This window comes from Scyliorhinus canicula, chromosome 7 (assembly GCF_902713615.1).
Source record: "Scyliorhinus canicula chromosome 7, sScyCan1.1, whole genome shotgun sequence".
In the NCBI taxonomy this organism is placed as follows: domain Eukaryota; kingdom Metazoa; phylum Chordata; class Chondrichthyes; order Carcharhiniformes; family Scyliorhinidae; genus Scyliorhinus; species Scyliorhinus canicula.
The window spans coordinates 99,305,889-99,426,891 of NC_052152.1; the positions used below are offsets into that span (position 1 = coordinate 99,305,889).

The 121,003-nt window shown below is 46.7% G+C and overlaps 1 protein-coding gene across 2 annotated transcripts; it reads left to right on the plus strand.

The window, feature by feature from the left end:
• Positions 1-2,663: 2,663 nt before the first annotated feature.
• On the plus strand, positions 2,664-115,502 carry LOC119969221 (retinoic acid-induced protein 2-like). 2 transcript variants are annotated; one of them, XM_038802542.1, is made up of 3 exons: positions 2,664-2,907; positions 36,161-36,256; positions 113,537-115,502. In XM_038802542.1, the coding sequence occupies exons 1-3, from the start codon at positions 2,890-2,892 to the stop codon at positions 115,307-115,309; spliced, it is 1,887 nt and encodes a 628-aa protein (XP_038658470.1). In that variant the 5' UTR covers positions 2,664-2,889; the 3' UTR covers positions 115,310-115,502. The 2 variants fall into 2 exon arrangements, with proteins under 2 accessions (XP_038658470.1, XP_038658471.1); XM_038802543.1 differs by lacking the exon at positions 36,161-36,256.
• Positions 115,503-121,003: the final 5,501 nt, after the last annotated feature.

Sequence of the window (121,003 nt, forward strand, 5' to 3'; positions counted from 1 at the left end):
TTGGGTGTCATCAACATAGACATAGAACCTTGTATTTTCAGAATGTATTGCTAAAGGGCAACGTGTAGATGAGAAATAGTGGGGGGGGTCAAGGATAGATCACTGTGGAAATTAATAAATTTGATGAATAGATTTTTTCGGTATTTAGGGAATTAAGGGTCAAAATCCTGGAACTCCCTTCCACTGTGGGGATTATATGGACTGCAGCAGATCAAGAAGGCAGCTCATCACCACCTTCTCAAGGGAAGTTAAGAATGGCCAACAAATGTTGGCCTCGCCAACAATGTCCACATCCCATAAATGAACACGAAAAGGGATATAGAACTAGAACAGGAAGTTGACAAGATAGAAAATCAGCCATGACCTTCCTGAATGGTGGAGTGGGCTCAAAGGACCAACAGTTCTTATTCATTATATTTTTCTGACTCCAAATGTAATGGTGTGGGATTGGGAAGCGAAACCATTGCAGCTGATTCTTTGGCCATGACTGAACAAATAACAATGGAACAAGGTAGAGAACAGTACCATTCAGGTCAGCAATGGAGGAGAGATGTTGGAGGAAGATTGTGTGGTCATTTATCTCAAAAAGGCTGAATGCAGATAGAGAAGTATGAGGAAGGAAAGTTTACCATGGTCACAGTCACATAAGATGTTTTTGTATCCTTTATAAGAGTGGTTTCACTGCGATGGCATTGGAGGAAACTTGATTGGAGGGGTTCAAACATGAAGATGTAGGGAAGAAATATGCAAATTTGGAGAACATTTTCAAAGATTCTGAAAAGGCAAGGGGAGTGATAGTGCAAGAACAGAGGGATCAAGGGTGGGTTTTTTTTAAGTTGGGGGGAATAATGATGGCAAATTTGAAAGGGAACGAATCACTTACAAAATCAGCTAGCTTTGAGCCAGGAATTGAAGTTACGCGATCAGCTGTTTGGCAGCCATTGGATTAAGGAATAAGGAAGCAAGTCTCATGGGCAGGATGAGGTTGGAGGAAGAGGGAATATACTGGAAAAACTCAACAGGCCTGGCAGTATCTGTAGAGAGAGAAACTGAGTTAATGTTTCAACTCTGTATGACTCTTCTTCAGGGCTCTGGAACACAGTGATTTGGACTTGCAATGTTAATTTTGTTTCTCTCTCCACAGATGATGCCAGACCTGCTGAGTTTATCCAACATTTTCCGTTTTCATTTCAGATTTCCAGCATTCTCAGTACTTTGCGTTTATCATATCACGTTGGAGAGAGTATGAGGGGAGATGGAAGAGAAACTAAAGAATGAGACAAGTTCAAAATCAATTTTTTTTTACTGAGCAAGGGGGAATGCAGTCAGAGTTTCAAGGTGACTGTAAACCAGAGAGCAAGATTGTTAGCCACGGAATATCTGTGGCATATATCCTTAAGGTGCTTACCTACACACAAGTAAGTACACCTCAGTGCACACACGTACAATATTGGATCCTGCTGTTTCAACCAGATAAGACAGAAAGCACTTCAATTTATTTTGTACTTTTCATAACCTTAGGACATCCCAAAGCAATTTACAAGCAATTCAGGTGACACAGAAGCAAGAGTACTACCACTGCACCAACACTGACACTTTGACTGCGAAGGTGTATTTGACTAGTAGAGACAACTAAAGATTTCTACCAAAGAGGTTGCAGAGGTAGCAACAGGAAGAAGAAAATTCTGCAGTACCTTTTTCTGTGGCCAGCAGAATAATCCTTACAGCATGCATGTGATGTTGAAAATAAATGTAGTACACATCAAGGTGGATGATGTTGGCATTGGGAAGTGGAACCCTTTCTGACCTTGCACAGCAATATGCACAACCAGAGCTGGTTAAATGTACATCAAAGTTTAATTCATAATGTTGAAGCAAAAATTCCATGGTAGAATCATATGATAGGGTTAATAAGAAGAGAAACATGGGGTTGAAAACAAATTCTGGAAATAGACCATAAGTCAATTAACATCGGGAGAAAATATGTTTACAGTGGAGAACCCAACATTTGAACAATTGTTTTTTGCATAAAAATATCAGTAAATGGGAAAGCAATATTGACACTACTATGATGAGATGTTTGATTATATCTGCAAAGTATACACATTAGCTTTAAAAAGAGGAGATATCAATATTTACAATAGTTAACACATAGGACATCATTAATAAATTTTGGAAAATTTGGGATGAAGACTTATGAAAATACAATTGTTGTTGGAAGTTCCAACTACAATTGTCTTTATTTCTAATCATTATGTTCTTTATTTTCCTGGATTATAATAACGACCTGTTTTGAGACTCATTTATCCCTCTGATACGATAATGAGGTGGAATGTGTAATGGGCGTGGAAGTAGGACAGAGGAAAGTAATGATTAATGGTGTTCAAAAATAAAATATTTTCATTACCCCAAACATTGAGTCGATTTAAAAAGGAATAGATGTGCAGAAATGAGAAATCTATTATGACCCCCTCAGCACACGGGCTTAAGGGGTAACGAGGTGGGCTGCAAAATTTCCAGGGAAACATTGCTCAATAAGGTGAGAGTGGAGGAGGAGGAGGAGGGTGCCGAGGGGGTTTGTCAGATGGAAGGGACTGATTCTCAATGGGCGGGATGTTGATGAGATTGTGGTGGGGCGCTGCGTGCGCAGCCTGTCACCTCTCCTGCCTACGGCAGCGGTGAAGGAGCCAGAGGGATCCCAATCCACACCCCGACATCAAATAACCACGCACTGTTAGATTATATATATCTATTTTAAAACACCCCCACCCCCACAACAGCAACCATTAACAAGCTAGGCTGGGAAGGAGATGAAACCAGAGGACGCTGATGCAAGGCGAAGCTGCTGCTGTATAAATACTGTATGTCCTGCAGCTTGAAAAATCGGGAATGAATGAAGAGAGGAAGGTAAGTGTCAAAACAAAACATGGACGGGAATCCTTCATTAAAAAAAAAAGCCAAATTACCAAATATCCAGTGTACAGCAGGCAGCCCGAGATGCTGTCACCAGCCTGTGAATTAGGAATTGAAGGCAGGCGATCCCTATGATTGTGAGAGAATGTTTATTTATTTATTTATTTAAAAAATCATATCTCACATTTCCAAGTATTATTGCTGGCGATTCTCTCCCTCCCTCCCTCCCCTCAAAGGGCCATTCAGTCTATTTTCCTTCCGTTGTTACTAAAAAGTCAACCCCATTTCGCCTTACTTTCTTTTGTTGAAAGAATTGCAAGGGTTTAGGTAACTGGGGAGTCGCAGTCTTGTGGAAATCCAGTTCTTCCCTTTGCCATTTACGTGAAGCATGCGACGTGTTCATGTTTCCCAGGCTCCTGACAACGCGCGAAGCAATCCCGTTCATCGGGGCCTTGACCAGATACCCGAGAATGCGCTCAAATAAAAATCTGACCACCAAGGCAGGGGCCCCATTCACCTTGCTCCCCGACTGAAACCATGGCAAATGTGTTGAGGAAAGTGTGTTCCGTCTAGTTATCGTTTGAGGGCGGGCGGGGGGGGGGGGGGGGGGGGTGAATCATTTGAAACATTGAAGTGAAACAATAAAGCGAATGTATCGCAAGTTCCCACCGTCACAGCTTCACACGAAACAAGACGTTTTGCAGATTGAAAATCGCCCTCAGACATCCCTGTAAATTGCTGGCAGTGTGAGCTGTTCGCTGTCATGTTGGGAGAGGAGAGGACCCCGTCACTGACTGGCTAACTGCAGCTCCGAGAACTGTGTTGACAAACAAGAAAATTTGTCTTCACTGTAACTGTACCTCTCTCTCCCTCTGTGTGGGCGAACTGGAGATGCAGGCAGAGTTTACACAGGAGCCTTCCAAACACCGACAAAAAATACCCTCCTTTCAGTATGAGCAGCGCGAAGGTGCTGTTTGACGGATCTACAGAACAAAACAACCCCCTCTCCCGCCTCCCCAACCTACTGTTTATTAACACCAGCCTAAATGCTACTGTCGGTTTTCAAAGCAGCGCCGGAAACATTCGCGATCTGCGGCATGCTGTTTTTTTCTTTTGGTCTCCGTCATGTTCAGTTTGTTTGGATTGAAGACTCTTCCATTTAAACTGCACATTTCCAGGTGAGTGCAGTATTGGCTGCAGGGAAAGATTCCCCCTCCCCCCATTCCCACAAATATCTGAGGAAAATGACTGTTCATTTTGACCACGGGCAGTTTTTCGTTTTAAAAAAAAATGTGAGTTTATTTTAATGTGTTAATTTTTGGAATGTAGCTGGTAAATAAAAGGTCTGATTATATAATGATGGCGACATTCGGTGATTGAATATAAGGTGCGCAGTAGCCCCTGTCACTGCCCTGATTTAACACCTTTTTTACATTAATGGTTGATTTTTTATTGGAGAGGCAGTGGTGCATTGATATTGTCAATAGACCAGTATTCCAGACACCCAGGCTAATGCTCTGGGGACGTGGGTTCGAATCCCCCCACGGCAGATGGTGAAGTTTTAATTCAATACAAATCTGGAATTAAAAGTCTAATGAAGACCTGAAACCATTGTCAATTGTGGAAAAAACCCATCTGGTTATCTGCCATTCTTACCTGTTCTGGCCTACATGTGCTTCCAGATCACAGTAACGTGATCTTACATGCCTTCGAAAACCACTCAGGACATGGGCAATAAATGCTGGTCCAGCCAGCGATGCCCACATCCCATGAGCAAATAAAAAAACACGGTACACAGAAATTTACCTACCGTTTATTGCAGCAATAAACGGTAGGTAAATTTCTGTGTACCGTGTTTTTTACTATTATTACTATTATACTTGGTGGTTTGCTAAAGGCCAGTTGAACCTTTGAATTTATCAGTTGTGACCAAAATGGACCACGAAACAAAACCACCGTCAGTTTCCAAAGAACCTATTGTCCGATATGGAGATAGAATGAACCCGGAAGCTGAATGGCTTGCGTAGAAAGAGCCTGCTAGGATGGACTGTACTTAATTTCCTGTGTGTTTTTTAATTTTTTAATTAGTCACTGGTGCTGAACCAAATATTAATTTTAGACCTCAGGCATTTTGTAAATTTGGCAGTAGTTTGGAAATTTATGTGAATGATGTTATCTGGCTGATGAGTTAGCAAGAAAAACCTTTTTTTTCTCACCTCATGAATCGATGGTGCCAATATACTTACAAAGGAAATAGATAGATTTCTAGACTCTAAAGGTGTCAAGAAGTATGGGGAGAGTGCAGGTGTATGGCGTCGAGATAGAGGATCAGTCATGATCATGTTGAATGGCAGAGCAGGCTCGAAAGGCCAAATGCTCTACTCCTGCTCCTGTTTTCCACCTTTCCAACTCCAAGTTTGGTAACGAGAGTAGCAAAGCTGGAAACTTGGTCATACCAGATTCGGTCACTATGCAATGAGGTCATTGGTTCAAGCAGAGCACAATTATTTTCTCCACATTTGCCATTCAAATTCTGTCGGCCCACAAAAAGATTTGCATATGAGCTGGCTGAAGTGAAGAGTTCATGCTCTGACATGGAAACAAGATGGTAGGAGGAAGGTAGCCAGTGTTTGTGTGTTCTGCTGCTGGCCCTCTTGGATCAATCAGGTGAAGGGAATTGTGCTTTACCATTTTGTTGTTTTTTGCACTGCGCAAGACCAACATATGCTCAACAACTGCAGGGAACCATTATTGAACAACTTTTTTTAACATCTCCCCAATGCTAGAGAAGACAGGATAACAACATAAGGCCATAAGACATAGGAACAGAATTATGCCACTTGGCCCATCGAGTCTGCTCCGCCATTCAATCATGGCTGATATTTTCTCATCCCCATTCTCCTGCCTTCTCTTCATAACCCCTGATCCCCTTATTTATCAAGAACATTCTTGATATTACAAGAATACTACACTCCTGTAGTAAAAATACACAGGAAACAGTTTAGTCATTAAAATGTAATTTAGTACGTGTATATCATTTTACAGAACGCAATATGACTAACATCAACAATATCTGAAAGTTTAACAGATTAGGTTGCAAACTTATTGCTACTGAAATTACAGCCAAAACATATATGGTTAGTACTATGCAAAAGATAGGGAGGAAAGTAAGTAGTGAAGAGGACACAAAGAGTCTACAGTGGGATGTAATAGGTTAAGTGAGTGAAAAATTTGGCAGATGTAACATAATATAGGAAACTGTGAATATGTCCACTCTGGGAGAAAGAATAGAAAAACAGTAAATTATTTAAATGGAAGGAGGCTGCAGAACACCATGGTACAGAGGGTACCAGGTGTCCTAGTTACTGAATCACATAAAGTTAGTGTGCAGGTACAGCAAGTGATTAGGAAGGCAAATTAAATGTTGATGTTTATTGCAAGGGGAATCCAGTGTAAAATCAGGGATCTGTTGTCACACCTGTACAGATCCTTAGTGAGACTGCATCTGGAATAGTTTGTACAGTTTTGGTCTCCTTACTTAAGAAAGTCAAAAGTGGTGCATTAGAAGCAGTTCAGAGAAGGTCCATTCGACTCATTCCTGAGAAGGAGGGGTTGTCTTATGAGAAAAGGTTGAGCAGGTTGGGCCCATACACGTTAGTGTTTAGATGAAGAAGGTGTGGTCTCATTGAAGCATTTAAGATCCTGAGGGGACTTGGCGAGGCAGGGGTGTGGAGTTGAGGCCACAGTCAGATTAACTGTGATCTTATTAAATGGTGGGCAGACTGGTAGGGCTGATTAACCTACTCCTGCTCCTAATTCTTCTGATGATAATTTCTTTCTCATAATTTGTGCATATTGGTGACAAGAATCTTTCATTAAAATATATTCAAAGTTGCAGCAATTAAAAAAAAATATTGGTCACCATTGCTGACAGAATTTGATTTAAACACTCAAATCCTGATGTGCGCACAGATTTAAATGCTTTTGCTCACTTTATGTTCATCTAATGATAAATCCTAATCTATGTCTCAGTTTAAAAAAATGTTTCCAATTAAAGGCAATTTAGCATGGCCAAATCACCTACGCTGCACATCTTTTGAGTTGTGAGGGTGAGATCCATGCAGACACTGGGAGGATGTGCAAACCCCACATGGACAGTGACCCAGGGCCGGGATTGAACCTGGGTCCTCAGCGCCGTGAGGTAGCAGTGCTAACCACTGCACCACCGTGCTGCCCTATATATGCTGCAGTTAATTACAAAGAGGCAACATTTAATTGATTACATTTTTTGAATACATTGAGAAAAGATACTGTCATAAATAATTGGCATAAGGCTACAGTTGGATTAAAGTTTGTTTGGTATTTAATTGCATCACTTTCCTCCTCCTCATTATTTTTTACTCCCACTCTTGCCATTTTAGTCAGTAAACCTGGTTAATTCATGCTTCTGCCTTCTGCATGTCAGCTCTAAATGTAGCTTCAGTATAAACCGAAACTTCATATAGCAGAGAGAGACATACCTGTCAGGCTTTCCTTTTTCTGAAAACACAGTAAACAGCTCGTGCTTAAGTTCTGAGCAAGGATGATAAAGTCTGTCATTGTTGAGGTTGGTGCATTTGGCCAGCTGGCAATATTAGGACTTGAGCATGCATCCTTTGAAGTATACAATATGCATCTTAAATATCACCAGATCACCACAGAACAAAATACTCGACAACAAACAAAAAGGACATTGAGAGGGATTTCGTTTACACTTAGCTAGATTTAGAAATGATTACATTTTAATAAGAAAGATTAGTAACCCTGGGTAAAAGCTTATAGATTATAAAATATCACATCTTCCAGTGTCTTATTTAAAGTTCTGACCATTTGTGATGAACAGGTTCAGTTCATTATAACGTAAGTAAAAATTAGAGCATCTTCCCCCACCTTGTTTTCTCTCTTGTAAATAAATTGAGACATAGAGTCAGTTGGAAAAAAGGTAATTGTTGCAGAGCGTGAACTGAAGGCTTGTCAGATGTAATGAGTGTAGCAAAACTTACGAATCTTAGCAGACTTGTCTTGAACATTTTTCTTTGCTCAGATGTGGGTTTGTCCACTGAAGGCTGCCCTTTAGCCATGATTTTCTTGATAGTGTGCTAAATGCTCATTTGAATAATTACATGTGCTCCCAGCGTAGCCTTGGACTTGTGGTGAGAAGCAGCCTTTTCTTAAAGGGAACAGAGCTGGTGGTGGTGTTAGTTGGCGGAGCTTGACTATAAGCAATCTCACCAATAGCACAGATTTAGAGATGAATGGCTGCCTATGAAGACATATATTTCTCAGCCTTTGCCTCAGTCCACACTGGAATTTAAAGATTTTTAGGTCCAGCTCGTGGTCGGCTATGGCTGTAGGTGAAGGGGGCAGCTTAGAAGGAGCTGAGCGAAAGCAGAGTGAAGCATGAAAGAGAATCCCTGGGTAGGTGGTGGGAGGTAGTCTTAACCCCCACCCCAAAGTTGAATGGCTTGGAAAATGGACATGCTATTGCATGAGGTGGGTGTGAGAAAGGTTGCTCTTGTTCAGGATTCCATGTCATCATTCGCGGGAATGGTGACATGCACCCTGTCTAATGGTTTACATAATAGCTGCAGGATCTGGGAACAGAAGAAGTGACAGAACACTGCACATTCAAATGAATGTGGCATGCTGAGGCTGCTAAGCAGTACATTTTACTATGTCAAGGACCCAAGAACACGTACAAAGTGTTGCTTGTCAGCTTGTTCCATATTTACTGCTTACACATGGCTAGTCATGCAACTCTTAGATTGTATCTTGTACCCATATCATTCCAAGGCACCACGGGAACATATTCTGCATTTAGAGCTCATGTAAAGCTAGCCTTAGAGCTTTCATTGTATTTTATGAATCCTTCCAAGTCACAACAGTGAAACATGCCAAATCTTTTACTGCAAACCATGTGTATCCAGATTTCCTCCGTGTGCTCCGGTCTCCTCCCACACTCCAAATATGTGTAGGTTAGGTGTAATAACCTTGTTAAATTGTTGCTTGGTGACCAAAAGGTTTGGTGGGGTTACGGGGCTAGGCTGGAAGTGTAGGCCGAATAGGGTACTTTTTCCCAGGATCGGTGCAGACCCAATAGGCCAAATGGCCTCCTGCATTGTAGGGTTTCTATGATTCTATGAAATCTCTCAAATAGGTGGGAAGGCAAGTGGTGAGGCTGACTCAAAGAGTCTAGAGAGGGATATAGGCAGGTTAGGTGGATAGGCAAAAACTTGTCAGATGGAATATAATGTAGGAAAATGTAAAATTATGCACTTTGGCAGGAAACATAAAAGAGCTGAATATTGTTTAAATGGAGAAGGACGGCAGCAAACAGCTGAACAGAGGGATTTGAGGCTCCTCGTGTATAAATCAAAATAAGCTAGCATTCAAGGTCAGCAGGTAATTGGGAAGGCAAATTACATTTTGGCCTTTATTTCAAAGAGAATGGAATATAAAAATAGGGAAGTCCTACTAAAACTGTGGACTGGATTCTCCCAAAATGGGGCTTTGTCCCCACGCCGTTGTAAAAGCGCTGGTGTTGCACTCCCCAGTTTCCTACGAAAAATAAAAGGTGATTCACTTACCTTCTGGGGGCTAGCAGGGACCCAGGGAGCTTCACGCAGCTTTGGCTGCAGATACGGGCACCTGCACTTCTGGTTCCAAGTCTGCGCATGCGCACGGGCTGCGGACTCAAGCGGCTGCGCCGAGCACCATGGCGGACTCGGACCACAGACCAACACAAACAACTAGGCCCCCCCCGATCGGCCACGCGCCGCTGCATTGGACAGGCCCAATCACCCCCCCCCCCCAGGCTGCCCATAAGGCCCCCCCCCCCCCCCGCCCCCTCCCGGTGCTCAATCTCTCCGCCCCGCGGACTGAGTCCAGAGCTGCCACGTGAGAGTGCCGATTGGCCATACCACATTAGTTCCATGCCATCGGGAACTCAGCCGGTCGGGTGCGGAGTATCGCTGGGAGGGCCTCTGGCAATGGCCCCCCAGATGCGTGCCGGAGAATCGCCGGAGTGACGCTGGGCCAGATTCGGTTGGGAACTTTGATTCTCCGCTCCCACGCCAAACGTGATTTCGGCGCGGAACTACGGAGAATCCAATCCTATATATGGCACTGGTTAGACCATACCTGGAATACTGTGAACGGTTTTGGTCCCCTTATCTAAGGAAAGATATACTGGCAATAGAGACAATCTAGAGAAAGTTCACCAGGTTGATCTGGGGTATGGAGGGATTTTCTTATGAGGAGAGGTTGAGTAGATTGTGCCTCCATTCATTGGAGTTCAGAAGATTGAGAGATTACCTTATTGAGACATATAGGATTCTCTGGGGGCTTGACAGGGTAGATGCTATGAGGATGTTTCCTCTTATGGGAGATCTACGACCAGACAGCATAATAAGGGGTCACCAATTTAAGACAGAGATGAGAAAGAATTTCTTCTTTCGGAGGGTAATGAATCTATGGAATTCTTTACCACAGAGAGTTGTAGAGGTTGGGTCATTAAGCATGTTCAAGGTTGAGATGGGCAGATTTTTAATCAGTGAGGAAGTTAAGGGTTATGGGGATAAGGTGGAAAAGGAGTTGAGGATTATATCAGATCAGCCATAATTTCATTGAATGGTGGAACAGGCTCAATGGGCCGAGTGGCCTTCTTCTGCTCCTACGTCTTTTGGTCTTAAGGGTCTAAACTTTTCTTGAAGAAAAGCAGTCCTAAATTCTCTAGTCTATCCAAGTAACTGAAGTTCCTCTTCCTTGGAAGCATTCTTGCGAATTTCTTTTGCACTCTTATGCTTTCGCATCTTTCTTAAAGTGTGGCTCTCTGAACTGGACACAGTACTCCAGTTCAAAATGAACCAGTGCTGTTCACAAGTTTAACATAACCTTATATTATCTGCTCCTATTAATAAAACATAGGATACTGTATGCTTGATTAAGTGCTCTTTCAAACTGTCCTGCCACATTCAATGACTTATGCACATAGACACCAGGTCCCTCGACTCTTGCATCCCCTTTAGAATTGTGCCCCTTATTTTATATTGTCTCCTATGTTCTTCTTATTAAAATGAATAAATTCACACTTCTCTTACATTTTCCATTTGTCTGACCATCCCACCAACCTTTCTACGTCCATTTGAAGTTCTGCCCTGTCATCCTTACAGTTCATAATACTTCCATGTTTGTTTCGGTCATAAATTTTGAAATTGAGCCCTGTACAACTAGGTGTAGGTCATTAATATATATCAAGAAAAGCAGGGATTACAACATGGATTCCTGTGGAACCTTTTGGCTATTTAAATGATAAATACCAAAGGCTTCCAATTGCATGAGTCAATAAAATGTTTCTGTGGTGAATGAGCGCATGGATCAACCTGAGCATCAGCCAGTTCGCTTTGATCATTGGTACTTCTGATGAAGAACTTTATGTGTGTAAATGTAGAAAAAAAAACAGTTGTAACTATCACCAATTGTGCAGGATTCCAAACTTTCTAGTAGTGTTAGGGATAGTTATGACAGAGCAGCAGCACATTAAATATTAATGGATTGCATTTTTTTTACAACACCTTTGAGGTACCTGTTTGAATGTTAAACAACTTTGCAAACTTGTGTCACCTCAGCATTTTTGTGGGAGATTGAGATAGACTTGCCTCCAACTGCAAATCACTTTTCTGATATTAATCAAACTGTTGAAAATAACAAGTCAGTTACTGTCCTTGATTTCCACTGTTCTATCAAATGGTAGGAAGCTTATGCATAAATACATGATGATTACAGATGACCTTGTGACTCTGTTCTGTAATTTACTGCCTTGCAGTTATTTTCTAATGAAATAGATTCACGTTAATGTTGTATTTTGGGTAAATTCCATGGTGAAATGTCAGTGGCATAGATTAGCAATTTTATGAATCTATCCTGATGTGAAATTCGCTTAGTTACTTCATGGTGTAGTGTTTGATACAGATTACATTCTTATCTTTTGATTATTTTTAACAATTCTGTGACTGATGAATATTAGTGTAATTCAGTATTTTTATTACCAAGATTAACTGAGTACTCAAGAGTTGAGTGTGGCATCAGGGAAGCTGAAGCCAATCAATCAGAAAGTGATTATGTGAGAGCCTTGGATGCAATAGATTACATTTTTCATCAGACTTTAATTGTTTGTCAGCTAATACAGATATTTTAATAAAAAATATTAAATGGTGTCAAGGCATAAATAAAATAAGTGTTGTGATAACTGACTCTCCTTTAGTAGTTTCAGGTTTTGCTAAACACTATCTTGCCTGGCTATAGGGGCACATGTAGTTTTTTGAATGTCAATGGGATTGCTATTTTGCCACTTGATGAAATCTTCAAATACAAAATGGTGCTCCTAATTAAATCAATCTAGTTTTTTAAAAATTCCCACCAAGTGATGGTGACACTTGTGCTTCTTCATCAGTTCCAAATCACCCAACACCTGGTTTGAACTGTCTGTTGGTGTTGGACCTGATTACACATTAGTCAGCGGCTGACCATGGGGACTGGCAGGAAATTGAACTAAGCTGCAAAAATCTGTATTTAAAGAATATAACCTGTGGTAATAACCATATGTTTAATTATACAAAACCAGTATTATGTAAATTCATGTTAGGAATGATAAAACGCCACACAGACTGACTCAGTTCATCACACATTTCCGTATAATGCACATATAACCGAGATATGTCCATTAATGTTCTTTATAGATTTTGGCAACAAAGTAAATGTAAGTATTTTTTTGTTATTGAAACTCTTTCATAAAGCATGATCTGAATTAGTGAATGTTCTTTAAAATTGCCATGTGACTGGATAATGAGCTGATTGGAATTTTTTTCAAAGCCATGTTCCTTACTATTTTGAAAATTAAAATTGCAGTTCTATATGGAATTATAGATAGTCACTGGTGACTTACATATATTCATGCAACATTAATGCATAAAAAAATCAGAGGGACTCCATGTACATGGAATTACCTAGAAATAACTATATGATAACCGGTCATATGGCCCACCCACCCTGCGAGCATTTGTCCTGATCTCATGTGTTCGATTGTTCCAAAATCTTACCAATCCTTCAACCACCTATCTGCTGTGTTGTCGAGAAGTTGAATTTTATCTTTGTATCGTCCATTTATTTTTTACTTTTTGATTTGTTACATTTGTTGTTGGAAAATAACTGGTTTCCTGAGAGGGTAAGCTGACTGTATAGATAGATCTCATGGGTAGTGACAAATAAGGACTGTTATGTAATATGAGAATGGACATCCAACATGAGAGATGAAAAATTAAAAGAACATGATTCACAGACTGAAACCTACAGGGAAATAGAATATGAGTGTGTGACTTTTCAGAATCACAGACTGATAAACGCCCATTACACTAGAAATCAAAGGCCAAGTTCCACACCAACAAAACATTAGCACAGGGTACTAAAAATACGAATATCAGAGGTCCCTGGGGTACGGTGGTGTGGTGCAAACCAAACTGTGTGGCCATGATGTTAACCTTCAAAAATCATAACATTCATGCAAGAGTTAAAAAAGTAATGCAGATGCTGGAGATCTGGGGCGGAATTCTCCGATCCCCCGCCGGGTCAGAGAATCGCCCGGGTCCAGCGTCAATCCCGCCCCCGCCGTGTCCCGAATTTTCTGCCCCCTGAGATTCGGCGGGGGCGGGAATTGTGCCGTGCCAGTCGGCAGGCCCCCCGCGGTGATGGGCCAAAGTCCCGCCGCTGACAAGCCTCTCCCGCCAGCATGGTTTAAACCACCTACCTGACCGGCGGGATTGGCGGCGCAGTCGGGCTCCCGGGTCCTGGGGGGGGGCGTGGGGCGATCTGACCCCGGGGGGTGCCCCCACGGTGGCCTGGCCCACGATCGGGGCCCACCGATCGGCGGGTAGGCCTGTGCCGTGGGGGCACTCTTTTTCTTCCGCCATGGCCTTCCACCATGGCGGAGGCGGAAGAGACCTCCTCCCCTGCGCATGCGCCGGGATGACGTCAGCAGCTGCTGACGCTCCGGCGCATGCGTGAACTTACGCCGGCTGGCGAAGTCCTTTTGGCCTTGGCTGGTGTGGCGCCAAAGGCTGTTCACACCAGCCGGCGGAGTGGGAACCACTCCGGCGCGGGCCTAGCCCCTCAATGTGAGGGCTTGGCCCCTAAAGGTGCGGAGAATTCCGCACATTTGGGGCGGCCCAACGCTGGAATGGTTCACACCACTCTGACACGCCGGGACCCCCCGCCCCGCCAGGTAGGGAAGAATCCCGGCCCTGAAGTAGAAACAGAAAATGCTGGAAATATTCAGTAGGTCAGACCACATCTATGGAGCAAGAAGTAGAATTCACATTGTCGGTCAATGACTTTATATCGTGACCTGTTTCTCTCTCCACGGACATGTACAGTATTTACACCATTTTCTGCTTTTGCATATTCAGTTAAACAGGATAACCATGTGACTTTACCACAGCTTTGTAGTTCTCATTAAAGAGATTTTAGAAACATTGGTAGATAGAAATTCATCGACTTTCTCTGACTGATTAATGTAAACAGGAAGTTTCCTGGTGAACTTTGCCACAGTCAAGAACAATTATTAGCTTAAAGCATGCAAATAGGCAAATAGGAACTGTTTTCTGCAGAAGGCTGTGGAAGCCAAATCACTGAGTGTCTTGAAGACAGATATAGATAGGTTCTTGATTAATAAGGGGATCAAGGATTATGGGGAGAAGGCAGGAGAATGGGGATGAGAAAAATGTCAGCCATGATTGAATGACGGAGAAGACTTGATGGGCCGAGTGGTCTAATTCTGCTCCGATGTGTTATGGTCTTCTAAGCAATTGCCACATTTGTGTGCTAGATGTTCAGTCCTTTTATTGGGATGCTTGGGAAGCTTGTAATTTTCATCATTTATATTCTTCATTGATTTGGCCAAACGTTTATAACCAAGTGCCGAAGGCCAGGAGCCTTCTCCTACGGTAATCCAGGTCCGCCTTATAGCTGGCCATCTAGTGGTTCTACATGGTGCTCAGATTTGACTTTGCTCTCTCTCTGCAGGGGGATGCTATATTCACTTTCTGCTTCGCGCCTTGTTGCTTGTTCCAGCTCAGACTGGCAACTAAAGGGAGTAGCAGCCAGCCTACACACATCCATGCTCTGTAATACAGAAGGTACCTTACTACTTAAGTTACGATTTTTGAAGGTTGATATCATGGCCACACAGTTTGGTGTACACCACACCACCACAGTCCATGGATCTCTGATATTAGTATTTTTAGTGCCTTGTGCTAACGTTTTGTTGGTGTGGAACTGGGCACTTGATTTCTAGTGTAAGGTGGTAAAGATGATGTGAAGGACAAACTAGTACATTAATTGCACTCATTCCAATCTCATTCAATAATTTTTTTAACAGTTGAGGGATGATTGTAGCTTGCCAACAAGTGTGACAGGAAAACAATAAAATCCGTTTTGGCACCCAATCAGGGTCACCACACAATTATATGGGGAAGATGGAAATGATATAAAACTGGTGAGATATTGATTAAAATAATAAAATGTTTGCCTGCCATGTGTCCTTTCTTCTGCCAAAAGTATAATGTGATCCTGATCCTGTACAGGAACATGTATTTGTAATGAGTTCAGCTGCAATTTAGCATGAGTCTTGTTGTAACAACAAAAATAGTGCTTGGATACCTACAAAATTCAGTTTATTACATTTAAAAAAATAAGAGCCCAGTGAATTTCTGTCGGTTGGATGGGCCAAATTGCTGAACTCATTACAAATACATTGTGTTCCTGTACAGGATCAGGATCACATTATGCTGATGCAAAGCACTTACATCCACACAGTAATATATCCTTCCTTCATTAAATTTCTGGTAATCTTGTGATACAAGTAGATTGTTTGCAACTCTCAATTGTTCCTTTTGAAAACCAGTAACAATATGATCAGCTGTATTTAGTGGGTTCCATAGTATCTGCTTCAGGTGAAAATGATTTTGATGTTTATCAGGCTGAAAGAACTGTTTTTCGTTTTGCTGAAAGGTTGCTTTCTCAAGAATGAACATTTTCATATTTTCAAATGTGCCACACAGAGTTCCAGACGAGCATTTGTTGTGGTTTTCAGCTAGTTGAAGATACTGTTTTTCATTCTCAAGTGTGTTTACATCTTGTATCCATCTCACTGTTCATTTCTGACAGGTAATTAGAACATATTAGACTTGATGCCAAAAATGTCTGTTTATTAGTTCACAAAGGCTAGTATCCATAAACTAGCCTCACCCCTCCCCACCCCCCTATCGGCGTGTCGTTGCCCCTTGCCAGGGGTCCCTCGTCCCTACCCTCGCTGGTGGTTTTCCAGCCCGTGCTCCTCGACAAACTTGTTTGCCTCAGCGGGGGCTGTAAAGAAGTATTCCTTGTCTTGGTATGTGAACCAGAGTTTCGCTGGGTACAGCATACCAAAACGCACGTTGCTCCTGTGAAGAGCTGCTTTCGCTCTATTGAACTCTGCCCGTCTCCTGGCTATATCTGCCCCAATATCCTCATAAATTCGAATGGCGTGTCCTTCCCATTTGCAGGCTCTGTTATTCCTGGCCCAGCACAGGATTGTTTCCCTATCCTGGTACTGGTGCAGTTTAGCTATGGCTTATCTCGGGTGGTCTCCTGCCTTGGGCTTCGGGCGCAGCGACCGATGTGCTCTGTCCATTTCTGGTGGGTTGGGGAAAGTTTCCCTACCCACTAAGTTGCCCAGCATCTCGGCCACGTATGCTGTGGGGTTTCTACCCTCGGTCCCCTCTGACAGGCCCACTATCCTTACATTTTGCCTTCTCGAGCGGTTTTCCTGGTCGTCTACTCTGCCCTTCTGGCTCCCCTGTGTTGCGCCCAGTCTCATCACCTCCTTCTCCAGGGCCGTGACCTGGTCACTCATGTCAGTCGCTGCTTTCTCCAGCTCCTTAATGGTCGCCTCCAGGGCTTCCAGTTTCTCCCCTTGGGCATCCAATTTCTCCTCTAGTCTGGTCAGGGCCTGCTGCACCCCTGACATGGCCCTGTCCACTGCTGCCTGCACTGTGGCCTCTATGTCTGCCTTCGCCTCAGCCTTGTTTACCTGCTGATGCTCCCTCAGCTCCTTGGTAAAGGCTGCCTTCCAGTTCCAGCTCCCCCTGGCCCCGGGGCAGAGGGCATCTGTCTGTCCAGCTCTTTTTGATGCGGCGTTACTTCCGTTCTGCCGCTTCGTGCGCTGATTCGCTCGCCTGAGCTGGCTTGCCCATTGCCCCGTCTGCCTCTGGTGCCCCTTCTCCCTCTGCTTTGGCTCCCTTCTGGCATTTTTTCTCCCTCTTCCCTTTCTTCTTTTCTTCTCCCCTTGTTTTTCTTTTCCCCCCTTTTCCGCACCCTCTTTTTTTTTTGTTTCTTCCCTTTTTCTTCTCTCCTCCCTTCTTTCCTTTACCACTTAATTTTTTCTCTTTTATAAAACTCTTCTCAGGTGGGCTTGTTTTGGGTGAGGGAAAAGAGTGCAAAAAGAGAGAAAATAATATATTCCCCCCCCTCTCTTTGACAGTTTTCTTTTCAGAGTTTTGTTTTTGTATAAGTTCTTTTTTCTTCCTTTTCCCTCACTCACCCAGGGTCGAGAGAGAGAGAGATAGAGGCTTCTGGTCCGGAGTCCCTTTGTTCCTGCCTCGTGGTGGTCACTGCCGGTTTGGGGGGGGGGGGTTGGTCCCCGCTGCCTGTCCCCGCTGCTCCGTCCGGATCGCCGCTCGTCGGCCCCGCGCTCTCCCGGTGGGGGTGGTTGGGTCACTGGTCGCTCCTCCTCTCCGCAGGCTCAGCCCCGCTTCGGTCCAGGCCGCTCCTGGCCTGCGCTCTGGTGCCGTGGGGGAGGGGGGGGTGGACCTGCCGCCGCCGCCGCCGCCTCCGGATCGCTCCGCCGCCGAGGTTCCCCTGCCACCAATTTCGCGGGAGGGGGAGGGGGGGGGGGTTGTATCTTCCCCTTCCCTGCTCTTCCCGCTGCGGAGACCTCCCGAAAAAAGGCCCCGACCTCGTCGACCTCCGGGAGCCCCCTTCCTTGCGACCGCTCCGCTCGCCGACCGGAAGTCGAACCTCACCTGCACATTAACCTTAAGAGAATTGTGAACAACGACTCCCAAGTCCCTTTATGCTTCTGATTTCCTAAGCATCTTCCCATTTAGATAATAGTCTGCGCCTCCATTTCTTCTTCCAAAGGGCATAGCCTCACACTTTTCCACATTGTATTTCATCTGCCACTGCTTAGCCCACTCTCCTAGCCTATCCATGTCCTTCTGAAGCCTGCCTGCTTCCTTAATACTACCTGCCCCTCTACAGATATTTGTATTATCTGCAAACTTAGCAACCGTGCCTTCAGTTCCTTCTTCCAGATCATTAATGTATATTGTGAAAAGTTGTTGTCACAACACCGACTGCCATCCTGAAAAAGACTCCTTTATCCCCACTCTTTGCCTTCTGCCAGTCAGCCAATCCTCTATCCATGCCAGGATCTTACCCTGAACACCATGGGCTCTTAACTTATTTAACAGTCTCCTATGCGGCACCTTGTCAAAGGCCTTCTGGAAATCTAAATACATCACGTCCACTGGTTCTCCTTTGTCTAACTTCCTTGTTGCTTCCTCAAATGCAGTAACATCGATACTGATAAGGAAACTGATAAAATCCTTATCCTACAAAGATACATGGAGGTGTCATAATTTTACATAACAGAACAATTGGAACCCGGGATGGATAGACGCTTCAATAATCAGTCAACAAATTTCATGTTACCACAGGAGCATTTGCATAGATCTCAGGAAGCTTAGTTTAAGGCAGTGATTCTCCTTGCCACAGGGATTTGTGCTGTCTAGCAAGGTTAACAATTTGAGATTTCTTTAATCGTTTTGTTGATGAATATTCTTTCATAGAACTTCCAGGTGGTTCACATGTATCTGCTGCCCTAGTCCTTCGAGGTGGTAGCAGTTGTGGGTCTGGAAGATGCTGCCTAAGGAGTTTGGGTGAGTTCATGCAGTCCTGCTGTAGACTGTACACACTCCTGCCACTGTGCATCAGTGATGGAGAGAGTGTGAGGGTTTGTGAATGGGGTGCCACTCAAGTGGGCTGCTTCGTCCCGAATGATGTTAAGTTGTTAAAAATACTTTTTTAATATAAATTTAGAGTACCCAAGTAGATTTTTTCCAATTCAGCGGCAATTTAGCGTGGCCAATCCACTTACCCTGTACATCTTTGGGTAGTCAGGGTGAGACATGGGGAGAATGTGCAAACTCCACATGGACAGTGACCCAGAACCAGGATCGAACCCGGGCCATCAAATGTGAGGCAGCAGTGCTAAACACTGCACCACCGTGCTGCCCCCCTGGATGGTGTCAAGTTGCTTGAGTGTTGTTGTAGCTGCAAGCATCCAGGTAAGTGGAGAGTATTCCATCACACTCCTGATGGTGGATAGACTTTGGGAAGTCAGTAGGTGAGTTACTCACTGCAGGATTCCTAGCCTCTGACTGCTCTTGTAGTCGCACTATTTATATGGCTAGTCCAGTTCAATTTCTGGTCAATGGTAAATCCCAGGATGTTGATGGGGAATCCAGTGGTGGTGATGCCATTGAATATCTAGGGGTGATGGTTAGATCCTCTATTGTTGGAGACGGCCATTGTCTGGCACTTGTGTTCGTTGTCACTTGTCAGTCCAAGCCTGAATATTGTCCAGGTCTTGCTGCATTTGGACATGGACTAGCTGAGATATGTAAACCGTGGAGGAAAATATCACATTATACACAAATTTTACATCTGATGAATAATTCAATGACAAAAGAGTTGTTTATGTGCACCACAGCTCCTTTTGTGACAGTTAAGGGTTAACATCCTAACTGACCATGAAGGGCTTGCAGTGAGATCAAGTGTAAATGGATAATCTACAGCCAACATCAGATTAAACATATTTTCACAGGATTAGAGGTAGAATATTTTATGGTTTGTCAGTAATCCAGCAATGATGAAAGAGTTTTCTATGCTGACAGCGACTACATCCAGCGAGGCCTTTCATGATTTTGCTTTTTGCAGATGTATGTTTTTCACCTCTCTCAAAATGGGGCTTGTTTAGAATTAGTTTATAATATACATTCACTGAACGTAGAGTCAGAAAATTTCCTTTCAAAATTATATAAAAAGGACTGACATAGACAGCAGCTTTTTGTTTAGTGGATAGTTCATACAACATCTACATTTTATATGCTCTCGATCTGATGTACCTTATTGCTAAAATTTAACAAATAGTTGGTAAAATGTAGTATTGTGTTTTGTGCTTCAGAGATATGCAGAGATGACACACCGGTTCTATGTGTGAGCAGGAGGTTCATTGCAAAGCTTTGTCTGTATCTCATTCTTATGGCTTGTTCCAGCCTCTCTCTAACTGCACTGACAGCGCACAGCACAGTCAGCAGTCAACACACACACGCAATCAAAAACTGAGCAATTTAACACAACGTGCAGTGTTGGCAAAAGCAAACAGCTCTTTAAATATCTTCGGTATGCTTACTTTACATTAAGAAGTTGAATATTCAGTGTTGCAAGTTCTGTATTTGGTCTGTTTCCACTGTGATCAGAATGATAATTTGTAATGTGCGTGAGGTAGCAGGTTTGCCACTGGTTCAGTATCTATTTTTTCTCACTCCCTATTTAGAAGAGCTTTTCAACATTTGTCTATTGCATTTACTAATCTAAAAATGGAAAGTTAAGGCTTATTAAATTGATCAAAAACTAGAAACTGTTAAAATACATTTCCTCTCTGTTATCAAGTGGGTTATTTTTTTGAAAATGATTTTTATAAAATTTTTCACATTTCATACAATAGAATATAAAAGACGTGAACCATATAATCACTACAGTGCAGAAGGAGGCCATTCGGCCCACCGAGTCTGCACCGAACCGCTCTAAGAGCACCCTACCCAGGCTCACAACCCATCCTATCCCCCGTAACCTAGTAAGCCCACCTAACCTTTTGAATACTAAGGGCCAACCTACCTAACCTGCACATCTTTGGACTGTGGGAGGAAACTGGAGCACCCGGAGGAAACCCACGCAGACACAGGGGGAACGTACAAACTCCACACAGTGACCCAAGCGGGAATTGAACATGGATCCCTGGCGCTGTGAGGCAGCAGTGCTAACCACTGTTCCAATCATGGCGCCCCCAAAATTTCATGACTACCTTTCAAATCCTGATTTTATTAATTGAATTTAAATTCCATCATCTGCGGGAGTGGGATTTGAACCCAAGTCTTCAGTACAGTAGCTTGAGCCTCTGGATCACCAGTCTATTGACATGACCACTGTACCAACTGTCTTGTTATGCTCTTAGCGTAACATAAGCGGCTTCCTTGATGTGCACTTGACAAAGAAAGGTTCAGACGTGGAGATAACTTCAACACGTTTATTAAACTATTTACAATTCTCCTACTCGAGTTTGCCACTACTGTTAATCCTTCTATAGCTACTCAGACTGACTGACCAGTCTGCTACAATCCACGTGGTGGGTGTGATATTTAATCAACCCTGTGTCTCTACTCACTGACTGTCTCCACTGGAAAGAGGAAGATAATGTGTGTTGTGTCCTTTATATATGGGTTGGTGTAATGCCCTCCTGTGGTGGTGTCACCACAGTGTGTATCATGAATGCCCATTGGTCATGTCCTATCTAACTGATCTATTGGTTGAGTGCCTGTGTGTCATGTCTCTGGTGCTCCCTCTAGTGTCTAACTAGTATACATGTATTTACATTATCCCCTTGTGTATTTACAGTGATGTATATCCTACATGTATTTACATTATCCCTTGTGTATTTACAGTGATGCATATCACCACACCAACATCAACCCATTGTCATGTGAGGGTTCCTTTCAGAAAAGTGTGTTTATCCAATAGCTGCAGTGATGTCAGTGTGTGTGTGGAGCTGAGCTGTGTTTCTTGCTTTTTACTTTCCGTTTGAGCTGGAAGCTGTTTTTTGGCTCTGAGTTTTAGTTTCATTTTCAGTTGGGGAGCTGCATTCAAACCAAGGGGGTGTTCTCTCTCTCTCTATAAAGAATGCCTCCAGATCACTTGATGATTTCAAAGTAATACCTGTTTCTGTAAGGAATGCAAACCTACTGGGCGCGATTCTCCCAAAACGGGAGAAATCGTAAGGCTGGCGTCAAACCCAGGCGGGTTTGATGCCAGCGCGCCCCTTCCTGACCGGGAACCGATTCTGGTCCCCGGTCGGGGCTAGCAGCCCGACGCCGCAAGCTCCGGCATCACGGGCTTAACGAATTTCGTTAAGCCCGCTTGCCGGAGTTAGCGCCGGCTGGCGCGTCATATGACGTCAGCCGCGCATGCGTGGATTGGAAGACTCCAACCCGCACATGCGCGGATGACGTCATCGCGTATTTGCGCGAAACCCGCGCATGCGCGGGCCGGGATGCCCCTCAGCCGCCCCGCGAATGGATACTGCGGGCGGCGGAAGGACAAATAGTGCGCGGGCATCGGGTGGGCACCGATCGCGGGCCCATGGCACCCTTGGCACGGCCGTGGTACTGCCGTGCCAATCGGTGCCATGGTTATAAAAAGCGAGTTGTTCCCGCCGTTTTTACGAACGGCCAGACCAGGTCTGTTTGCCGTTCGTAAAAACAGCGTAAAGGGCTGGGACTTCGGCCCATCGAACAGCTGTGAATCGCTGCCGGCCGTAAAAAAACGGCGGCAGCGATTCGTGTCGGGAGTTGGGCGGGGGGGGGGGAGAGAATAGCGGGAGGGCGGGAAAAATGTCGGGAAGGCCCTCCCGCTATTCTCCGACCCGTCGTGGGGGTCGGAGAATTTCGCCCACTGTCTTTGTTAAAAAGGGTTTTTGACTTATGGATGTTGTTAGGAAAGTTATTAAGGGTTACCGATAGAATATTGTATCTGTGGGGATTATCAGTTTGGTAGTTGATAAGATGCTTACTGTGTGTTTATAAAATGTTAACTGGATTCATAGAATAAACATTGCTTTTATTTAAAAAATACTTTAGATCTCTGTTGTATCACACCTGTAAAGTGGGAAATTGTGGTCCCCATAACCAAAATCTATTAAACATTGTGGGTCAGGTGAACTCCATGATACACTTTGGTGTTCTCTAAACCCTGAACCATAATACCATAAGCATTTTGAACAAAATTCCATAAACAAACAGTTTTTGCAAAGACTCTTGCCCCTACTATCCCACCCCAAACCCGGACTCCTCCTCCTATAAAAAACAAACCTCTCTCCCCCTCTTACACTCCAGCAGTGAACAGTTCTTTAAAGTACACTATAAACTATCGCCACCTTCGATAAAACACCTCAACCAACCCTCTCAAGGAATACTTGACCCTCTTGAGGCACACAAACTCCATTAAATCACCCAGCCACACCGAAGCCTTAGGCGGTACCACCATCTTCCAGACCAATAGGATACATCTCTGTGCCCCCAATGAAGTGAAGGCAGGGATATCCACCCGGCTCCCATCCGCAATTCCAGCACATCAGAGACTCCAAAAATCACCACCAGTGGGCAGGGTTGCACCCCCACATTCAGGATCACAACATGGTGTCAAAAAAGGACCTATAAAACTCCACCAGCCTGGGGCATGGCCAGAACATGTGCACGTGATGTGCGGGTCCCTTTGAACAACGCCTGCACCTTTATTCCCTCCCTTCGAAAAAGCGGCTCATCCTCGCTCTAGTGAGTTGCGCTTGGAAAACTACCTTTAACTGAATGAGGCTCAGCCTCATGCAAGACGATGTTGCATTCACCCTCCTCAACGCCTCACACCAGACCTTTCCTCTAGTATCAGCTCCATCTCCTCCATCCATTTTGCCTTCATCCCCTCAACCGAACCCAACACCTCCCCGCTATACGCTGGTACATCTCAGATGTACTTCCCTCCATCAATCTTGCGCAGGATAAAATTTGCTCCAACAAGGTGGATGGCTGAACCACTGGGAAAGCCGGAAGAAACAGTATAACCCAGTTCCGTACCTGAAGGTCCCTAAATCCATCCGCATCTGAAAGCCCATGGGCGGGTTTCTCACACCCCAGGGCCGGGCCGGAGAATCGCTGCGACTGGCGCGAATTGTGCCACGCCGCCCCAACGCTGGGACGCGATTCTCTGGAAAGGGGAGAATTGGCGCCGGCACAGTCGGCACGGTGCCAGTTGGGGGTGCTCTACGAGGCCCCCCTGGTGATTCTCCGCCCGGGATGGGCCGAGCGGCCATACAAAAAAACCCGAGTCCCGCCGACGCCGTTCTAACCTGGTCTTACCTGGCGGGACTGCGGGGTGGAATGATCCTGGGGCGGCCTGTGGAGGGGTGTGGGGGGTGCAACTCTGGGGGGAGGCATCCGCTGTGGCCTGGCCCACGATTGGGGCCCACCGATCGGCGGGTCGGCCTCTCAGGCTGCGGACCTCCTTTGTTCCGCGCCGACCCCTGTAGCCCAACGCCAGGTTACGTCGGGGCCGGCGCGGAGAAGGGAGACACCGCGCATGTGCGAAAATCGTGCCGGTCCCACTGCGCATGCGCAGACCCGTGACGCACATCTGACTCCGGGATCGGCAGCCGGAGCGGCGTGGGCTGCTCCAGTGCCGTGCTGGCCCTTTGTAGGGTTCAGAATTGCTGCTCCTGAGGCCATGTTGACGCCATCGGGAAACGTAACGCCGTTTACGACGGTGTCAATACTTTGCCTCAGGATCAGAAAATCCCACCTCATATTTCTCCTTTAACTCCTCCAAGCTAGTGAACCACCCCACCAAAAATAGATCCTCCACCTTCTCCAGCCCTCCTTCCAATCAAGTGGGTTATTAATCTTATGAAGCTGTTTTATAGTTACTTGACAAACATAACTGATAAAGTTCAGTGATTAAGTTATGGAGAGTGCAATATTTGAGCGCAATAGTTGCGTGAAATATATCCACAAGATCCTTCATGTGCAATAATTCAACATAGTTGTCTTCAGCTCTTTGCCAACTCCCTCTTCATTACTCAGCTAATTTACCAATTCTGCCATACAGTGGCATGGACATTTTGCAGACCTTTGATTATAACATTTATTTTTGGCGAAGGGGTAGCTGTAGTGGGAGACCAGCTGCTGCTGGGATACTTGGGTGCATTCAGTTTGGACTCACGTTGTGAACAAATGCCATGATGAGGCTGCCTGGCCTGCTGAGTATTTTGAGCATTTTATGTTTATATTAATCTCCTCTTGGTTTGATTCTTGTACTCATGGAAAAACTGTCACTTTGATTTATGTAGATCTTCCACCATCTTCCAACAATGTAAATTCCCTGAATGAATAAATAACACTGAGAAACTTTGTACAGGTCTGTAAAATATTTCCACAAATGTCACATTCCTACTCTGTCATAGAGTTGGAGGGAAGGGAACTCATTTGTTTATGGAAAGTTTCTTTTAGTTATAATAAGAACCTACTTTCAGCCTGTTCTAAATAGGGTAGAACTGATGTTAATACTGATTTGGCTAATAGGTGTTTGTACTGGATGCAATCTGTGAACAGACTGGGTGTGTATATGCCATTAACAAGGCAACCTTTAACACACATTAAAAGCATTTTGATTGGCATGCACAAGAATTTTCGAGGCATCACACTTGGTCTTAATCGTGGAATTGCCTGGTCTGTCTCACTATGGTCTATGTCAGTGAAATTGTCTTCAACTTGCTACTCTTAATGTCATGATGGGGAGATATTAGGAGCTTGAATCTGTAGCCATCTCAGATGGCCACCTGCAAAGGACCATGGGAATTATGGCCAACCCAGGACTCAGACAGACTCAGAGCTTGTGTGTGTATTTGCAACCCAGATAGCTAGATGCGATCGAAACCCCCGCTTGTTTGCATTCCAATGGCCCATTTCCCCAGAACAAAAGAACTGTACTCAGGTAACCGATACAGATACAGACTAATCGGCACCACTCCCTTTACTCAGGGAGCCCAAACAGCCAAGGTCAATGGCTGCTAAGGACACGCCCAGCCATCAAGGCACCCGCCCCTTTATTGGCCAAAATGGAAGGCAGTGATCGAAGCCTGTCGAATTATTGGGTCCAGGTTAAGGACCACCCCAAAGAGCGTGAAACCCCAGAGGGATAAGAGGAGACACAGCCATGTGCTCCGTCTCTCTTCGATCCGGCCTATGCCAACTCAAGTGCAGCATAACGACCAGACAGACAAGTTCAAGACCAACGATCGCTACCAGACGGATGAGCCCAGCAGAAACAGAGCCACTTCTTCCACCCAGCCATGCAAGATCCGGACAAAGGCCTTGTCCATCTGCATAGAGCCGGTTGCCCTGAAGTTAAGTATAGGTTATTGTAGTTGTTAGGTGTAGTTTAACTTGTAGTGTTTTGTGTTGCATGTCAAAGTAACCTTTGTGTGTGAATAAACCATCTTTGAACTTGAACTGGCTAACTGGTTGTGTGGTCCTTTGATCGATATCCGGTAAAGCCTTAGTGTGGTATCATTTGTTACCTGGCGACTCTAAAGAGCATCATTATTAATTGACAACATTACTCCGGTGCCGATTGGCAACAAATCCAGAAATGGGTTCCAAGATGTAGCAGGCAATTTAGGGTTGAAAAGTCTGCTAGCAGCAGACTCAGAGGGATACACCCACAGCCTGAGTTACCTTGTTTCATTCAGACTTTGCCTGGCAACTAGGGGCTTTTCACAGTAAATTCATTGAAACCTACTTGTGACAATAAGTGATTATTATTATTATTATTATTATTATTATTATTAATAATGGGAATACACAGGATGATCCACTCAAGATCCATTGCCATTCGGGACAACCTTGTTTGACCAGTAATCAGCCCATCACTAACATGAAAAGTTAGTTGCGTATAAATGGCATAGCTCTGTTCTTTGGTCTAAAAGGGAGTGGCCAATCAAGTCTGGCCACCTCAGCGGAGAACCGTTGTTTGAGGAGCTTGGCAGATCTTAGAGAGAGGGAGAGACAGGAAATGATGTTTTGAACAGTTATAGAGAGAAGGCTGTGAAAATCAACCATGGAGGTCATGAAATTTGCCAACGAGGCAGACTTGGAAAAAACATTCTGAACAAATGTCCCTAACAGAGGAAAATTGTTTGGTAAATGCAAGTATTGCCTTTGTGTAAGTGAAACAAGAGCTGCATTTTCATGTATGGTGTGGTTTAATGGGAACTCGTGCGTTAAGGGTAAGAAACTGCATATAATCTGTTGGTGTTAGCTGAAGTAAAAGTTTAAATATTGTTTTCTTTTGTTTTAATGAAGTTTGTTTATGAAAAAAATCAAGCCCTATTTCTTATAATATCACTCCTGGAAAGAATCAATCTTTCCGCATCGCATTAAAACTTTAAAAGGTCACGGCATCTGGTGCAACCTCTTAGCAATTGTTGAAGGCTGACCAGGCATCCGTAACACTAAGCAATTATCTCTTCTGAGAAACATTATTTCAACACACTTTACAGGCATCTCTTTCATATGACTAGTATTATAATTTATTTATTTAAAAAAATATTTCTATTAAGGTATTTGCAAGTTTTTATAATAATAACAATAACAATCACATAAACATGGTATAATAAACATTTCCATCCCCATCCCAATCTTCACACACCCCAACCATAAAACAACAATTCGCCCCCCCCCCCCCGACCTTGGAATACTGAATCTGCTGACATTTTAATTACCCCTGAGAATTTCGACCTCCGGGTGAACCCTACCATTGACCCTCTTAAGGCAAACTTTGTTTTCTCAAGACTGAGAAATCCAGCCATGTCACTATCCCAGGTCTCTACACCCGGGGGCTTTGGGTCCCTCCACATTAATAAGATCCGTCTCCGGTCTACCAGGGAGGCAAAAGCCAAGACGTTGGCCTCTTTCGCCCCCTGAACTCCCGGCTCTTCCGACACTCCAAAGATCGCCACCTCCGGACTCGGCACCACCTGTGTTTTTAGTACCGTAGACATTGCCTTAGCAAAACCCTGCCAAAACCCACTAAGCTTCGGTTCTGGGGGAGGTGGGACCAGTACAAACTGGACGGTCTGTACCTGGACAGGACTGGAACTGATGTCCTGGGAGGGTGTTTGCTAGAGCTGTTGGGGAGGGTTTAAACTAAGGTGGCAGGGGGATGGGAACCGATTCAAGAAGTTGGAAGGTAGTAAAACAGGGACAGAAGCAAAAGGAAGTAAGGGGGAAAGAGCAAGGCAGAGAAGACATAGTCAAAAATCAAAAAGGGCGACAGTACAAAGTACAGTGACTGAGGGGAGCTCAGTGAATAGGCCCAGTAATACTTAAGGGAATAAAACTGGAGATGTTAAGATTCAAAACAGGGGTAACAAAACCAGCATAAGTGTACTTTACTTGAATGCTCGTAGTATTCGGAATAAAGTAAATGAGTTGATGGGGCAAATCATCGTGAATGACTATGATTTAGTGGCCATTACTGAAACATGGTTAAAGGATGGTCAAGACTGGGAGTTAAATATCCGAGGGTATCAAACTATTCGGAAGGACAGAGTGGATGGTAAGGGTGGTGGTGTAGCTCTGTTATTTAAGGATGACATCCGGGCAATAGTAAGGGATGACATCGGTGCTATGGAGGATAAGGTTGAATCCATTTGGGTGGAAATCAGGAATAGTAAGGCGAAAAAGTCACTGATAGGAGTAGTCTATCGGCCACCAAATAGTAACATTATGGTGGGGCAGGCAATAAACAAAGAAATAACTGATGCATGTCGAAATGGTACAGCAGTTATCATGGGGGATTTTAATCTACATGTCGATTGGTTTAACCAGGTCGGTCAAGGCAACCTTGAGGAGGAGTTTATAGAATGTATCCGCGATAGTTTCCTAGAACAGTATGTAATGGAACCTACGAGGGAACAAGCGGTCCTAGATCTTGTCCTGTGTAATGAGACAGGATTGATTCATGATCTCATAGTTAGGGATCCTCTCGGAAGGAGCGATCACAATATGGTGGAATTTAAAATACAGATGGAGGGTGAGAAGTTAAAATCAAATACTAGTGTTTTGTGTTTAAACAAAGGAGATTACAATGGGATGAGAGAAGAACTAGCTAAGGTAGACTGGGAGCAAAGATTTTGTGGTGTAACAGTTGAGGAACAGTGGAGAACCTTCCAAGCGATTTTTCACAGTGCTCAGCAAAGGTTTATACCAACAAATGGAAGGACGGTAGAAAGAGGGAAAATCGACCATGGATATCTAAGGAAATAAAGGAGAGTATCAAATTGAAGGAAAAAGCATACAAAGTGACAAAGATTGGTGGGAGAAAGAGGACTAGGAAATCTTTAGGGGACAACAGAAAGCTACTAAAAAAGCTATAAAGAAGAGTAAGATAGAGTATGAGAGTAAACTTGCTCAGAATATAAAAACAGACAGTAAAAGTTTTTACAAATATATAAAACAAAAAAGAGTGGCTAAGGTAAATATTGGTCCTTTAGAGGATGAGAAGGGAGTTTTAATAATGGGAGATGAGAAAATGGCTGAGGAACTGAACAGGTTTTTTGGGGCGGTCTTCACAGTGGAAGACACAAATAACATGCCAGCGACTGATAGAAATGAGGCTATGACAGGTGAGGACCTTGAGAGGATTGTTATCACTAAGGAGGTAGTGATGGGCAAGCTAATGGGGCTAAAGGTAGACAAGTCTCCTGGCCCTGATGGAATGCACCCCAGAGTGCTAAAAGAGATGGCTAGGGAAATTGCAGGTGCACTAGTGATGATTTACCAAAATTCACTAGACTCTGGGGTGGTCCCGGCGGATTGGAAATTAGCAAACGTGACGCCACTGTTTAAAAAAGGAGGTTGTCAGAGCGCGGGAAATTATAGGCCAGTGAGCTTAACTTCGGTAGTAGGGAAGATGCTGGAATCTATCATCAAGGAAGAAATAGCGAGGCATCTGGATAGAAATTATCCCATTGGGCAGATGCAGCATGGGTTCATAAAGGGCAGGTCGTGCCTAACTAATTTAGTGGAATTTTTTGAGGACATTACCAGTGCAGTAGATAACGGGGAGCCGATGGATGTGGTATATCTGGATTTCCAGAAAGCCTTTGACAAGGTGCCATACAAAAGGTTGCTGCATAAGATAAAGATGCATGGCATTAAGGGTAAAGTAGTAGCACGGATAGAGGATTGGTTAATTAATAGAAAGCAAAGTGTGGGGATTAATGGGTGTTTCTCTGGTTGGCAATCAGTAGCTAGTGGTGTCCCTCAGGGATCCATGTTGGGCCCACAATTGTTCACAATTTACATAGATGATTTGGAGTTGGGGACCAAGGGCAATGTGTCCAAGTCTGCAGATGACACTAAGGTGAGTGGTAAAGCGAAAAGTGCAGAGGATACTGGAGGATACTGCAAAGGGATTTGGATAGGTTAAGTGAATGGGCTAGGGTCTGGCAGATGGAATACAATGTTGAAAAATGTGAGGTTATCCATTTTGGTAGGAATAACAGCAGACGGGATTATTATTTAAACGATAAAATATTAAAGCATGCTGCTGTGCAGAGAGACATGGGTGTGCTAGTGCATTAGTCACAGAAAGGTGGTTTACAGGTGCAACGGGTGATTAAGAAGGCAAATGAAATTTTGTCCTTCATTGCTAGAGGGATGGAGTTTAAGACTAGGGAGGTTATGCTGCAATTGTATAAGGTGTTAGTGAGGCCACACCTAGAGTATTGTGTTCAGTTTTGGTCTCCTTATTTGAGAAAGGACGTACTGGCACTGGAGGGTGTGCAGAGGAGATTCACTAGGTTAATCCCAGAGCTGAAGGGGTTGGATTACGAGGAGAGGTTGAGTAGACTGGGACTGTACTCGTTGGAATTTAGAAGGATGAGGGGGGATCTTATAGAAACATATAAAATTATGAAGGGAATAGATAGGATAGATGCGGGCAGGTTGTTTCCACTGGCGGGTGAAAGCAGAACTAGGGGGCATAGCCTCAAAATAAGAGGAAGTACATTTAGGACTGAGTTTAGGGGCACTTCTTCACCCAAAGGGTTGTGAATCTATGGAATTCCTTGCCCAGTGAAGCAGGTGAGGCTCCTTCATTAAATGTTTTAAAGGTAAAGATAGATAGTTTTTTGAAGAATAAAGGGATTAAGGGTTATGGTGTTCGGGCCGGAAAGTGGAGCTGAGTCCACAAAAGATCAGTCATGATCTCATTGAATGGTGGAGCAGGCTCGAGGGGCCAGATGGCCTACTCCTGCTCCTAGTTCTTATGTTCTTTTGTTCTTATGTTGTATCATTTGTACAATAATATTGATCATAGATTTTGCATCCAAAAAAATTTATCTGGCAATGAAACCTCAGGAACCTAGAAATACTCAGCCGGCAGGGTGCTGGCAAACAAGCCCTCAACAGCAGAACGGCGGAGGAAGATTCACCATCTGGAATGTCTCAATGGCCGTCTGGTGGATGGAAGCTGCAGCAGAATGAAAACTCCAATCGTTTTGCTTTCCTTGCCATTGGATGAGGTTTCATTCTGTCAAGACATGTGTGGAAGTTGGCATGTAATGCTTTCTCCACACTAAAATATATCATGCACAGTTGTCAATCTTTTGCAACACATTTCCTAAACCCTCCGGCGACCAGCAATTGGTGACCCAAGCACTACAAACAACATCAGCCCCTCTACATAGCATTCTGTGACTTCACCAAGGCCTTTGACTCTGTAAATTGTGAGGCATTATAGAAGTTCCTACTGAAGCATGGATGTCTTCCAAAATGCATTACCACCCGTCTCCTGCTTCATGATGATATGAGAGTGGTGATCCTTAACAACAGATAGTTTTGAGGTTAAGGCAGGAGTCAGATATGGTTATGTCATCATTCCAACTCTCTTTTTAACCTTCCTTGCTGCCGCCTGACTAGAGACAAGCTTCCTGCTGGAGTGGTCTTATTTATTGAATGGATGGTAAAATATTCAATTTGAGACAACTCTAAATCAAAGACCAAAACCACCTCAACCTCAGTCATCGAGCTTCAATACACTAATGATGCTGCAATAAGTACTGTGTCAGAAACAGATAGTCAGAGAATTGTTAACATATTTACTGTGGCAGATGAGAAGATGGGACTTACACTCATCATTCAGAAGACCAACGTCTCCATCAGCAAGCCCCAAATGCGTACACCCCCAGGCCCATTGATTGAGATTCATGATGAATGCCTGAAAAATGTGGAATACTTCCAATACCTTGGAAGTTATCTTTCACAGAAGGCTGATATTGAAAGAAATCCAGCATCACCTGAAATCGGCTGGTGTAACCTTTGGCCACCCGGGAAGCGAGCGTTTGAAGATCACAATATCAAAATGGAAACCAAAGCTCATGGTCTATCATGCAGCTGTGACTTCCCACTTTGCTGAAATATGGACAACATACAGGAGGCACCTCAGAGCGCTGGATACATACCGTCAACACTGGCTGAATTTAGGAATTTAGCAAGTACCTGGGAAAATCCAATCTGACCGAAATAAATTCCTGTTCCAGACACTGGTTCATTGCCAATTCCAGTATGTTCTGCATGCAGTCTATGAAATTGATGCGTTAATTAGAAGTAATGTTTATGTCCCATTGCACTGAACATGATTTGACTATGTTGTTTGTGAATATAGGAAACTTGAAGATGTGAATGTTGGCAAAATATGGAATGATCTGTTCTCTGATCATTACATTCTTTACAGATGTCTAATGCAGTACATAAAATGCTGCTGCTCCATATGGTGCTTGTAAAAGTTTAATGGCCCCAGTAACCAACTTAAAAAGTAATATAGTATAAAAAATTATCACAGTACAAAATATGTGGTGCAATATGTTAAGGTATATGTGCCAGAAATGAAAGGATTTTCTTGGACTGTACTTGCACAGTCTCAGAGCAATTGTGTTGATGGATTCAGTTTTTTTAATGTTGGGACATGGACAGGGCCTGTTGAGCAGCATTTATTACCCATCCCGAGTTACTGCAGGGGAATTAAGAATCTCTAGCGTGAGACTGGATTCACATGCAAGCCAGACTGAGTGCAGGTGGTTGGTTCTCTTCCCTGAGAAATATTAGTGAACAGTTGATTTTTTTTACAACAGTCTGGCAGCTTTCATAGTCATTGTTTTCTGATGCCAAATTACCAGATGTATTAAATTCAATTTCACACCTTGCCTTGGTTGGCTTTGCACTCCCAGCCTGAACTAGTTGCTAGTTCAGTACTATAACCAGAACACGAGCCTTACCTGATATTTTGGCACTGGTATCGATAGTTTTTTTTTTAAAAAGCAAAATGTTATTCTGACATATTAAGCAGGCACTCTTTGTGAATCCCATTACAATTCATTATTTTAAAATGTGGTTACTGATGTACTGAGGTGGTAGAAGTGGGTTACACACTCATTACGCAAGATATAATTGCCGCCCTGTTCCTCACTAGCAGTAAGAAGGTGTCAATGAGGAAAGGTAACATACTTTCCTTTTGGAAAGGAGAGAAACTGGGTGTGTAGACTGGCCTGTAGAGTGGCCCATCCAGTGGGAAATCTGGAAGAAATGACAAACGGCAGAAGAAATTGGACAGGAATAATTTTGCAGATTGCGGTGTTTCAACTTGAATTAAAAAACATTACAGAAAGAAGAAAATTGCAAGTTTTATTATTAGGAAACTGTTGATTATTGACACATGACGATTCTGGCTTTGGGTGATTGTGAAGTGTTTGCATGTTCTCCTTCTATACGTGTGGGTTTCCTTTCGTTCCCCTCGCAGTTCAAAGATGTGCAGGTTAGGTGGATTGGCCATGGAGAAAATTGTCCCTTAGTGTCCAATGATGTGCAGGTTAGGTGGGGTTAGTGTGGGGGAGAGGGCGTAGGTGGGGTGCTCTTTCAGAAGGTCGGTGCAGACTTGATGGGCTGAATGGCCTCCTTCAGCGTGGTAAACGGCAGTCTGTCCGGCCTGTCTGGGTAAGTTAAATTCCTGGTTGGTATATAAATCAGTCCGCTAATGGTGGTCAGTAAGGTGACGGTCTGTCGCTCTTCACTGGTGATAATGTTCATGCAGAAAAATGTCTTTTGACGTACCGGGCCCAATTATCCAAGTCGGCTTCAAAAGGCTCAGGTTTACCTTTGTATGCCATACTTGCCGCCTGGAGAGCAACCTTCCGAGGTAGTTGAAAAACGGTCCATGTTCGCAGCAACTCCACTTGATCCTCATCGCCAGCGTTGTAGACAGAGGCAAAGACTCCAAGAGAGGCCAAGCTGACAGGGTGCAACTCTCTTTGTTCCATACTAGTCACAATAATCACTCCTCTCCACTCCCCACAGGGTCTCCTTTCCCGAATGGCTTCCAGGTCAGGGTTTATACCCTGTGGGGTGCTTCTTCAATTGGGAGGAAGTGCTGCTTGAGTAGTCACCTGAGTAGCTCATAATCTGAGGTGTAGGAGAGCAATCGGACGCTATACACGTTTTGTCCCTGTAGGGTGTCGTAACAGGTGGATGCTCTTTCGGAGGGTTGGTACTGACTCAATAGGCTAAATCGCCTCCTTCTGCACTGCAGAGATTCTGTGAATTATATATTATGAAGCTATGGTATAATATATATGTGGTCAAATTTAGATCAATGATATTTACTAATGTGGCTCCAGTCTAAATACATTGCGCGATATCAGAGGTGGTAATGGGTCTACTGGGTAGTCTCTGAAGGGTTCTACATGCACAACGCTTTGTGTACACGCTTTGTTCTTATTATAATTCATGGTCCCTGTTCAGCTAATTATATACTAGCTAACATCAGGATGACAAGTAGGATTTAGGTATGATGTGTGAACATCACAGCAATTTTGAAAAATAAATTTAGAGTACCCAATTATGTTTTCCAATTAAGGGGCAATTTAGCGTGCCAATCTACCTATCCTGCATTTCTTTGGGTTGTGGGGGTGAAACCCACGCAGACACGGGGAGAATGTGCAAACTCCACACGGACAGTGACCCAGGGCCGGGATTCAAGCCCGGGTCCTCAGCGCCGTAGGCAGCAATGCTAACCACTATGCCACCATGCTGCCCTACAGCAATTTTAAGGATATGAATAAATGCTTTCCTTTTAGAATAAAAAAAGGTTCTATTAATCATGAGTTGCAGAAATTTTCTGTGAACTCTTAGCATGCTAACTAATCTTTAAATGTAACAATCTGCAATGCAGTGCCAGAAAGGGTGGTGGAAGCAGATTCAATGGTGAGTTTCAAAAATTGATAAATATTTAAAGAGGAAATATTTGCTGGCCAACAAAAAAAAGCGCAGAAGTGGAACAAGTTAGATTGCTCCTTTAAAGTACCAGCACTGAATGGCTTACCTCTGTGTTATATGACTTTATGATTCTGTGGGGATAAAATTTCAAACCCCCCTAAAATTGATATTGTGAATGTGGTGAGATTAACCAGTGCTAATTGATTCTGATGCCAAATTCGTGCTGCCAGTTAATGAACATGATTGCAGTGTTCAGCTAGTGCTAACTGCACTATTGAGTGAGTGCAGGGGGTCAGAATTGTGAGAGGCTGACACCAGATAAAGCTAGCCTGCACTACTTAAAGGGACCCTGCACCTCTTAAAGGGGAGGTTCATCTTGACTAAAGGAGGTTCTGAAAGTCATTCTACAACTGATCCTGATCTGCGAAACACTCACAATGGTCGAACAAGTGAGAGTGCAGGCTCAAAGAGTTTACAGCGCTGGCAGAAAGCTGTCCAGACAAACTCTCAGAAGGTTGTGAGACCAGATAGCCGTCGGCAGTCAATGCCCGGGGTCCAATCCCAAGGGTTTGAATGCAATGTCACAAAATGTTCAGTGACCTCATAGTCAAAGTCAGTGAATGCATCTTCAAATGCCGTACCCCACCATTTGCACTACTACCCTCGGACACTGCTATACTGCTTAATGCAGCACAGCCATATCACTCACTTACCAATGTTCGCTAACAGCCAGGGCTCATATCTCAATATCTCAGCCTCATCTCACCCTCACGCATTTTAGCACTGCTGCAGGCCTCACTCACAGCCATATCTCACAGCTTGCACGCTCTGCCAACAATTCGCAGCTACATCACCCAGATTGTATCACACTCATTGACACACTTCCCTCTCTCTTACAGGACAATAACCAAAAACAGCAGCTGCATGTTCTTACCGCGATGGAAGAAACTGTGCTCACTGTCATTGAAGTGGCCGTGCTGCGGTCATGGCCAGTGGTAAGGGCTAATACAATAAGATCTTCTACAACCATTCCTCCTTCTCACGTATTACTTCATTTCCACGATCACATCTGATTTTGAAGGCCGAGTCCCAACACAGTTTATTGAAAATATATATATATTTTTTAAATAAACAATTTTATTGAGGTAGTTTTTGGCTTTGTAAACAGTTACAGACATCAACAGAAAGAAAGCAAAAAAGGCAAAAATGTGCAAACATCCATGTACTTTCAATACTTCAATTGTAACATACTGCACAAGCCCGCTCGTCTCCCACCAGTACTACCCGCCATATTTTCCCTCCTACTCTATGAAAATATTTTTAAACAAGTTTTTGATATTTTAACATTTTAAACACACAATATAGCCAAGAAAAAAACAACACAACACCCACCCTCCCCACTAACCTCAACCAAACACCACATTTTGCCCCCACTCCCCCATTAACAGCTGAAGGAAACAAGCTCCTTGAAATGTAGTACAAACAAACCTCATCTCCTGTGGAACCCCTCACTTGTCCCCCTCAAGGCAAATTTCACCTTTCCAGATACAAAAACTCCATTAGATCCCCCAGCCACACCGAGCATTGAGTTGAGCAACTGACTTCCACCCAATAGAACCCGCCCGCAAGCGATCAGCGAGGCGAAGGCTGAAACATCTGCCCCCGCTCCCGTCTGCAGTTCTGAAAAGTTCGACACCCCAAATATGGTGCAGAAGAACAGACTCCAATATTTCTCCAACTTAAGGCAGGACCATAAGTATAAGCATATGTGCCTGATTGGTCTGGCCCCTCCCACACCGCTCACAAATATCCTCCACACCTTAAGCAGCTGGCTCATCCTCAACTTAGTCAGGTGCGCTCTATGTACCACCTTTATCTGTATCAACCCCAGGCCTTGCACATGAGGTTGAGGCATTCACCCTCCCCAGTACCTCACACCACAACCCCATCTACAGCGCCATCCCCAGCTCCTCCTCCCACATGGCATTAACTCCCTCCAGTGACGCCATATCCTCCTCCAAAATCCTCCCATAGATCACCAGATGACACCCGTCCAGCTCCATCACCGACAACATCTCCTCCAACAGCGAGGAGGGTGGTGTCACAGAAAGGTCGGAAAGACCTCTTTCGCGAAATTCTGCACCTGCGTATACCTGAAAACCTGCCCCGTGCGACCCCAAACTTCTCCCCGGACTCCTCCAAACATGCAAACCGCCCTTCTAGAAATAGGTGCCTCATTTCCATCACCCCATACTCCTCCCATCCCTGAAACCCAGTATCCATCCTCACTGGCTCAAACCCATGGTTAGTCAGATCGGCAGCAACTTCAAGCCCCCCGCCCCTAACCTACAGTGCTGCTGAAATTGCCTCCATATTTTCAATGTGGCCATCCCCATCGGACTCTCCGAATATTTCCCTGGAGTAAATGAGCGTGGCATCATTGCCAACGCCCGCAATCCTGACTCCTTACAAGAGCCTGCCTCCATCCTCACCCACATAGCTTCTGGCTCCCTTCTCCAGCCCTGCGCCTTCTCTGTGTTCAACGCCCAACAATAATACAACAGGTTTGGAATGGCTAGGTCCCCTGAATGTCGCACTATCTGAAGCACCGACCTCCTAATCCTTGCCAAGCACCTGGCTCCAACACAGTTTATGCCGAAATTATTCAAAAAGGTCATAGGCGAAGATACATTACCTGAATCCCTGGAGCTAGACCGAACCCACCATATTAATTGACCGAAACCTCACCCATGAACCATTGTATTCCTTTACTTTTATTCATATGTATGCCACAGTGACACCGTAGTTAGCACCGCTGCCTCACGGTGCCAGGGACCCAGTGCGATTCCAACCCTGGGTGACTGTTTTTCCATGTTCTCCCCGTGTCTGCGTGGGTTTCCTCCGGGTGCTCCGGTTTCTCCCACAGTCCAAAGATGTGCAGGTTAGGTGGACTGGCCATGATAAATTGCCCTTAGTGTCCAAAGGTTAGGTGGGGTTACAGGAATAGGGCGGGGGAGTGAGCCTGGGTAGGGTGATCTTTCAGAGGATCGGTGCAGACCCAATGGGCCGAATGGCCTCCTTCGGCACAGTAGGTATTCTATGAATCCACTTCCATCGCTTCAAAGATAAGGAGCTTGTTTTTGGATGGGCAAAGAAGCACCGTGATATTACTTACCAGAGCCACTCACTCAGGGTCAAGTGCAGACCTAGCAAGGAGGTGTGCCGCATTCAAGCCCACGCTGTATAGGAAAGGAATTTGTTTCGGGCTGATTCACCCTGCCTGGTTCTGCATTACATTTACCAGAGAAATCACTTCTTTGATGCACCAGACGAGTCAGACGCTTTCCTCCAGCGGAGCATATTTATTTCTTGACAGGCTTACTAAGTTGTGGTTTTGTTTTTGGGTGATTGAATACCTGTATAGGCCATTTAATATATTCAAAATTAAGGTCCGGGTCGATTCTTTGTTTACACTAGAGTTCTTGCCGTATTATATAATGTAGCTCATATCATAGAATCATAGAATTTACAGTGCAGAAGGAGGCCATTTGGCCCAATGAGCCTGCACTGGCCCTTAGGAACGAGCACCCCACTTAAGCCCACGCCTCCACCCTATCCCCCTAACCCGCAACCCCACCTAATCTTTTTGGGCAATTTATCATCGCCAGTCCACCTAACTGCACATCTTTGGACTGTGGGAGGAAACCGGAGAACCCGGAGGGTGGTCCACCCCCTGCAGGGGTACCAACCTTAACAAGGTTGGTTAGTCAACGGATGTCATACAAGACACAATACCTGCTGCTCACCTTGTTTATAATGGAGAGCCTAAGATTTGATTAATGTTTTATTTAGTTAAAGGTTTATTATCACCGTTTGTTTTTTGTTCGAGTGGTTTGGGAGTGTAATGAATGCACTGGAGATGGGCTGGGTGGGAGGGGTTTCCTACATTGATAGTAATCAAAGACCTTTTTGTATTTGGTCATTTTCATTCTGTAATAGATCCTCTTGGCTGTGCTTTCTTTTTCATTCAATTTACTGACTCTTTTATAAAGTTTTCCCGTATGTATGACTAGCTCAGGCAGTCAGGGTGGTCCAGCGTTCTCAATCTTAGTCACATGGAATGTTAGGGGGTTAAATGGCCCAATAAAACGTTCCAGTGTTTTCACATCTCAAGAGCCTTAACATTGATGTTGCATTCCTTCAAGAAACGCATCTTCGTGTCAGAGATCACATCAGGACGGGCAGCACGCTGGCACAGTGGCTAGCACAGCTGCCACACGGTGCCGAGGTCCCAGGTTCAATCCCGGCTTTGGGTCACTGTTCGTGGGGAGTTTGCACAGTCTCCCCATGTTTGCGTGGGTTTCGCCCCCACAATCCAAAGATGTGCAGGGTAGGTGGATTGGCCACGCTAAATTGCCCCTTAATAGGAAAATAAATTGGGTACACTAAATTTATTTTAAAAAGAGATCACACCAGATTGTGTAAAGCATGAGTTAGTCAGGTGTTTCACTCCTGCTTTAACAGCAGAGCTAGGGGACGGCAGATTTGATTAACTAAAGAATACAGGGCGGGATTCTCTGATCCTGAGGCCAAGTGTTGACGCTGTCGTAAACGCTGTTGCGTTTCCCGACAGGGTTAATGGGGCCTCAGGATCAGCAATTCTTACCCTACAGGGGACCGGCATGGCATTGGAACGACCCATGCCGCTGCAGCAGCCGATCCCGGTGTCAACTGAGTGCCGTGGGGTCCGCGCATGCGCAGTGGCACCGGCGCCAACGCGCACATGCGCAGTGGCTCCCTTCTCCGCGCCAGCCCTGACGCAACATGGCGTAGGTCTAAAGGGGCCGGAGTGGAACAAAAGATGCCCCCAGCCTGAGAGGCCGGCCTGCCGATCGGTGGGCCCCAATCACAGGCCAGGCCACAGGCGGAGGCCCCGCGCCAACCACGCCGGTGCCAATGGTAACGTGTCCCGTTGTCGGGGCAACATGGCATGATTCGCGCCTGTCGCAACGATTCTTCGGCCCGGCCCTGGGCTGAGAGAATCCCGCCCACAGTTCTCCCCCTTTGATGTAATCTCAGACCTTGGTGGACATTATAGAATAGGCACACTTTTTCAAACCCCTGTAGTTTCGATGAATGTCTATATCTTTATCTGGGACTGTACAAAATTTATCACATCGCTTCTATCTTCCCTTCCTAATCTAGACACCCACAATATTATTTCCAGAGGGGATCAAACTAAATTACAGATCTGACTTCTGATGGAGGCCATGGAATGAGCTGTCGCACATTTGGTGGCTCCCGCACAAGGTGGTATTTTTCGGTCCTTTCCCCGTCTGACGGGTGAAGGTTTTGGATGGAAAGAGGTGTAGGAGTCCCAGGAGAAGGTCTAACTCCTCTGGTGTGGCTGGTGGATGGATCTACAAACTAGGAGTGAGTTGAGAAGAAAGGAGCTGTTGGAGCAAAAGAGTCTTCGTGGTGCGTCACAGACTAAGATGGCGGAGGGCAAAGGGGCTGTTCTGCCCAGCCAGTGGTCAAGGGAACAGTTATTGGAGTTTCTGAATGCTGCGTTCATCCTAGTGTAATTGATCAGACTAGACTAAGAAAGGGATGGGTCAGGCAGGTATTTCATTCGGGGCTGGTCTCTAAGATTAGAGGGGTGCGATCCTGATTAATAAGCAAGTGTCATTCGAGGTGGGAAAAATAGTTGAGAATTTGGCTGGTCGGTACATCATGGTTAGTGGGAAGCTGGAAGGGCTGCCGGTGGTGCTCGTGAATGTCTACGCGCCAAACTGGGATGATGTGGAGTTTATAAGAAGGATGTTGGGGAAGATCGCGGACCTGGACTCGCATAAGCTGGTCATTGGGGGGGTGGACTTCAACACAGTCATTGACCCAAGGTTAGACCGGTCGAGCTCAAGGACAGACAGGGTGCCAGCAATGGCAAAGGAACTAAAGGTGTTTATGGAACAGATGGGGGGAGTAGACTCATGGAGGTTTGGGCGGCCAAGAGTGAAGGAGTTCTCTTTCTACTCACACGTACATAAAGTGTATTCCTGGATTGACTTTTTCATCTTGATCAGGACTTTACTGATGGGGTAGTGGACACTGAGTACTCAGCGCTCATGGTCTCGGATCATGCCCCATACTAGGTGGACTTACAGGTGAGCAAGGAGGGTGGCCAGCGCCCGCACTGGAGATTGGATGTCGGACTGTTAGCGGATGAGGAGGTGTGCGGGCGGGTGAGGAAATGCATCTGGAAGTTAATGACATGGGGAAAGTCTCGGCAGCGATGGTCTGGGAGGCGCTAAGGCGGTGGTCAGAGGGGAGCTGATCTCGATACGGGCCCACAGGGAGAAGGTAGATACAGCAGAGGCGGATCGACTGATAGGAGAAATACTTCAGGTCAACAGGAGATATGCGGAGACCCCAGAGGCAGGGCATTTAAGGGAATGACGGAGGCTACAGGTGAAGTTTGGCTTGCTAACTACATGGAAGGCGGTGGAGCAGCTGACGAAGGCGAGGGGGGGGGGGCGATTGATGAATATGGAGAGAAAGCCAGCAGAATGCTTGCGCAGCAGCTCAGAAAGAGGGAGGCAGCCAGGGAGATTGGGAAAGTGAAGGACAGAGACGGGAACTTGGTTGGAGATTCAGCAGCGGTTAACAGGGCGTTGAAGGAGATTTATGGTAGGCTATATGAATCAGAACCCCCAGCTGGGCCGGAAGGAATGAGGCAATTTCTAGGAGGGCTGGAGTTCGCGAAGGTGGACCAGGGGTTGGTAGAAGGGCTGGGGGCCCCGGTTGGGCTGGAAGAAATAGCAGAAGGGCTGAAGTCCATGCAGTCGGGTAAAGCCCCGGGGCCGGATGGGTACCCTGTGGAGTTTTATAAAAAGTTCTCTGGGATATTGGGGTCGCTGTTGATGAGGACATTTAATGAGGCAAGGGAGAGAGGGGGGCTTCCCCCGATGATGTCACAGGCCACTATCTCATTGGTCCTGAAGCGGGACAGGGACCCGGAGCTATGCGGATCCTACAGGCCGATCTGCCTACTAAATGTTGATGCCAAACTGTTGGCCAAAATCTTGTCCTCTGTTATCCGGATGTGATTGGGAAGGACCAGACGGGATTCGTTAAGGGCAGGCAGTTGGTGGCCAATGTTAGAAGACTGCTGAATGTGATCATGACACCCCCAGAGGGTAGGGACGTGGAGGTAGTGCTCGCAATGGATGCAGAGAAGGCTTTTGACCGGGTGGAATGGACCGATCTTTGGGAGGTGCTGGTGCGGTTTGGGTTTGGATGGGGCTGCATCAACTGGGTCAGGCTGCTGTATCAGGCGCCTGTGGTGAGTGTACAGACGAACAGGTTGACATCGGGCTGTTTTAGGCTGCACCGGGGGACAAGACACGGATGCCCCCTCTCCCCACTGCTGTTTGGGCTGGCCATAGAGCCGCTGGCAATTGCTCTGAGAGCCTCAAGGGGCTGGATGGGGCTGGTTCAGTGGGGAGGGGTTGCAACACAAAGTCTCGCTGTATGCAGATGACCTGCTCCTATATATATCTGACCCACTAGAGGGGATGGGCGAGATTATGAGAATTCTTGGGGAATTTGGCCGGTTTTCGTGGTAAAAATTGAACATGGGGAAAAGTGAGATGTTCGTGATCCAGGCAAGGGGGCAGGAGAGGCGACTGGGGGTGTTGCCATTTAGAGTGGTAAGGGGAAGCTTCCAGTATTTAGGCATCCAGGTGGCACAGGAATGGGAACGGCTGCATAAGCTAAATTTGACCCAACTGGTGGACCAAATGAAGGAAGACTTCCGAAGGTGGGACATGCTATCACTGGCTGGGAGGGTACAGACAGTGAAAATGACGGTCCTCCCGAGATTCCTGCTTGTTTTTCAGTGCCTCCCCATCTTTATTCCACAGGCCTTTTTTAAACAGATAAACAACGTGATCTCTGGCTTTGTATGGGTGGGCAAGACCCCGCGAGTAAAAAAGGTGATGCTGGAGCGTAGCCGGGGGGAGGGCGGGTTGGCGGGTTGGCGCTGTCAAACTTTAGCAATTACTATTGGGCGGCAAATATAGCCATGATTAAGAAGTGGGGGTGGGGGGGAGGAGCAGTATGGGAGCGAGTAGAGGTGCATCATGTAAGGGTGCTGGTTTGGGGGCATTGGTATCGTTGCCGCTGGTACGATACTGCCGTTCCCGCTGGTACGATACTCCACCAGCCCCGTGGTGGTGGCAGCCCTGAGAGTCTGGGAGCAATGGAGGAAACATGGGAGCAGAGGGAGCATCGGTCTGGTCTCCAATCTGCAACAATCATCAGTTTGCTCTGGGGAGGCTGGATGGAGGGTTTCGGAGATGGCATAGAGCAGGGATCAAGAGGATGGGAGATCTGTTCATAGAGGGGAGCTTTCCCAGCCTGAGAGAGTTAGAAGAGAAATTTGAATTGACGGGAGAGAATGAGTTTAGGTACCTGCAAGCGCGGGACTTCCTGCGCAGGCAGGTCTCAACCTTCCCGCTCCTACCACCAAGTGGGATACAGGACAGGGTAGAGTATGTATGGGAAAGGAGAGTGTTTCGGACATCTATAAAGAACTCATGGAACCCACACTGAGGAGCTGAAACACAAATGGGAAGAGGAGTTAAGAGGAGAGAAAGAGGATGGTCTCTCTGGGCGGATGCGTTGAGTAGAGTCAACGCATCCACATCATGTGCCAGGCTCAGCCTGATACAATTTAAGGTCGGTCACCGGGCACACATGACAGTGGCCCAGATGAGCAGATTCTTTGGAATAGAAGACAAGTGTGCAAGATGTGTGGGAGGACCAGCGAACAATGCTCATATGTTCTGGGCGTGCCCGAAGCTTAGGGGATTCTGGCAGAAGTTTGCGGATGTCATGCCCAAGGTGTTAAAAACTAGGGTGGCACCGAGTCCAGAGGTGGCGATTTTCAGAGTGTCGGAAGACCCGGGAATCCTGGAGGAGAAAGAGGCAGACGTTCTGGCCTTTGCCTCCCTGGTAGCCCGGAGACGGATACTACTAGCTTGGAGGGACTCAAAGCCCCCGAAGTCAGAGGCTTGGCTGACTGACATGGCTGGATTTCTCTGTCTGGAGAAAATCAAGTTCGCCCTGAGAGGGTCAATGTCAGGGTTCGTCCGGAGGTGGCAGCCGTTCGCTGACTTGTTTAGTGGGGGGGGGCTCGTTTAGTTTAAATTATTAGTATGTAAGAAAGGTGGGACCTATGAGGGAGGAAGATGGCCTCTGCACCATGTTTATATTTGCATGAACACTGTTTCTTCTGTTGTTGATACAAAACTACAAATACCTCAATAAAATGTTTTATAAAAAAAAAAGGTCGATGCGCCGATTGTCCTGTGCGAGGCTGAGTCTCATTCAGCTGAAAGTGGTGTTCCGGGCGCACCTTACGAAGGCTGGAATGAGTTAATTTTTTTGTACGGTGGATCATAAATGCGGTCGGTGTCTGGGGGGCCCGCCACATCATGTGCACATGTTCTGGTCATGCTCAAAGTTGGCAGACCTCTGGAGGTCCTTTTTTTGAGATTATGTCAGCAATCCTGAACATTGGCTTGGAGCCTTGCCCATTGGTGGCGATGTTTGGAGTTACAGTTGTGCCGGATGGGGGTCGGGGCTGATGTCCTGGCCTTTGCCTCACTTGTGGCAAGGAGGTAGATCCTCATGGGCTGGAAATCGACTACACTGCCCAGCGCATTGGCTTGGCTGGGTGACTTGATGGGGTTTTTACACGTCGAGATGGTTAAGTTTACCATGTGAGGGTCAGTGGAAGGGTTTTACCGCAGATGGCAGCAGTTTATATTGTACTTTAAAGAGCTGGTCAACTGTTAGCTGTTAGGAGGCGGGGATAGGCTGGGTGGGGGGGATTTAGTAACTAAGTTTTACTGTTGTAAGGAAAGGTGCGGGTGGGGATCCTTACTATTTAATTGTTAGTCCGTGTTTTTGTCGGCTTTGTGTAAAAATGTAAAAAAAGAAAAGCACAACGGTGGGCCAACAGTTATGCCGCTGGCTTGGGGGGATGTGGGGAGGGGGGGGGGTGGCTAGCGGTGTCCATCAGGGCTGGGGGGAGTAATGGTGGGGCGGAGGGGGGTGACCATTATCACATGCCTCCCATTTTCCTTGAATATGGGTGTTACACTTGCGGCTTTCCAATCCACTGGGACCTTCCCAGAAACTGGGGAATTTTGGAGAAATTACCACCAATACATCCACAGTCTCTGCAGTCATTACTGAGAATGCAGGTCATCAAGGTGCAGGTGATTAGCCTAGGATCATATTCATTTACCTGGTACTTTTTCTCTAGTGACAGCGATTGCTTTCATTTCCTCACTCGCTTTTACCTCTTGATTTGCGACTATTCTTGGGATACATTTTGTGTCTTCCACCATGAAGACAGATACAAAATACTTGTTCAAAGTTTGTGCCATTTCTTTGTTTCCTGTTAGTAATTCCCCAGCCTCGTCCTCAGGGACCAATAGATGCTAGCTGCTCTCTTTTAATATACTTGTGGAAGCTTTTACTGCCTGTTTATATATTTTTTGGTTATTTCCTCTCATTCTATTTTCTCCGGCTATTTCTTTTAGTCCTCCTTTACTGATTTCTAATTTTTTTCCTGATTTTCTGGGTCGCCACTAATCTTTCCAGCATTATACAACTTTTCCTTCAATTTGGTACCATCCTTAACTTTCTTTGGTATCAACAGATGGCTCATCCTGCTCATAGAATCTTTCTATTTCAATGGAATATTTTTGTTGAGAGTTATGAAATAAATTCTTAAATGTCTGCCACTGCTTACCTACCAACTTACCTTTTTACTAATTTCCCTGTATATTTTAGCCAATTCAGTTTTTCAGACCTTTCTATTTGCCTATATTTAAGTTTAATGTACTAGTTTCGTACCCCGAAACTGAATGTGAAATTATAATCACTCTTCCCTTGAGGATCCTTTATTATGGTAGCCATGATGTGGAGATGCCGGCGTTGGACTGGGGTGAGCACAGTAAGAAGTCTTACAACACCAGGTTAAAGTCCAACAGGTTTGTTTCAAACACGAGCTTTTGGAGCACGGCTCCTTCTTCAGGTGAAGAAGGAGCCGTGCTCCGAAAGCTCGTGTTTGAAACAAACCTGTTGGACTTTAACCTGGTGTTGTAAGACTTCTTACTACGATCCTTTATTATGGCATTGTTAATCCTGTCTCAATACACATCAGCAGATCAAAAATAACTTATTCTCTGGTTGTTTCCGCAACACATGATGAATTATGAAACTATCCTGAACATACTCGATAAGAATCTTTAAAAAAAAAAAATATTTATTAGAGTCACATTAACACTGCAATGAAGTTACTGTGAAAATCCCCTAGTCGCCACATTCTGATGCTTGTTCGGGTACACAGAGGGTGAATTCAGAATGTCCAATTCACCTAACAAGCACGTCTTTGGGACTTGTGGGAGGAAACCGGAGCACCCAGAGGAAATTCACGCAGACACAGGGAGAACATGCAGACTCCGCGCAGGCAGTGACCCAAGCTGGGAATCACACCCGGGTCCTTGGCGCTGTGAAACAACTGTGCTAATCACTGTGCTACCTTGCCGCCCATGAACTCATCCTCCAGGCCACTTTTGCCAATTTTGATTTATCCAATCTATATGAAGATTATTGCACTACCTTTCTTGCAAGCCACTATTATTTCTTGCTTTATACTCTGTCTCACTGTGTAGCTACAATTGGGGACCCTCTTGGCTACTCTTACCAGTGATCCCTTGCTATTTTTTAACTTCACTCGAACTGATTCTACCTATTGATCTTCCAAGCCAAGATCATTTGTCACCAGTGTACTTATCTCATCCTTTATTAACAAAGCTCCTCCACCTTCTGCGTTCTGCTATAGCTTAAAGAAAACGCACTGGGCGGATCCTTGCACCCTGTGCACAGAGTGCAGACTGAGGTGAAAAAAAGTGGCATGTAGCTTTCCTGCTGCACAACTGAGTTGTCTCTCCAGATTCTCTGTCATCCTGCACAGACAATCTTGTTGTGGGGGGGGGGGCATGGTTTATGCCATCATGCTGATGGAGTGGAGCCTGATAGAGCTGGCCAAGATATTTAATAATGAATTTACAGTCCACTTATTTGGGTTGTCTCAGAAGAGGATGAGATGTTTATTGTTACTAAGTTATAGGCAGGAGGTATTGTTGCTGGAATTATCATACAAATGCTTATGCCTGTATCAAATTCATCTCTATTATTTTAACAGAGGTGCTCAGTAGGCAGCTTAATGCCCAAGCTACCAAAGGAGGAATTATACTTTATAAAATAATATCACTGAATGTGATTTTTATTTTTGTGTGGCTGAATTTATCAATGGAAAAGAACTTTGGGATAGTATAATGCAGGAGTTTACCAAACATTGATTGTATATTCATATAATCTGACATTTTTTGATATGCTTTGTGTCTTGAAATGTATTAATCTGAAATGATATTAAAATTACATCAAGGTCATTTTAATGAACCTAAACTTTGATAAAATGCAATGATTCATAATTGGCTATTAGAATACTGATTGCTGCCTAAGTTGGGTGCTCATAACAAACAGCCTCAGTTCTGACGATGCAGAAAAGTGAAATCAACTGGATTGTAACAGTTGAGTGGCATGTAAATTACGAGAATAATCCCAACTTCGCATTTCAAGGGTAATAACTAGTTTAAAATGTGATGTATATTTTCAAAATGGTGTCCATTATGATGTTACATTGTTCAATATATACTTTCAAGTAGCATATTTTTTTTTTGAATAAATGGATTTAATCTTGAAGTTGATATGGATAATTGTGTGCAGCACTTTAACATAATTGGGTTCCTGCATAAATAATATGGGTTTGGAGAAGAGAACAAAAATAAAAGTATTTTTGAATAAGCGAGATGTGTGTAAATGTGTTCCTCCTGTGTTTTCTGATTGTCTTTTCTATTATTATCTCATGTCAGCTTTTCAAGATATTTTGCATCTCACTTTTGTGCTTCATCTCATTCTGCTTGGTCTCTGCTTGTAAATCCACTTCACCAGCTTTCAGAATACCTGCTGTACTGGTGACTTCATAGAATGGTTATACTCATTCTTTGTGCCATTGCAAAGCAACTTTGACCTCTGAGCCGTTCAACATGTGCTTTAACATTAATGTTAAAAAAACATTCAAACAATCCACTGGACTGACTTTAAAGCTTTAATGGAAATGAAAAGATTCTTTACGAACATTAAGATTCTACCAAGCAGCATCCTATGCCTTTATTTAACAATGTGTGTGTAGATTCTGCTTATCCTTGATAACAGGCAGTGCAGCTTTAGTGGCCCAGCCAATATTGCGCTCAACATTGTGTTAGTGAAAAACAAGCAAGTGCAATACAGCTGCACCATCTGGTTCACGGTATCTTTAGTTTCAAAGATCACTTTAAATGAAAATAAAGAAATATGGTAATATGGGATTAAAACTACTGCTCGTGGAGTACTTTGCAGATGAGAGCTACAGCTCAATAGAACTGCACATTGGGCAGCGCTGTTGCTTCACAGCAACAGGGTTCCAGATTTGATTCCTGGCTTGGGTCACTGACTGCGGAATTTGCTTGTGTCGGCGTGGGTTTCCTCCGGGTGCTCCGGTTTCCTCCCACAAGTACCAAAAGACGTGTGCTTAGGTGAATTGAACATTCTGAATTCTCCCTCTGTGTACCCAAACAGGCTTCACAGTAACTTCATTGCGGTGTTAATATAAGCCTACTTGTGACAATAATAAAGATTATTAATCAGAAAATAGCAGTGGACGTAGAATGTGTTGCACTATTTTAAACTATTTAAAAACAAAGATGAATATTTACCATCTTACTATTATCATCATGCACCAAGGTTTTTTTTTTAATAAACAATTTTATTGAGGTAGTTTTTGGCTTTATAAACAGTTACAGACATCATCAGAAAGGAAGCAAAAAAGGCAAAAATGTGCAAACATCCACGTACTTTCAATACTTCCACCGTAACATATTGCACAAGCCCGCTCCCCTCCCACCGGTACTACCCGCCATATTTTCCCTCCTACTCTACTCTAACCCCCCCCTGCTGACGCTCACTCTCCCGCAAAGAAGTCAATAAATGGTTGCCACCTCCGGGTGAACCCCTGCACAGAACCCCTCAAGGCGAACTTGATTTTTTCCATCCCCAGGAAACTCGACATGTCCGCAAGCCACCACTCCGTCTTCGGGGGCTTTGAGTCCCTCCACGCCAATAATATTCGTCGCCAGGCTATCAGGGAAGCAAAGGCCAGCACATCGGCCTCTTTCTCCCCCTGGACGCCCGGGTCTTCCGAAACCCCAAAAATTGCCACCCCTGGGCTCATCACCACCCTTGTTTTTAGCACCTGGGACATGACCCCCGCAAATCCCTCCCAGTACCCCCTCAGCTCAGGGCATGCCCAAAACATGTGAACATGGTTCGCTGGTCCTCCCGCGCACCTAGCGCATTTGTCCTCTATCCCGAAAAATTTGCTCATCCGAGCCACCGTCATATGGGCCCGGTGAACGACCTTAAATTGGATCAGCCCGAGCCTAGCACATGTCGCGGTCGAGTTTACCCTACTCAGGGCCTCTGCCCACAGCCCATCCTCCATTTCCCCGCCTAGCTCCTCCTCCCATTTAAGTTTCAGTTCCTCTGTCTGGGACCCTTCCTCCCTCATGAGCACCTTATAAATACCCGAGACTCTACCCTCCCCTTCATCCCTCCCAGAGACTATTCTGTCTAGGATCCCCATTGGCGGGAGGCGCGGGAAAGATGGGACCTGTCTACGAACAAAGTCCCGCAACTGTAGGTATCTAAAATCATTTCCCCTTACCACCCCAAATTTCTCCTCCAAGCTCCTCAGACTCGCGAAGCTCCCTTCCAGGAATATATCACCCACCCTTCCCGCCCCTGCTCGCCGCCATACTCGGAACCCCCCATCCATACTGCCGGGGGCAAACCGATGGTTGTCGCAGATTGGCGCCCAGACAGACACCCCCATCTCCCCCACATGCCTCCTCCACTGGCCCCATATCCGCAGGGTCGCCACCACCACCGGGCTGGTGGTGTACTTGGCCGGCGGCAGCGGTAGAGGAGCCGTGACCAGGGCTTCCAAACTGGAGCCCCTGCACGAAGCCGCCTCCACCCGCTCCCAAATAGACCCCGTACCCACCATCCACTTCCTTATCATAGCGATGTTGGCCGCCCAGTAATAATTGACCAGACTCGGCAAAGCCAGCCCTCCCTCGCTGCGGTTCCTCTCCAACATCGCCTTCTTTACCCGCGGAGACTTTCCCGCCCAGACAAAGCTCATGATCAGCCCGTTAACTCTTTTGAAGAAGGACTGTGGGATAAAGATCGGGAGGCACTGAAAAATAAACAAAAATCGAGGGAGGATTGTCATCTTTACAGTCTGCACCCTCCCTGCCAGCGACAGCGGGAGTGCATCCCATCTCCGAAACTCTCCCTTCATTTGCTCCACCACCATGGCCAAATTTAACTTATGCAGCCTGCCCCAGTCTCGTGCCACCTGGATTCCCAAATACCGGAAATTTTCCTCAACCAGCCTAAACGGTAGCCCTCTCAATCTGTTCTCCTGGCCCCTTGCCTGGACCACAAACATTTCACTCTTGACCGTATTTAATTTGTATCCTGAGAACTGGCCGAACTCCCTCAGCATTCCCAGTATAGTTCCCATCCCGGTCACTGGGTCCGACACGTACAGGAGCAGGTCGTCTGCATAAAGAGAAACCCTGTGTTCAACCCCGCCCCTCACCATCCCCTTCCAACCCTCTGCGGCTCTCAGCGCCATCGCCAGCGGCTCTATGGCCAGCGCAAACAGCAGCGGGGAGAGCGGGCAGCCCTGCCTGGTCCCTCGGTACAACCTAAAGTACTCCGACACTTCTCTGTTGGTCCTGACGCTGGCCCTCGGGGCCTGATATAATAATTTGATCCAATCCACCAATCCCTCCCCGAACCCAAACCGTCCGAGCACCTCCCATAGATAGTCCCACTCCACCCGGTCAAAGGCCTTCTCGGCGTCCATTGCCACCACTACCTCCACCTCTCTACCCACCGGGGGCATCATTATCACGTTGAGCAATCTCCTCAGATTGGCCGCCAGCTGCCGACCTTTCACGAACCCCGTTTGATCCTCCCCAATCACCTCCGGTACACAGTCCTCCATTCTCCCCGCCAGTACCTTTGCCAGGAGCTTGGCGTCTACATTAATCAGGGAGATTGGCCTGTAGGACCCGCACACCTCCGGGTCTTTACCCCGCTTCAATATCAGAGATATGGTGGCTTGTGACATTGTCGGCGGCAGGGTCCCTCTGTCCCTTGCCTCATTGAAAACCCTCGCCAAGACCGGGCCCACCAGCTCAGAGAACTTCCTATAAAACTCTACTGGGTATCCATCCGGCCCCGGGGACTTCCCCGACTGCATGGCCTTTAGGCCCCCCAATACCTCCTCTACTCTAATCGGGGCGCCCAGCTCTTCCACTTGCCCCCCCCAACTGTTGGGAATGTTAACCCGTCCAGAAACCTTTTCATCCCCTCCGGTTCTTCCGGCGGCTCCGAAGTATACAGCTTACGATAGAAGTCCCGGAATACCCTATTCAATTCTGCCGGATCCTCCACTTTGCGCCCCCCCTCGTCCCTCACTCTACCTATTTCCCTGGCCGCCTCCCTCCTCCTGAGTTGCTGCGCTAACAGTCTGCTAGCCTTTTCCCCATACTTGTACACCACTCCCCTCGCCTTCCTAAGCTGTTCCACGGCCCTGCTCGTGGATAGTGCCCCCAGTTCCGCCTGTAGCCTCCGCCTTTCCCTGAGTAAAACCTCCCCCGGGGACTCCGCGTGCTCTTCATCTATCCGGCCCATTTCCCTGACCAATCTATCCATCTCTGCCCGGTCTGCCTTGGCTTTGTGGGCCCCAATTGAAATCAGCTCCCCCCGAACTACTGCCTTTAGCGCCTCCCACACGGTTGCCGCTGAGACCTCCCCAGTGTCATTCACCTGCAGGTAATTTTTTATACATTTCCGAAGCCTCTCGCAGATCCCCTCCTCCGACAGCAGTCCCACATCTAGCCTCCATTGCGGGCGTTGATAACTCGCTCCCCCGAACTGCAGGTCCACCCAATGCGGGGCATGGTCTGAAATGGTAATTGCTGAGTATTCCGTGTTCTTTACCTCCCCCATACAGTCCCTGCTTATTACAAAGAAATCTATCCTGGAATATACTTTATGGACGTGCGAGTAAAACGAGTAGCCCCTTCCTGTTGGCTGTCCCTCTCTCCAGGGGTCCACTGCCCCCATTTGCCCCATAAACCCTTTCAGCTCCCTTGCCATTGCTGAGAGTCTACCCGTTCTGGGACACGACCAATCCAAAGTCGGGTCAAGGACCATGTTAAAGTCCCCTCCCATTATTAGCTTGCGAGAATCCAAGTCCGGGATCTTCCCCAGCACTCTTTTAATAAAGTCCACGTCATCCCAGTTCGGGGCATATATATTCACCAGCACCACCCTTCTCCCCTCCAGTCTGCCCCGTACCATCAGGTATCTGCCCCCCCTGTCTGCAGATATGCCCTCTGCCTCAAATTGCATGCGCTTGTTGATCATGATTGCCACCCCTCTGGACTTCGAGTCCAAGTCCGACTGGAAGACCTGGCTAATCCAGCCCTTCCTTAGCCTGGTCTGGTCTGACACTTTCAGATGTGTCTCCTGCAACATAATTACGTCCGCCCTCAGGACCCGCAAGTGCGCGAACACCCGCGCCCTTTTAACCGGCCCATTCAGTCCCTTGACGTTCCAGGTGATCAGCCTGGTCGGGGGGCACATCCCACCCCCCCCACCCCGCCGGTCAGCCATAGCCTTTCTCGGGCCGGCCCCTGACCCGTGCGCCGCGCCATTCCTGGCCCGCCCTTTGGCTGCCTCCACCCTCGACCTCCTTTCCAGTGCCTATTTCAAGTCCCTCTCCCGTCAGCAGAACAACCCCCCCCTCCCCTAACCCCATCCCCCGATACCCCCACCCCCGCCATCTACTGGCTGTAACTTCCCCCCCCATCTGACTTCCTTGACTAGCCAATCTGCTAGCCCGGTGACTCAACACTCCGGCGCCTTCCTGTCCCATTCCCCTTGTTCCCCCGTCCTCCTCCCCCCCCACTGGGGCAAGCCGGTTCCAGTGTCTTCCACGAGCTGCACAAAAAGCCCAAACAGGAAAAAAAAACATAAAAAGGGAAAAAACCACAGAAAAAAGAGAAAAAGCACATAAATGTCCATGAACAAAGGAAAGAGTCTCAAATGTTCCGCTTGGCCCCTTTGGCCCAGCAAACCGTTGAGCAGCGGTCCAGGCACATTCGGCGTTCCTTCCCACAAAAATCCTCGGGCCCTAACTCGCGTCCTTGGGGCCTCCTTTCGGGACCAGCCCCAGGTCCCTCACAAAATCCATCGCTTCTTCGGGCTCGGAGAAGTAGTGGTGTTGACCCTGGTGCGTGACCCATAGCCGGGCTGGGAACAGCAGACCAAACTTCACGTGCTTCTTGAACAGCACCTCCTTGACATTCTTAAAGGCTGCTCGCCGCCGAGCCACCTCCTGGCTTAGATCCTGATAAATGCGGAGAACACTGTTGTTCCACGTGCTGCTCCTGGCGCTCTTTGCCCACTGCAGCACCCGCTCCTTGTCCACGAACCTGTGGAACCTAATCACCATCGGGCGGGGGGTCCGCCCGGCCGCCCCTGCCTTGCCTGCACTCTGTGTGCCCCCTCCAGCTCCAGCGGTCGTGGAAAGGCTTCGGCTCCCATCAGCTGCTTCAGCAGGTCTGCTACAAACGCTGCAGCATCAGCTCCCTCCGCCCCCTCCGGGAGGCCGACCATCCTCAGATTGTTCCTGCGGACTCTATTCTCCAGCTCCTCCACTCTGTCCAGCAGTCTTCTCTGCCGCTCTTTCAGGCCGTCCACTTCTACCGCTGCAACCGTTTGCGCATCCACCTGCTCCTCCACCGCCTCTCCCAGCTCCTTAACTTTAACATCCTGGGCGTCCATCCTCTGGTTCAGCTGATCCACCGCTTTCTGGATTGGGTCCAAGCTGTCCCGCTTCAGCGCTTCAAAACTGGACTTCATTACCTGGAGCATATTATCCAGCGCCAACTGGATTGCTGAGTCCGGGGTCCGTGTGTCCGCCATCTTAGGTCCCAGGTAATTTTCTTCAGGTCCTTGTCTCTGTCCCTTTTTCTCCTTCTTCTTCTGCCTTCTGGAGTCCTGCTGTTCCATATGCCGCAGCCCGCTCCTCAGCGCCTTCGCTGCCGCTTTCCTTTGCCCAGCACCTTAAATTTTTCCCCCCTCCTGGGCATCTGAAGTGGGTCCAAGCTGTCCCTCCTCAGCAACTCCAAACTTTTTTTTCCCTTTGTCCTGGAGGAAGGAAGGTCCGTGGGTCCGCCATCTTACCCTTCAGGTCAGCTTCCTCCTTGCCTCCGTCTCTCTCTCTTTCTTCCTCACCTGCTGGCCTCCCACACTTTCATTTTCTGCAGCCCGCTCTCCTCTTCTATTCCCGGCAGCCTTTCTGCCGCCTCCGTGGTCCCGCTATCGCGGGGAAACAGCTGTTCAGGCCCGCCGGAGTGAGAGCCCACTGAATGTGCGGCTCACTCGGACATCGCCGCCACCGGAAGTCATCATGCACCAAGGTTAATAGAACATAGAACAGTACAGCCCAGTACGGCCCACGATGTTGTGCCAACCATTTATCCTAATCTAAGATCAACCTAACCTACACCCCTTCAATTTACTGCTGTCCATGTGCCTGTCCAAGAGTCGCTTAAATGTCCCTAATGACTCTGACTCCACCACCTCCACTGCATTCCACACTCCCACCAGTCTCTGTGTAAAGAAGCTACCTCTGACATCTCCTCCAATCACCTTAAAATTATGTCCCCTCATAACAGCCATTTCTGCCCTGGGGAAAGTCTCTGGCTATCCACTCTATCCATGCCTCTCATCACCTTGTATATCTCTATCAAGTCACCTCTCTTCCTTCTTCTCTCCAGTAAGAAATGCTCCCTCAACCTTTCTTCATAAGACATGCCCTCCAGTCCAGACAGCATCCTGGTAAATCTCCTCTGTACCCTCTCCAAAGCATCCACATCCTTCCTATAACGAGGCGACCAGAACGGGACACAATATTCCAAGTGTGGTCTAACCAGGATTTTATAAAGTTGCAGCAAAACCTTGCGGTTCTTAAACTCAATCCCCCGTTAATGAAAGCCAACACGCCATACACCTTCTTAACAACCCTATCAACCTGGATGGCAAGTTGAGGGATCTATGTACGTGGACCCCAAGATCCCTCTGTTACTCCACACTTCGAAGAATCCTACCTTTAACTCTATGTTCAGCATTCAAATTCGACCTTCCAAAATGAATCACTTCACATTTATTTAGGTTGAACTCCATCTGCCACTTCTCAGTCCAGCTTTGCATCCTGTCAATGCCCTGTTGTAACCTCAACATTATCTACAACTCCACCAACTTTTGTGTCATCAGCAAACTTACTAACCCACCCTTCCATTTCCTCATCCAAGTCATTTATAAAAACCGCAAAGAGCAGAGGTCCCAGAACAGATCCCTGTGGGACACCGCTGGTCATCAACCTCCAAGCGGAATACTTTCCGTCCACTGCCAATCGCTGTCTCCTTCCGGCCAGCCAATTCTGTATCCAGATAGCCAAATTTTCCTGTATCCCATGCCTCTTTACTTTCTGAATGAGCCTACCAAATGCCTTACTGAAATCCATATACGCCACATTCACTGCCCGACATTCATCAATGTGTCTCGTCACATCCTCAAAGAATTCAATGAGGCTTGTGAGGCAGCCTCTCAGGACCGGAGAGGAATTTGGAGAATTAGGGGAAAAATCCAGTTGTCATGGGGACCAGTGACATTGGTAGGACCTGGAAAGAGGCTCTGCTGAGGGCGTTTTATCAGCCAGGGACTTAACTCTGGCTTACTACTTGAACCACAAGCAAAATTGCATAGGAGTAGAGAAGATCAGAGAGTTGATTATGTGACTGAAAGATTGTTGTGGAGGAAATGAGTTTCAATTCATAGGGTACTGGGAAAAGAGGTAGCTGTGTTATCGGGGTGTCCCATACCTGAACTGCGCTGGGACCATGTCTTGGTGAGCCATATAACTAGAGGTTTGAAGAGAGCTTTAAACTAAGTATTTGGTGGGAGGATTCAAGTGAGGGAAGAAGTGAAAGGACAAGGCAATATTACCGGTAATAATAACCAGACTGTGACAGAAAGTACCAAAACATATTTTTAAAAGCGTACAAACAAATCACGTCATAGTTGAGAAAAGTGGTAAAAAGGCAGAATTAAAGGCTCTTTATATGAATGCATGCAACATTCATAATGTGGATGAATGAAAATAAAGGAATATGATATAATATCCATTACAGCCACATGGTTGCAAAGTGACCAAAGCTTGAACTTGAATATTCAAGGGTATTTGACATTTTGGTAGGACAAAAATAAAGGAAAATGAGATGGGTTAGCTATTTTAATGAAGGATGAGATCGGTAAAGTGATGAGAAATTACCTTTATTTGGAGAAGCAAAAAGCAGAATCGGTTTGGGGGAGATAAATAAGTCGTTTAGAAGTCCCTTGACAGTAGCTACTATGTTAGACAGATTATAAATCAAGAAATAATAGGGGCTTGCAAGAAAGTCCTGCAATAATCGTGGGTGATTTTAATCTTCATATAGATTGCACAAATCAAATCAGCAAAGGTAGTCTGGAGGATAAGTTCACTGAATATATTCAGGACAGTTTCAAGGAACAATAGGTTCTGGAACCAAGGAGGGAATGGGAACAGGCTATTTTAGCTCTGGTAATATGTAATGAGACAGGATTAATTAATTACCTCAAAGTAAAGAATACTCTGTGTAATAGTGACCATGATAGGATTTCACATTCAGCTTGAGGGTGAGAAATGTGGTTCTGAAACTCGAGTCATAAAATTAAATAAAAGAAATTACAAGAGTATAAAGAGTTGGCAAAAATTGACAGGGAAGAGAGGTTAAAAGTTAATATAGTAGAGAAGCAGTGGCAGGCATTAAAGAGATATTCAATAATTTTGAAATATTCCATTGTGGAAAAAAAGGCTCGACAAGAAGAATGCACCATCATTAATGGAACTAAAGGCTTACAAGTCACTTGGACTAATGACCTGCATCCTAGCAAATTAAAAGATGTGGCTGCAGAGATAGCGAATTTAATTGATTGTAATTTTCCAAAATTCTGAAATTTTGTAAAGGTCGCAGCAGTTTGGAAAATTGTAAATGTAACAGCTCTATTCAAAAACAGAAGGTGACAGAAACCTAATAGCCTTATGTCAGTCAAATGTGAGAGTTCATTATTGAGGAGGTAGAAGCAGGATAATATAAACAGGGAGAGTCAACATGGTTTTGTGAAAGGGAAAATGTATTAGAATTCTTGAGTATTTAGCAGGCAGGCTCGATTAAAATTCTACCAGTAGACAAAAATATACTTTGCTCCAGCAGTGATTCTACGCACAAAAAGGGATATGGTATATCAAAACAAACTTTATTACTAACACAGGATTAAAATAACTTTAACATCATATAAGAAAATATAGCTTACAATTACCAGTTAAACAATGCTCAACAATAAAATGAAACAATTTATCTCCTAACTGCTGTCTTTTACCTCCAATCAAACAAACCCATCTCAGGTCAACACCCATTTTTAAATACAATTAGCAAACCCAGGAATAATTGCTTTATAGAATGTCTGTTGAAGAAAATAATAGTCAGGACTTCGAGTTTTCGCGAAAGATCCTTTATTTAACACAAAGCTCGTGGGGGGATTAGATAGACCAAAGTCATTCCAAATGTCCCCTCTCTACAGAGCTAAGGCAAGCAATTTATATGTTATAGTAAGCAATATCTCAGACAAAATGCATTCTTTAGATAAGCAGAAAGACAGAAAAAACGATCAGGCCTTGAGTTCCTCGCCTAAGAAAAATAATAATTGTCTGCTGTCAGCAAAACAGTGTGCAGTTGTATACATATTTAAATTGTATGACCTTCTGACTGTTTCAGACAGAACATCTTGACTAAAAAATAAGGCAAAAGATCCGTCATGCCTTGCCAAGTGCCTATTTCCATGAAATATAGTCAAGCAAGCAGCCGGTTAAAATGAATACAGAGTATTAAGGCAGCTAATCCGCCAACTAAGTCCCTTCTACAATGTCTTAGTTAAATTGCTTTTAAAGAGAATGACCCTTCAGAAACCAGCTTGCAGATTCTTGCCTGTGTCAAACTGCTGTTTAACCAGCATTTGATAAAAAGCTCCTGTTCTGTTCATAGTCACGTATTTTAACTCACTGTTTTTCAGAAGCTGTTAGTCTGTTCATAGACAGATCAAAGCTCAAATGTTTTCAGAGGCTGCTAATCTGTTAACAGACAGATCTGTTCTGGTTTAAATCACTGGCTTTTAAAGCAGACCAAGCAGGCCAGCAGCACGGTTCAATTCCCATACCAGCCTCCCCGGACAGGCGCCGGAATGTGGCGACTAGGGGCTTTTCACTTCATTGAAGCCTACTCGTGACAATAAGCGATTTTCATTTCATTTCATCTAAACTAAACTCAACATCTGACTGCTTCAACCCCGGCTCCTCGCCACATCATCTTTATCTCACTAACTGGGTTATGACCATCTGACCGAGGCAAAACACAATGGACTGGATTCTCGATTCCTGTGGCTAAATGCCGCGCCAATGGGGGACACGTGGTGTTTCATGACGGGAAAATTGGCGCATTTCCCTTACTAATTCCAGTACCGGTGAAGGGCTAGCACTGGCACGTGGAGAAGGGCTGGAAAATCGCTGGGTCCTGGACTGCGCATGCGCAGGGCTGACAAGCAGCAGCCACACACCCCTACATGTCGTGCCGGAAAACATGGCGCCGGCCACACTGGATCGCATACCCCCCCATCCTGACCCCACAGCCCACCCCCTAGCCACCGCCTTCCACTCTCCCCAGCCCCAGCGGAAGCCCCCTGGCCAGTGACATGGATCTAGACTGAGTATGGCGGCACTGGACACTGTCCACAGCCGGCACGCCAGGTTCCCGACTGCTGGGACCACACGTGGCCCGCAACGTCAGAAACTCGGCCCATCGAGGTTGGAGCATTGTGGGTGGGCCAGCTGTAGATACGCCAGCATGATTGGGGCTGCGATGCCGATTCGGCAGGGGTGGAGAATCGCAAACTGGCACCTGCCCTGATTCCGCCATCGGGAGCCATTCTTCGCCCGATCGCCATTCTCGATTTCGGCATTGGGCTACGGAGAATTCCGTATTTAATCCCTAGGGAACCTTCTTTCTATAAACAAAATTCCATTCGTCTTATTGAGCTAAACAATATCCATGGCTGGAATGAAATATGATCTTACTTTTACAATATTTTAATTGCACCTCTGTAGGCCCAAAATCTAGCTGCCTTTCAAACCAGGGTTTTAAAAACATTACTGCAGATACACAACTTAACCCAAGCTTATTTTAAAAAATATTTTATTCAAGGTTTTTTACATATATACACCACAAGATCAGAAGACCAAAACATCAACCAGAACAAATCACCACAAATTCCCAAACTACCCCCGATACCAACACCCCACCACATCCTGCCCTCTCCGGGTTTTACCCCCTTATCCCTTTATCCCCCCCCCCCCCCCCCCCCCCCACTACTGACTCCTCAATCTTCCGTGACAAAATCAATGAAAGGTTTCCACCACCGGGTTAACCCCTCCACCAAACCCCGCAAAGCAAACTTGACCTTCTTCAATCTCAGGAATTCTGCCGAGTCACTCACTCACACCCCTGCCTTCGGCGGCTCCGTGTTCCGCCAATACAACAAAATTTGTCTCCAGGCTATCAGGGAGGCAAAGGCCAGCACATCGGCCTCTCTACCCACCTGGACTCCTGGATCTTCTGACACACCAAATATTACCACCTCTGGACTCGGGGCCACCCCCACACCTAGAACCTCGGACATAACATCCGAGAACCCCTGCCAGAACCCCCTCAGACACGCCCAAATAATGTGGATGTGATTTTCACACTGCCCACACCTGTCTTCCACTCCTTGCTCCCCACAAAGAACCTGCTCATCCTCGTCATGTGAGCCCATTAGAGTGGATGAGACTCAACCTCGCACACAACGAGGATGCATTCACCCTCCGCAAGGCCCCTGCCCACGTCCCGGCCCGCAACTCCTCTCTGAACGTCTCCTCCATTTGCGATTAATCTCCTCCACCAGATCATCCTCCTCTTCATCAATTCCTTGTAAATATCCAACACCTTCCCCCCCCCCCATATCATCCTCCGATTACAGTTCTGCCTGCAACACTGGAGGCACCTCTCTCCTCAAGAAATCCTCAACCTGCAGGTACCTCAAGCCATTCCACTTGGTTAACTTACACAATTCCTCCAACTCCTCCAGTCCCGCAAACTTTTCCCCTATAAACAAGTACCTAAAGTACTCTACCCCCACCAGCCGCCACCCCTGGAACCTCGTATCCAGCCCCGCTAGCATAAACCTGCGGTTATCTCATATCGGCGTCCACAGCGACATGCCTTCCAGCCCAAAATGTCACGTGCACTGGCTCCACACCCACAACTCCGAAACCACCACTGGGCTCATGGAGTACCTGACCGGTGAGAATGGAAGAGGTGCCAGCAACAGGGGCCTCAAACTCACCACCTACACGACGTCGCCTCCACCCGCGCCCAAACCGATCTCTCCTCCACCGCCCATTTCCTCACCAGTGCAATGTTTGCCACCCTATAATAATTTATCAGATTCGGCAACGCCATCACCCCTCCTCCTGCGCCCTCTTCAGGAACACCCGCCTCACCCACGGGGTCCCTCCTCCCCTCCCACAAACCCCCAAATTATCCCTTTAACCTTCCTGAAAAAGACTTGGGAACAAAGTTAGGGAGGTTCTGGAACACAAACAAGAACTTGGGCAACACCGTCATTTTCAACGTCTGCATGCGGCGCCCAGCCAGTGACAGCGGCAACACATCCCAGCTCTTAAAATTCATCTTCACTCCCTCTACCAATCATGCCAAGTTCAATTTGTGTAGATGGGCAAAGCTCCGAGCCACCTGGATTCCTAGATATCTAAAATGCGCCCCCACCACCCTAAACGGAAACACCTCGCTCTTCCCCATGTTCAATTTGTACTCCAAAACCTGCCAAACGTCCTCAAAATCTCCATAATCCTTCCAATGCTACCCACTGGGTCCGAGATATATAATAACAAATCGTCTGCAAATAGAGAAACTCTATGCCTGGCAACCCCCTGCTCATTCCCTTTCCAATTCCTCGATGCCCTAAGTGCCAAAGCTCTATCGCCAAAGCGAAAAGCAATGGGGTGAGCGGGCACACCTGTCTTATCCCACGATGCAATCCAAAGTACCCTGAACTCATCTGGCTCGTCCGAACATTTGCCACCGGCGCCCTGTACAACAGCCAAATCAAATCCACAACCTCTGCCCAAATCTCCCCAGCATCCAAAGCAAATACGCCCACTCCTCCCGATCAATGGCCTTCTCTGCGTCCATTACCACCACTACTTCTACCTCTTGCCCCTCCAAGGGCACCTTAAAACATTAAGTATTTGCCGACAACTGCCTACCCTTCACAAATTCCGTCTGGTCCTCATTTATCAACCCCGGTACACAGTGCTCAATTTGTGATGCTGGCACCTTTGCCAACAACTTTGCATGAATGTTCAGCAGCGATATTGGGTGGTACAACCCACACTTCTTCGAGTCTTTATCTTTCTTTAAGATCAGGGAGATGGACGACTGCAACAATGCGGGGGGGGAGCTCCCCACTATCCTCCGCCTCATTGTACAACCTCACCAACAACGAACCCAGCTCTGCACCAAACTTCTTATAAAATGTCACTGGGAACATGTCCAGCCCTGGGGCTTTTCACGCCTGCATTGCACCCATGCTATCCATCACCTCCATCAACCCAATCAGGGCCCTCAGCCCCTGCACCCCTCTCCCCCTCCACCTTAGGGAACTCCAACCCATTTAGGAACCGCCACATCCCCTCCTCCCTGGTCAGGGGCTCCGCCTTGTACAACCTTCTATCGAAGGCATCAAATGCCCCATTCACCCCCTTCTGACTGGGCAGGCCCATCTGGGGTCCCTCGCCCCCAGCCACAACCCCGCAACACCGGAACACCAGTGCGGGGACGGCACTGACTTCTTGTCACTGCTGTCACCAGCACCCTCCACCATTCCAGAGATAGTCACCTCAGTTGGTCATTTTAGTTAAGAGGCTCCTGGGCCACTCTCTGGTGCACACCACGCACATGTTGCAGTACATCAGATGGAGATAGGAACCTTGGAGGGGGTGTAAGCAACCGTACCATCCAGCACCTGCATGGTTGGAGGTGTCCAACCGCCTGCAGGAGCAGGAGGCTGTGCTGACAATACGTTCCACAAAGGCCAACACCGAATGAGTGGCATCAGCGGTGAAAGCCTTGGGTGTGAAGGTCACGGCCATGGGTCAGGATGTCCATTGCCTGGGGCACAGTGTGTGGGTGCTGGCTGAGGCAGAGGATAGGGCAGCCATGTCACAGGCAGCCATGTACCAGGGCCACATGGACATTACTGTGGCACTCTAGAGTGCGGGCCATGGCTCTGGGAGGCAGGAGCATTGCCCTGGTGCTGGCTGCCCTGAACCAGGCACAGAGGGACTTGGCACACTCCCTGGGTGACATTTCACAGTCCCAGAGGGATGTGACACAGTCACTGTGCTACAGGATGTGGAGATTCCGGCGTTGGACTGGGGTGAGCACAGTAAGAAGTCTTACGACACCAGGTTATAGTACAACAGGTTTGTTTCGAATCACTAGCTTTCGGAGCACTGCTCCTTCCTCAGGTGAATGAAGCGGTGGGTTCCAGAAACATATATGTAAACATAGTCAAAGATGCAATACGATACTTTGAATGCGAGTCTTTACAGGTAATTAAGTCTACAGGTCCAGGTGGAGCACCTGGAGAGAGGTATAATCACAGGTTAAAGGGGTGTGAATTGTCTCAAGCCAGGACAGTTGGTAAGATTTTGCAAGCCCAGGCCAGATGGTGGGGGGCTGTAGACTTAATTACCTGCAAAGATTTCCATTCAACGTATCGTATTGCATCTTTGACTTTGTCTATATATATGTTTCTGGAACCCACCTCTTCATTCACCTAAGGAAGGAGCAGTGCTCCGAAAGCTAGTGATTTGAAACAAACCTGTTGGACTTTAACCTGGTATTGGAAGACCTCTTACTGTGCTAACTTCAGTCCAACGCCGGCATCGCCACATCATGGCTACCATCGACACCGCAAACTGCCGACTCAAAGTGGAGAGATCTCCAAGAAGATTGCGCATATAGACACTGACATTAAATTTCTACAAAGGTGCAAGAAAGCAGAATATCCTGCCTGGTGAATGAGCTAAACCAGGGTAAATGTAATATAATGTAGAAAAATGGAAATTTCCACTTTGGTAGGAGGAACTGATGTGCAGAGTATGTCTTGAATGGTAAAAGATTTTAAAATGTAGATGTACAAAGGGATCTGGGTGTCCTCGTCATTAAGTCACAAAAAGGTAACGTGCAGGTGCATCAAGCAATTCAGAAGGCTAATGAAATGTTAGCCTTTATCGCAAGACCATTTGAGTATAGGAGTGGTGAAGTCTTGCTTCAATTGTATAGAACTTGTTTTGACTGCACTTGGAGCACTGTGTGCAGTTTTGGTCCCCTTACCTCCGAAAGGAGTGCAACAAAGGTTTACCAGACTTGTCCCAGGGTTTGCTGGACTGTCCTAAGAAGAGAGATTGGGGAAATTGGGCCTGTATTCTGTGGAGATTTTAAGAAAGAGAGGTGATATCATTGAAACCTACAAAATACTTAAAGTGCTAGACAGTGTATGATGTTTCACCTGGTTGGGGGGTCTTAGGAAGGACATGAGGATAAACCTGTTTACTCAGAGGGTTGTGAATCTTTGGAATTCTCTGCTGTGGAAGCTCAGTCATTGGGTATGTTTAAAGCAGAGATTGACAGATGTCTAAATACCAATGACATAAAGGGACACGGGGATAGTGTGAGAAAAAAAGCTTTGACGTGGGTCAGCCATGGTTGTATTAAATGGTGCAACGGGCTTGATGGACTAACTGGCCTATTCCTGCTCCTATGTTTTCAGAATCTCTACAGTGCAGAAGGAGGTCATTCGGCCCATCGAGTCTGCACCGACACACTGAAAGAACACCCTACTCAGGCCCACTCCCCCATCATATCCTTGTAACCTCACCTAACCTGTACATCCCTGGACACTAAGGGACAAGTTTAGCATGGCAAATCCACCTAACTTGTACATCTTTGGTGGAAGTCTTGACTGGGCGCTATGGACCCCAAGGGGGGGTCAAAGAGGTAAGTCTGCCCATGTGCCCATCTGCCACTGCCAGACTGCGGAGGAAGAATGCCCCAAGGGTCCAGGGGGTTTGGTGGCCTCAGATTGGGGATAAGGGATGATTGTGGGATTCCTGCATGGGGTGGAGGCTCCGTGTCTGAACTGTCCCCTTCCAGTCGTGGGCAACCTAAAGATTACTCTTGGCCTGGTGATTTCAGGAAGCTCTCTGATCAAAATCATCATCCTTATCTGAGAACTGTGAAAACTTTGAAGTGGTCCGCTCATTCTGAACTGCTCTGCCTGAGAAGCAGATCCAACAGTTTATTGAAGATATAAGTCAGGAAGTCTCAAGTGCCTTTCCCTTCCTTCACATCTGCTCACTTAGCCCCATGCTTTAACACTGCCACTTTTTGAAGTCTTCCTCAAATGATCACAACACTTGAAAAGCTTTGAAATCCCCTGAGATCCTTTGAAATGCTTTGTATTAATTCAATTTCACAGTGCAGTACATTTAACACCCTGATAGGTTACTGATTTATTGATTCATTGATTTATTTGGTGCCTTTAAGAATTGATTGAGTGCATAGACAGAGAATGAAATATTCACAAGGCCAGAAATATGGACAGATAGTCATTATTTCAGATAATGAATAATCCATTGCCATGTCTGTAGAAATACAGACATTGTTTCATGAAATGTTGCAAAAAGTTTCATGTAATGAATAGACCATTGTATTTCAGTAAATTTAGTAATGAAAATATATCAAATGCTTAGCAACAGCAAGGTTAATGCAAGCACCTTATCATTATACGATTGACGTATGTGGTTGGCGCACGTAGACACTGAATTAATTTGATGGACATCAGTAAATCTTAAGAAATAACCAATGTTTGATTAACAAATCATTTTCTAAGTGACAGACGGTGATTTGAATAAATCAGGAGGTCTCAGCTGAGAATTAGAAACCAATAATAGTGAATGAGGGATTATACCATTGATAAGAATTTCTTTAAGAATAAGACTTTATGGTTAAGGTTATGTTCTGAATTTATACTTTATGAATTTCTGAACCATCTATTAATTTGTATAATACTTTTCTTATACTTTTGTTTAATTATTTTTGCTATGTTCTAACCAGTTAATGTATTATTTTGATCAACGTTTTTGATTCAGTTTTTATGTAGGTGTATCAAGGTGAATGTTTAGCAAATAAAGTTGTATTTTGGACACCTCCAATCAACCGGACCTTTGACTCTTCTTGAAGATAAAATAAGAAAGGGTGTACTATCCTTTGATTGACAGCTTAATGATTTATACACGGCTGGCAGGAGGTTTGTTTATTTATCTTTCCCTTCACTCTTGGATGCATCTGAAGTACTCCCCACCCCCACTGATCTAACAGCAATGTTTATAAAATTTGTTCTGATTGACAACAATTGTTGGGGGGAATTGTCCTCCGCCCCATGCCAGTAGTGGATGTACCAATGTGGTGGGGAAGCTCATGTCTGGCAAAAAATGGGATCGGCATCCTATGCTCCGGTCCCCTGCCAGCGGCGGCAGCGAGCTACATGCCCCACACCAGCAAGAGGTTGCAAATGGGTCATTTAAACCCATTTGTATTCAATTAATGGGCTGGAAACCTAATTCTCCATGCCTCTGTGATACTCACGCCCTCTCAGCATGGATTTACTTGGGCGTGGATTGGTGCAAGTATTTTTAAGCATGGCCTTGATGTGGTGGACATCGTGGTGGGTCAAGCTTGTAAGTATATAACGTAGGTGCCCCCAAAACCCATCGGAATGCCCCCTTCCCCCCTCACCTGACACCCCCATATCAGTGACAACCCCCCATATCAGGGACAACCCCCCAAATAAGTGATGCCCCCCATATCAGTGACGCTCCCCATATCAGTGATGACCCATGCCATATCAATGCCTCCCTCCCATATCAGTGATGACCCCTATATCAGGAACGGCCCCCATATCAATGACTCACTCCCTCATATCAGTGACCCACTCCCCCATATCACTGACCCACTCCCTCATATCAGTGACCCACTCCCCCATATCAGGGACCCACTCCCTCATATCAGTGACCCACTCCCCCATATCACTGACCCACTCCCTCATATCAGTGACCCACTCCCCCATATCAGTGACCCACTCCCTCATATCAGTGACCCACTCCCCCATATCACTGACCCACTCCCTCATATCACTGACCCACTCCCTCATATCAGTGACCCACTCCCCCATATCAGTGACCCACTCCCCCATATCAGTGACCCACTCCCTCATATCAGTGACCCACTCCCCCATATCACTGACCCACTCCCTCATATCAGAGACCCACTCCCCCATATCAGTGACCCACTCCCCCATATCAGTGACCCACTCCCTCATATCAGTGACCTACTCCCCCATATCAGTGACCCACTCCCCCATATCACTGACCCACTCCCTCATATCAGTGACCCACTCCCCCATATCAGTGACCCACTCCCTCATATCAGTGACCTACTCTCCCATATCACTGACCCACTCCCTCATATCAGTGACCCACTCCCCCATTTCAGTGACCCACTCCCTCATATCAATGATGCCCCCCCCATTTCAGTGACCCACTCCCTCATATCAGTGACCCGCTCCCCCACATCAGTGACCTGTCCCCCATATCAGTGACCCACCTTCCCATTTCGTGACACCCCCATCAGTTACTCCTGCCTGACATCTAAAGAGCAGTCCGAACAGAAACAGCGAAAATTCACTGCTTTTTGACTTACCTGTCCCTTACACTTGCTGCGTCAGACAAATGTCTAGAAAGTAGCAGCTGTTACTTCATAAAAAGCCAAAACACGTCAAAAGACTTTAAAGCTCCTCAGATCCTATATGCGAGGCTTCTATTCATTTTCAATAAGAAATAGCTGTTAGCAGGCTGTAGTTGACACGATAATAGCTTCCAGACAGCTAGATGTCTGGATTGTTTATTTTCATCTCCCTTCACGCTTTAATGAATCTCAAGTCTCCTGCTGTGAAGCTAACCACAATGTTTATAAAGTGCTTTCACATTTTTGTCAGAAGAAGGCACTTAAGTGCTTTTAATGTGGTGATGATCTGCCAATCTTAGCTCTATGTTTTTGAACATTGTGAGATGGGGGGATCTCTGAGATGGGAATATGATGGGAGGGATTCCTGATGGGGGTCTGCTGTGGGGTTGTGGGGGGGTCAGGTCACCCGCATGCGTGCATGCTGTGGGGGGCCCCGACCCAAATATTTCCGTGGCGCTGGGTGTGGGCGGTGGGGGGTGGGGGGGGGGGGGGGGGAGCGGACGCGGTCAGGATTCCCCTACTTGTCAGCAGGAGGGGGGGGGGGGAAGCTGCGGTACCGGCTGCATGGCAGCCCGTTGGCAGGATTGGGAACAAAATCCCAGGAGCCCCCTGCCATGCTTTAATTAGCATGGCAGGGAGAGTGAATGGTTGCTGGGTGCTGCTCCTAGCACCAGCGCCGACCCCGACCAGGAGTGATTTTACTCCGGCTAGAATTCTCCGGTTGTCGGGATTCTCTATTCCCGTTGGCAGCAGCGCACCCCGCCCACATGTTTCCCAGCAGTGTGGGGTGGCTCCAATGGGAAATTCCATTGACAAACAATGGGAATAGAGAATCCCACCATCAGTGAATTGCGCCCCACTGAAAAATATGTGGCTCTCAAGCAAAACGAGGCTGGTGAGTAGTGGGAGAGGCTAAAAATGAGAACTGCGCCAGGCACTAAACAGTTTGCGATGCAACCGCCCCGCTCTCATCGGCCAAATCGGGGTCTCACCGTAGCGAGGCGGGAAACCAATTATCACCACTTTAGCCCCATTTCCATACAATTAATGAGAGCCACCCCATACTCCCAAGGCCTCCCGCATTCATCGGCCTTCCCAGCAAGTGTTCACACTGGCACCAATTAGTGCTCCTTTTGAAAAATGTGAACCTGGCAGAAGGGCTTCTGTGGAGAGCCGAGGAGGTGAGTAGCCATCTTTGGTCACAGGCAAAGAGCCCGGGGGCACTGGGATTGCCACCGCAGTGCTTGGTGGGAGGGGGGGGGGGGGGAAGGACCCTCCGAAGGGGTGGACTGCCATAGGAGGATGGGAGGGGTGCTGGTGGCCAACTGGGAGGACAATCGCTCGCATTACCACCATGCCAAACCATGGATTGTTTACCCATTCGGGGGCGACACCTGACCCTGCCCATCTGTCCCAACGACCACCCATTACCCCTACCGCCTGCCGAGGCCTCTGGCCGTGCGGCTGAAGGCTATTACTGATAGGGAATAGACAATCATGGTTAAGTGAGTAATTCACGCATTCTAAGTCCATTCCTGTGGGTGGGCGGGCCATGTCGCATGTGGGAGTTATTGCATAGAATCCAAATCGCACTTTGATGCATGAGTACTGTGCCTGAACACTGCGGGAGGCAACACCACACAGGCAGCAGACAATATGCACACAGCCAGGGAATGGGACACAGCTTTGGGGAAATGCCCACAGTCAGAGGGGGGATGCCTGGAGAGGTGGGCAAAGGGTTTGGAGGTCAGCCCACATTGCGGATGAAAGTGACAGAGGCATCATAATGGTTGTGCACAAAGGTGTTTAATGAGTTTTATAACCCCCCACTCTCCCGATGGTGCTGCACCTCTGCCTTCCCCTTCCCACCCCCTACCTACCTACCCCCCCCCCCCACCCCTCTCTCGGTGTCCTCAACATGCTTGGCCCTCCTAGCTCTAAATCCATGTCTGCATGTCTTCCCAGGATGCATATCAGAGGTGGAGGCAGCCAGTTGCTTACCTCTGTTGCTCATTATGCTTTCCCTTAATTTGCTCTGTTTTAACTACCTTTGCTCAAGAGTCGCCAGGTATCTTTCTGATACCACCACAAGGTTCAAACCGAATACTGATCAATGACTCGATACACCAGTTAGTAAGTTTGAAATCAATGCACATTTATTTACACACACAGTCAATTATTACTCATGCATAAACTCTACTCGCTAAACTACAACTACTACTAAAGGCCTATACTTAGCTTCGAGTGCCCACTCAGTCAGAGGAACAATGTCTGGTTCTGATACTGCTGGCTTCGAACTGGTATGGAATAGTAGCTCGGAGCGCCTATCTCGTAGCGTGCGTTGACCTTAGACTTACTTGGCTGGTGCTTGGCGGCCTCTCGTCACCGAGAGCCAAATGCCAAGGTGAAGGTGACGAAGAGGAGTAAGAGAAATAGAGCGAACTGACCTTGGGGACTCTGTTTTATACCCTAAGGGGTTTCGCGCCCTTTTGGGCGGACCCTGGACTTGGTCCCAATTAATTGGACCATGTCCCAATCGTTTGTATCGATTCTATCCAATACCGGGGTTGTTCCCTGATCGCTGGGCGGGCTCTAGGTAACCGTTGGCCTGCCTTTGTTTTAGCTCCCACTGGCGCCAGGGAGTCTGTCCTGGTACCGATTGTTTCAATGTTTCTTTTTGTCCCCGGAGATAGCTCATTACTATGCTAATGGCTTGTAGTTTCAGTTCTGTCTGGGTTCTGCAAATTCCAATTCCACAGGAAACCTTGCACCTGCTTGTTTTTCTAGTGCTGTCCATTTTTCCCTGCACTATTTGCGAGTATCCATTTTGGAATCGGGACGTGGCCACCCCAGGTGGCTACACCTCATCCCGTGGACTTCAATGCACCTGGCAGGCGTCCTCTGGAGGCTCTGAGGCCGGAGGGCCCTGGCGCACCTGTCAGTGGCACATGCACAGCCGTGCCACCCTGTCCCGTGTGCTGACTTTGAGTCGCAGCCTCATCAGAGGGGTGGATCCCGGGGAGCTGGTGGCTCCATGGGACGGGTCCGTGTTGGCACCCAGCGCCGCATCCTCCCGGTCAGTGCTCATAGGGCCCTGGGTCCAGCTTGGGTCGGAGGGCCACCTGGTTCGAGGTCTGGCTATCCCTGCATCATCTGGCAGCCCAGAGCCAGGCCTGGCGGATACCCGACTTCTGCATCAAGGGTTCAACGTCCCTTCTCAGTGACTGGGCCATTCTCTGCAGCACAGGGGGTGTGTGAAGGAAGGGTTGGGGGGGTTTGAAGGGGGGGGGTGTGAAGGGATGGTTGTGGGCAGCATAGAGAATTGTGGGGTGGATGCTCGAGGGAGGAGGAGGTGATGAGGCCCATGCCCGCGAATGCATATTTAAATTAGCTGAATGGGTGTCGAAAACCATGCGAGACCTCTTGTGAGATTCAACAGCCTCGTTGTGACACCAAGTCAGGCCCGACAAGGCCGCTAAATGGTGCCCTTAGTTTTCATCTGAAATTTGACTATGTAGAATTATGTCCATGAAAACATGAATGATGCTATAGAATAGTAAGAAGTCTTACAACACCAGGTTAAAGTCCAACAGGTTTGTTTTGAATCACTAGCTTTCGGAGCACTGCTCCTTCCTCAGGTGAATGAAGAGGTGGGTTCCAGAAACATATATATAGACAAAGTTAATGATGCAAGATGATACTTTGAATGTGAGCCTTTGCAGGTAATTAAGTCTTTACAGATCCAGGGAGAGGGATAATCACAGCTAAAAGAGGTGTGAATTGTCTCAAACCAGGACAGTTGGTAGGATTTCGCTAGCCCAGGCCAGATGGTGGGGGGATGAATGTAATGCGACATGAATCCAAGGTCCCGGTTGAGGCCGTACTCATGCGTGTGGAACTTGGCCATAAGTTTCTGCTCGGTGATTCTGCGTTGTCGTGCGTCCTGAAGGCTGCCTTGGAGAATGCTTACCCGAAGATCAGAGGCTGAATGCCCTTGACTGCTGAAGTGTTGCCCAACTAGAAGGGAATATTCCTGCCTGGCGATTGTTGCGCGATATCCGTTCATTCGTTGTCGCAGCGTCTGCATGGTCTCGACAATGTATCACGCTTCGGGACATCCTTTCCTGCAGCGTATGAGGTAGACAACGTTGGCCGAGTCGCACGAGTATGTACCATGTACCTGAAGGGTGGTGTTCTTACGTGTAATGGTGGTACCCATGTCGATGATCTGGCACGTCTTGCAGTAATTGCCATGGCAGGGTTGTGTGGTGTCATGGTCGCTGTTCTGAAGGCTGGGTAGTTTGCTGCAAGCAATGGTTTGATGGTTGCGTGATTGTTTGAAGGCAAGTAGTGGTAGTGTGGGGATGACCTTGGCAAGACTTAATTTCCTGAAAAGGCTCGCATCTTTGACTTTGTTTATATATATGTTTCTGGAACATACCTCTTCATTCACCTGAGGAAGGAGAAGTGCTCTGAAAGCTAGTGATTCGAAACAAACCAGTTGGACTTTAACCTGGTGTAACCTTACTGTACTCACCCCAGTCCAACGCCAGCATCTCCACATCATCCTATAGAATGGTAGAGATTAAAATGCAAAAAGAATCCTTTTGGCTCAATACAGCTGTTTGGTACTAGGATTTCTTTCACAGGAATGATCTACTGTTTTCCTTTTCATTTCTCTGCACTTTGCGAGTATACTCTGACACTTTTAGTTCCCAAATTCCAGTAACCTTCAGAAAATAATTCTGCTTGCTTGTCCGTTTCATTCTTCCGATTCATAATGATAAGTATGTGCTCCCTTTGTTCCCAATTCACCAAATATTGAAAACAATCTTTCACAATTACTTCCTCCAAATTTTTAAATTGTGCAAACATCAAGTAGGTTCCCAGATTAGCGAACCCTATTTTTTGACCTTCCTTCATATGCTCTATACAAATAGAGAACACAGCCCTCGGCTCAGTGTGCTTCGATTCATTTTTTTTTCAATTTAGAGGACCCAATTATTTTTTCCAATTAAGGGACAATTTAGTGTGGCCAATCCACCTAACCTGCACATTTTTGGGATGTGGGGGTGAAACCCACACCGACAAGGGGAGAATGTGCAGTTGGCCCATGAGAAGATCCGCTGGTGGGACCCCTGTCGTTACGTGTGGTATAGTCCTGTAGTTAAACAAGAATCGTGACAGCTTCATATTGAATAGCCGAATGAAATTGGCATGGCCATTCCCAGAAGTGGAGCAAGGCTGACAGTGGGAGCCTTTGGTTCTCCTGGCAAGTTGAGCATTGTTTCACCATGTGCCCGATGTCCTCATCGACTCCAAGCCACCCCACATAGCACCTCGCAATAATCTTCATTTTCGAGATGCCAGGGTGCCTGTTATGTAGTTCTTGCAGTATCGTGCATCGACCCGATCATGGGACGACTACATGTGCTCCCAATAGAATTATACTATCTTCCACACTGAGTTCCTGTCAACTCGCGATAAAGGGCTGTAAGTCTTCCATGGGGGCACCATGTATCCCACCGCTCAGGACAATGTGGCGTAACTTCGCCAGTGCAGGGTCCTTTTGAGTTCACGTGAGCATCTGCTTGGCTGTCACAGGTAAGGTATCCATAAAGTTTACAGTCACCACGATTTTGTCCATCGCGGAGGTGGGGGGGGGGGGGGGGGGGGGGGCGCTCAGGGTAATGGTAGCCAAATTAGGGCATCTACATTCGCTATCTGTGCTATTGGGCGCTGCTCGAATGCATACTCGTAGGCTGCTAATGGTAGTGCCGAGCATTGGATACACGCCGAGGCTATCGGGGAACTTACCTTGTCCTCCTTGAGAAGGCCCATTAGGAGTTTATTGTCCGTGATAATGGTCAAATGGTGTCCATAGACATAGTGATGGAACTTATTCATTCCTTTTTTGGCATTTACGCAAGATAAAACCAGTTCTATGTCTCTGTAGGTCCAGGGTAGGCTCTTGCAATAGTTTCCTCTGGGTTACTATGTAATTTTATTCCGCATACTAATCTGTCTCTGAGCATCGCTGGGAGGGATGGTCCACCCTCCCAATGTTCCCCTAGTTTCCGAAGTCATGTTAGAAATTCTGTTATCGATTCTCTGGGTCTGTTCCGGCTGTATTGAATCAACACCTTTGTAGCATTACAGATGGTTTCAGGTCATAGTGGTTCACCACTAGTTCGATGAGTTCATTAAATGACTTAGAGTCTGAGGCTATCGTGTCGGTGAATCTTTTGATGATCCCGAATGTTGGGGCCCTGCAAGCGGTCAGGAGAATCGCATTCTTTCAGAATATTGACACTAATCCTCTCTGCCTGCATTGCATAGCTCTGAACTTCCCGAACAGTGGCATCTTCCAATCTCCTTCAGTTTTGCTTTCTTACTGGAATATTCGGTTACGTCAAAATTGGCCAGAGTCACTTTTCTTTGTCTTTTTCCTCGTTGCCAGTTTAATGATTCAGGAGACCCGATAAAAAAAGTTCACTTTTTAAAAAAAATGTTTTTATTAAGGCATTCATATATATTCAGCAAACACAACCAAAACCAAAAAGAAAACAAACAGGAAAACATATAATAAATAAATAACCGACACCCCCGCGCTCCACCCTCACTGCCATTACCCTCCACCCACTCTGCCTACTTTTTGAACCCCAAAGTCCCCATCCCTCTCCCCCCTACTGACTTCTTAACTATCCTTGAAGAAGTCGATAAACAGTTTCCATTTCTGGGCAAACCCCTCCACAGTCCCTCTAAAGGCAAACTTGATGTTTTGCAACCTGAGGAATTCCGCGATGTCACTCACCTACACCCCCGGTTTCGGCAGCCCCGGGTCCATCCATTCCAACAGGATCTGTCTCCGGGCTACGAATGAGGCAAAGGCCAAAATATTGGACTCTCTCGCCTCCTGGACTCCCGGGTCTCCCGACACTCCAAAAATCGCCACTTCTGGACTCGGAATCAGCTTCACCCTCAGCACCTCAGACATCACGTCAGTGAATCCCTGCCAAAATCCCTCCAGCTTCGGACAGGCCCAAAACATGTGGACAGGGGGTGGGATTTCTGAGCCTCCGCGGCGAAATCGCGCTCTGTGCGGGAGCGGAAAATGGTCGTCAAAACCGAGATCAGGTCTGAAGCCGCTCCCGTGATTCACCGGTCCCCAGAGAATCGCCGCCAATCGGGCATGCGCGGTTGATGGGGTGCTGGTCCGGGGCCATTGAAAGGGGCCCCGTGGTGATTCACCGAGTGTAGCTGCCCGAGTTCCCGCCAGTGTGGTTCTCTCATGGTTCCACCCGGCAGGCACTCGGCATGGTGGTTGCGGACACAGTCCGCAGCTGCCCTGGTGGGGGGGGGGGGGGGGGGGGGGGGGAGAGCGGGGGGTGGGGGGGGGGGAGATCATTCACCGGGGGGGGCCTCCAGGACACCTAGGCTATCGATCGGAGGCCACCGACCCATGGGTGCACGTGATCTTGGGGGGCCTATGATTTTGGTGTGGATCGGCCATGTCACACACGGCTGACACAGACCACCGCCGTGCGCATGCGCGGACCCCCAACTGCAAGTGCAGGGCCCCGTATCGGCAGCTGGAGCTGTGAGGAGCACTCCGGGGCCCTGTTGCCCCCTGCAAATCGGGGAATCACCCTGGACCTTCTCCAGGTAAGTCCAGAGTGATTTGCGCGTGTCTTCGCAGGCGTGGGAACATAGCCCCATTATTGGAGAATCCCGCCCATGGATCGCGGGCATTCCCGTGCACCGCCAACACCTATCTTCCACCCCCTCAAAACACCTGTTCATTCTGGCCACCGTCATATCCACCCAATGGACTACTTTAAATTGAATGCTAAGCCTGGCGCACAAAGAGGACGCATTCACCCACCTCAGCGCCTTCTGCCTTAACCCAGCTTCCAACACCCTCCCCAGCTCTTCCTCCCACTTCCACTTAACCTCTCCTATTGGGGCGCCCTCCCAGTCCATTAATTCTTTGTAGCTCTCCGACAACCCCTGTTTTCGACACCAGCTTGTCCTGAAAACCCGGGGATGGCACGTCAGGAAAGTACGCCACCTGTTTCCTCACTTAGTTTCTCACCTCAAATACAAGAACCCATTCCCTCTACCAATCCCTCCAGCTCAGAAAGCTATCCCCCAGGAATAGGTCTCCAACCTGCTCAATCCCCGCCCGCCACCATCCCCAGAACCCTGCGTCCAGCCCCCCGGAACAGACCTGTGATTCCTGTAAATCAGAGCCTAAATCGAGGCATCTTCCAGCCTCAGGTGCTGCCGCCAATGTCCCCACACCCTCAGGGCCGACACCACCACCGGACTTGGGGAGTATCTGCTTTTAGGTGAATTGGACATTCTGAATTCTCCCTCTGTGTACCCGAACAGGCGACCAGGGCCTTTTCACAGTAACTTCATTGCAGTGTTAATGTAAGCCTACTTGTGACAATAATAAAGATTATTATTACCTGGCCGGCACGAATGGCAGAGGCACCGTCAACAATGGCCCTAAACTAGTGTCGTTACAAGAGGCCGCCTCCATCCACACCACATCCACACCGACCCTTCCCCCACTACCCACTTCCTGACCTTGGCTATATTTGCTGCCCACTAGCTGCTCCCATCCCCGTGCCACCTGGATGCCCAGATACCTGAAAGTCGCCCCCACTCTCTTAAATGGCAGCTTGCCCAATCTCCTCTCCTGCCCCCTCGCCTCACTCTTCCCCATGTTTAATTTATGCCCAGAGAACTGGCTGAATTCTTCCAAAATGTCCATGATCCCTCCAATAATTTCCAATGGATCTGATATGTAAAGCAACAGATTGTCCACATATAGCAAGACCCTGTGCTCTGACAACCGCCCCCCCCCCCCCCCCCAACCCCAACACTATCCCTTTCCAACCCCTTGACGCTCTAAGTGCGATTGCCAGTGGCTCTATCGCCAAGGCAAAGAGCATTGGAGAGAGTGGGCATACCTGCCTTGTCCCACGATGCAGCCGGAAATATCCCAAACTCACCCGGTCGTCCTTACACTTGCTGCTGGGCACCGAATACAACAACCGGACCCAATCCACAAACCCCTGCCCGAACCCAAACCACCCCAGTACCTCCAAAGACTTTCTCAGGACTTTTTCCGCATTCATAACGACCGCCACCTCGACATTCCGTTCCTCTAAGGGCCACATTATAATGTTCAACAAATGCCTAACATTAGCCAACAGGTGCCTCACTTTTACAAACCCCGTCTGGTCTTCTCCTATCACCTCCGGCACACAGTGATCAATCCATGAGGTCAAGATTGTTGCCAAAACCTACATTCAGCAGTGATATCGGGCGGTAGGACCCACATTGCTCTGGGTCCTCATCCTTCTTCAAAATTAAAGATATCAAAGCCTGCGCTAACGTGGGGGAGGGGGGCGAACTACCCCCTTCCCCCTCGTCTCATTAAATACCAGCAGGGGCTCCAGGTCTCCCAGAAATCTTTTATAAAATTCTACCGGGGGAAGCCATCTGGACCCGGGGCCTTCCATGCCTGCTTCGCCCCCATACCCTCCATCACCTCCACCAGTCCAATGGGTGCTCCAAAACCCTCCTCCATCTTGGTGAACTCCAGCCTGTCCAGGAATCATCGCATTCCCTTCCCCCCGGTTGGGGCTCCAATTCATAAAGCCTCCTGTAAAACTCCTCAAATACTGTGTTCAGCCCCACCGGCTCCAGTACCACTCTACCCCTCCCGTCCTTCACCCTTCCAATCTCCCTCGCCGCCTCCTGATTCCTGAGTTGGTGGGCCAGCATCCTGCTAGCCTTCTCCCCATAGACTCATAGACTGTCCCTCGGCCCTCCACAACTGCCCTACTGCCTTCCCTGTGGACAGCAGCCCAAACTCCATCTGGAGTTTCTGACTCTCCTTCAACAATCTTGCCTCCGGGGCCTCTGAATACTTGACCACCCGCAGAATCCCGTCCACCAACCTTGCCGTCTCTGCTCGTTCCTCCTTCTCCCTATGCACCTGGATCGATATGAACTCCACCCTAACCACTGCTTTGAGCACCTCCCACAGCATGGCAGCCTAGATCTCACCTGTATCCTTTAGTTCCATATACCCCTGGATGGTGGCCCTCACTGCTCACACCCCTCCTCATCTGCTAACAACCCTACGTCCAGCCTCCATTGCAGGTGCTGGGCCCCTCCCCATCCACTTGCAAGCCCACCCAATGCAGCGCGTGGTCTGAAACTACGCTCAGCAGGTACCCCAAGTTGACAACCCCTGCCAATAACGTATTGCCCACCACAAAAGAATCAATCCAAGTTTACACCCGGTGCACATGGGAGAAGCACGAAAACTCCTTTGTCCTTGGCGTCCCAAACCTCCATGGGTCCACCCCACCCAGGTGCTCCATGAACCACTTCAGCTCTTTCACCACCACCAACACCCTCTCCGACCTTGGGCTCGACTGATCTAACCCTGGATCAATGACCACCCCCATAATCAACTGGTGCGAGTCCAGATCCAGGATCTTCTCCAACATCCACCTCATAAACGTCACATTGTCCCAATCTGGGCCATAAACGTTTATGAGGACCACTGGCATCCCCTCCAGCTTCCCACTCACCATTACAAATCTTACCCCGAATCTGCTACTATATTCCCCACCTCAACCACCACCCGTTTATTTACAAGCACCACCACCCCCCGTGTTTTCATGTCTAATCCTGAATGGAAGACTTGTCCTACCCACCCTTTCCTTGACCTTATTTGATCCCCGATCTTCATGTGTGTTTCCTGTAAAAAGGCCATGTCCGCCTTCAAGCTCCTCAGGTGCGTGAAAACCCGCAACCGTTTAACTGGTCCATTCAGCCCCCTCACATTCCATGTGACCAGCCTGGTCGGTGGACATCCCGCCCCCTTCCCCTGGCTATCAACAAAACCCCTTCTTGGCTAGCCCTCCGCCCATGCCATGCAACCAACCCTCCAGACCCACCCTCGGATGTCCATCGTCACCACTCCCTCCCATGCTACACCACAGCAGCAACAACAACTTTGTCAGCAGCACTCCCCCTCCCCTACTTCCCCTGAACAAAACAACAACCCCAACCCTCTCGGCTTCACTAACCACCTGATCACACAGAGCTCCCATTAACACGACCGCCCAGCTAGCCTGGCAGTCCCTACCCAAGGCGCCTGACACACCTCACAAACCCGGTTCTCATCTTCGCCAAGTCTGTGCCCAGGTCCTGGTACACCCGAAGCTCACTCCCCTCCCAGGTGCATCTCCTAGTCTGCCTCGCCCATCTCAATATCTTCTCCTTATCCAGGAACTGGTGAAGACGAATCACTATAGCCCTCAGCGGCTCATTCACCTGCAGCTTCTTCAGCAGCGCCCTGTGCGCTTGGTCGACCTTCAGGGGCCGGTCAAAGGCCCCTCTCCCCCCGTGAACTTCTCGAGCACCTTGGCTTTATACAGCCGTTCCCTCGATTCCTTCAGGCATCCACACATTTCTTAGATTCTGTCTCCGGGAGTGATTCTCCAGATCCTCCACCTTCTCCTTTAAGCGCTTCGGAGTCTATCGCATCAGACCCACTTCAGCTACCAGCGAGGCGAGCTGCTACTCGTGCTCCCCCACCACCTCCTCCACTTTCCGAATAGCCTGTCCCTGGGATTCCAGCCTTTGCTTCACGAGGCTAATTCCCGCTCTTATTGGTTCCACCGCCTTGGCTAGGTCCTCATGGGCCTCCCTCCTCTATCAGCTAAACTTCGCATTTGAGAAGTCCATCAAGTTCTCCGTCAACCATTGGGCAGGCAAGGGAGACCCTTTACCCTCCGCCATCTTGACCTGTGTCGGACGAAGATTCTCTAGCTCCAACAACTCCCTTCTTCTGAACCCACTTCTGGTCCGTGGATCCATCCACCTTCCCCACCAATGGATTTAACTTTTCTCCAGTCACCCCTGCACCTTTTCCCACAAAATATCCACCCTACAAACGGGGAAACGGTCCAAGAAAACAGCCTCGAGCGGGAGCTGCCAAATGTGCAACCACTCACTCCATGACCGCCACCGGAAGTGAAGAAAGTTCACTTGAGTTTATTGTAAACTAGAAGGTGGCTATTGGGGGCTATCGATAGCTCTAGTTCTGTTTCGGGCAGGTATTTAATGGGCTAAGTAACGAGCCCCAGCTGGACTGGCCTCCACCCGCTGGTGGTGAAACCCGTATTCTATGAATTCCACGGGGAGATCTATCTGTGTATCTCCATGGGCCTCGTGAGGGTTACTACAGTTACAATAGCCCAGAAATGTTTCCATCAAATCTCTCTCATTTGTGCTTTAGTATTTCAAAGTAATGGGTAAACGTGAATATTCCTTGTGTGCATCCACACCAAAAATTGTGAAGAAATTGTTTCTATTAATGCAAAAGGTCTGACACACATCCATGTAGAACAAATTGAAGATCATGGACAGCCATATTTATGTCGCATGATGTCATTGACTATCATCTCCTTTGCTTACTTTAACATCTTCTGCACATTCATCCAACTGCGTTGAATTTTGGAGACTGTGTTAGCCTCTTTATGTTACTGCCAAACACACATTCAGTACACTCTCTATTTAGGTGACATTTCCCATTATTGCTCATGAATAACATTTCTCTGTTCTCTTATGCAATCTAAACAATGTGAAAGACCCTTGATAAGTAAAGTGGGTCTTTCTACACCATGCTCTCTCCTCCAGGGCTCCAATTGATACAGAGCACAGCTGTAATGGGTTATAGAACATTACTTCTGGCTCTCATATGCCTGTTACAAGGTCATCTGTGTCACAGCACCGCTATTGTGGGCTTTCTTCTAAATAACATAGTAATCGTGCATTAATTATAACACATCTCCCATACCTATTAGGCCCTGACAAAGAATATAGCGTCCATGGTGCATCATTGACTATACTGAGCTCCTGTCTCAAACATTGTGTGAAAGCAAGTAACCATATTACATTGTCAAGATTAATGAATGCATATTGAATGAAAGGATATTGTCACCGTTAAAGAAATGACATTTCTGATTAGTAATGGGGGCAATCCTTTCAAAACTAAAGAACTTGGAAAGAAATTCAGCAATGATGGCCCTCCAGAAATTGACTGATTTATGTTCAGGAGGGCTATTGGGTACAAGAAATATGGGCATGCAATCAGCAGAACTTAATTAATGTCAAAGAACTTTGAATATCACATGGATTCCCATGGTCTGATGACTCGAAATTTGAAATGATACCCCTGTACTTTATAATGAAGGTCCCGTGTATGATGCTTCCCTTTTCCCCACCAAAGTGCTGGTGGCATGAGGTGGCATAGATAGGAAGAAAGTTAATGTCTTGCAAAGAAAAAAGTTTCCATTTAAAACACTTGTAATTTAAATGGACAGATAATCAAGTGGACTCTGCTTTAGGCACAGAATTGCCTGCCCAATTCCCATATATGCAGCGTACCCCAGCAAGGCATTATGCCATGTGTAAATCAAAAAAATCTGTCCAAGTAACATCCCCAAATATGCAACACAGGAGGTCATTTTGGTTTTGTATAACGGAGACATGCTCCTGCTGTCACTGGCGGGGTGGGTGCAGACGGTAAACATGACGGTACTCCCGAGGTTCTTGCTTGTTTTCCAGAACCTCCCGATCTTCATTCCAAAGTCTTTCTTTAGGAAAATGAATGCTCTGATTTTGGGGTTCATTCAGCTGGAAAAAATTACGTTTGCCTTGAGAGGATCAGTGGATTAGTTTGTCCGGGGGTGGAAGCCGTTTAGCCACTTCTTCAGGACAGTTAAGATGTCAGCAGAAGCGGGTGGTGGGGGGGAGTGCGGGTGTAGGGGGTTGGAGGGGGGCTAAAGGGGTTAAAATGGAAGAAGCAGGATGTGTGGAGGGAAACGGCAGGGAGGGTGGAGTGATTGGCTGTTATTTATTTATTTATTATGAGGCTTCCTATTTGTTCTCATCCTGGTTTTGGTTGTGTTCAATGTATATACAAAATGCCTAAATAAAAATATTTTGTATATAATAAAAAGATTTTGTATAACACTAAAAGGGATGACACCAGCCATTTTATCTCTCCTGGTTTTCTTTCCTAATGAAGTCAATGTCAGAGATGTAAAATGGACTGGCCATTCACAATCGCTGCTTTACATTATTTCATCAGGTCAAAATTGCCCCCAAATCTTGCGCTCATGTGGTTGGGTGTACTTGGCGTATAAGTAACAATGGAGACCAATGGTTTCACTCTGAACTCACATGGAATTAGTTAGTTGATATGTGGAAATGTGCATTCTAATGTAAATGGGAGAATGTATGGTTTACTTATTTTGGAAATTAACTCTTTACCATATGTACGCTACATGGGCAGGATTCTCCCAGCCCGGGGCCGGGCCGGAGAACCCCCTCAGTGGGACCACGCTGCCCCGATTATCTTGAAGCGGAGAATCGGCGCCATTGGCGCTGGGGCATTTGGCACGCGCCGGTCGCGGGCCGTTGTGCACGGCTGGGCCGCCGATTCACGGCTCGAGATGGGCCGAGCGGCCGCTCTAAAAAGTCAATATCCCGCCGGCGCCATCCACACCAGGTCGCAGCCAGCAGGAACTCTGCGCACAGGGTCGTGGTGCTGCCACCGCGCATGTGCGGGTTGGCGCCGGCGCCACTGCGCATGCGCGGATCCCGCGGCGCACAGTTTGCACCGGGATGGGAGGCTGGAGTGGCGTGAGCAGGTCCAGCACTGTGCTGGCCCCCTGTAGGGGCCAGAATCGGTACTCCCAGTGGCCCATTCACGCCGTCGTGAAACGCGACGGCGTTTCTGACGGCGTGGGCACTCTGCCGCCGAATGGGAGAATTCCGCCCTATATCTTCAATATAAAAAAAAAATTGAACTTTCTAACTACATGCAGTAGATATTAGCTGAAGTTTAAACATACTTCGGGCGGCACGGTGGCGCAATGGTTAGCATTGCTGCCTCACAGCACTGAGGACCCGGGTTCGATCCCGGCTCTGGGTCACTGTCCGTGTGGAGTTTGCACATTCTCCCTATATTTGCATGGGTCTCACCCCCACAGTCCAAAGATGTGCAGGGTGGGTGGATTGGCCACGCTAAATTGCCCCTTCATTGGGAAAAAAAGAATTGGGTATTTTACATTTTTTTAAAAAGTCTAAACATATTACATGTTTATCTTTATGATTGTTTTTCATTTAATTTCTTGCACTGTTTTGGAACTCTAGGGGTTGTGGGGGTTGCAAGGGGGGTGGTGAGTGAGTCAGTTTTGCACCGTTGTCAGTGTATTGCTCTTTTTCCTGGCAGCTGTGTGCTTGTCTGCTGCGACCCCTGCTTCTATGGCCTGGACCCAGGCAAATTACCTGTGCTAGAGAAGAGGTGGGATGTTTTCTCTCCTTCTTCTTCTGTGCCCCATGTCAGTGTGACCTTTTCCGGTGGTCTGTGGTATCCTCGTTATAGCCCTGCCCGTGTTGTGTTTTCTTTCAATGCATGCTAACGATTCTAGCGGAGGTGTAGGATGTTCTCTCTCCTTCTTCTGCTGTGTCGGCGTCAGTGTCCTTTTCCGGTAGTTTGAATTGCTTCTTAGCACCCTCCCGCCGACGTAGGTGTGATGCTGGAGGGTGGGGGGGGGGGGGGGGGGGGGGGGGCATGCGCAGCCTTAGCAGCTGGTAGCATTGCTAATTTGTTCTTTCTTTTGGTTTTTGTCCTTGGTGTGCGGCTGGTGTCTTTGTCGTCTTTCTGCCTGTTTTGTATTTTCCTTCAGTGGTCGCTCTGTAATTAGTTTTGTTTATAATGTGCCGAACCTGTTCTGGACCGAACTGTGCCCCTCTTAGGAGGGTTGGAATGGATTTCTCTCTCTCCTCCGCCAAGCTCCATGTTGGAGCGGCCTTTTCTGGTGGGTTGGGCTGGGCTGGTGAGCCTTTCTGCTGATGTAGGTCAGGGGCGTGGGGGGGGGGGGGGGGGGGGGGGCAGGGTGGGGTGGGAATGAGTTCTAGGTATCAAATGATTGACGTCCTCATTGTATTGCCCTTTGTATTTTGATACTGTCAATTAACTAAAATATCTCCAGGTTGCGTTTGTTGCTTGCAAATGGCTGCATGGCTGCAAATGCCTGGAGCTGCTGTTGCTGTTTCCTTCCTTTTCTGTAGCCGGAAAGATGGACACATCTTTTTAAGATACCTGAGTCCTGGAACACCGGGCTCAGGGTGATGTATGAGTCTAGAAGGCATTCCGGTTAGGAACAAGAAGACGCTGCGGGACCTGGTGTATAGCATTGATCAGAATGGGCCACCTGCTGCAGACAAGGAAATGCTTTTGCAGATTGCTGATGATTTTGTTGGGGGTGTGGTGAGTGTTGTATGTAACTGGCGGGTCTAACATGCTGAAAGTCCAGGATGTTCAACTGCACCTTGCGGGCTAGTGGGTTATGTGGATGCTAGGATTTGCTTCCGATTAGATTGGGCCGTTTGGGAGGACCTGCAGAGCTGCTGCTCCTGGAAGGGGAATGGCATTGATACATGGAACAACCAACAAGTAACGCATTGATGGACAGATCATTTCTACAACAAAATCTTCGACATGAGGAAACATTCTCAAGCTTGTCCTCCATTTCTGTTAAGGAACCTGCGAGGGGCGATACCGTGTGTTTGTTTTTTGTGTGAAGATGAGCTGATATAGCGTTGTATTGGTACCGATGTGGAATGGTGACTTTTCCTTATTGTTTAATGGTTGGTGGATGTGTGGAATGTTATGTCGTTGATTTTCAAATCTTTGTTTGTGTTGACCATTTAATAAAGAACATATTCTCAAGTGGTTTCTCGTGGGTACACTTGCCTTGTCTCAGACAGTGATTATTACATCGCATTTCAATCAAACTTTGAAGCCTGAACAGTTTGACTGACCTCTGGGAGCATCAGCCCCACAGGGGCAGCAGCCAACGATCAAACACTCAAGAGATGGGCTTCAGTACTGGGGATATTTTCACAGCCAAAGGGTGATTGTGTGGATTAGGGAAGGGCAGCTGAGCATGGTCTCCCTAATGTTCCCAGCAGGCACCTCGGGTCTAGGGGCTCCTGATGTGGCCGGGGATGAGTGCGCACAGCGAGGTTCTCCAGCACAACTGGCTAGCTGGATGGCACTCTGAGAGGAGGCAGAACACGTAAGGGTGGAGGAGGCTTTGGGGATTTGAGGGCCCTGGGGTGGAAGCCCTCACTGATTGTTAGTCTCTCTCCTTCTCCAATTCTTTACTGATGCCAAAATGGATGGTGGTGTCCCGCAGAGGCTGCCCTCATGGTGCTGGTGGCAGCCAAGGCAGCCAGATGCTGGAGAAGGCAGCAGCATCGATGGAGAATGGAGGCAGCACCCCATGTGCAGGGGGCCGCCACACACCCTGCAGACCCGGCAGCCCATCAGGCCAAGGAGGGACCCAGAGGGGGGAGCCAGCGATGGCCCAATATGTACAGGCGGACATGACGGACAGCATGTCGGACCCTCTTATGGACTGACCTCATTAACACTACACCCATGTATGCTTCATCCGATGCCAATGCTTATGTAGTTACATTGTATATATTGTGTTGCCCTCTAATGTATTCTCATGTATTTTCTTGAATTCTGTTTAATTCCCTTTTCTCCCCATGTACTGAATGATCTGTTGAGCTGCTTGCAGAAAAATACTTTTCACTGTACCTCGGTACACGTGACAATAAACAAATCCAATCCAATCCAATGTGCTGCAGGAGTCTCCGTCTCAACAAACAGTGCAGCACCAGTGCCATGTCCTCATGGACTTGGCACCTCGTGGAACAGGACACCTGATCCCAGTGGCTGTGAAGGTCACCGCAGCCATGAACCTCCATGCAACCGGTTCATTCCAGGGCTTGGGCAAGGACTTGTGCAGCATATTCCTAGCTACAGCCCACAGGTACATCCGTGAGGTCACGGATGCCATGTATGCCTGGACATTAAACTTTATCAACTGTGAGCTGGACCAAATCCACCAGGTTACCTGGGCTGCAGGATTCTCCATCATCACTGGGATGCCCCAGGCCCAGCTGGTTAGTGATGGCATCCATATCGCCTTGCACGCACCGGGTATCAGGGAGTGCCCTTCATTAACAAAAGGGGTTCCACTCCCTGAATGTTCAACTCGTGTGCAAACAGCACCTCCAGATCATGCATGTGTGTGCACGCTTCCCAGGGAGTGTGCATGGTGGTTACATTCCAGCAAAGATGGAGGACTTGGAGTACCGCACAAAGTGGCAAAATTTGAGGATTGTGGGCTTGCCCGAGGGGGTGGAGGGCTCGAAGCTGAGTACTCCACCAAGGTGTTGGCGGAACTGATAGGGGAGGGTGAGGAGCCCTTTCGTATGAACTGAATGGACTGAGCCCATCGGTCGTTGAGGCCGAAGCCAAAGTTAAATGAGCCGCCAAGGGCAGTGACCAGCTTCTTCCACAAGTACCACATGAAGGAGAAGGTTTTGAACTGGGCGAAGCAGAAGCGGGAGGTGCAGTGGGCTGGTGCTGGAGTTCGCATATACCAGGACTTTACGGTAGAGCTGGCAAAGAGGCGGATGGCTTTCGGCCAAGTGAAGACGGCATTATACAACAGTGGGGTTCGATTTGGTGTGGTGTGAAGCTGAGGGTGGCCTACACACCAGAGATTTCTACTTTGGGATGGTGGAGGCGGCAGAGGCGTTCGTGAAAACAGAAGGCTTGGGACAGAAGTGAAGACTGGAACTGAAGAGGGGTTGATTTTTTTAAATTAACAATCTTTATTGACACAAGTAGGCTATCATTAACATTGAAATCAAGTTACTGTGAAAAGCCCCGAGTCGCCTGTACGAGTACACAGAGAGAGAATTTAGAATGTCCAAATTACGTAATAGCATGTCTTTCTGTATTGTGGGAGGAAACCGGAGCACCTGGAGGAAACCCACGCAGACACAGGGAGAACATGTAGACTCCGCAGACAGTGACACGCTGGGAATCGAAACTGGGACCCTGGAGCTGTGAAGCAACAGTGCTAACCACTGTGCCACCATTGTGGACTGAATGGGGAGTTGGGAGAGTGTATAAATGTATTGTTTTTTGACCTATATTGTTATTTATTTACTTCATGCTGTTCTAAAGGTTAAGTTTTTTGATTGTCATTCTTTGTCGTGACAGTTTTATTTTAATGAGATGTTTGGGGTTGATTGTTTTCCTGGGACTGGGCAGGAAAGGAGGGGAGAAAAAGCCCTGGGTGGGGGCCACGCACTCGCTAACTTAAGTCGGCTAGTGAACGGAGGTGCGTTGGGAGGAGGAGCTGCGGACATTGAAGCTTGGCCAGCATGTTTCCATGGACTTAAGAGGTGTGAAAGGGGGGGAGGGGATTGATATTGGGTGAAAGTTTTTCGAGAGAAAGTGCAGGGGGGATTCTGGGAGGGGGTAGGAGGTCCATTGTTAATAATGGATAGGGGCGGGCCAGGCTCATGGTGCAGGGCCCGGTGGTATGATGATGGTGGACAGGAAGGGAGGGAGGGGGTGAGAGACCCCCAGTTAGGATAGTCACGTGGAACGTGAAGGAGTTGGGAGGTCCAGTGAAAAGGTCAAGGGTTCTGGCGCATCTGAAAGGTTTGAAGGCTGATGAGGTGATGCTGCAGGACACTCACTTGAGGGTGAAGGATCAAGTGAGGCTTAGGAAGGGCTGAGTTAGACAGGTGTTTCGTTCGGGATTTGATGGCAGGGCTCAAGGGGTAGCAGTATTGGTTAGCAAAAGAGTATGGTTCCAGATGGAGAAAGTGGTTGCGGACCAGGGATGTAGTTGTGTGATAGTGACAGGGGCATTGGAAGGGAGGCTGGTGGCGCTGGTAAGCGTCCATGGTCCCAACTGGGATGATGGAGGATTTGTGAAGGTGTGTGGGGCCATCCCCGACTTGGATTCACACGAATTGATAGTGGGTGGAGACTGGAACCTGGTGCAGGAGCCCAGATTAGACGTCGGCGGGGCTGGGGGGAACGGATAGATGTTTTTCTGGTGGGGAAGGTGCCGTTGGCTGGGGTTAAGGGGTCGGAGTATTCAGCAATTGCGACATCGGATCATGCGCTGCATTGGGTAGATATGGTGTTGAAGAGGGGGCAGTGCAGAGACAGGGGTGGAGATTGGATGTGGGGTGTTGGGGGACCGAGGGTTTTGTGATAAGATTGGGAAAGTAATTGAGGAAAACGTGAGGTTTAATTGTACAGGGGGGGTTTCGCAGGCGGTGGTTTGGGAAGCTCCAAATTTAGTTAATGTGAACATTTTGTGGTGTCTGGGCCAGGGGTGGGGGGGTGGGGCTACTATTCCGAGGTACGGGGACCCACTTTAGATATCTGGGTGTGCAGGTGGCATGGGATTGGGGGGGGGGGGGGGGGGTTCTCCGTAGTTATAATATTACAAGTTTGGTGGGAAGGCGGACAGGGTAAGGTGGGATGATCTCCCTGTGTCGCTGGCCGATCTGGTACAGGCAATTAAAATTAACGTGTTGTCGCGCTTCTTGTTTATTTTTCAGTACCTGCCGTTCTTCCTGCCAAAGGCATTTTTCAAGGAGGTTGAAAAGATAATTGCCTTGTTTATATGGGGGGAGGGGGGTGGAGAAAGGTGGCTAGGTGTTGATTCGGGGGAATCATAGATTTGAGCCAGGGGAGTGGGATGGGAGTTTTCGGAGATGGGAGAAGAAGGGAGTTAGGGCACGAAAGGATTTGATTTTGGGGTGCCGGTTTGCCGGACTGTAGGAGCTGGTGGCAAAATGTGGTTTGGGGGTAGAAGGAAATGTTTAGGTATATGCAGGTCTAGGATTTTGCTAAGAAGGAGATACAGAGCTTTCTGGTGGCGCCGGCCTCCACACTGTTGGAGGAAGTGCTGATGACGGGGGGATGGAGATGCCGGGAGTGGTGCCGGCAAGTTATGGGGCGATTCTGGGAGAAGGCACCGCTGGAGGGGATTAAGACAAAGTGGGAAGAACAGTTGGGAGAGGACATGGAGGAGGGGTTGTGGTGTTAGGTGCTCCGGTGGGTAAATACTTCAACTTTGTGCTCGAGGTTGGGGCTGATAGAGCTGAGGGTGGTGTATAGCAGTGCTACTCAAAGTGTGGTACGCGTACCGGTGCCGGTACGCGAGCCATCGTCTGCCGGTACGTGACTGCAATGACTGTTCTGTCTTGTCACACTAACTTTCACCATCGATCGCTTTATCAATATTTGTTTTCACAAATTGAAAAATATATATTGCACCTAGAAAATGGTTAATGCGATTCTGGCAACCACCTGCATTCTGCTTTCTTCAACAAATGTTCCATACTAGTTCATCTTTCGACCTCGAAAGATAATAGACAATGCCCCGTTTTCCTACTCCAAAGTCAAGCTCCCATACCGAGCCAGATTGGCTAGTATTTGAATGGACTGATAAAGTATTAAACCCACTGCTGCCATTCAGTTTTATTCTGATTCTCAATGCAGACACATTTTACTCGCGGGTGGTGAACGGAAGGGACTGAAGGGTGTGAAAATGCAATAGGATGCAAATGGCCGAGCGATAGAGAGCAGGACGAAATCTATTATCTATTATCTTACTCTTCCCAATATCTGGCACCTTCATACTTTTGTGGTTGGTAATTTCTGTGGAGCTTTATATTATACATTTTCAGGGAGCACTATTATAATCCTTCCGCATAGCGATTCGACAAATTGGAACAATGCTGCTGAATTCAAATTGCTGCACAGACTCCATTATTTACGCAGAAGTTCAGAGATCAAGTGAAAAATCTGGTTTCCTCAATTTTTCAACGTGACCACCAAAGAAAACTGAAAACAGCTTTCCAACGACTGAATGCAAAATGTTTTTCCCATCAGGGATTCATGGCTGCAACAACAACTCGACCGGACGGGAAACAATAAAGCCATCGGTCCCGATGGTATTCCAGTTGTGCTCCTCAAAGCTGCTTGGCCAATGCCTAGATCAAGACTCCAAGCATGCATTCCATTCACGTTGGGGGACAATAACTCCCAATGCAGTCACCACATCCGATTTTCATCTTCAGGGATACGACAACTGTAACCAAGGGTAAGAATGTCCATGCTGGCATGCCAACAATGTTTTCTCTTTTGTCCCAAACAGTGGATATGCTGACTTGTACTCGCTGAAAGCTCCTCCTTACTATAGGTAAGTCAATCCTCTGAGGGGCACACTATGGCTTCAGGAGTCTGAGAGGAAACTGCGGCAATACGTTAACAGAGGAAACATGCAAGACATCCGTAAACGACTGCCCTGTGTTTGTGACACAATTAATTGTGTGCGGCCTTGTGAATTTAGTTCTGCAGATTTAGAATCCTACGAAAGGTCATCACAACAGTTCAAGGACATATTGACAATATGACTTCAACTGTTACTTGTGGACACCAGGATATCGATGTTTCATGCAGGATAGAGAGGGCTGTAAAAAGGGGTGGAGCAGTTGCGTTACTGGTCAGAGAGGATATCACAGCTGTGCTGAAGGAGGGCACTATGAAGGATTCGAGCAGTCAGGCGATATGGGCAGAGCTCATGAATAGGAAGGGTGCGGTAACAATGTTGGGGCTGTACTACAGACTTCCCAACAACGAGCGTGAGATCGAGGTACAAATATGTAAACAGATCATGGAAAGATGTAGGAGCAACAGGGTGGTGGTGATAGGGGATTTTAATTTTCCCAATATTGACTGGGATACACTTAGTATCAGAGGTCTAGATGGAGCAGAATTTGGAAGGAGCATCCGGGAGGGTTTTCTGGAGCAATATACAAATAGTCCAACTAAGGGCAGCACGGTGGCCTAGTGGTTAGCACAACCGCCTCACGGCGCTGAGGTCCCAGGTTCGATCCCGGCTCTGGGTCACTTTCCGTGTGGAGTTTGCACATTCTCCCCGTGTCTGCGTGGGTTTCGCCCCCACAACCCAAAAATGTGCAGAGTAGGTGGATTGGCCACACTAAATTGCCCCTTAATTGGAAAAAATAATTGGATAATCTAAATTTATAAAATGAAAAAAAAATAAATAAAAAAAATAGTCCAACTCGGGAATGGGTCAAATTGGACCTGGTGTTGGGTAATGAGCCTGGCCAAATGGTTGAAGTTTCAGTCGGGGATTACTTTGAGAATAGTGTCATGTGAGAGTGTCTTTAATAATTGGATGCTTAAGAAATTTACCCTTAAGAAAGGAAGCTGATCAAATTACTGAAGTGATGTCACAGGGGGGAGCTGAGCTCACTTCGGCTTCTGTTTTTTTTAGTTTCAGTTTGCGCAAAACTTGGGTGTGGCTGTGAGCTGCATTACCGGCAAACTGTGCCATGAAGCACTATCTCTTAATTATTTGGTGAAATCGGAATTGTAAAGCGGTCTCAGTAATGAATATAAATCTAATGCGCTTCTGTTTGAAGGATTTGTTAAGTCTTTTGTATGTGTAAAGAAACAGTTTGCAGGATTGGGTTGTGTTGCATTATTTTCGGGGTTATCTTTGATTTAAGGGGTGTTAAAAGATCTCATGTTAATTTAAAAGGTTCATTTGAGTTCATGGAATAAGCATTGTTTTCTTTTAAACACCACGTGTCCATAATTGTAGTACCACACCTGGGGACTAAGCCGTGTGCTTAAAAAGCAACAATAAATTAAAGTTGTGGTTTGGCTGAACTCCTTCATACATTTTGAGGTTCCGAAAACACATCTCCCATAACAATTGGGGGCACGAGGGGGATAAAAGTTTATCTATTGGATTGGCTTTTTTTAACTTAAGACAAGGAAGGATTTTTGCTTTTCCGGTGTGGTATTTTTAGTTTAAGTGGGGAGTGTCTTGTGGACAATGGCTCTTTCAGAGGCTCAGAAATTGTTGGGGTGGGGGTGGAGACGGTGACACGCAGTACCTTACCGACAGAGACTAAAAGCAGGCTGTTAGATTTGGAAAAAGCATTGCAGTGAACATTAGCGGGCAAAATGCGAAAAGGTGGTTAAGCATTTAAAGTTGCCTGAGATGCCATTTGATTGATTGGAATGGCAAATATTCCGTTGAAAATTAAACAAATGAAACATGAGAAAGAATTAAAGCGGCTTGAATACGAATGAGAGAAAGGAAAAAAAGGAAGTGAGAGAGAGAGGAAAAAGGAAAGAAGAGAAAGAAAGGAGAAAAGAAAGAAGCCCTTGCAGAAAAAAGAAAAAGAAAGGAAGATACAGATCAGGTAAAAAGATAAAGAGAGGGAGTTTGAACTTCAGAAAATGGCTGTGAAACATGACAGTCAGTTAAAATTGGCAGACGGAAAGGGAAACGTATAGTTGGATGATAGTGATGAGGATAGTGAAAAAGAGCGTAATAGTCGAAGACCTGTTGGGGATCTCATTTATATATGCCCAAGCTTTGCCAAGGTTTGACGAAAATGAGGTAGAAGGCGTTTTCATTTCATTTGAGAACATAAAAAACATAAGAACATAAGAACTAGGAGCAGGAGTAGGCCATCTGGCCCCTCGTGCCTCCTCCGCCATTTAATGAGATTATGGCTGATCTTTTGTGGACTCAGCTCCACTTTTCGGCCCGAACACCATAACCCTTAATCCCTTTATTCTTCAAAAAACTATCTATCCTTACCTTAAAAACATTTAATGAAGGAGCCTCAACTGCTTCACTGGGCAAGGAATTCCATAGATTCACAACCCTTTGGGTGAAGAAGTTCCTTCTACACTCAGTCCTAAATCTACTTCCTCTTATTTTGAGGCTATGTCCCCTAGTTCTGCTTTCACCCGCCAGTGGAAACAACCTGCCCGCATCTATCCTATCTATTCCCATCATAATTTTAAATGTGTCTATAAGATCCTTTTATTATATATCCATTATATTTTTCCGGTATAAATGAATATTACTACGAATGTTCAAATAATATTTTGTCGGATTGTAAACAATTAATTATATGGCACAAAATGGTACCAGTCCCTGGCACACTGGGAAGACTTGTTACGTCAATGATGACTGGCCTTAGAATGAATAAGACATCATGTCCTCATGTTTAGTACAGATAGTCTCAAAATGCCCCTGCAATAAGACATATCTCAAAACAAATTCTGGGGGTTCACATCCCCCCCTGAACCCCCAGCTGGATTGGCTTGTTTCGCTCACCGGTCCCTGGCACATTGAAAAAAAAAACTGCCGGTCCGCCACTGCCTGCCGGATAGTTTGAGAAGCACTGGTGTATAGGACACATCTCATAAGAACAAGGATGAGCCAACTCTTTGAGGGGGTAGAGGATGTATGTGAATACAGTGGGGGGGGGACCCCACAAATAAGGTTCATATGTTTTGGTCCTGTCCGAAGCTGGAGGGGTATTGGAGGGAGGTCTTCAGGGTAATTTTGAAGATGGTACTTATGAAGCTTTAACGGGGTCTCCTTGAAGCCATATTCAGGTATCGGATCGGCTGGGGTTGGAAATGGGTGCGGAAGCAGGTGTTTTAGATTTTGCCTCGCTGACCGCCTGAAGGTGGGTCCTGTTGGCGTGCAGGTCAGTTTCTCCACTCTGTGCCCTGGCATGGTGGGGGGAACTGTTGGAGTTTTTAACACTTAAGAAGGTGAAGTTAAAGTTGAGGGGAAGGATGGAAGCATTCTACAATTCATGGGGCATGATTCACCCGTACCCGGCGGGGCGAGGGGGCCCCGGCGGGACAGAGTGGCGTGAAGCACTCCGGCGCCCGAGTGGTTTGCGCCCTGCCGGCTGGTGTGGAAGGCTTTTGGCGCCTTGCCAGCCTGGGCCGAAGGGACTCCTCCGGCCAGCGCACGTCCACGCATGCGCGGGAGCATCAGCGGCTGCTGATGTCATCCCCGTGCATGCGCGGGAGGGGGTTCACCTACGTGTCAGCCATCGCGGAGGCTGACACGGCCGACGCTTAGAAAAAGAGTGCACTCACGGCACAGGCCCGCCCGCGGATTGGTGGGGCCAGATCGCCCCGCGCCGCCCCCCGTGGAATCTGGAGCCTGCCCGTGCCGCCAGGTCCCGCTGGTATGGGACCTAGTCTAATCTACACCGGTGGGACTGGCAAAGAACCAGCAGGGCTTCGGCCCATCACGGGCCGGAGAATCGCTGGGGGGGGGGGGGGGGGGGGCGCTGCGAGCGGCCGCTGACCGGCGCGGCGCGATTCCCGCCCCCGCCGAATCTCCAGTGCTGGAGAATTCAGTGGACGGCGGGGGGCGGAATTCACACCACCCCCAGCGATTCTCCGACCCGGCAGGGGGTTGGAGAATCCCGCCCATGGGCTTTGTTTATTATGCACTTTCAGGAGTTGGACAACATCAAACACTGGGGTGGGGGTTTGTACTTTGTATGTTGTTGGTGACTATGTATGGGGTGGATGGTGGATTTGTGATTCCTTTTCTTTGATGTTGTATTTAAAATGTTGAGGATTGTTTGGGGGTTGGTGGGAGGAAGGGATTGTTGGCCAGGGGATTGACATTGTATTTGTTACTGTTGATTGTTTGTTGGTGGGTGTAAATTTGGATGAAAATGTGAAAAAGGAGGAAAATAAAAATATTTTAAAAAAAGAAAGTTTCACGGGCCAAATTCTCCATGCAACCTGCCTCGTGTTTGGCAGAGGTGGCATGTCATTGGCCAGCGGCAGGAACTCTGGTCCTACCATTGTCAACAGGGTATCCCATTGAATACACCCTTCACTGCCGTGAATCAGTCATCCAGCCGGCGTGAACAGCTGGGAAGTTCCAGCAACAATTCACTTCACTTCTCTAAATGGAATTGTTGCTGAGCACATACTTGGTCTCGGCTCTCAGAAAATCAGGCATAATGAGGAAAGGTAGAAAGGCCATCTAGGTTCAAAGAATATTTCTGAATGGTGTATTTTTTCTCATCAGTTCCACACATGCCACTGTTGCCTGATTATGGCCCATCCTATATGTGCAGAGTGCACAATGGGTGAATGGGCATGGGATGAGTGTTAGTCGGCACCGAGTTGGCATAGAGTGCTTGGGGAATGAATTGGCATTGAGTTGGCATGGAGAGTGTGCTTTGGGGAGTGGCAGAGGGGCATGGATAAGACCTTTTCAACTTTTGTTTTAAAGCATTCCTGAATCCAGATCGAGTTTTGCGATTCGTCTGAGGGGCCATGAACCTTGCATGAGCCTTGGAAAAGCTTGCCTGATTTGGGGGGGGGGGGGGGGGGGGGGGGGGGCTAAGAGTTACCGCAATGGAGCCGGCGCAATGGAGCCGGCCTGTTGCAAAATGGCCGTGCCATGAATGCGGGCAGGAATCCCGGAATCTGGACCCACAGACCACTATTGAATGGCTCCTGAGATGCCCTGGCTGTAAAAATCCTACGCTTCTGTTCAAAGTGAGATTTTAAAGCGAAATTAAAATTAGGAGCAGTTATGTGCCTAAAATGCAATTTTGCTGGGAACTCAATGGGAACCATTACAGTTTTGCAGCTTACGGATAAAAATGCGTTGTTAATATCAAAATTAGATTAATTAGATTTCCTTGAACTTGGTGATTAATTAGAAAAACTACACTGCCTTAATATTATAATAGAACACCTGTACTTTATTTTGAACAGAATCTAGTCACACCATTTAGCAAGTAAGACATGATAACATTTTGAATTTATTTGGGCAGTGGCGTATGATTTGTTAAAAGATTAAGTTAATTTGTCAACGCTGGATATACAGAGTCCTGGGATTGTAGTTTTGCTGACATCAAACGTGGCCTAATAAACAAGGAATGGCATATTAAACATTGATTGATCTTGTGATTATTATGCATGCTCAAGAGTTTTCTATGTAACTAGCATTCTGAGCACACAAATTGGCTTTGGACTTTGTCTTTCATTGGCACTATTACAGTTTCCATGACATTATCGAGTGGGAATTGTGCTACGATGCAAGTTTCGCTGGCAGCACAACACAGAAAAATAAACATGAAAATGGTGTTTAAACTTCGATTTTATACGGCCAATTTTCATATCTCTTTCAAGGTGAACATAATAATCTAGGCTTTTACCCTCCAAGTGTATAAGACCCCTCTCCTAATTGAATTGCAAAGCAATCCAATTCTTTGATGGTGGGGGGGTGGTGGAGAGGGGGGGGGCAGGGGGGGGTGGGGGGGTGGGGGGGGGGGGGGTCACAATTTTGAATGCAAACCGCATGGATATAAAATCCAGAAAATAGGAATTTTTTCATCACAGTCTTTGAGTCTTGTCAGATCAGAGAAGTGGAGCACAGCAGTACAAATCATTTATTTTCTTCTTTGACTGGGAAAAGGAAAAGAAAAAAATTCTTAGTGCAATGAAGACGAGCATTCGATGGACTTGTGTCAAGCAGAAGTTTGAGGTGGAGAGAATAGAGAAAAACATACTTTCCCAGGGATCTACTGCTCCCAGAAATTAAAAAGGCCTTCCAACCAACTCCTAACAAAATTCACAAATGCATTTTAAACATATAATTCCCCAAGGATAATTTTAAATGTTGTTGGTTCATTTTAATTAATCATTTCTACCCCACAGCAAAATGGTAACATTTATTGTTTTTTTTTCAGAAAAGGTGATGTTCTTTGTGGTTCTCATTCTAGGATGGTTGGCCTAGTGTTCACAAAGATCATAAATAGCTTTTACATTGAACAAAGCTAAGATTTATTTACACTTCTTAATTGGATTCGACACTTACTCCTATATAATAAACAGTTGATAATGAACATACAATCTACACTCACCTACTACTAGTCTCTACACTAATACAATAACTATGATCTCTCACTCACACTACCTTTCCTACAGTCTGTCTTCTAGCTTTCTCCTCAACCTCTCACCCACAAGGCTTAGCATCGATGCCTTATATAGTTCTACATCTTGCTCTCTCTAGTGGTTGATTTGGACGTAACATTAACCCTGACAGTTCTGTACATTTATCATAATGTCATAAGGATAAGGCCTTTATCTGGATTTCACTTGACTGGTTTGAAGAAAGTGGCTCTGTCTCTGCTGGGCTCATCTGTCAGGTAGCGATCGTTGGTCTTGAACTTGGCTGGCTGTTCCTGCTACAGTTGGCTGGCACAGGCCGGATCCAAAAGACACAGAACACATGGCTGTGTCCTCTTTTATCCCTGTAGGATTTCATGCTCTTTGGGGCGGTCCTTAACCTTGGACACAATACATAGTTTGACAGGGCTCTGATCACTGTCTTCGATTGCGGCCAATAAAGGGGCGGGTGCCTTGGTAGCTGGGTGGGTCCTTAGCGGTCATTGACCTTGGCAGTTGGGCTTTCTGAGTAAAGGGAGTGGCGCCAATCAGTCTGTGGCTGTACCGGTTTCTTGATTGGAGTTCTATTGTCCTGGGAAAATGGGCCATTAAAATGGAAATGAGCGGGGTTTTCGATCAGGTCTAGTTACCTGTGCTTCAGATACACATAGGCTCTGTATCTGTCTGAGTCCTGGGTTGGCCATAATTCACATGGTCCTTTGCAAGTGGCCATCTTAGATGGCTACATTATGGCCTCCTGCTGAGAGCCCTTCCTCCCCCAACTCCCTCCGTCTCCCAGCAGCTTGTCCTGCTCTCTAACATTTCTGTTAATTCTCCAAATCATGCTGTATTCTAAGGGGAATGGTTACTAGTGCACCCATGCCTGGAGGCAACTGGTTTGTGCAAAAGTTCTGATGTCATTACAGAGTCCTTCAATGTCTGCCACATCACTCCCAACAACTTGAAACAACTGTAGAAAGCACCCAACACTTGTAGAATTGTCATTACAGTCAGGAGAAATAAACCAGCAACTACCCTGTGTATAATTGATGATCCCTTGAAATGGCATTGCTGAGAGATCCTCCCTGCTGCTGAACGTGTGTTCAGCTGTATTGAGATTAACTGGAATGTTGACATCCAAAATTGCTCCACTGATGTTAAATCAGCATTGCATGCTGACTGTCATTCTGTCTATTCTGCATATTTCCGGCAGCTGTTCACTGTGCATGCCCTAAAGCCTGTATCGATATGGTGGTTGCCGCAATGCGCTATAAAAGTGTACAGTCATGTCACAAACATCATTTTGGAGCTATAAAGACACCTATAATGCCCAAAAAAAAGGCGCTGATGACACTCATTTCTCACCCTGCATCCTGTACAATTAGATAATACTGAAAATTTCCCTTCATTAGCACTCGAGTTATTTTTCATTTGAATGTTGATCAATTTCAAGCATTTATGGTTTTACTTTCAGTGTAACTTTTAAGATAGAATACTAGCAATATGTGTTCTGTTTCATTTTGTCACCAGCAATGTTGTCTCAATCTCATGCATATCGATAAGCTTTTATTCTCCAGTAATTGTTGCTTGCTAGATTTTTTTGGGTCTTGCAGAACATATTCCACAATTTAATTAGAATTATTCATATTTTTGGTCTGTTCCCAAAAGAACTTGAAAAGAAACACAGTATCACCATTGCTTTTCTTTTTGAGAATTTTCAGTATTGGCATTGCTTGAATATGTAAAGAAGTTAAAAACATTTTAAATTTCAACAACTCATCAGTGATTGATAATAAGCTTTGCCCTTTTTGACACCCTGTGTCGTAATAAAGTCAGTGTATATACCTGTGTGCTTAGTGCGTGACTCCTGAACTTGAATGTTGTAACCTACTCCCTGAATCTTGGCAATGAAATCAAGTCCTTCTGTAGTGAAAGATGGTTCAGTACTTGCCGCAAGTTACATTTATAGTGGAATAAAGTGGGTGCTGTGGTGATCGTAGATCTGAGTAGATGCAATACAACTGAGCAAGCACTAGAGGGAGCACGGGAGAGCTATATATACACAGGGACAGGAAGTGATGACACACTTCACGGAAGGCAGAACTTGTAGCAGGACACAGACACACAAGCAGGCAGCATTTGAGGTAGCCGTAAGTTAAGCTCTGAAGAGAGAACAAATTCACAATAAAGCATCTTCTCCACATTTGAGACTACGAGCTTTATTAAGACACGAGGAACAACACATGGTACCACGAGTGGCTTCAGACGCTTACTACAGGACAACTCAGCTGCAGATACAGAAAGAACAAAATGGCATGGACATTCGACTTGGGAAGACATCGCTAATTCGAGGATGTGGTATGGATACCCACCTCAGCTGGACACGACTGGCAATGTAAGAAATGTCTGGAAAATATTTAAACAATTGTTCGATTTATATATCATAGCTAATGATGCAGCAGCAGCCTCAGACGAAATTAAAATAGCAATGCTCATCGCAGGACATGAAGCGATGAAAGTATATAATGGATTTAAATACTCAAAAGATGAAGACAGCAACAGCTTACAAACAATACTAAACAAATTTGAAGAGTACTGTAAGAAGTTTGAACAGCACGGTATGCTCAGAGGCCAAACTGCACAGAGACTGAGTGATGCAAAACTAAAACAATCAAAATCAGAACAGAAAGGTTTCAGTCAAGAAAAGTACAGATCAAAAAGAAGAAATAACTTGAATTTTTCACAAAGCCAAAATGCTGAAATCCAGTCCAGATCGAAAGGAAAAGGTAACTTACTACTTTTAGAAAGAAAAAACGCTGAAATCTGCGGTAAAATGGCGTCGGACCACATTTTGCAGTCTCGGGCAGACAAAGAACTACAAACTGCGTCTGCGCATGCGCAGGAAACGGAAGCCACGCATGCGCAGTTTAAAAAAGTTTGCGTTGCTGATCGTTATGCGCATGCGCATGCGCGGCTTCAGTCTCAAAACGTTTTGGTCGCGGATCATTATGCGCATGCGCAAGCTGCGCATGCGCAGTGGACACAAAACCGCACAGTGAAGGAAGGTCGATTTGCGCATGCGCAATTGATTCCTGCGCATGACATCACGAGCGTCATGACGTCTGAACATCCGGACCACGCCTACTTAAAAGGGAAATGCCCGAAAATTGAAAACAAGATACTTAAAGCGGTAAAACCAAACTTTCTTGCCTCAGAAGACAAAAAAACGCCTGAACTTAAACCAGCAGTTAAAAACAACTCGCACAACACCCTGGAGAAAGCAGTCTGCACCACCCTAAGTGAAGAGAACAAAAAGAATTCCGAAACAACAGAAGATGATATGTTTTTCGAAGATTATTACTCAGACATGGCTGAGTTATTCGGATATGCTGATCACAGCATCAGCGACACGGTCGCAAAGTTCAACATGAATCTACTCGTGGTAGATGAATCCAACCAAGGTGATTTGGTTTTCAAAGAATACTACTCAGACATGGCTGAGTTATTCGGATATGCTGATCACAGCATCAGCGACACGGTCGCAAAGCTCAACACGAATCTACTTGTGGTAGATGAATCCAACACCATGGTGCCATGGCAGATCGTCGATACATTGGATGACAGCAATACCCAAGACGAAGACGACGCCACACAGAGAGCACAGAAAGACTCCATAGAGCGAGCGATGACAGGCTCCACAGTGCGAGTGATGAAAGACTCCAAAAGGGAAGCAAGCAAACACTCCCTGGCGAACACCATGCATGAACAAGACCATGAAGATCAACCCGCTGTATCTGAGCAACCGCAAGCAGACTATGAAAGTCTACCAAGCTCACATAAACAAGAAAAAGACAATGTATATCTACCCACTGCATGCGAAAACAGTGACAAGGTGATCACACTCGACGTACAGGATCACAGCGAGACTGACAGTTCTCAGCTTGTCTGTACAGAAGCACAGAGTCGGGCCACCCAAGAGTCCAGAGAGACAACGCCAATAGAAACCAGGCAGATTTTGACTCCAGAGGAGGAGCACCAAGAGTCCAGAGAGACCACGCCAAAAGAAACCATGCAGATTTTGACTCCAGAAGAGGAGCACCAAGAGTCCAGTGAGACAACATCAACAGAAACCATGAAGATTTTGACTCCAGAAGAGGAGCGCCAAGAGTCCAGAGAGACCACGTCAAGTGAAATCATGCAGATTTTGACTCCAGAAGAGGAGCGCCAAGAGTCCAGAGAGACCACGTCAATTGTAATCATGAAGATTTTGACTCCGGAAGAGGAGCACCAAGAATCCAGAGAGACCGCGTCAAATGAAATCGCGAAGAATTTGACTCCAGAAGAGGAGCGCCAAGAAAGCAAAGATGAGGAATTAAATCCTCCACAAATGACTGATGTCACCAGCATCGATGCAACATCAGATCATTCTCACCATTCTCGAGATGAAACGTTCAATGACTCAAATTATCCACACGGGACACTCATTGAGCATAACAAGAAAAACAAAAGCCAAAAGAAGCACAGCAGAAATGAGAACAACAACAGCAAGAACAAAAGGAACATGAAGTGCGACAAGAACAACAAAAATCGCAAGAAGCACTGCAGAAACAAGAACAACAACAGCACCAACAAAAACTACAAGCACAACGACAAAAACTACAAGAAGAACAGCAAAACCAACAAGAAGCATAACAAAGATAGCGACAACAACAAAGACAGAAGCGACAAAAACAGCAACAAGAACTGCAACAAAAACAACAAAGACAGGAACGACAGAAACAACAGCAATGAAACAACGACTTGTACACAATGGTACAACTCTGCACATGAAGGACAATGCCACAGCACACTGCAAAACAATGACAAGACTACAAACATGCCATGGGATGACAACAAATCGCACAAACTCACATCTGCTCCAGAACAAGCAAGCATACCAGCTTTCAAGGCAGATGAAATACTAAATCGATTCCACAGGCACAGAAAAAAGTCCATGTCAGTCAACATCAGTGGTTCGACCATGCAAAAAACCACGGGATGATGTATTAGTTACATAAAATAACAAGGAACACCAACAACATTCACAACGGAGTTGCAATATCAATATCACCACATCAACAACAACAAAAGAAAAAAACTCTGAACAAATTCATCAAGTTTGGACTCATCAATGTTTTTATTAAGATTGGACTCATAAATATAAATTGGCTTTGTAAAATATGCAATAGCACCATCACTTGTATAGATACACATATCATAAGTAACTGTTTTGTACAATTTTCTTTAACGATGTACAGAAAATATGTAAAGAAAAAAGGGGGGAATGTGGTGATCGTAGATCTGAGTAGATGCAATACAATTGAGCAAGCACGAGAGGGAGCACGGGAGAGCTATATATACACAAGGACAGGAAGTGACGACACACTTCACGGAAGGCAGAACTCGTAGCAGGACACAGACACACAAGCAGGCAGCATTTGAGGTAGCCGTAAGTTAAGCTCTGAAGAGAGAACGAATTCACAATAAAGCATCTTCTCCACATTTGAGACTACGAGCTTTATTAAGACACGAGGAACAACACAGGTGCTATGTAATTTGGAACTGTGGTACCTATTTTTATAGAACACATGTTAAATTCCAAATAGAATGAAGTATTTTTCAGTTGAAATTAATACATTTGTCAATGATGAGATGAACTATGTTATGATCCCAGCTGATGTTCATAGATAGTTCATAGAATTTACAGTGCAGAAGGAGGCCATTCAGCCCATCAAGTCTGCACCGGCTCCTGGAAAGAGCACCCTACCCAAGGTCCACACCTCCACCCTATCCCCATAACCCAGTAACCCCACCCAACACTAAGGGCAATTCTGGACACTAAGGGCAATTTATCATGGCCAATCCACCTAACCTGCACATCTTTGGACTGTGGGAGGAAACCGGAGCACCCGGAGGAAACCCACACACACAGGGAGGATGTGCAGACTCTGCACAGACAGTGACCCAAGTAGGAATCGAACCTGGGACCCTGGAGCAGTGATGCAATTGCGCTATCCACAATGCTACCGTGCTGCCACAATCGACACCCTTCGACAGCAAAATCCCCCGTTCCGGCAGCCGGCCAATGGGATTTCCCATTGTGGCCATCCCACGCTGTTGGGAAACCCACAGGCATGGGTGCACTGCCAGCGGAATGGAGGATCCCGCCGAAAGATAATCCCGCAGTTTAACGGGGTTTTTTTAAACCGTGAAGGACAGTCACTGAACAAATTAACAGAAGTCTTCTAATGAACTTCTAACACAAAAAATAAAACATTTATTAAACAAGAAAAACGAACTATATTATGCCAGACAAAAAGGTTGGAAAGACCTCAATACAAATATAAGAAAGCGATTCAGATATTCACGATTGCTTCAGGACAGCTACATCTTTACAGAAATACACAAATTCAGACAGGTGAAACAATTTACCATATCTATCTTGTACTGTAATATTCAGGGTATGTGATGTTTATAAAAATGCATTTGTGAGATGTGGGTGTCACTGACTGGGCCAGTATTTATTATCCATCCCTGAGGGCATTTTTGTGGATCTGGAGTCACATGTAGGCCAGATCAGGTAAGGATGATAGATTTCCTTCCCTAAAGGACATTAGTGAAGCAGATGGGTTTTTATGACAATTGACAATGTTTTCATGGTCACCTTTAGACTTTTAATTCCAGATTTCTTTTCATGTTGAATTCAAATTTCACCATGTGCCATAGCGGGATTCGACCTCAGATCCCCAGATCATGGCCCTTGATCTCTGGATTACTAGTCCAGCAACAATACCACTACACCACGGCCTCCCATTGCCTTTTCTGTAGCCAGTGTGCTTAACGGTTTCTCAGTATCTTGTGGAGCAAACTGAATTGACGAAAGACTTGTTTCTGTGATGGTACAGACTTTAGGAGGTGGCTGAAATGGATCTTCCACTTGGCAATCCTGGCTGAAAAAGGTTCAACCTTGGGGAGATTTTCCAGCTGTACTTGCCAGCGGGATCTTGTGGTCCTGCCAATGGCAAACCCGCGGGGGTGGATTCAATGGGAAATCCCATTGACAGTGGTGGGACCAGAAAATCCCACTGCTGGCCAATGGCAGGCGGCCTCCCGCCGAGCGACACGTCCCGGAGTGGGCACGGAAAATCCCCCCCCCCCCCCCCCCCTCCTCTTGTCTTTTGCACTCTGTGACTGGGTTCCCCCATCATTCTTCTGAGACCTCCTCCTCCAGTTAGCTGTTCAGTTGTCCATCACCATTCTGAACTGGACTGCAGAGCTTTAATATGATTCATTGGTTGTGGAACTTCATAGCTCTGTTGACTGCATGTTGCTTCTGCTGCTAAATATGCATTTAGTGGGCAGTAGGGTAGCATGGTGGTTAGCATAAATGCTTCACAGCTCCAGGGTCCCAGGTTCAGTTCCCGGCTGGGTCACTGTCTGTGCGGAGTCTGCACGTCCTCCCCGTGTGTGCGTGGGTTTCCTCCGGGTGCTCCGGTTTCCTCCCACAGTCCAAAGATGTGCGGGTTAGGTGGATTGGCCATGCTAAATTGCCCGTAGTGTCCTAAAAGTAAGGTTGGGGGGTTGGGGTTGGGGTTGGGGTTGGGGTGGGGGGGGGGGGTGTTGGGTTACAGGTATAGGGTGGGTTTGAGTAGGGTGATCATTGCTCGGCACAACATCGAGGGCCGAAGGGCCTGTTCTGTGCTGTACTGTTCTGTAGTCCTGTGTTGTTACTTCACCAAGTTAATATCTCATTTTGAGGTTGCTGCTCCAGGGGTGCTCCCCTACACTCCTCATTAAGGAAAGCGAGGGATATGCCAGGCCATGATGTTACAGGTTGTGGCAGGATGAAATTCTGCTGCTGCAATTCTGATAGCACCTCCTTCATACCCAGTTTTAAGCTGCTGGATCCATTCATTTTTACATGGTGGTCGTGCCACACAACCTGATGGACAGTGTCCTCAGTGTGAAGATGGGACTTTGTCTCCATTTGAGAATGGGAAAGTTTTTCTTGTTAACGAGTTCCTAATTCAATATTTTCCAAAGCTTTTTCTGATGTTCAGGAGGTTAGTGGAGGCCAGATGTTCCTCTACAGGAAAGGAAAATAGGATAGCCAGTCTTATATAGGTCACAGGACAAGATTACTGGCGGCCTGGAAGCAACCAAAATAATGTGGCATTTTAAGATGAGTGAAGCAGCAAGTAATTTACAAAGAAACTACAGCACATTAATTCAGCAGCACAACCTAATGATTACAAACACCTCAAAGAGGTCATTTTACATGTTCGTGCTTGGACTGTAAAATAACGTTATAAATATGATAAGATCTGAATATAAGTAACTTCAGCACTTTGAGGGAGTTTAGCAGAGCTCAAACCCATTAGGCGAGTATAAATGTTCACTTGCTTTCAATTTTCTTTGTGCTCTAGTTACTGTTGACTGACAACCAAGCATTTAATTTCAAAGTAATGTTGCACAATGGAGTCTTGATATAATCAACTCCATTTCACATAAATAAAAGATGGATTTTTGCCCGTTTTAGCTGTTTCTATTTGTTTTGCTTTTTTGGGATTCACACCACACAGCTGTCAACTGCTGCTGTTGGTAAATAGGAACTTGCTAGCAGTTAGACTAGACTAGACTTGCTCTGTCTCTGACTATTGGCCATGAATACCTCTTTGTATGTCTTACTCTTTGGAATGCCCTCTCTAAAACTCTTTGGCCTCTTCACTACCCTCCTTCTTTAAAGCCCACATTTTGCAGTAAGCTTTTCTAACTTGTCCTAATCTCTTTAGTGATGTATATGTTTGACACATTGGACACAGGAGGTCCTGTGGCACAGTGAGTAGCATCCCTACTGCTGAATCAGAAGCTCCAGGTTCGAGTTCCACCCCAGGACTTGATGATCAAGGAAGGGGTGTGCATAACATGGTCAAACAGTTGAGTACCAACCTTCAAAATCTTTCCAACATGCCAATGGCAGTCAGTAAGGGTGGAAGAGGGCCATGGACAGCCATACTTGATGTGGAGTGACGCCCCTCGAGCTGCAAGCCTCTGGCAGCAGGCTAGCGACCTGTTCCAGGTAAAATCTCGCTATGGGAACTAATGAAAGTCTGCCTTAAGCGCCACTGGGAGCAGCAAGAGAAACAACAATATAGGGCACAATTTCAAAATGTTCAAATTACACCAAACCTGGAAATATTGTCTCCGAACATCCATGGAGTGGTAATCAGGGCCAGATTGTAAGTCAGTGCCTAGTTTCTTACCGTTACCATCCAGCTGCTCCTTTCTCGCTCGACCTCTCATCAAGCCAGATGAGAACCATCTAGTGAAGCGGGTTCCTGAGGCTTTATTTCAAGGGCAGAATAGTCGCAAGAAAGGAAACCACATCCCTTTTTCAACAGCACTAGCTACTGCATAGCAGGTAAGTTCAAAGATCTAGCCACTTAGAGAAGCCCGGGGGAAGAAGGTAGGTTTGTGAAATAAGTGTGTAGGATTAGTGAGTGGGATGGGGATTGGTTGGCCACGGGAGGGTGGCATTGGGTGGTCAGTAGGGGGAGTAAGGGGTGGGGGTTGGGTGGTCAATCTGGAGGGTGAGGGTTGGGTGATCAATGTGGGATGGGACGTGTCTTCAGTTGGGGAGGAGAGTGGTCAATGAGGGGGTCAGGGGGTTGCAAGTGTGCGGGGAGTCCCGTGAGGTGTTGTGGGTCAGTTGGTGTTGGTTGTTGGGGGGGGGGGGGCTGGTGTTGGTGGTGAAGGAAATTCGCCTGGGTAACTGTTCGGGTAAGACAGAACCATGCAAAGTTTGCAATTTAAATCATACTTTCAAATGATTCCCATTGCAGGGCAATTGCCCAATGGAAATGTGAACTTCTTCAGACTTTGCTGGACTATCCTTACCTTGGGACTTCTGGGTTGGGGGGGGGGGGAGGTGGGGGTTGGTGGTACCCAGCACATCTTTGGGGAACCTCCCAGTTACGCCATCCCAGAGTTCGGAAGTTACCAGTCATAGTGTATCTGGACAATAGTCATATACTTCAAGACAAAGACAATCTACTAACTAATATCTGTAGTTAGCCACTTGTTAACTAATGATATCTTAAATCACTCAAGGAAAGCCTCCCACATTGTTATACTCATCCAACATCGTCCAAAGCTCTGTTTCCCATATCATACTCACACCATATCCCATTCCCCTATCACCCCTGTGTTCACTGACCTACATGGGTCAACACTGTCTCGATTTTAAAATTTTCATCCTTCCTTTCAAATTGACCTTGCTCCTCCACCTCTGCATAATCTCTTCCAGCCACACAACTCTCCCAGATATCTGAATCATCTAATTTTGCCCCCTCGAGCTTTCCCTCACTCCGCCATTGGTAGCTGTACCATCAGCATCCTACGCCCTAAGCTCTGGAATTCCCTCGCTAAATCCCCTGCCTTTTTTGAAGATGCTCCGTTAAGCCTACCTCTTTGAGCTAGTACTTGGCCATCTATTTAATATCACCGTCTGTGGTTCAGCATCTAAATTTACTTTATAATTTTTATTTTTAAATTTAATAATCAATCTTTATAATTTTACTTTGATATGTGCCTTGATATGTTTCATTATGTTAAAGTCACCCTGTAAAGATTTGTTGTTATCTTGGAGACCTTTTCAGCTCAGATTGACTCACTTCACTGATGAATACAGGCAAACGCTGACAAGAAATCTATACTTGGGGTTGAGAGGAGAGAATGTTTGGTTAAATAAGTGAACGTACCAGTAACTCCACTTAGTTTTGAGACCATCTTTTGACAATAAAAGTACTTAATTTCCACAAATGAAAACTGAAGTTGGGCCTTCTGAGCAATTATCAAAATGTTTTAATTTTAATTACAAGCCACTGGGTTTGATGATAATGATCTTTTTTTCTTTATTCATGGGATTTGACCGCTGCTTGCAAGCCCAGCACTTAATACCTAACCTGCATTGTCCTTGAGAATGTGCTGGTGAGCTACCTTCTTGAACTGTTGCAGTGGATGTGGTGTAGGCACACTCACAGTGCTGTTAGGAATGCACCAAGTATTTAACCCAGTGACAATGAAGGAACGGCACGATGTAGTTGTGACTTGGAAGGGAATTTGGATGGTGTTCCCATATACCTGCAGCACTTATCCTTCCAGATGGTAGAGATCGTGGATTTGAGAGGTATTGTCAAAGAAACCTTGATAAGATGCTGCGGTGTATCTTGCAACTGGTGCCCTGGTGGTAGATGGAATGAATATTTAAGGTGGTGGATGGTGTGGACCTTCTTGACTGTTGTTGGAACTGTACTCATTCAGCCAAGTGGAGAGAATTCAATCAAACCCCTGACTTGGGCCTTGTAGATGGTGAAAAGCTTTGAAGGGTTAGGAGGTGAATCACCCACTTCAGGGTACCCAAACTCAGACCTGCTCTTGTAGCAATTTCTAGTATTTATGTAGCCTGTCCAGTTAAGGTTTTGGTCAATAGTGACCCCAGTTGTCAGTGGGAGCCTTAACATTAAATGCGATTGGGAGATGATTAGATACTCTCTAGTTGGAGACAGTCATAGCCTGGTGTTTGTGTGTGCTGTGTTCAATTATTTGGTGTTTGACTGTGCCTCTCTGTTGAATGGTCACTGTGCTGTGAATCAAGCTGGGGGTGTGGTGAGTAAAACAGAAACTAAGCTGAAAGCTTGAGGTAGCAGATACTTTAAGAGCATTTGTAATAAAGTCTTGTTCACACATAGAACATATAGAGTCATCTCTTCATACCTCGGAGGCGCAAACCACAATATCTGGTGACAATGATGGAGAATAGTTTAAGCTTATTGGCTCCTGAACCTTCCTTCCTTTTTTTTTAACAAACAATTTTATTGAGATATTGTTTGGCATTGTAAACAGTTACAGATTACAGGAATATGCAAATATCAACGTAAAACCAACACTTCAACCAAGCCATAGTACACATAACCACTCCTCTCCCATAAACACTACCTGCCTATTTATCCCTCCTACTTCTACTCACCCTCTATCCACCCCCCCAACCCACCCCCCCCCCCCCCCCCCCCCCGCCCCCCGCCCCCCGCTGATGTTCAATCTCCCGCAAAGAAGTCATGTGAATGATTGCCACCTTCGGGCGAACCCCAGTACAGATCCCCTCAAGGCGAACTTGATTTTTTCCATACCCAGAAAACTCGACATGTCCGAAAGCCATGGTTCGGTCTTCGGGGGTTTTGAGTCCCTCCATGCCAGCAATATTCGTCGCCGGGCTATCAGGGAAGCAAAGGCCAGAACATCGGCCTCTTTCTCGCCCTGGACTCCCGGGTCTTCCGAAACCCCGAAAATTGCCACCTCTGGACTCATCACCACCCTTGTTTTCAGTACCCGGGACATGACACCTGCAAATCCCTCCCAGTACCCCGTAAGCTTAGGGCATGCCCAAAACATGTGAACGTGGTTCGCTGGTCCTCCCGCGCATCTAGCGCACTTGTCCTCTACCCCAAAGAATTTGCTCATCCGAGCCACCGTCATGTGGGCCCGGTGAACGACCTTAAACTGAATCAGACTGAGCCTGGCACATGTTGCGGTTGAGTTTACCCTACTCAGGGCTTCCGCCTATACCCCGTCCTCCATCTCCCCGCCGTGTTCCTCCTCCGACTTGAGTTTCAGTTCCTCCGTCTGGGACTCTTCCCCCTTCATGAGCACCTTATAAATATCTGAGACCCTCGCCTCCTTCTCCTCTAGAGACTATTCTGTCCTGGATCCCTATTGGCGGGAGGCGTGGGAAGGATGGAACCTGTCTGCGTATAAAGTCCCACACCTGTAAGTACCTAAAGTCATTTCCCCATACCAGCCCAAATTTTTCCTCCTACGCCCTCAAGCTCGCAAAGCTCCCCTCCAGGAACATATCGCCCACCCTCCTCACCCCCGCCCGCTGCCATGTTCGAACCCACCATCCATGTTCCCGGGGGCGAATCGATGGTTATCACATATTGGAGCCCAGACCGACGCACCCACCTCCCCTACATGTTTCCTCCACTGGCCCAATATCCGCAGGGCCGCCCCCACTACCGGGCTGGTGGAGTGACCAGGGCTGCCAAGCTGATGCCCTTGCACAAAGCCGCCTCCACCCGCTCCCAAATAGACCCCGTACCCACCATCCATTTCCTTATCATGGCTATGTTAGCTGCCCAGTAGTAGTTGATCAGACTCGGCAACGCCAGTCCCTCCTCGCTGCGGTTCCTTTCCAGCATCACCTTCCTCGCCCGCGGGGATTTTCCCGCCCAGACAAAGCTCATGATGATTTTGCTGGTCCTTCTGAAGAAGGACTGCAGGATAAAGATTGGGAGGCACTGAAAAGTGAACAGAAATCTTGGGAGGATTGTCATCTTTACCGTCTGCACCCTCCCCGCAAGTGATAGCGGGAGTGCATCCCATCTCCGAAACTCCCTCTTCATTTGTTCCAACACTCTGGTCAAATTTAACTTGTGCAACCTGCCCCAGTCTCGTGCCACCTGTATCCCAAGTACCGGAAACTTTCCTCAACCAGCCTAAATGGCAGCTCCTTCAGCCTATTCTCCTGGCCCCTTGCCAGCACTACAAACATCTCACTCTTGGACATATTTAATTTGTACCCTGAGAACCAGCCAAACTTTCTCAATGTTTCCAGTATATTGTTCCCCCCCCCCCCCCCCCCCCCCCCAGTCATTCCCTTCTACCCCTTTGCAGCTCTCAGAGCAATCGCCAACGGTTCTATGGCCAGCGCGAACAGCAACGGGGAGAGTGGGCATCCCTGTCTGGTCCCGCGATGTAGTCTGAAATAGTCTGACGTTGTCCTGTTCGTCCTAACGCTAGCTTTTGGGGCCTGGTGCAATAGTCTGACCCAATTAACCAGTCCCTCCCCGAACCCAAACCGTCCGAGTACCTCCCACAAATAGTCCCACTCCACCCGGTCAAAGGCCTTCTCAGCGTCCATTGCCACCACTACCTCCACCTCTTTGCCCATCGGGGGCATCATAACCACATTAAGCAATCTTCTCAAGTTGGCTGTCAGCTGTCTGCCTTTAACAAACCCTGTTTGGTCGTCCCCAATCACCTCTGGTACGCAGTCCTCAATTCTAATCGCCAGGACCTTGGCCAGGAGGTTGGCGTCCACATTAATCAGGGAGATTGGCCTGTATGACCCGCAGGATTCTGGGTCTTGTCCCGCTTTAATATCAGCGAGATGGTGGCCTACGACATCGTCTAAGGTAGGGTCCCTCTGTCCCTCGCCTCATTAAAAACCCTGGTCAGCACCGGCCCCACTATCTCCGAGAACTTTTTGTTAAACTCTACTGGGTATCCATCCGGTCCCGGGGCTTTACCTGACTGCATGGCCTTTAGGCCCCCCATTACCTCCTCCGCTTCAATCATGGCCCCCAGCCCATCCACTAGTCCCCTGCCCACTTTTGGGAAGGTTAGTCCGTCCAGGAACCGTTTCATCTCCTCCGGCTCCTTCGGGGCCTCTGAAGTGTAGAGCTCACTATAAAAGTCCCGAAACACCTTATTCAGTCCTGGCGGGTCCTCCACTCTGCTCCCCTTCCCGTCCACCACCCTATTTATTTCCCTGGCCGCCTCCCTCCTCCTGAGTGAACCTTCCTTTTGTTACTGGGAGATCCATCGATACTGTGGTATCGATGAACTTTAGCGACCTGTCAGAAGGTGATGCTCATCCATTGCCTCGGGGCTGAAGGCCAGCGACTATTCAAGCAGCACACAGAAGACACATCAACAATTGATACGGCAGTAAGCGTGCTTGAAAAACACTTCAGGCCAAAGAGAACTGTGTGATCAAACAATATACATTTTGCCAGAGGTGGCAGGGAAATGGTGAACCCATTGTGGTAGTTGGCTTCAACATGTCAATTTGGCACACTAACTAATGAGCTAATTCATGACCAACTTCCTCAAAAAATTTCAACTCCATGAATGAGGGAACGTCTCCTCATAGAGAATGTTGATTTACCCTTGGATAAAGCCTTGACCTTGGCAGTCCAAATCGTCTCTGTAATTTTTGATTTGAGCAGATTACACAGAAATGCACCTGTTAGATGCAGGGTTACAGAAGCAGCTTGCCCAACTAGCTCAAATGCAAGGGTGAGAGAAAAAGAGACTCAGCAGTCTCAACAACACTTGCCCCATCATAGTCAGACACCCTCAAATGTGTATTCAAATTGTGGTGGTAGCCAACAATGCACAACATCATATACAGCTTAGAGGAAAAAATGTAAACCATGCTTAAAAATGAATCACTTCAAAGATGTCTAGGTCCTCGAAGACTTATCCTTGAAGACATTATCAGTTTGACATGTGGCCTCTGCTGATCACAGGCAGACCCTCCCCTTTCTTCCTGTTCCCCCTCCCCAACTACCCCTCTCCCTAATGCACCCGTGCCCTCCAAACCCAAGGCTGGCCTGTTCCAGGGATCCTTGGTCTCCTCTATTCAGCAGCAGTCCCAGCAGCTGCCATGGATGCCTTTCTAGCGCTGACAGGGCTGCCGGCCAGTCTGATTGGCCAGCAGCTCCAGGAAGCAGGATCTCCCCCAAAATGAGGGATGCAATTGTCACTCCAACCTCATTAATCCACCCCTCAGTGCTTTATGGCTGCAGAGTGGGTCAAGCGTGGCCCATGGCAGGGTTAAAGCTGGAACCATCCTATTTTGTATCTGCCAGTGACATAGCAGCTAATACATCTACCCATCAGTCAACAGATGCGTGGGTCCCGAATGACATGTTGTGCAGAGTGGTTAGATTCATATTCATTTCTATTATTGTCCAGAAGGGTAAGTTCCTAACCTTAGACTTTGCTTCACCATAGGAAGGGATGAAAAGTATTACATTGCATAGAATGCTCAGCCCAGAGAATGGTCATTTAACCCGACTGGTGCATATTGCGAGACACTATCCCTCTTCCAGCCCAATTTATCTCACTCTACCATCATAGCTTTCTATTCCTTGCTCTCGCATGTGTTTATATAATTTTCTCTTAATCTGTGTGATTTGCTGTAGCCATCTCGTCTGATAATGAGTTTCACATTGTAACCAATCTCTGGGAAAAGAGCTTTCTCCTGAGTTTGACGTTAGATTTATCTCATAGTCGAACTGTTGAGTTAGCTTCACGGAAAGCAATGATGGGGAGCTGTGGGTAGTTGCTGTGCCCTATCTTTTGGCCACGTTAGTGCACTACATTGGTCGGCCAAAACAGAGAAGGAAATGAAGAAATATCATTATTTCAAAAGCCTTCCAAAATAACTTGGGAATGATATCCTAAGCAGTTGAGGATTTATTGTTTTGTACCGTACAATTCGCACAACGGTTAGCACTGCTGTCTCACATGCCAGGGATTCCGGTAACTGCGGAGTTTGCACATTCTCCCTGTGGCTGCGTGGGTTTCCTCCCGGTGCTCCGGTTGTGCAGGTTTGATGTTCTTTATGAATGAGGATGGCATCAAAGTGTAGTGTCTTACAAAGAACATCAAGCTATGTTTTTTTAAAAAATATTTTTATTCTCCTTTTTCACATTTTCTCCCAAATTTAGACCCACCAACAATAAACAATAATCATTAACGAATGCAATGTCAATCCCCATATCAATAACTACAATCGCATCCTCCCACCAAACCCCCAAATAGCAGTCCGCATGTTAATATAAACAAATAACAAAAAGCCACATGTTATCTATGTGTATGCTCTTGATCATCATCTTCTGGTTGGATGCCATTGCATTAAATTGTTAACCCTTCATTTACCATAAAATATACATATTGTCACACCGGTTAGGTGGATTGGCCATGCTAAATTACCCCCTAGTGTCCAACAGTTAGGTTGGGTTTTGGGGATAGGGCGAGGGGTGGGCCGAGATAGGGTTCTCTTTTGGATGGTCGGTGCATACTTGATGAGCTGAATGGCCTCCTTCTGCACTGCACTGAATCTATGAATTGTGTGACCTCTACAGCAAGCCACAGCTTGGAAAGATTTTGGGCACTAATAAAGATATTCTTTAATTAACTTGCAGGTCTGTGACTGGTGCAAACACAGCCACCTCACCAAAGACTACGTGGACACCAGTGACAGTGAGAGCAAGCTTCAGTTCTGTAGCACAAAATGCTTGAACCAGCATAAAATGGATCGATTTTACAAAGAGGCTCAATCTAACCTGCCCATGGATGTGACAGACTCTCCATCCCCGACAATTGCAAACAGTAAACTGGAGAATGGAGTGGCTCAGCTCATCACAGCAGAAGCGTGGAATATCAATCCTACAGGTCTCATGAAAAAAGCACTTTCCCCCTTAGTCGCTGTTCCGGCGTCTTCTATTATGACACCACAAACAGACCCACCAAATGGAGTGTCACTCAAAGTGGCTGCCACGGTACTGCAACCAATCTGTTTAGGAGACAGTCCTATGGTCCTACCAATCCATTTGCAAGTGGCTGGGAGTTCAGCATCCCAGATACCTGCGAGTGGCAACGCACCGTGGGTAATGACTAATCAAGGCGCAGTGCCACTGTCTCTGTTACTGGAGCAACATTTGATTCAGCATTTAAATTCTCCGCTGCTGCTTGCTTCACCTACAGCAAGCCCTGTGAACTCTGTCCAGAACCACATTTTACAGGGCACAGTTGGCCCTTGCATTCAGTCCCAGCCACTGGGCCAGAAGCCTTTCAATCAAGCACAGGACTATGATATACCACCTCCTCTTCAGATCCCGGGTTTTGCTACAGTCCTCCAGGACTTTTTCCCTTCGCATAGCTCAGTGCCACCAGTACCAAATGTCCAACCAAACCCTGAAAACATCTCTGGCGGTTTCTCCTCTGCGCCACACCAGAACTGTAGTGGACTGTTTTCACCATTAGTTCCGCCTGCCACACTTCTTGTTCCTTATCCAGTAATAGTTCCCCTCCCAGTCCCAATACCCATTCCCATCCCTATTCCCATTCCCGTGGCCAAGGATCCAGATCCTAACAGATTCACAGACATGCACAGACGAACTACCCACATAGGCAGCACTACAAGCAGGAGCACCCAAACCTCAAATGAGAGAGAAGAACAAAAAGTCTTAGAGTGTATCCAACACCAAGGAGTGCAAGATTATCAGAATGCCAACTATAAATTCAACACGGAGACAGAGGCGCTTGATCTTTCTTTGAAGAGGATGTCTGTGGTAAAGAAAAATGAGTTCTTTTATCAACAGATTGAACAGGATGGTGTGCTGGATTTATCAGTTGCGACCCCTAAGAAAATGAAAGAAAGTCCAAATCTTCCAGGTAATGGATCTTCTAACCTGCCAGCCAATTTATTGAGTGAACCGCTGTCTCATTCGAGCGAATCCTGGTCCAACACCGTGCCACTGTTGGGTGCACAGAAAGTAGAGGCTGTGTTGCATGGCGCGCCTAACAGCTGTGAGTTTTCCGGCCAGCATAAGTGGCTGGTCGATCCCAACTACACTAGACTGAGGACTGACCCGCGAGCTGTCACTAACCCTGAATCCCTGAGCAGCACGGACACTGCAAAGGTCATCGTGTCTGTAAAAGATGCCGGTCCGGCTATCCTCTGTGGCAAAATCAAAACTGTCGTTGGAGTATCTACAAAAAACTTTTCTTACAAGACAGATTTATCGCAGGAATCTGTTTTACAATGTTACGATGTCAAATCCCAACTCGAGCTCAGAGACAGCAAAAAGAACAATAAAAATAGAGGCATAAAATTAAAGAAAATGAGCTCACAGGATTTCCATGTCCTTCCAATAAAAAAACAGCGACTAGCTGCCTTCTTTTCGAGGAAGTAAAGTCGTTATTTTGAAATACTTCTGGATGTACAGTAAAAGAAAACCCTTAAGACAAACTGGAATACAGATTATGCTGCAGGATCTGTTATGAAATTAAATCTCGCAGTAATGAAGCTTTATGGAATATTTATTTAATCGTTTATTTGTAAGTCACTCTCACAACTTGAATTGGAATAAATCTGAATTGCCCACGCTCCTCACCCCGCCCTTCTTTCCTTCAGAGCGATTGACTGAAGCTTTTGCAATACAGCCACTGGTTCTAAATGTGCCCTTATTTCCAAGGCGCCTTTTTTGACGCAAGATGATTACAGTTAAAATATATATTAGTTCTTATCCAGAAATGTTTCCTGTTGAACCTCTGACTCTGCAGGTGCTAAGTCTCTTGCCTACTTTGGTTACAATGCTTATGGGAAACAGACTAGCTCATTTCAGTGGAACCCTATTTAACATCACAGCCAGCTACCATGTGCTTGACATGATTGGGAATAACCACCGTTCAGATCACTTAGAAATTGGTGAACAATTGTTTCCTTGTTTTTCACTTGTTAATTTTTTTTAAAAATGGTGTTTCTAGGATTTTAAAAAAATATACAACATTATGGGGCAACTGCCCAGGCTGAATCCATCCTATATAATATAAATGTGGTACTTAGTTTTATTATGTCATGTTACAGGCATTTAATTTAACACAGTATAATTTTTGTGATTACCAATGCTTTTTCTGCCTGGTCAATCGACTATTGTTGGAACTGGTTCAACTAGTAAAAAGCAATTAATTAGTTGTACACTCTTGTTGCTGCAGCCTAGCAATATGAGCCTTTAAACTGTGCATTTACAGTGAAAATTCCAATACATTGGCACCTTTTAAATTGTTCTTAAATTCTGACTCTACAATGATCCGAAATAAACCTGCAAAATAACAAGCTCACAATAGATGTAAAACTGCCGCAGAAGTAAAATAGACCAGAAGATACCACGACTGCTCTGGTGTAAACACACGTTTGGCTCCATGACTGTGCATGCTTCGCTAAATGACGTAATGTCTGCCTGTTAATGACCTTCTCACATGATTGCTGTTCAGCATTGAGCAATTTCCATCAGTTCCAAAAATGGAACGGTGAACTGCAAACTGATGACATTGTCATTTATCACTGGGGTTGGCTTCCTGTGAAAAACGCTTGAGGTTTTGCAGGTTCCACCAATCACCTCCAGAGCTGTTGACATTATATCAAAGTTATCATTCATTTAATCTAACATTGAGGCAATATAATGTTGGAAGCTTACATTTCATGTATGATTGCATACTTTAAGGAGCACCACATTGTTTTGTCAAGAATAGACTAGGGTTGGATGAAAATCATACGCCCACATTAGTGCACGTCCACACACACCAGTTTCTGCATTACTCACATGAGCGTAGTTCGTTTAGTGTGTTTAATAATTCTAATAAATAATGAATATATTTCCTGAAAAGCAACTTTTGATTATCAGTGTAAGCTTGTGGTCACTTAACAGTTAGTAATTCTTCAATGTGGATGTGGGACACACTGACTATTAACACTCACCATGAGTGCGAGTAATGGAAAACTGATGAGTATTTTCCTTCTGACCTAATCAAATTCTGTGTGCGTGACAGATTGAGAGTGTGCCTAAGTGTGAAACTGTATGTGTGAGTGTGAGCATTTGAGAGAATGTGTGAATGTGTTTATTTCTCAGAACTCGTTCAAGGCCGCACTGTTATGACATGTCTCAGATGTCCGTCAGAAACTATTATTGAAGTTCATAATGTCATCTGAACCAACAATTAAATTTAAGCCTCATAATCATTCTCAGATACTCAGTTTGCTTTGGTCATCCAATATGATAAGAAGGCAGAAATATGCAATGAATTCTCATTTGCCCGGGAAAATTCCAAAAAGTATAAATATTTTAAAGGGGTGAGGGCATTAACTTTGCTACTTATTCAGAATATTTCAGTTAAATCTCGATAATGATATTAATAAAATTGTCACCGAAAAACTTGCATAAACTGAGGGTTAGAGCTACAATCCTAAACTTGAATCTCGCATTGTGCTGATAAGATTCCCTATCATACCCTGGACATTCTTCGAAATCAAGAACTGATCTACCTAGCAGTACAGTACCAGAAAGCCTCATAAAAAAATCAGGATCGAAAGGTGAAAATAACTTATCAATGTTCCACCGTGTAGCCATAATCTCTTACTTAATTAAGATTCAGAAATTCTAAAACTTTGAAAAGTTATTACACTTTTATTGTCCTTTTTTAAAAATATAAATTTAGAGTACCCAATTATTGTTTTCCCAATTAAGGGGCAATCTAGCGTGGGGAATCCACCTACTACGCACATCTGAGACAAACGCAGGGAGAATGTGAAAGCTCCACATGGACAGTGATCCGGGCTAGGAACGAGCCCGGGTCCTGAGTGCTGTGAGGCTGCAGTGCTAACCACTGTGCCGCCCTCACTTTCACTGTGCTATAAAAATCTGCATAAATTATTTGTCAATGATATGGATTTTAGAATCTGTATTCAAACTTTTAATTTATAGCTGCGTTTCTTTTTTATAAGCATTTTATTGAGGTATTTATGATTTTATAACGATAACAGAAGGAACAGTGTACGTACAAATATAAACATAGTGCAAAGGCCGTCTTCCTCCCTCACAGGTCCCACCTTTCTTACACACTAATCTAAACTAAACTAAACCCCCCCCCCCCCCCCTCCCCGCTGATGGTTAATTTTCCCCAAAGAAGTTGACAAACGGCTGCCACCTCCGGACGAACCCTAACATTGACCCTGTCAGGGCGAACTTGATTTTCTCCAGACAGAGAAAGCTAGCTATGTCAGTGAGCCAGGTCTCTGACTTCGGGGGCTTTGAGTCTCTCCAAGCTAATAGTATCCATCTCCTGGCTACCAGGGAGGCAAAGGCCAGAATGGCTGCTTCTTTCTCCTCCTGGATTCCCAGATCTTCTGACACTCCAACAATCGCCACATCTGGACTCGGTGCCACCCTTGTTTTTAACACCTTGGACATGACGTCTGCAAACCCCTGCCAGAATCCCCTAAGCTTCGGGCATGCCTAGAACATATGAACATGGTTCGCTGGCCCTCCCACACACCTTGCACACCTGTCTTCTACCCCAAAGAACCTGCTCATCCGGGCCACTGCCATGTTGGCCCCGGTGAACGACCTGAAACAGTATCAGGCTGAGCCTGGCACATGTTGTGGACGCGTTGACTCTACTCAACGAATCCGCCCAGAGACCATCCTCTATCTCTCCCCACAACTCCTCTTCCCATTTGTGTTTCAGCTCCTTGGTCTGCGTTTCCTCGGGCACCGTGAGTTCTTTATAAATGTCCGAAACACTCCCCTCTCCCACCCATAGTCAGGAAACTACCCTGTCCTGTATCCCACTTGGCGGTAAGAGCGGGAAAGTTGAGACCTGCCTGCGGAGGAAGTCTCGCTCCTGCAGGTACCTAACTTCATTTCCACCCGTCAATTCAAATTTCTCCTCCAGCTCTCTCGAAAGTTCCCCTCCATGAACAGGTCTCCCATCCTCTCGATCCCTGCTCTTTGCCATCTCTGAAACCCTCCATCCAGCCTCCCAGGCAAACCAATGGTTATTGCAGATAGGAGACCAGACCGATGCTCCCGATGCTCCCACATGTTTCCTCCATTGCCCCCAGACTCTCAGGACCGCCACCACCACGGGGCTGGTGGAGTACCGTGCCAGCAGGAATGGCAGAGGCGCCGTTACCAATGCCCCCAAACTGGTGCCCTTGCATGATGCCGCCTCTACTCGTTCCCACATCGACGACCCCCCCCCCCCCCCCCCCAACCACCCACTTCCGAATCATGGCTATATTTACCACCCAATAATAATTACTAAAGTTCGGCAGCGCTAGAACTCCCCCCCTCCCCCCCCCCCCCCCGCTACGCTCCAGCATCCCCTTTTTTACTCGTGGGGTCTTACCCGCCCATACAAAGCCAGAGATCACCTTTAAAGAAGGTCCATGGAATAAAGATGGGAGATACTGAAACACAAACAGGAATCGGGAGGACCATCATTTTCACTGTCTGTACCCTCCCGGTCAGTGCTAGTATGCCCCACCTTCGGAAATCTTCCTTCATTTGATCTACTAGTTGGGTCAAATTTAACTTATGTAGCCATTCCCATTCCTGTGCCACCTGAATGCCCAGGTACCGAAAGCTTCCCCTTACCACTCTAAATGGCAGCTCCCACAGTCGCCTCTCCTGCCCCCTTGCCTGGTACCTAAACTAATTTCCACCAGTCAATTCAAATTTCTCCTCCAGCTCTCTCAGGCTGGGAAAGCTCCCCTCCATGAACAGGTCTCCCATCCTCTCGATCCCTGCTCTTTGCCGGTGGGAATGGCAGAGGCGCCATTACCAATTCCCCCAAACTGGTACCCTTACATGATGCCGCCTCTACTCGCTCCCACATCAACAACCGCGCCCCCCCCCCCCCCCCCCCCACCCACACACACACACACACACACACACACCACCCACATCTCACTTTTCCCCATGTTCAATTTATAACCCGAAAACCAGCCAAATTCCCCCAGAATCCTCATAATTTCTTCCATCCCTTTAGTGGGTCCGAAACATAGGAGCAGGTCATCTACGTATAGCGAGACTCTGTGTTCCACCACTCCCAAAACCAGCCCCGTCCAGCACCTTGAGGCTCTCAGCGCAATTGCCAGCGGCTCTATGGTTAATGTGAACAGCAGTGGGGAGAGGGGGCATCCCTGCCTCATCCCCCGGTGCAGCCTAAAATAGCCCGATGTCAGTCTGTTCATCCGTACACTCACCACGGGCTTGATACAGCAGCTTGACCCAGTCGATGAAGTCGCGTCCAAACCCAAACCGCCCCAACACCTCTCACTGATCAAAGGTCAAAGGCCTTCTCTGCGTCCATTGCGAGCACTACCTCCATGTCCCTACCCTCTGGGTGCACTATGATCACATTCAGCAGCCTTCTAACGTTAGCCGCCAACTGCCTGCCCTTAATGAAACCTGTCTGGTCATCCCCAATCACGTCCGGAACGCAGTCTTCGATCTTAGAGGGCAAGGTTTTGGCCAACATTTTGGTGTCCACATGAAATGAAAATCGCTTATTGTCACGAGTAGGCTTCAATGAAGTTACTGTGAAAAGCCCTTAGTCGCCACATTCCGCCGCCTGTCCGGGGAGGCTGGTAATGGAGATCGGCCTGTAGGATCCCCATAGCTCCGGGTCCCTGTCCCGCTTCAGGATCAATGAGATAGTGGCCTGTGACATCATCGGGGGAAGCCCCCCTCTCTCCCTTGCCTCATTAAATGTCCTCATCAGCAGCGACCTCAGCACCCCAGAGAACGTTTTATAAAACTCCACAGGGTACCCGTCCGGCCCCGGGGCTTTACCCGACTGCATGGACTTCAGCCCTTCTGCTATTTCTTCCAGCCCAACTGGGGCCACCAGCCCTTCTACCAACCCCTGGTCCACCTTCGGGAACTCCAGCCCTCCTAAGAATTGCCTCATCTCCTCCGGCCCAGCTGGGGGTTTGGATACATATAGCCAGCTATAAAACTCCTTCAACGCCCTGCTAATCCCTACTGAATCTCCGACCAAGTACCCATCTCTGTCCTTCACTTTCCCAATCTCCCTGGCTGCCT

Excerpts from the sequence above, each read along its gene's own strand:
- LOC119969221 (XM_038802542.1), top strand. Across the intron at positions 36,257-113,536 it reads TGCTGCGGTCATGGCCAGTG|GTCTGTGACTGGTGCAAACA; the intron begins GTAAGGGCTAAT and ends ATTAACTTGCAG.